Source organism: Salmo salar, chromosome 20, assembly GCF_965601325.2.
Source record: "Salmo salar chromosome 20, fSalSal1, whole genome shotgun sequence".
Lineage (NCBI taxonomy): Eukaryota > Metazoa > Chordata > Actinopteri > Salmoniformes > Salmonidae > Salmo > Salmo salar.
Window position 1 is genome coordinate 56,497,221 of NC_138310.1, and position 144,179 is coordinate 56,641,399.

The window sequence follows — 144,179 nt, forward strand, 5'->3', positions numbered from 1 at the left end:
CAGCCAAGGAAATCTGCAGTTATGTCAGAGTGGTCATTGGGTTCTTGGTCACCTCCCTGATCGAAGGTCCTTCTTGCCCGGTTGCTCAGTTTGGTCAGGCAGCCAGCTCCAGGCAGAGTCTGAGTAGTTCCATATTTTTTTCATTTCCTAATGATGAGAACCACTGTGCTCTTGGAAACTTACAACACTCCAGAAACAGCTTTATATCCTTCCCCAGATATACAGTGCTTTGCGAAAGTATTCACCCCCTTAGCATTTTTCCTATTTTGTTGCTTTACAACCTGGAATTAAAATATTTTTGGGGGGGGTTGTATCATTTGATTTACACAACATGCCTACCACTTTGAAGATGCAAAATATTTTTTATTGTAAAACAAACAAGAAATAAGACAAAAAAAAATTTACTCAAGCGTACATATTCACCCCCCCAAGTCAATATTTTCTAGAGTCACGTTTTGCAGCAATTACAGCTGCAAGTCTCTTGGGGTATGTCTCTATAAGCTTGGCACATCTAGCCACTGGGATTTTTGCCCATTATTCAAGGAAAAACTGCTCCAGCTCCTTCAAATTGGATGGGTTCCGCTGGTGTAAAGCAATCTTTAAGTCATACCACAGATTCTCAATTGGATTGAGGTCTGGGCTTTGACTAGGCCATTCCAAGACATTTAAATGTTTCCCCTTAAACCACTCAAGTGTTGCTTTAGCAGTATGCTTAGGATCATTGTCCTGCTGGAAGGTGAACCTCTGTCTCAGTCTCAAATCTCTGGAAGACTGAAACAAGTTTCCCTCAAGAATTTCCCTGTATTTAGTGCCATCCATCATTCCTTCAATTCTGACCAGTTTCCCAGTCCCTGCCGATAAAAAAACCGCATGATGCTGCCACCACCATGCTTCACTGTGGGGGTGGTGTTCTCGGGGTGATGAGAGGTGATGGGTTTGCGCCAGACATAGCGTTTTCCTCGATGGCAAAAAAGCTAAATTTTAGTCTCATCTGACCTTTGTAACTTCTTCCATATGGTTTGGTAGTCTCCCACATGCCTTTTGGCAAACACCAAACATGTTGCTTATTTGTTCTTTAAGCAATGGCTTTTTTCTGGCCACCCTTCCATAAAGCCCAGCTCTGTGGAGTGTACAGCTTAAAGTGGTCTTATGGACAGATAGTCCAATCTCCGCTGTGGAGCTTTGCAGCTTCTTCAAGGTTATCTTTGGTCTCTTTGTTGCCTCTCTGATGAATGCCCTCCTTGCCTGGTCCGTGAATTTTGGTGGGTGGCCCTCTCTTGGCAGGTTTGTTGTGTTGCCGTATTCTTTCCATTTTTTAATAATGGATTTAATGGTGCTCCGTGGGATGTTCAAAGTTTCTTATATTTTTTATAACCCAACCCTGATCTGTACTTCTTCACAACTTTGTCCCTGACCTGTTTGGAGAGCTCCTTGGTCTTCATGGTGCTGCTTGCTTGGTGGTGCCCCTTGCTTAGTGGTGTTGCAGACTCTGGGGCCTTTCAGAACAGGTGTGTATATATATTGAGATCATGTGACAGATCATGTGACACTTAGATTGCACACAGGTGGGCTTTATTTAACTAATTATGTGACTTCTGAAGGTAATTGGTTGCAACAGATCTTATTTAGGGGCTTCATAGCAAAGGGGTGAATACATATTCACGCACCACTTTTACGTTTTCTATTTATTTTTATTTTTTTAACAAGTAATTTTTTTCATTTCACTTCACCAACTTGGACTATTTTGTGTATATCCATTACATGAAATCCAAATGAAAATCCATTTAAATTACAGGTTGTAATGCAACAAAATTGGAAAAACGCCAAGGGGGATACTTTTGCAAGGCATGGTATGCCTCATCACAATTCACAAATCTCGAAGGTCTATGGAGAGTTCCTTGGACTTCATAGTATAGTTTCTGCTCTGACATGCACTGTCAACTGTGGGACCTTATACAGACAGGTGTGTTTCTTTCTAAATCATGTCCAAATCATTGAATAGGCCACAGGGGGACTCCAATCAAGTTGTAGTGACGTTTTAAGGATGATGAATTGAAATTGGATGCACCTGAGCTCAATTTGGAGTGTCATGGTAAACGGGTGTCAATACTTATGTAGATGTATTTTATTTTAATTGAACCTTTATTTAACTAGGCAAGTCAATTAAGAACAAATTCTTATTTACAATGACGGCCTACCAAGAGGTGGTATGCCTCCTGTCCGGACGGGGGCTGGGATTAAAAATAAAATATAGGACTACACACGTCACGACAAGAGAGACACCACAACACTACATAAAGAGAGACCTAAGACAACAACACAACATGGCAGCAATACAACATGACAACAGCACAACATGGTAGCAACACAACACAACATGGCATCAGCACAACATGGTAGCAGCACAAACATAGTAAAAACATTGTTAGGCACAGACAACAGCATGAAAGGCAAAAAGATAGACACAACAATACATCAAGCGAAAGAGCCACAAGTGTCAGTAAGTGTCCATGATTGTTTTTGAATGTAGAGATGGAGATTAAACTGTCCAGTTTAACTGTTTTTTTGCAGCTTGTTCCCGTCACTAGCTGCAGCAAACTGAAAAGAGGAGTGACGCAGGGATGTGTGTTTTTTTGGGGATCTTTAACAGATTGTAACTGCCAGAATTGGAGAATGAGGGTTGTAGTAGGTATCTCAGATAGGGGGAAGTGAGGCCTAAGAGGATTTTAGAAATAAGCATCGACCAGTAGGTCTTGCGCCAGGTGTACATAGATGACCAGTTTACAGAGGAGTATAGCGTGCAGTGATGTGTCCTATAAGGAGCATTGGTGGCAAATCTGATGGCCGAATGGTAAAGAACATCTAGCCGCTCGAGAGCACCTTTACCTGCCGATCTATAAATTACATTTCCGAAATTTAGTATGGGTAGGATGGTCATCTGAATCAGGGTTAGTTTGGCAGCTGGTGTGAAAAAGGAGCAATTACGATAGAGGAAACCACTTCTAGATTTAACCTTGGTCTGCAGCTTGAATATGTGCTGAGAGAAGGACAGTGTACTGTATGAGTACTTGTATGAGGTGACTACTTCAAGCTCTAAACCCTCAGAGGTATTAATCACACTGGTGGGGCAATCTTCTTACCAAACCACATGACCTTTGTTTTGGAGGTGAACAAAAATGGCAGAGAAAGCTTGCTGGACACTAAGAAAGCTTTGTTGTCGAAATCCAAGGAGTGGTCAGATGAGTATAAGACTGTATCACCTGCATATAAATGGATGAGAGAGCTTCCTACTGCCTGAGCTATGTTGTTGATGTAAATTGAGAAGACAGGTGACAGGCAGTGGCTGAGACAGCAGATGTTCTGACTTTACACATTGCACTCTTTGAGAGAGGTAGTTAACAAACCAGGCCAAAAACCCCTCAGAGACACCAATACTCCTTAGCCGGCCCACAAGAATGGAATGGTCTACCCTATCAAAAGCTTTGGCCAAGTCAATAAAAATAGCAGCACAACATTGCTTAGAGTCAAGGGCAGTGGTGATATAATTTAGGACCTTTAAGGTTGTTGCAGTGACACATCCACATCCGATGAGATATTTCTGTATTTCAATAAATTTGCAAAAATGTTTAAATGTTTTCACTTTGTCATTATGTGTCGATGGGTGAGACATTTTTTTTTTTTAATCCATTTTGAGTTCAGGCTGGAACACAACAAAATGTGGAATAAGGGGTATGAATACTTTCTGAAGATAGATACTGTATGTCCGCATCAGTGTGCATACAGTGGTGTCTAAGATTAAGTAGACTTAAAGTTTCCTCCTTCGTTTCTATGGCATCCTAGGAGGATTAAAGGGGACAGGCGATAATCAGTGCCGAACAGAGAGAGAAAGAGAGAGAGTGAGATATAGAGAGACAGAGTCAGAGAGACAGATATAGGGATAGAGAGAGTGAGGGAGAGAGAGAGTTGTGGTTCTTCTCCTCTGCTAACTCCTCCACTCTTCAGGAAAATGAATAAAAAAAAACGCAGAGTAACAAATGAGCGTCGTAGCCTAGTGTTCTGTTGTACTAGTCCTGACTTGGCTTGACTCTGGGCTCTGACTGAGCTTGGCCACAGCCTTGGCCTCAGCAAGAACAGCCACCAGCCGAAAGCACAAGCTGTCACCAGCCACTACCGTAATGAAACCTCCTTCCTTTACCATTCCCTATACCAGCTACCAAGACCCCAACCCCCCACCCCTCTGACACCCACTGTACTGTACATACTGTACCGCTCATTCACTTTACTACTATTTACCCACCAACACTCCACAGCTGCTAATGTAGCTCCACCATTTACAGTATCACCCCCTACCACCTACTGTATACCCACCGCCAACACTCCCCACCTTCCAACCTCCTGTCCCACTGCCTCCCCAGACAGGCCATTGGATGAATGTCAAATATTGACCTGAGCTTGTGAAATCAAGTTGATCCTCCCACTCATCCCAAATCCACTGTGTAAACCTTTATGTACAATAGTGACAACAGTGTCAGCAGAGGCCCCTCACCCAGACCCTCATTAACCTCTCCATAGGATTCTAATAATAATAATTAGCATCTCTGTTAATCACATCCTCTGCTCATTTTTCTACGTAAACAGGTGACTAGATGCAGAGGACCAATCATGTGAATGTGCAGGTGTAACTGCGTGATTAGACTGATTAATGATGTCATTAGCCATAATTGCGGCCACATCAATGAGCTCCCATGTGCCGTTTATGTAATGCTGAAATTCACTGTTCCCTGCCACCGTGCATACATTTGGGCGTGCATGATAGGTGTGAAATCGATAGAAAGGCCATAAAATGCTAAAGTCCATCTTTCGGTGAAGCTCTGATTTCATGTGTCATTGAACTCTGCGTAGAATAGTTTTTCTCTCCTCCATTTGCATATTTCTCAGAGAAAGGTGACAGTCATTGGAATGTCAGTAATATCCATAACGGTCTTGTCTGTCAGTGTAATCTTCCATCCAGGGTGCGTACACACACACACTCCATTGTGAAACTCTTATTGATAAAGTCTTCTTCTTGTCCTTTGATGAGGGGATAAAAGCCAGATCAGATCAACTGGAGAGATGTGATGGAAATAATAGTTAACCTAATACACTCCTCTTAGTCCAAGCAGTCGCAAATCCTTTTTTAACAAGCACGGCCACACACATACACACAAATAGGCACACAAGCACTCATGTGCACACACAAATACGAGTGTAAACACACACACACATACGCAGACAGACACACACACACTTTTACAATTGTCTATTTACTGCTGTTTTCCCATCCTTCAATTACTCTCTTTTTCCACAAACAACCATCTTCTGCCTACAAAACAATAACCAAATCAAACCATGTGTAACCATCTACATATTATGATGTTCCATCGCTTCTAACTGAGGAAAGCTAAATACCATATAAAGACCCAGTACAGTCAAAAACATGATTTACCTGGGTTTTATATATATTTCCACACTATGAGGCTGGAATAATACTGTGAAGTTGTGAAAAGTAGAATGATGCCATTTTAGTATAAGAGCTGTTTGAAAAGACCACCTGAAATTCCAGCTTGTTTTGTTGGGATGGAGTTTTGGCCAGACAGGCAGTAAATTAGTTAGTAGACAAATAAGAGAGTTCCACACCTCTCTGCCAACAACAGCTAGTTTTCACTCAGACCAAACCCAAACAGTCCTAGATAAATTCTTGCTTGAGAAATTGCTCTTTGCTAACAAGCTATTTTTGTTTATTTTTGACCATTTTAATTGAAAACAATCACACCAAGTTACTTGTTACCCAGTAATTATTTGATATTGAGATAAAAAAATCTCTGCATTGGATCTTTTAAATGTATAGCATTACTGTAGATGCCATTGCCATGAGCAACCACTCACCACCCAGTAAGAGATTTTTCTTAGCTGTGGGTGACGTAAACTCACCTTTACAGTAGCATGTGTTGTGTGTGTCCTCTGGTCCCAGGGGTGAAGGGTCAAACCCCCAGTACTCCTAATGTCCCATAAATATTTCTGTCTGTGTCACAACCACTCAGACTCATTTTGAAACCACTGTAGTCTGTCTCTCCTTTCATTATTCTCTCTCTTACCCTGCCTTTAGCATCTTTCTCTCTCTAGATATATACATGTCTGCCTGCCTCTTCTCTCTCTGCCTCTTCCCTCCGTCTTTCTCTCACTCTACCTCTCTCTCCTTTTTGCATGTGCACATATTTTTCCAACCGCTACTCCAGTCGTGCGTTCCTGTTATGTACCCAGCCAGGTTTTAAAATAGCTCATCTGTGACAGGGCTTTGACAGTGAGAGCACTCTCTGGCTGATTTGTTCTGATTTCCACACTGAAATGCTTTGCTCCTACTGGCTCACTCTGATGTGATTCTGTGTTGATGATGGTGATGAGATGATTTGAGTGGTTGTTTTAATCTTTGCTGTTCCTTCTATATTTAAAAAAAAGAAAAGACCTGATGGAATTGTTCCCTTTAAATGGCTTTGGGATTAGGAGACACTGAGAGAAACGGAGGGAGGGAGGGAGGGAGGGAGGGAGGGAGGGAGGGAGGGAGGGAGGGAGGGAGGGAGGGAGGGAGGGGATGGGAATGGAGAGAGAGAGAGAGGGAGAAAGAGGGAGAAGGATAGCGATTGACAGGGGAAAATATGGAGAGAAAGAGAGAGAAGAGAGGGAGTAAAGACAAGGTAAAAAGACATGGTGTCCTGTCTACTCTGAGACAGACCATCAGTACACTCTTAGAAAAGAAAGTGCTATCTAGAACTTAAAAGGGTTCTTCGGCTGTCCCCATATGTAATTTTGAGTTCCATGTAGAACCTTTTCTACAGAGGGTTCTACATGGAACCCAAAAGTGTTCTACCTGGAACCAAAAAGGGTTCTACCTGGAACCAAAAATAGTTATTATACGGGGAAAGCCAAAGAACCCTTTTGGAATGCTTTTTTCTAAGAGTGTAGTGTCAGTTGTGTTGGGTATGTATGAGTGGCCAGTGGGAAAACTTGTGGCCTGGGGAATTCTAAACGGCCTATGTGAACAGCTCAATGTTCACACACACCCTGTCTGTCTGTCTGACTGTCTGTCTGATTGTCAGCCTGTGGGTGACCACTGTCACTCACAGTCTAACACACAGATGAACATACACACACACACTCACAGCTGTCACTCACAACACTCGTAGAATGATTTGAATGCAAGGGACAGCGCTAACTGCTAGCCATTGCAGTCTAACGATCTGACCACTCTGCAACTCTGTCTGTCTGTGAAGAGGACAACACGTCTGGTCTGACTGACAGACACCCACGGCTAATGGCAGAGGGGAAACAAAGCCTGTGAACAACAGGAAGTAGCTGTATTTGAATACAAACAACTATACGTACGAACAGGTAAGGCCTGTGTCATGAATACTAACACCTGTCTGACTGAGAGAAAGGTGTTTGAGAGATGTGTTTGTTTGGAGGGAAACATGACTGGAGAGAGCAGTAGGGATTGTGATAGAGAGGTAGTAGTCATAGGGACTGATGGGGCATTTATAGCCCTAAATCACAAATAATTATTTGGCATGGTGGAAGCGGTGTAGCAGTGTTTCACAGTGTGCATGTGTGTGTGTTTGTGTGCTTGCGTGCGTGCTTATGTGCGTGCCTGACTGTGTGTGTGCCTGACTGTGTGCCTGACTGTGTGTGTGTGTGTGTGTTCGGTCACACTGGTGCAGGTGAAAGAGAACGGAGACTGAGGGCTACATTAACTTGTAGAATACAATAACGTCTCTGTCTACTGCAGTTTGGACCACTTGTCTTAGGTAATAAAGGGGAAGGAAAATTACTATTCCTGCAGAGTAGATGGGATGGGAGTGTGTGTGGGTTGAGGTGTGTGCTTGAGTGGAAGGCGAGACGAGGTGACTAGGGAGCCTTTTGTGTGTGTGTGTGTGTGTGTGTGTGTGTGTGTGTGTGTGTGTGTGTGTGTGTGTGAGGGAAGGAGGGAGGGAGGGAGAGAGACTTCCAGTATTATTTACCCAGAGGGGAGCAGCAAGGTCACTTCACACTGCTTGTCCTCTATGCAGCCTGGGGACTAGGGAGATTGCCCCTCAGGCTACAGTACAGTTGAACATATGACTTTGACGGTGATGAATTTGGGGACTGACAATTAATCTTACTAGATTTACCTTGGTTTGACTGTGGCTTAGATTTATGACTGTGGTGACACTGTGATGAGGTAACTGTAGCAGCCTATGTAGAACATCCATTTACAAAACAATATAATTGATATGTCACAATTTACAAGTCTATTTTTATGTGGAGAATGTGACACATTTACAGTACACCCACTACTCCAACACATATACAACAACACAAGCTACATCCTGTCAGGACCCTGGGCCCTCCTCTCTACATGACATTCAACCCTCCAACACTCTCAAACGCAAACATATACACACACCTCCCTCTGCAGACTAATGGTCCTATTACCCCGAAAGGTCGGTTAAATCTCCTAGTACAAGGAGGAGAGGGGGGGAGGGGGGCGTATTACAGTGGCCATCGGGTAAAGAGAGCAACATTCCATATCACTCTGGCTGCTCCGCCTGCGCATTTGGAGTGACTGAGGCACCAATTGGTATTCATGAAGAATCCTTAAGATGTTGTTTTCTCAGAATTCCCCCACTGATCATTTCAGCACGGTAATGTGTGTGTGTGATGGGGGTAAAAATAGGGCGGAGGCTTTTTTTATACATCAAAACAGGGGTAAAATTGCAGTCATTGTGACAAATAGACACCATAGCTCCACAGGGCTATTATTGTCTTTATAAAGTGAATGATATAAGAACAGTAGGGAAAGACAGGAGGGAAGGTTCGCTTGTTATTAGGATTCATACATGTATGAATAATCAAGTTGCTACGTGACCACAAAAGCCTTAGGCCGCGTTCCTCAGTTAAGGCCGAGGCGACGCAACAACCAACGGTGGCTTGCCACGTCATCGACCGTGCCATCGACTGACAAATTGCTATAACAGCTGATACTTAAAATACCTATCCAGGCGTTGTAAGATCTTTCAGGCGTCAGCAACATCTAAGCTATGGAAGGCAGCCTTAGCTTCATCTGCTATCTACATTGAGTGAGATCAAGCAGTGAGATATTGACTGACATGGATAGGCTACTCTGATATTCTAGGCTTCTCTGAGCTCTGTCACAGAGCAGTTTTCATCAGAGCTATTAAAGTAGATGTGTCCTGTTGCCTTGGCGTCAGGTCTAGATCAAGCCCTGTTGTGATATAGGGCATATCCTGGTCAACAAAACAGATATATTTTCTGTCTGACCTTGTGCTGCCTGCTGTGGTTCAGAAGCTGACAACTATACTGACACCAGTAGATTGCTTAAACCATCCATTGTTCAACCTTTTTTTAAAGAGGAAAATACCCTTGAGGTTAAACACCTCTTTTGAGAGTGTGACCTTGTCTTAACAATGTTGCATGTGAAATAAAATTAGAACTGTAAAGCAATCTAATATTGTTAGTTTCTGGTAAGTAATGAGCAAAACATAATTCAGCCTCCTACCAATAGCCTAATAAAATACAGAGGCTTTATTTTGTGCCCATGATGAAAATGTAGAGAAGGGTTATCTATCTACAGCAGCTCTTTTCCTTTTGTTAAGGGGAATCTATTGTCTGTGTATGTTTGTGTGTGCCTGCGTGTCTTTGCTTGTGTGTTATATATATATATGCTGGGAGAGGCTATGCTCCCGCTCCTCTTCAAGCGGACTTTCATTTTGCTGCTGGCTGCGCGCTGTTAATGACGGTAGTATACACACTCCCCCTATGAAGTCACGGTAGCGTCACGGTAGCGCTGGAATTTCTCCTCTCCTCCGTCGGGGGATGTGCATCTGGACAGGACTGTGTCCTCGCGACAGCGACGCGCCGCATTCCTCCGCTCCTCTCCTACAGAGGACATAAAACCCCAGGCTCCGGTAGCTTATCTTGGACGGGATGGCCGGTGCTAAGTGCCTTCTGAAGACGCCGAGGTATGTCTACGGATCGTGTTAATTAATACCGCGACTGTTGCGAGAGTTTAAACCAATTGCAGATTATCCTTCAATTAAATGGTCCCGTATTGACTATAAATAAATGTTAGCCTATCTAACCTTTTCGTTGCAATGCAATTGGTTGCTTATGTGTAAATTACAATACTGCAATAATGTAACCTAAATACGGCAACAATGTTTTGAATTGTATTTTTTTTGTACGGTAGCCTGTATCAGCACAGCCTGCACAGAGCAGTAGCCGAAACAAGTGCTGTGCTCCAGCTCTTGAGCTGTCGACTCAGAGGACATTAGGAAAAATATACAACTGAAACAGGAAAACATTAAATCGATAATAATCTAGCCAATACATGGAATTTAATTTTGCCAAAGATTATGCATTTCATCTGTCTACGTATTTTAAGTATCAATGGATTTTAATAGCCTAGACTACTAAATTATGTGTTATGATTATTTGAATGATGAAAAAATTGTTTAAACACTGTCTTGCAGCTAAACAAAAATGCCCACTTTGCGTGCCACGCATTTGGAGACATAGCCTAACCATCTTGGTTCACTTCAATGGGCAATACAGAGTAGCCTAAAGACAAACAAATGTCAATCAATGCATTAGCCTAATACTTCATGCATTAATTTGATCGGTTTGCCAGGGGCAGACTGGGCCAAGAACTCAGCCTTGGCATTTTATCCACACCAGCCCACATCACTGAGCATGCAGCCAACTCACCCCCCTTCTCTGGTGTCGCTCTGCTTCTTCTTGTTCTCTGTCTGTCGGTCTGTCTGTCAGCTTAAGCCACAATGCCTATAGGCTTATATTATAAAAGCCAAGCTAACGACTTAGGCAATGTTGTAAATTAGGGCATGTCATATGCAGTGGTGATTTTAGCATGTAAATCTTGGTGGGGCAAAAAAATGTGGGATGCATGCCAGCAAAGCCACTAAACAATACATGAATTGCACTGTACCACTGCTACACCTGGCTATCAGCGGAGCCTTGTCTAGCAACGAAACAGTTCATTCAGCCTTATTTACTACCTTTAAAAAAACAGAGCTGATATGGCTGACTTGCTTAAGCAAATGTGGTTTCTACTGACAATTGAGATGTACAAACTATGGCATAAGGGGATGACAAGTGGATAAGAGGAAATCCGTAATTTTGATTAAGACAATAATGAGCGAGCTAGGACGGACTAGTCAATATAAATATTTGTTCAGCACTTTTGAAATGTACAGTGACAGAATTCAGAACATGGGCCGTTCTTAGAGTGTTCTCCCTGTACACCAAGTCAGAACCGTAGGATAAATAAAGGGGGCATATAAGCAGACAATGAAAGCTCTTACAATAATCGATGATTACATTTCTCAAAAACAGGTTATAGGCCACATGTGCACCACCAAGTCAGAACATTTGGTGAAATTAAGAGGTGAAAATTGACCAAATTATTAGGGTGAGGTACATGGGCTACAAAGAGCTTACTACACTACATACACTTAGTATTACTTTCTTAGCTACAGTATACATATCACATAATTTATGCAGCAGCATACAAGACATGTTTGGACTCACCTTGTTGTGCTGTGCTCACTTGAACAGGAAGGTGGCGCGGCGTTTCTTCGTGGGCAAATTTTGTCATCAAAGTCTGGCATTCTCTGGATTTATGGTGCTTTCAGGACAACTGGAAACTCAAGAAAAAAAAGGTTGAATCATGATGACGTCAGTGATCTTCAGGTCGTAGCTCTAGAAAGAGACCCGAGTTCCCGATTTACATTCTGATTTACATTCTGAACATATTTTCCCAGACGGAGCTTGTTTTTCCAGAGTTTCCAGTTGTCTTGAACTCACTAGTCAGATTCTGCAGTTCCGAGTTAAAGTTGTTTTGCGCGCAGCACAAGTCATTCTTCATTGACAGCATGTCCAATGTTAAATGTTTATAATTTTAAGCTTGGAAAAGAGACCCTTAAATCTTAGACTTGGGACCCCCACAGCCACTCCACTGAATAGCAGGCTAATGATTGCTTTGCAATGCTTGCAGTTAGCCACTGATTCCTTCCAAACCACTCATTGTTGAATTTGCTATTTCCAACTTGTTGTGTAATGTTTATGTCCAATGGTCGATGAGCACCGATATGTTTTATCTATAATTTCTCTTCATTATTTCTCCTCATATGACAAGGATTAAAAATGATTTGCCAGTAGGTTGTCGTCTTGATTCATGATGATGACTGCTAGCTAAGATAGAAAGTATGATGTTGACATGATCAGTCCAATCAAAGCTACTGTAGATATAACGTGATTTGAGGTCATTTTATCTGTGGACAATGACCTTGAGCCTTCTTGGATGGGCACTTCTAATGGAACTCTATGGCAGCACCCAAGGGGCTAGAATTTTAGAGATCTAACCTTAGACTTGGTGATGACGTAGTGTCCCCATGAGTGACAGAACGGTGCAACGCTACGTATTTTCTGCTGGCTTGCCCCACCACCACAGAAAGCACTGAGATAGGCTGAAACACCTGCATTTTGGAGCTGCCTTACTCAAGAAAATAAAAAAGAGACCACGTTTGTATGCGGCTTTATTAATTCATTGATATATATATTTTTTTCATTGTTTGCAAACTGATATGTGAAAGATATTAATGCTAAAATAACATGCAAAACAGGCAAGCCCCGCCCAAAACAATATATATATATATTTTTTTTATTTTAGCAAAAAATGTTGGGCTCAAAACAGGTGGCCCTAACCTGAATGACGGGTCGCCACTGTGTTCCCCTGAATCATATGTGTTCCCCTGAATCAACACCTACCCTAATTGTTAATTACTTTTACAGTGCTCCAGACTAACGTCATTCATTGTCAGGAATCGGCCCCTTCAATTTTCACCTAAAATGACATACCCAAATCTAACTGCCTGTAGCTCGGGCCCTGAAGCAAGGATATGCATATTCTTGTTACCATTTGAAAGGAAACACTTTGAATTTTGTGGAAATGTGAAAGGAATGTAGGACAATAGATCCGGTAAAAGGCTGAGTTGGACCCAAGGAAAGAAACAAATATCCAAAAACACCTCTAAGCTAGACTTGCCTGCTACAATACAGCTAGCTACCTAACCAATAAAACACAGCGGGTGGTCCGCCCAGTTCAAACTAGTGTACTTAGACAAAGTATTCCTACGGGTAATGTATGCCCATGGGTGACTTGGCACCCCCTTTTCCCACCATCAAACAAACAGTCAAACACCTTAACTAAACATACTCACATAATACTGGACAAATGTGACATGTAGGAGTAAAAACCCAAAGAGAGAGATATTGAGACACAGAGAGATTGAGCTACAGAGAAAACAACTGACTGGGTTTTTAAACCAAGGGAAAGGGGATGTGAATGAGTAAGAGAAAAGAAGCAGGTGTGTCTTCAGATTAGCGACTGATTGGCGACTGATTGGTGACTGATTGGCGGCACCTGTGAATAGGTCAGGAGGAAAGAAAATACACCCACAGGATACACACACAGGATACCTGTATCCGTAACAGCGAGTCTGACCACAAGTCAGAGACCACTATGATGACACACATTACCCTGCAATAGATGTCGTTCAATTGGTAACATACATTTTTGTCTTCTTCTAATCCCTCTTAAGGGGAGAGTAATCTAAAAGTAACTGAAAATAATCAGATTACGTTACTGAGTTTGGGTAATCCAAAAATTACATTACTGATTACAATTTTGGACAAGTAACTAGTAACTGTAACGGATTACATTTAGAATGTAACCTACCCTACCCTGACTGTTGGACCAAATCATGGTTTTAGCCACCAAACAATGTAGAATGTAGAATGTGCTCTTTCTAATAGGTACGCTTTCTGTCTAACTGATGACAGAGTCGGAGCAGATCTCTTTGCTAATAATGCGATTGACTTTGAATGTGAGTTTGTGTGACCTCATCTCAGCCTATCAGGAAAAAAAGCCTTTGGAAAGTATTCAGTCAGACTCCTTGACTTTTTCCACCTTTTGTTACATTACAGCCTTATTTTAAAATGGATTAAATAAAATCAATTTCCTCAACAATCTACACACAATACCCCAAAATGACAAAGCGAAAACAGGTTTTTAGAAATTTTTGCAAATGTATACCCTATTTACACAAGTATTCGACCGTTTGCTATGAGGCTCAAAATTGAGCTCAGGTGCATCCTGTTTCCATTGATCATCCTTGAGATCTTTCGACAACTTGATTGGAGTCCACCTGTGGTACATTCAATTGATTGTACATGATTTGGAAAGACACACCTGTGTATATAAGGTCCCACAGTTGACAGTGCATGTCAGAGCAAAAACCTAGCCGTGAGGTTGAAGGAATTGTCCGTAGAGCTCCGAGACAGAATTCTGTCGAGGCACAGATCTGGGGAAGGGTACCAAACCATTTCTGCAGCATTGAAGGTCCCTAAGAACACAGTGGCCTCCATCATTCTTAAATGTAAGAAGTTTGGAACCACCAAGAATTTTCCAAGAGCTGGCCACCCGGCCTAACTGAGTAGTCGGGGGTGAAGGGCCTTGGTCAGGGAGGTGACCAAGAACCCGATGGTCACTCTGACAGAGCTCTAGAGTTCCTCTGTGGAGATGGGAGAACCTTCCAGAAGGACAACCATCTCGGCAGTAATCCACCAATTAGGGGTTTATGGTAGAGTGGTGAGACGGTAGCCAGTCATCAGTAAAAGGCACATGACAGCCCGCTTGGAGTTTGCCAAAAGGCACCTAAAGAATCTCAAACCAAGATTGAACTCTGTCCTGAATGAAACTTTATTTTGTATTTTTAACTAGGCAAGTCAGTTAAAAACAAATTCTTTGGCTGGCCTACACCAGCCAAACCCAGACGACACTGGGCCAATTGTGCGCTTCCCTATGGGACTCCCAATCACAACCAGTTGTGATACAGCCTGGATTTGAACCAGGGTGTCTGTAGTGATGCTTCAAGCACTGAGATGCAGTACCTTAGACCGCTGCACCACTCGGGAGCCCCTGAATGCCAAGCGTCACGTCTGGAGGAAACCTGGCACCATCCCTACGATGAAGCATGGTGGTGGCAGCATCATGCTGTAGGGATGTTTTCAGCGGCAGGGACTGGGAGACTAATCAGGATTGAGGCAAAGATGAACGGAGCAAAGTACAGAGAGATCCTTGATGAAAACTCGCTTCAGAGCACTCAGGACCTCAGACTGGGTCGAAGGTTCCCCTTCCAACAGGACAACAACAGACAAGACAACGCAGGAGTGGCTTCGGGACAAGTCTCTGAATGTCCTTGAGTGGCCAAACCAGAGACCGGATTTACATCTCTGTAGAGACTTGAAAATAGCTGTGCACCAACACACCCCATCCAACCTGACAGAGCTTGAGAAGATCTGCAGAGAAGAATGCTTGTAGTGTCATACCCAAGACGACTCGAGGCTATAATCAATGCCAAATGTACTTCAACAAAGTACTGAGTAAAGGGTCTGAATACTTATGTAAATGTGATATTTCAGGTTTTTATTTTTAATACATTTGCAAAAATGTCTAAAAACCTGGTTTTGCTTTGTCATTATGTTGTATTGTGTGTAGATTGATGAGGGAAAAAAACTATTTTATCCATTTTAGAAAAAGACTAACATAACAAAATGTGGAAATGGTCAAGGGGTCTGAATACTTTCTGAAGGCACTGTACTAGAACTTCATATTACAGTGTAAAGTAGTATGTCTGTACCATTTTCCATCTCTGCTGTGGACTCAGCGTTGTGTATCAGGTCCTGAAGCTCGGTTGTTGGTGTGAGTCGATGGCTCTGCTGGATGGCCTTCTGTTTGAAGACAGTAGGTCACTTTGGTCTACCAAGTTGTGCAGCAGTCTAAGGCACTGCATCTCAGTGCTAGAGGCGTCACTACAGACTCTGGTTCAATTCCAGGCTGAATCACAACCGGCTGGGATTGGGAGTCCCGTAGGGAAGTGCACAATTGGCCCAGCGTTGTCTGAGTTTGGGTTTGAAAATAAGCATTTTTGCTTAATTGACTTGCCTAGTTACATAAATAAATTCAGGAATTTGCGTCACCAAACATCAGTCCAAAATCTTGCTAAATCTGCAGACAAGACACACAAAGACAATAAAATCTCAGCTACCAGATTTCTAAGACATGGTCCTGTCACCTTTTAAGGGTAATAGCTCTGGCAATGACCACTCTAAGACATGGTCATGCTTTGGAAAAAACAATGCATCAACATGTCATTCCTACGTTCTCACACATGCATGCTATGAAGATGACAGAGTCCATTTCATTCAAACCATACCTGGTATGCCCAGAAACTGTGGAACACGGAGTATGTCAGAGGAGTTCTGTGAGTCATGGACAATTTTTTTGACAGTAGGTTGAGGTCAGCTACATCTTTTCTTTTACGGTTGCTTCATCAGACGTGTGTTTCATCAGCGCGATGGCCTTTCGACACTGCCCTTCTTCCCTCAGCCAGTCTTTGTCCGTGAAGGGGTCTCTGTCAGCAGCTGGTCCCCCTCCAACCAAACACACAACACTGGTATAAACAGTCCAACCAAACCCCATGACACAGAATTGTGAGAAAAACCCATAAAAAACAAGTCTCACTCCCTTCTGAACACACATTCACATGCTTACACCCTGGCATGCCTGCACCCGAGCGAGCACAAACCATACAAATAAAAGACTGAAGCTAATTTGTCACTGGTGCATGTTAGAATCTGGAAGAAAAGTTTAACAGTTGCAGGGACTGTGTAATGTTTAATGCTCCTCAGTCACCTTCACATACACAAAGCCTAATAAATGTAATCTTCAATTACAAGTGACCGAGGAGGAGCATGTAAACAACATCAATGCTATGTTAGACAGCTTTACAACTTGAAACGTTATGCTGTGTTTATCATTTGAACATTTAGTGATGTTGCAGTGACAGTTTCACTATCGGCAGAATGTGCCTTCAAAACAGCAAAACCATTTTTAAAAAATGGTCTTACATCACTTCCCCTTGGCCCTATAACCATATCAATGTGTCCATAAGGTGAAAGCTCCACGACTACACTTCTTACATCTATCCACACCCTTCAACTCTGCAAACATATAAGGGTTAGGGCTAAGGGGAAGTGGTAGGGAGTGAATTGGTACCCAGATTTATTTTGAACTCACAGAGTCAGTCTTGCTTTTGGGATCGGCTAGGTACGGGAACAAGGAAACTATTCCTCTTGCATATGCCTCCTTCACGTCGCGTGGGACTTGTTCTGAACCCCTCCAAAAATAAAAAGTTCTAGATTGGCAATAATACATGAATGCAAAACATTGATCTTAATGCGTAAAACAAATGGATGGTTTACCCATGATCCTCTGTCATATTTGCAACCAATATCTTGATCATATCACGCTTGCTGCAGTCAGCCAAGCTTTTTGTCCGAGCATACTCATTCATGATCCTTTCCCCTCCAGTTTTGCTCTGGAAAATGTCCTTAATCATCTAACAAAAAGCACAGCATACACAGACCCTAGTACATCAGGGTTCTTTATAAAAATATGTTTTATTGATTCCTCACCTCCTTCTCAAATCCCATTTGATAATAAAACCCAATGTTCCTCCTAATTCATTGTTCTGTAGTTGGTTTTGTGAACGATGAGAAGAGGATATGAGGAGCCAAGGATTGACAAATTGAGAAAGAGCTCAGTGGTAGCCAGCCATCCTCCTGGAGAGCTACTGTGCAAGCATTGGTTTCAGCCCTGCTCCAACACCTGGCTATATCACTAAACTGCACATTAGGATCTATCAAGATTATTTAAGTCGATTAGAGCAGGACTGGAAAAAGCCTACATACACTAAGTAAATCTCCGGGAGTAAGCCAACCCAACATCACAAAGATGGAACCTCAGGAAGAGCAATAAAGTTTTTAGTTATAAAAAGACAATCCTAGAAAATAATGAAAGGCTTACTTTGGCTGGACTATCTTCCTCTGCTCTCCTTTTTCTGTTAGGACTTTGTGTCAGGGTAACAGAGTCGTCAGAGTTTAATGAACCACCAACATCCACGGCGCAGCTTGCAGAAGAGTTAACAGAATCTGCCCGTTACATGAATAAATTAAAGCTCGGTTCTCAACAATGCTACAGGGATAATACAACCAAATTGCATATGTGTCTTTACATTTTGGTTGTTAGTCATACTCTAAACCCCATTTAGCATGCTTTAAATGTCAGGCGCAAATAATCTGCTATGAAATCTTTAACCTACAATTATATATGGGATGTTGAGATAAGACATGCAATTAATGGGTTCGGATGTGATCTGTGACATGCCACAGAATGCGTGGTGTGTGTGACTCCATCCCTCAAAATCTTGGACCCCTGGCAAACTCCCCCTCCCAAAAGTCTGTTTGGCATTTAAATGTCTCAGCGGTGCCCCCCGCAGGCTTTGGGGGACGGGGTGGCCCCTCCTTTACTGTACCACCCCTGCAAACACCAGACCTCCGTCTGGATCCGGATGCCAGACCTGGGCCAGTAGGATTAGATCTGGCCTGTCTGGACACCGGGCAGATGTCGGCCATATAATTTGTGCTAGCTGGGATTGTATGAACGAATACATTGATCATATCTCTGTACTGTAGAGGAATAACTCGCCATCAGAACTTGTTTCATTGAGTAAACACATTTTTAGCAAACTGAGGTCTGGTCTCTGAAGAAGATACTGAAACACTTCAACTACTTTAGTCCCAGATTCATCATAAACTTTTAAGTCCTTGGTAGGCAGGATACATTTCTTGACAAATTGAAACACATGAAACAACATTTGGATCGCTGTTAGGGTTTCTGTAAACAATTGCAATTGTGGCAATCACTCACCTCCTTCCAAAAAGTAATTGAAAGTCAATGGCTCTTGTGAAAAAATTAACTTCTCATCTTTGTATTTCACTTGTACAGCCAGCAGCCTAGTCAGCACTACCCTAACACAGCCTATATAAACACAACTACGTTCAACTTCAATACATTCTAATAAAAATGAGCCTAATGAACAACGCAGGACACAATATTGATATTCACACGAATGGTTGCATGCACTACATTTGCATATCGCGTGTGGATTTCAGCATATGAGATTGCGATAAACACCTAGCTAATTTTGCTATGGTTACATAAAGTCCCTTCAACCGAACAACATATTCATTGCTTTCTCCATGCTTTACTGTGCTGCACTTATTAACTCTATATTTAGTAACACACACGAGGCAAGCACCACATTTGACTCTACAGTAGATACCGTAGATAGTACACACAAGGCACACAGACCTAGAAAAAGTATCGACAGCTGACAGTTAACAACATCATAGCTACACAGGCACACATCCATTACTAACCCTTCGAACTGTGTCATTGCGTTTTGGTACCTCAGGACATTAATTTCCAATGGAACGCTGCGTTTGCCTTGCAGCATTGCGTTGCTGAGGCCGTTGCTGTACATTCTGTGTGGTGCATACGTTGGATTTATCGAACGAATGCATCAAATTGTATGCGTTTACTTGACAGAAAGTAGCAAAATGTGAATGTTAAATTTTTGTTGCACACATATCCAGTAAAAAAAAATTGGGATTACATAATAAAAACAGTTTGACTGTAGAATTTCTTTATATTTTTTATTAATTTATTTGCCAGGTAGCATACATATTATTTATTCGATGACACATACAAATTAATTGTGAGAGCCTATAATATAATTTCCCTCCAAAATGCATAGTTTTGAAGCAAAATGCAATAATAAATAGTTAGGATAGCAGAGAGTAGGCTCTTTCAACAATGAGACCAACATTGAGAAAGGTGGTCTTGATTGCGCTGATGGGCCGGGACCCATCAGTGTGGGTCCAGAGATGGTTGAAGCCGTGAAAGCAAGCAGGGGAGTTCCACCGTCTCATTCAAGAGCTTCGACTGTTTAGAGAGGAATTCCGAAGTTACTTTCGTCTGGACTGAAGCCAGATGGTTGGAGACAGGATCGCTCGGATGGATAACAGCTACCGGGAGCCCATCAGCCCAGTTGAACACCTGGCGATTTGTCTCCGGTAAGCTAAATTCTAGTACATTTTTAAAGCCTTTGATACCATAATTGATTGATACTAGACATATTTTATGTGCAACCTAGCTAGCTAAAGGACTCTCTAGTTAATAGCACATATGTGACATCAGATGTACTTTTACAGAATGTTCATTAGGACCATAACTTTTCCCGTAGTTGGTTTAAAAACATTTTTTTTATGATGCAATGTTACCAAATGAAAAGAAAGTTGAGGTGCCTTCTGCCCTGATGAAGGTAGACTAGTCTTCTCCAGGACCCCTTGTTGTTCAAGACAGTTACAGTCAGTGATTAGATTATTATTGGAATCATGTACGCTCTTAGAAAAAAGGGTTCCAAAAGTGTCGCTCTGCTTTCCCCATAGGATAACCCTTTTTGGTTCCAGGTATAACCCTTTGGGGAAAAGATTATACCTGGAACCAAAAAGGGTTCTTCAAAGGGTTCACCTATAAGGACAGCCGGAGAACCCTTTTAGGTTCTTGATAGTACCTTTAGAGTAGAGTTGGCCTGGGCTACAGTTTATTGATATAGTCATAGACTGAACTGTACAGTTTCAAGGCGGTGTTGATGATGGTTGATGAGTATTACAATATAATTAGTAGAGCATAATAAACAGTAGTGAGGTAGCTATATGAGTAGATAGAATATGTGGGTGGAATTCAAGTTACACACAATTTTGATTATTATTTTGAATTATATTTCAGATTCTTGGCAACAGGAGACTCCTACAGGACCATCGGAGTTGGACGGTCCACGGTGGCAGGCATTGTCCCCTCTGTGGCACAAGCCATTTGGGACTGTCTGGTTGGTGAATACATGCCTGTCCCCAAGGAGGAAGCCTGGAGGGCCATTGCTGCCGAGTTCCTGGAGAGGTGGAATTTCCCCAACTGTCTTGGCTTAATTGACAGGAATAGTAGTAATCCAGGCTCCACAGTGCTTGGGTTCACAATTCTACAACTACAAGGGTACATATTCAGTTGTACTCTTGGCTGTTGTAGATGGCATCTACTGTTTCCGTGTCGTCGATGTTGGTGCTTATGACAAGGGAAGTGATGGCGGGATCCTCCGGGACTCTGCCTTCGGCCAGGCACTTAAAAAAAAAAAATATATATATATATATATATATATATATATATATATATATATATATATATATATTTATTTTTTATTTTTTATTTTTATTTCACCTTTATTTAACCAGGTAGGCTAGTTGAGAACAAGTTCTCATTTACAACTGCGACCTGGCCAAGAATAAAGCAAAGCAGTTCGACACAACACAGAGTTACACATGGAATAAACAAACATACAGTCAATAATACAGTAGAAAAAGTCTATATACAGTGTGTGCAAATGAGGTAAGAAAAGGGAGGTAAGGCAATAAATAGGCCATGGTGGCAAAGTAATTACAATATACCACTTAAACACTGCAGTGATTGATGTGCAGAAGATGAATGTGCAAGTAGAGATACTGGGGTGCAAAGGAGCAAGATAAATAAATAAATACAGTATGGGGATGAGGTAGTTAGATGGGCTATTTACAGATGGGCTATGTACAGGTGCAGTGATCTGTGAGCTGCTCTGACAGCTAGTGCTTAAAGCTAGTGAGGGAGATATGAGTCTCCAGCTTCAGTGATTTTTGCAGTTCGTTCCAGTCATTGGCAGCAGTGAACTGGAAGGAAAGGCGGCCAAATGAGGAATTGGCTTTGGGGGTGACCAGTGAGATATACCTGCTGGAACGCGTGCTACGAGTGGGTGCTGCTATGGAGACCAGTGAGCTGAGATAAGGCGGGGCTTTACGTAGCACAGACTTGTAGATGACCTGGAGCCAGTGGGTTTGGCGATGAGTATGAAGCGAGGGCCAGCCAATGAGAGCGTACAGGTCTCAATGGTGGGTAGAATATGGGGCTTTGGTGACAAAACAGATGGCACTGTGATAGACTGCATCCAATTTGTTGAGTAGAGTGTTGGAGGCTATTTTGTAAATGACATCGCTGAAGTCGAGGATCGGTAGGATGGTCAGTTTTACAAGGGTGTGTTTAGCAGCATGAGTGAAGGATGCTTTGTTGCGAAATAGGAAGCCGATTCTAGATTTAATTTTGGATTGGAGATGCTTAATGTGAGTCTGGAAGGAGAGTTTACAGTCTAACCAGACACCTAGGTATTTGTAGTTGTCCACATATTCTAAGTCAGAACCGTCCAGAGTAGTGATGCTGGACGGGCGGGCAGGTGCGGGCAGCGATCGGTTGAAGAGCATGCATTTAGATTTACTTGCATTTAAGATCAGTTGGAGGCAACGGAAGGAGAGTTGTATAGCATTGAAGCTCATCTGGAGGTTAGTTAACACAGTGTCCAAAGAAGGGCCAGAAGTATACAGAATGGTGTAATCTGTGTAGAGGTGGATCAGAGAATCACCAGCAGCAAGAGCGACATCATTGATGTATACAGAGAAGAGGGTCGGCTCGAGACTTGAACCCTGTGGCACCCCCATAGAGACTGCCAGAGGTCCAGACAACAGGCCCTCCGATTTGACACACTGAACTCCATTAGAGAAGTAGTTGGTGAACCTGGCGAGGCAGTCATTTGAGAAACCAAGGCTGTTGAGTCTGCCGATAAGAATGTGGTCAGGATGGCACACTGGAGATTCCACCACCTGCATTACTCCCTGGGGCTGGGACCCGTTCCCCACGTTTTCGTTGGTGATGAGGCCTTCCCTTTGATACCCAACCTCATGAGGCCCTACGTTGGACGCCAGCTGCCATTGCCAAAGCCTGTAAGGATCTTTAACAAACGACTGTCCAGGGCAAGGTTAGTTGTTGAATGCGCCTGTGGGATTCTGGCAGCCCGGTGGAGAATGTATCCTAGAGTGCTTGGTGAAGGCCACGTGTTCTCCACAACTACCTGCGGATGTCATTCCAGGAGCCGCTCCAGATGGAGAAGGGCACGACAAATGGTTACCTACCTGATGTCACCAGGGAAGGTGCCAACAACGCCCCCAGACAGGCACTCCAGGTGAGGGAGAAGCTGAACACCTACCTCTCATCGCCAGCAGGTGAAGTCCCATGGCAGAATGCCGTGGAGTGAAACAACTCGTTTAAGAGCCCCCTAACACAAAGGTTATTTTAAGAACCATCTACCATTCTCCATAAAATAGCATTTTGTTCACAGATTATTTTATGTCTCATTGTCTCTGGGGTGTCATAAATCACAAAAATCAGAAATAGCGTTAAAATTAATCACTAACCTTTGATGATCTTCATCTGGTGGCACTCCCAGGACTCCATGTTAGACAATAAATGTTTGTTTTGTTCAATAAAGTTAATCTTTATGTCCAAAAACCTCATTTGAAATTGGCGTGTTATGTTCAGAAATGCATTGTCTCAAACAAACATCTGGTGAAAATGCAGAGAGCCACATCAAATTACAGAAATACTCATTATAAACATTGATATAAGATACAAGTGTTATACATACGATTAAAGATACACTTCTTGTTAATCCAGCCGCTGTGTCCGATTTCAAAAAGGCTGTACGGTGAAAGCACACCATGCGATTATGTTAGGTCAGCGCCTAGCCACAGAAAACCATACAGCCATTTTCCAACCAAGGAGAGGTGTCACAAAAGTCAGAAATAGTATTAAAATTAATCACTTACCTTTGATGATCTTCATCTGATGGCACTCCCAGGTCTCCATGTTAGACAAAAAATGTTTGTTTTGTTCGATAAAGTTAATCTTTATGTCCAAATACCTCCTTTTTGTTTGCGCGGTTAGTACAGTAATCCAAATGCACAAAGCGCGGCCACAAAGTCAAGACGAAAAGTCAAAAAAGTTCAATTTGAGTTCGTAGAAACATGTCAAACGATGTTTCTAATCAATCCTTAGTGTGTTTTTATCATAAATATTCAATAATGTTTCAACCGGACAATACTGTTTTCATTAGAAAGGAAAGGGAACGCTCACGGCCACGTGTGTGACTAAACTAAAGGCTTTCACCTGGGCCATCTGCTTAGAGTGCTCTTATTTGCTCCCCTTTCACAATCGAAGCCTCAAACAACTTCTAAAGACTGTTGACATCTAGTGGAAGCCTTAGGAAGTGCAATCTGACCCCACAGACACTGGATATTCGATAGGCATTCACTTGAAAACTACAAACCTCAGAATTCCCACTTGCTGGTTGGATTTTTCTCAGGTTTTTGCCTGCCATATGAGTTCTGTTATACTCACAGACATTATTTTATCAGTTTTGGAAACTTTAGAGTGTTTTCTATCCAAATCTACTATATACATATTCTAGCTTCTGGGCTTGAGTAACAGGCAGTTTACTCTGGGCACGGTTTTCATCCAAACTTCCCAATGCTGCCCCCTATCCCTAAATTAACCCCTTCCCTCTCCCATTAACGTCAGTATTATACACACCTGACATGGTACATCAGGTGAGCAGGAGCACTAATTAAGGTTATACGACATACAGTTAGTATGATAACAAAGGGAAAGGGTAACCTAGGGGTAACCTAGGGTCCATACAAATAGTACAGTTTACAACCATCTTCACTGGTCTGACAAAATGCTGGTGGAACTTTCGTCTTGTCTTAAATCTGCAAAGGTGTAGGGAAGAAATAAGCAGATTAAGTCTAAATGAGAAATTAATAAAGAAATGAAACAACTGACTATGAAAACAGAATTTAATAAGTATTCAAGTACAGGAAAGAACATGACATGTATGTGTGTTGTAAACATTTTACAAAAAATAAAACAACAAGAGCACGTATTTTTGGCACAACTGCAGACAGATACAGGGACTATTGATAAAGCCTAGACGTAGTAGGGGAACTTCAGACATGGCCATAAAGAGAGAGAGGGCAGGGCACTGGAGATCTGAGGTACAGAGAGGACTGGAGGAGAGGTGTGTGAGGTGTGTGTGTGTGACTCTGTCTCTGAAAAAAGTAAGTAATGTGTAGCCATAACACAGCTAAACAAACAAATGGCCCCTGGACGTCAAGGACTTGGCAGGTAGCCTGGACGTGATGGACGCAGGGTGGCAGGTAGCCTAGTGGTCTGAGTGTTGGGCCAGTAACTGAAAGGTTGTTGGATCGAATCCCCGAGCTGACAAGATAAAGATCTGTCGTTCTACCCCTGAACAAGGCAGTTAACCCACTGTTCCCTGGTAGGCCGTCATTGTAAATAAGAATTTGTTCTTAATTGACTTGCCTAGTTAAATTTTTAAAATATATATTCACCTTTAGTCTTTTAAGAGACCAACAAGAGCATCTATTAATTCTCCGGTGTGTGAGTTTCAATTCTGTAAAAACACAAATAATGAATGCTATCCTAAGACTAAATACGGCTTGTATAGTGTAGTTAGTTGCATAAATATTGGAACAGTGTGGTAAAGTTAGTTATTCTTGCTGTTTACTCATGGAGTTTGCATTTCAGATCAAAAGATGAATATGACAGGCAAATATTTAGACAGCAAACTGTTGTTTTAGGATATTTTCTAACCCAGAAACAACAGCTTTATATTTGCCTCAAATTAATCCTTTGATCTGAAATACCAATTAGCATACATGAGTAAACTGTAAAAATTACCTACTTTACTTCACTGTCGCAATACTTATGACACTACCTGTGTTGTGGAGAAGAAAGAATGTACCATTGAACTTGGCTTTGAAAAGCAGCTGATACATTTTAACCTTGACTGCTGCTTTTCTTTGCTGATGCAGCCTCTTCAGGATTGGCACCAGGCTCATGGCAAAGAGGGTCTCTTCATCCTCCTTCCTGTGAGCATCAGGTTGGGCTGCCGTGAGGTTCATAATGAGGTTCATAATAATCGTGAGGTTCATAATTGTCACGAGAATTTTCAATCCCAATGATAATAACTAACAATCAATAAGCTTTGACCAATCCCCGGGTTTAACTTCTATGGGCTAGCGTCCCACCAGGGGGACACAGCCAGTGAAATATCAGGGCGGCAAATTCAAAAACAACAAAATGTCATAATTCAACTTTCTCAAACATACAACTATTTTACACCATTTTAAAGATACACTTCTCCTTGATGTAACCACATTGTCCGATTTCAAAAAGGCTTTACAGCGAAAGCAAAACATTAGATTATGTTAGGAGAGTACAAAAATAATCACACAGCCATTTTCCAAGCAAGGACATGTGTCAATAAAACCCAAAACACAGCTAAATGAAGCACTAACCTTTGACGATCTTCATCAGATGACACTCCTAGGACATTATGTTACACATATGTTACACACATCGATAAAGTTCATATTTATATCCAAAAACAGCATTTTACATTGGCGCGTGATGTTCAGAAAATGTATTCCCACCAAAACGTCTGGGGAATGTACACATCAATTTACAAAAATACTCATCATAAACGTTGACAAAATATATAACAATTATTTAAAGAATTATAGATAGACTACCCCTGGATGCAACCGCTGTGTCAGATTTTAAAATAGCTTTACGGAGAAAGCACATTTTTCAATATTCTGAGTACATAGCTCAGCCATCACGGTGAGCTATACAGACAACCGCCAAGTTCGGGGCAACCTAAACTCAGAATTAGTATTAGAAATATTCTCTTACCTTTGCTGATCTTCGTCAGAATGCACTCCCAGGACTGCTACTTCCACAAGAAATGTTGTTTTTGTTCCAAATAATCCATATTTATGTCCAAATAAATCTGTTTTGTTTGTGCGTACAGATCACTTATCCAAAGGCATAACGCGCGAGCGCTGAACCAGAGACGAAAAGTCAAAATGTTCCATTACCATACTTAGAAGCATGTCAAACGCTGTTTAAAAGCAATCTTGATGGTATTTTTAACGTAAAATTGCAATAATGTTCCAACAGGACAATAGCGTATTCATTCAAGGAGAAAAAGATGGAACAGCGTGCTCACGTGACCGCACATATCCAATCCCTTTGTTGCCAGGCAGTCCACTCAGAAACTGAGCTCCTATTATCTGCCCAGTGACAGGAGAATGCTCAAACCACTTTCTGAAGGCTGTTGACAGCCAATGGAAGTCTTAGGAAGTGCAACGTAACCCCACGGATACTGTAGTTTCGAAAGGGACTAAAAAGAAGAAGAACAATTCTCAAATCCTCCACTTCCTGATTGACTTTTTCTCCGGTTTTTGCCTGCCATATGAGTTCTGTTATACTCACAGACACCATTCAAACAGTTTTAGAAACTTCAGAGTGTTTTCTATCCAAATCTACTAATAATATGCATATTCTAGTTTCTGGGCCAGAGTAGTAACCTGTTTAACCTCTCTGGGCTAGGCGGGACGAATTCGTCCCACCTACGCCCTTGCAGCCTGTGGCGCGATTTTCAAAACCTTAAAAATCCTATTACTTCAATTTCTCAAACATATGACTATTTTACAGCTATTTAAAGACAAGACTCTCGTTAATCTAACCACACTGTCCGATTTCAAAAAGGCTTTACAACGAAAGCAAAACATTAGATTATGTCAGCAGAGTACCAAGCCATAAATAATCAGACACCCATTTTTCAAGCCAGCATATAATGTCACCAAAACCCAGAAGACAGCTAAATGCAGCACTCACCTTTGATGATCTTCATCAGATGACAACCCTAGGACATTATGTTATACAATACATGCATGTTTTGTTCAATCAAGTTCATATTTATATCAAAAAACAGCTTTTTACATTAGCATGTGACGTTCAGAACTAGCAAACTTCCGGGGAATTTACTAACAGTTTGCTAAATTACTCACGATAAACGTTCACAAAAAGCATAACAATTATTTTAAGAATTATAGATACATTACTCCTCTATGCACTCGATATGTCCGATTTTAAAATAGCTTTTCGGATGAAGCACATTTTGCAATATTCTAAGTACATAGCCCGGCATCACAGGGCTAGTTATTTAGACACCCACGCAGTTCAGCCTTCACCAAAATCACATTTCCTATAAGAAAAATGTTCTTACCTTTCTTGTTCTTCGTCAGAATGCAGTCCCAGGACTTCTTCTTCAATAACAAATGTAGGTTTGGTCCCAAATAATCCATCATTATATCCAAACAGCGACGTTTTGTTCGTGAGTTCTAGACACTATCAGAATGGTAATCCACGGTCACGAGCATAGCGCATGGCGTGACAAAAAATCTCTAAATATTCCATTACTGTACTTCGAAGCATGTCAACCGCTGTTTAAAACCATTTTTTATGCCATTTATCTCGTGGAAAAGCGATAATATTCCGACCGGGAATCTGCAAGAAACTAAACAGCCGAATTAAAATACTCCACGGGGGCTAATCGCGCACGCGCCTCACTCCATTGTCACCTAATGGGACACTTGAATAAGATGATAATCTGTTTCAGCCTGAGGCTGCCTCGTCAACCTTCATGATTTTCCCGCGTCCTGAGAGCCTATTGGAGCCCTGGGAATTGTCACGTTACAGCTAAGATCCTTACTTTTCAATAAACAGATGCAAGACGCACGACTCCTTGTCAGACAGGCCACTTCCTGCATGAAACCTTGTCAGGTTTTTGCCTGCCAGAGGAGTTCTGTTATACTCACAGACACCATTCAAACAGTTTTAGAAACTTTAGGGTGTTTTCTATCCAAACCTGAACAATAATATGCATATTCTAGCTTCTGAGTTGGTGTAGGAGGCAGTTAAAAATGGGCACATATTTTTTTCCAAAATTCTCAATACTGCCCCCTAGCCCAAACAGGTTAAATTGGGTACGTTTTTCATCCGGCCGTGAAAATACTGGCCCCTAGCCCGGACAGGTTAATAATAATTAGGCAAAGACTCAGCTTATGCAAAAGTTTCGTACAGTTTATTCACGAGAACGTCCTGAAGTCCATTATACAAAAACATCAATTTTATAATTCACTCCCTACTTACACACATACCTCCACACAAACAGTAGATATCCTACGCACATACATACACACGAACAGTAGGTGAGTTGTATCCACTGTTTATCACTACCAAGCCGACAGTTCCATTCCCCCGTGATTTGAGGAACCTTGAAAGGACTCCTATCCTATCGTCCTATCGTAAGTTTCTCAGAGTTCTAGCCAGGTCGGGTCATATATAGTTCAATGGTTCTCGGGTCTCTCCTTAGTCACAGTGAAGTTTACCATTCTAATTCATTATACATGTTACATAAACTAATAATCACTAATAGTTGTGTTTCAGGGTGGAATTCTTTAATCATTACCTTTAAGCATATAGATTCCCTTATCAATAATAATCTCAGGTGGTCCTAGATCCAGAGGTGCTTCCTCCATTTCCTCATCTTCCATGGCTGCACCGGTGGTGGTCATACTTGTTGATGATGTAGACGTTATAGAGGGTCTCCCTGCATCGGTGGAGGCGATGGTCACACTTGTAGATGATGTAGAGGGTCTTGATGCACCGGTGGCGCCCACACTTGTGGATGACATAGTAGAGGGTCTGGCTGTAAAATTGCCACTCGTTGCCCTAGGCACAATAAATGGATCCAGAAAAGAAAGAATGTGGCAGAAGCGCCAAGGCTGCTGGCCTGAAATTGCTGACCCAGACCTCTTCTTCTCTTTCTCTGCCCTTCTCGCTCTCTGATACCTGTCTCTGAGTCGTCTCCACTTACTCCTACAGTCTTCTTATACATAGACATGAACATGATAAGCCAAACCATTACCATAACTATAGTTATTAGATACTGTAGCTATCATGGACATGTCACCTACTGTACACACACTGTTATCTGACCAAATTATCAGTGGTAGTATCTACCATCATTTCTATTACTATTTATCTCACATACACACTCCCAGTCTTTCAAATAGGATTATTTGGCCAGTTATCATGGGTAGTAACTAGCATTATTTATATTACTATTTCTCCTTCCCCCCACACACACACACACACACACACACACACACACACACACACACACACACACACACACACACACACACACACACACACCTCATTGGCTAGGTTAATAAGCTAGCTAGTTAGGTTAGCTAGCTAGCTAACTAGCCACATCTAGCACAAGCTCACTACTAAACTGAACTGGCAATCCAACTATCGTGGACACTTGTCTCCAAGCAGCATTTTTTGTGTTTAAGTCCCTGTAACTGTCAGCAAGTGGTGTCAAAAAGACAAGGTTTTGAGATATCTGAATTCAGTATAGTTGCGTAGCTGCTCAGAATGTTATGCAGCATTGATACAATGACGCAGTCGGTGACTTCGAAGCGTTAACATTAGCTATTAGCTAGCTAGCTAGGTAACGTTAGCTAACTGCTGTAGCTAAGTTACCCTGTTAGTGTTAGCTAACATTAGCTAATTGACACGGTAACATTACAAAACATTTGATGTCGAATTGCCACACGTTTATTGGTTTATTCAACTGTGGTGATACAAAAAAATAGGAATTTAGCCGCTTCAAGTACCTACCTTTTGTACTGTATGTCCATTCTGTCAAACTGAGCTAAAATGATTAGTTAGATAGTTAGCTAACGGTAGCTACGCTTTTAGAATGGTGCCAAGCCTGGCTGGGTTAAAAAAAAACTGGCTATACTATACCGATCGACTGCTAGGTAATAATTCATATTTGGCTTAATATCTGGAACTAGCTAATGATACATGATAAGGATACGCTAAATGGTTGACACAGGCCACTTTTGAATTTAAAACAATATTACTTACCTGAATGCAAAGACATTCTGTCACTGTCAGCGTGAGGAAGAAAATATAAATGGCGGCAAAATCAAAATTGAACTGCTAATCTGTGAGCAGGATCACATTGACTCTCGCAATATTTATAAACAGTATATTTGAATTAACTCTGTGTTTTACCTCTACTCTAGTGGTCACAATCAGTCACTTATTAACCTCTCTAGGCTAGGCGGGACGAATTCGTCCCACCTACTTAACAGCCACTGCTATCCTGTGGCGCGATTTTCAAAACCTTAAAAATCCTATTACTTCAATTTCTCAAACATATGACTATTTTACAGCCATTTAAAGACAAGACTCTCGTTAATCTAACCACACTGTCCGATTTCAAAAAGGCTTTACAACGAAAGCAAAACATTAGATTATGTCAGCAGAGTACCAAGCCATAAATAATCAGACACCCATTTTTCAAGCCAGCATATAATGTCACCAAAACCCAGAAGACAGCTAAATGCAGCACTCACCTTTGATGATCTTCATCAGATGACAACCCTAGGACATTATGTTATACAATACATGCATGTTTTGTTCAATCAAGTTCATATTTATATCAAAAACCAGCTTTTTACATTAGCATGTGACGTTCAGAACTAGCATACCCCCCGCAAACTTCCGGGGAATTCGCTAACATTTTACTAAATTACTCACGATAAACGTTCACAAAAAGCATAACAATTATTTTAAGAATTATAGATACAGACCTCCTCTATGCACTCGATATGTCCGATTTTAAAATAGCTTTTTGGTGAAAGCACATTTTGCAATATTCTAAGTACATAGCCCAGGCATCACGGGCTCGCTATTTAGACACCCGGCAAGTTTAGCACTCACCATAATCATATTTACTATTATAAAAGTTTGATTACCTTTTGTTGTCTTCGTCAGAATACACACCCAGGACTGCTACTTCAATAACAAATGTTGGTTTGGTCCAAAATAATCCATCGTTATATCCGAATAGCGGCGTTTTGTTCGTGCGTTCCAGACACTATCCGAAATAGTAAAGAAGTGTCGCGCGCATGGCGCAATTCGTGACAATAAAATTCTAAGTATTCCATTACCGTACTTCGAAGCATGTCAACCGCTGTTTAAAATCAATTTTTACGACATTTTTCTCATAGAAAAGCGATAATATTCCGACAGGGAATCTCCTTTTCGGCAAACAGAGGAAAAAATCCCAAAGGCGGGGGCGGTCGGGGTCACGCGCATAAGCCAGTGTCCCTTGATCGGCCACTTGAGAAAGGCGATAATGTGTTTCAGCCTGGGGCTGGAATGACGACATTCTGTTTTTTCCCGGGCTCTGAGCGCCTATGGACGACGTGGGAAGTGTCACGTTAGAGCAGAGATCCTTAGTAAATGATAGAGATGGAAAACAAGTTCAAGAAATGGTCAGACAGGCCACTTCCTGTAAAGGAATCTCTCAGGTTTTGACCTGCCATTTGAGTTCTGTTATACTCACAGACACCATTCAAACAGTTTTAGAAAATTTAGGGTGTTTTCTATCCATATGTAATAAGTATATGCATATTCTAGTTACTGGGTAGGAGTGGTAACCAGATTAAATCGGGTATGTTTTTTATCCAGCCGTGTCAATACTGCCCCCTATCCTAAACAGGTTAACCTGTCTGGGGTATGTGGGACGCTAGCGTCCCACCGGCGGGACACACTGCCAACAGCCAGTGAAATAGCAGGGCCCCAAATTCAATACAACAAAAATCTCATAATTCAAATTTCTCAAACATACAACTATTTAACACCATTTTAAAGATGAACTTCTCGTTAATCCAACCACATTGTTCGATTTCAAAAAGGCTTTACGGCGAAAGCATAGCATTAGATTATGTTAGGACAGCACCTAGACAAGAAAAACCACAGACATTTTCCAAGCAAGGAGAGGTGTCACAAAAACCAGAAATACAGCTAGAATTAATCACTAACCTTTGATGATCTTCATCAGATGGCACTCATAGGATTTCATGTTACACAATACATGTATGTTTTGCTCGATAAAGTTCATATTTATATCCAAAAACCCCATTTTACATTGGTGTGTAATGTTCAGAAATGTTTTGCCTCCCAAAACTTCCTGTCATGTCCTGACCCTAGTAAGATGTCATTTTCTATAGTAGAGTAGGGCAGGGCGTGACAGGGGGTGTTTTGGGTTGTTCTATGTTTTCTATTTCTATTTTTAGTTCTAGTTTGTCTATTTCTATGTTGTGATTGTTTGGGGTTGATCTCTAATTGGAGGAAGCTGATCCTCATTGCCTCTGATTAGAGATCATATTTAAGTAGGAGTTTTTCTCGTTGTTGTTTGTGGGTTATTATCTTTTGAGTAGTGTGTTGTCCTCTCTGCATTACAGTTTGTTGTTTTTGTATATTCAAGTATTTAAGTGTGTTGCATTCAGTTTCACGTTTAATAAATATGTGGAATTACGAACACGCTGCGGTGAATGAGCACATCAATTTACAGAAATACTCATCATAAACGTTGATAAAATATTAAACTGTTATTCAAAGAATTATAGATACACTTCTCCTTAATACAACCGCTGTGTCAGATTTCCAAAAAACTTTACAGCGAAAGCACACTTTGCAATAATCTGAGTACTGCGTTCAGACACGAAACCAAACCCGCCATTTTGTGGAGTCAACAAAACTCGGAAATAATATTATAAATATTCACTTACCTTTGATGATCTTTGTCGGAATGCACTCCCAGGAATCCCAGTTCCCCAATAAGTGTTCATTTGTTTCGATAAAGTCCATATATATGTCCAAATACCTCCTTTTTGTTTGCGCGTTCGGTCGAGTACTTCAAATGCGCTGTGCTAGCGCATTGAGTTCAGACGAAAAGTCAAAAAAGTTATATTACAGTTCGTAGAAACGTGTCAAACGATGTATAGAATCAATCTTTAGGATGTTTTTATCATAAATCTCACTACTGAGCTCATGTCATTTTCTCATTCGTCTGACTCCAGGAGCTCTTATTCTCTCCCTATTCACAGTAGAAGCATGAAACAACGTTCTAAATACTGTTGACATCTAGTGGAAGCCTTAGGAAGTGCAAAATTAACCCTAAGTCACTGTATACTGTATAGGCAAACACTTGAAAAACTACAAACCTCAGATTTCCACACTTCCTGGTTGGATTTTTTCTCAGGTTTTTGCCTGCCATATGAGTTCTGTTATACTCACAGACATCATTCAAACAGGTTTAGAAACTTCAGTGTTTTCTATCCAAATCTACTAATAATATGCATATCCTACCTTCTGAGCCTGAGTAGCAGGCAGTTTACTACGGGCACGCCTTTCATCTGGACGTCAAAATACTGCCCCCTACCCTAGAGAAGTTAATTCCCAAAATAGTTCAAGCTGCTCTTTTCGAGTCAAATAATAGTAACTCTGCTGTAATGACTGAATTATTTTATGTGCAGCAAACTTCCCCTCAAAGGAGGGGACTTACTTACCTTGGGCAAAATACAATGTAGGCACACATAAATTCTGATCGATACCGCTGTAAGTAGGCTAATTTCTTTAACGAGTCTGACGCGAAGGATATACTGCTTTCTCGGAGAAAAATACGGAGAAAAAGGGGGCGTAGGTAGGGCTGCCTTCTGAGAATTTGTAGGCGAATGAGTAAACCCCCTCTACCATCAGTCCTATTAGCCAACGTGCAATCATTGGATAACAAAATGGATGCGCTCCGATCAAAGATATCCTACCAACGGGACATAAAAAATTGTAATATCTTATGTTTCACCGAGTTGTGGCTAAACTACGACATGGATAACATACAGCTGGTGGGGTTTTCAGTCCATCAGCAAGATAGAACAGCTGCCTCTGGTAAGACAAGGGGTGGCAGTCTGTGTCTATTTGTAAATAACAGCTGATCCAAGTGATCTAATATTAATTACATCTAGGGGTTCCGCTAGCGGAACGCCTCGCCAATATCCAATGGAAGAGCATGGCGCGAAATACAAAAACCTCAAAAATGCAATAATTTCAATTTTTCAAACATACGACTATTTTACACCATTTTAAAGATAAGATTCTCGTTAACCTGTTTGGGATAGGGGGCAGTATTTTCATGGCCGGATAAAAAACGTACCCGATTTAATCTGGTTACTACTCCTGCCCAGAAATGAGAATATGCATATAATTAGTAGATTTGGATAGAAAACACTCTAAAGTTTCTAAAACTGTTTGAATGGTGTCTGTGAGTATAACAGAACTCATATGGCAGGCCAAAACCTGAGAAGATTCCATACAGGAAGTGCCCTGTCTGACAAGTTATTGTCCTTCTGTAGCCTCTCTATCGAAAATACAGCATCTGTGCTGTAACGTGACATTTTCTAAGGCTTCCATTGGCTCTCAGAAGGCGCCAGAAAGTGGAATGAGAGCTCTGCAGTCTCTGGGCTAAGTACAGCAGCTCTGTTTGTTACTGGCCTGCCTGGGGACAGTGACACTGGAGATGCGCGTCCACGAGACTACTCCATTTTGTTCTTTCAGTCTTTGAATGAATACAACGTCGCCCAGTTGGAATATTATTGCTATTTTACGAGAAAAATAGCATACAATTTTATTTTAAACAGCGTTTGACATTCTTCGAAGTACGGTAATGGAATATTTTGAAATATTTTGTCACGAAATGTTCAAACAGTTTTAGAAACTTCAGAGTGTTTTCTATCCAAATCTACTAATAATATGCAAATATTTGACTCTGGGCCCGAGAAGTAGGCCGTTTAATTTGGGTACGTTTTTCATCCGGCCGTGAAAATACTGCCCCCTCTAGCGAAGAGGTTAAGGAAGTCTCAAGGTTTTGCTCACCTGAAGTAGAGTATCTCATGATCAGCTGTAGACCACATTATTTACCAAGAGAGTTTTCATCTATATTTACCACCACAAACCGATGCTGGCACTCAACGAGCTGTATAGGGCCATAAGCAAACAGGAAAATGCACATCCGGAGGCGGCGCTCCTACTGGCCAGGGACTTTATTGGAGGGAAACTTACATCCGTTTTACCTCATTTCTACCAGCATGTTAAATGTGCAACCAGAGGAGAAAAAAACTCTAGACCACCTTTATTCCGCACACAATAGAGACACGTACAAACCTCTCCCTCGCCCTCCATTTGGCAAATCTGACAATAACTCTATCCTGCTTACAAGCAAAAACTAAAGCAGGAAGTACCAGTGACTCGCTCAATAAGGAAGTGGTCAGAAGATGCAGATGCTAAGCTACAGGACTGTTTTGCTAGCACAGACTGGACTATGTTCCGGGATTCTTCCAATGGCATTGAGGAGTACACCACATCAGTCACTGGCTCCATCAATAAAGGCATCGAAGATGTCGTCCCCACAAGTCTGTAGCCATGAAGTGCTTTGAAAGGCTGGTCATGGCTCACATCAACACCATTATCCCAGAAACCCTAGACCCACTCCAATTTGCATACTGCCGCAACAGATCCACAGATGATGCTATATCTATTGCCCTCCACACTGCACTTTCCCACCTGGACAAAAGGAACACCGATGTGAGAATGCTATTTATTGACTATAGCTAAGCGTTCAACACCATAGTACCCTCAAAGCTATCACTAAGCTAAGGACCCAGGGACTAAACACCTCCCTCTGCAACTGTATCCTGGACTTCCTGACGGGTGGCCCCCAGGTGGTGAGGGTAGGCAACAACACGTCTGCCACACTGATCCTCAACTCTGGGGCTCCTCAGTGGTGTGTGCTCAGTCCCCTCCTGTACTCCCTTTTCACCGATGACTGCGTGGCCAAGCATGACTCCAACACCATCAGTAAGTTTGCTGACGACACAAAAGTGGTAGGCCTGATCACTGACAATGATGAGACTGCCTATAGGGAGGAGGTCAGAGACCTGGCAGTGTGGTGGCAGGATAACAACCTCTCCCTCAACGTGATCAAAACAAAGGAGATGATTGTGGACAACAGAAAAAGAAGGACCGGGCATGCCCCCATTCTCATCAGCGGGGCTGTAGTGGAGCAGGTTGAGAGCTTCAAGTTCCTTGGTGTCCACATCACCAACAAACTATCATGGTCCAAACACACCAAGACAGTCGTGGAGAGGGCACAACAACGCCTATTCCGCCTCAGGAGACTGAAAAGATTTAGCATGGGTCCTCAGATCCTCAAAAAGTTCTATAGCTGCACCATCGAGAACATCCTGACTGGTTGCATCACCGCCTGGTATGGAAACTGCTCGGCCTCTGACCGCAAGGCAATGCAGAGGGTAGTGCATACGGCCTAGTACATCACTGGGGCCAAGCTTCCTGCCACTCAGGACCCACCCAGGACCTTCCTGCCACCCAGGTGTCAGAGGAAGGCCCAAAAAATTCCCAAGGACTCCAGCCACCCTAGTCATAGACTGTTCTCTCTGCTACCGCACTGCAAGCGGTACCGGAGCGCCAAGTTTAGGTCAAAAATACTTCTTAACAGCTTCTACCCCCAAGCCATAAGACTCTTGAACTGTTAATCAAATGGCTACCAAGACTATTTACATTGTCCCCACCCCCCATTTATACTCTGCTGCTACTCTCTATTTATTATCCATGCATAGTCACTTTACCTCTACCTACATGTACATATGACCTCAATTACCTTGACTAACCACTGCCCCGCACATTGACTCTGTACCGCAACCCCCTGTATATAGCCTTGCTACTGTTATTTTCTTGTTGTTCCTTAATTATTTGATGTTTCTATATTGTTTTCTTCTTAAAAATGCATTGTTGGTTAAGGGTTTGTAAGTAAACATTTCACTGTAAGGTCTACACCTGTTGTATTCGGCGCATGTGACAAATACAATTTGATTTGAATTCCTAAATTAAACCAGTTCCAATATGAAATACTTTTAATTTACCATAAAAGTGATGATCACAAAGCCAGCTGTCTCTCTGGTCTTCATGTACCTCCCTCCTTTTTTATGTGCCAGTTTTATCCTAATTAATACAAACTTCTGATAAAAAATCTGCGGCTTTTAAACTTACAAATCACAGATAAAATAATTTCATGAAGAAAATAATGTATTTCCTCCTTTCAATCCTATATTGGTTGTAAACATACCAATGATCACCATACATTGTCTCAAGCACCTCAAGACAAATGTGATGGCTGAGTTTACCTTTGTTTTTAGTAAAGATTCACAGTTTTTGTGTTCCTCTCATGCAATTCTCTAATGGCTGGTCCTGTACAGCAGTGGGCATGCCAGGGATCATGTCCCCAGGTGAAGTTGTTCACCCATGGGCTAATGGGCTCTCTGAAGCCCAAACAGAGGCCTTGCCCTGGGGTTGTGTACAGTGGGTCCTGACACAGACACACTTTGTTCTCCTCCTGCAGTAACTTCCAGTCGTCAGCCATGTTCGAGAGCTCTGAGTCGGCAGCCGCCGAGGGAGTCAGCACAGACAGCACCCTGGGATCCCCCGTCGCCGCCTGCAAGAAGGTAAATACAGGGGGACGGTGTGTGTGTACAGTATGTCTGGTAAATATTAATGTGTGTGTGTGTCCCTCGCCCTGGTGAGGGAGAGTTTGTGCCATTGCAACAAAGAACAACGATGGAGGACCAGGCGTTTCAGGTCATCTAGTTGGATTCATCATCTCACTGTGCCAGGGAGACAATGAGAGAAATGGCAAGGAACACCGGTCTCGGGGAGATTACATTGAGTTTCAACCTCTTCTGTTCTACTCCCCCTCCTTCCTCTTGAATAAGGAGCATTGTCAGTCGATATAGCTGCTTGTTCACTCACTTCATTAGTAGACGGGTTGTCACGTTAAATTACTTCCACTGAACCTCGCCGCTTTGCCACGAACATACAAAAATAATATTACATCACAGGAGGTTGGTAATGGCTGGAGCGGAATGGCATCAAATACATCAAATACATGGTTTGATGCCATTCCATTGGTTCCGTTCCAGCCATTATATTGAGCCATTCACCCCTCAGCAGCCTCCACTGTATTACATGTAGTATTGGTAATAAAAGTGTCTGCACAATGGCACAAAACTGTATGGCTCCCAATTGTGTATTTATAAAGACAAGATTTCAACCCTAACTGTAGGTCAGGCCCTCTGACTTGACAAAGACCTAGCAATTTAAATATTGCCTTAAGAAATTACATGTGGGAGAATAATATTATTTTAACTGGTGAATATTTACTGATATCAAGCTCCTGCTCAAGCTCATGTATGAAGCTGGGTTATGTTCATTGGTGCACATCGTCGCAAAACATTTTGTAATGGAAGTAAAGGGCAATTATTGGACAAGTTGAAATAGCACATCCCTGTTTAGGGCGGATATCTCCCATTTTGTGCCTAATGAACACAACCCTGCCATCACTCCAAGCTCTGCCAAATTGTGACGTCATGACCATGAGGCCATCTGAGTGTGAGTCACCTCTACCTGGCGATGGCCCAGAGCAGATGGACAACCCCAGAGGGAGATAGTGCAGGACCGGGGCACAGGGGGCATGATGGCATCAGCCTAAAAATACACTATGGAAATGATTATGATCGCTATTGTTTTGTAACCTGACTACCCATCCACATCGCTCTGGCCAAACGCCAAACACACACTAGCGTTTCTTTTCCTGGATTTGCTTTCCTCCCTGCTTTCAGGGAGGTTGGGTTAAATGCAGAAGACACATTTGGGTTGAATGCATTCAGTTGTGCAACAGACTAGGTATCCTTCAACCTCATGGCTTGGTTTTTCTCTGACATGCACTGTCAACTGTGGGACCTTCTATAGACAGGTGTGTGCCTTTCCAAATCGTGTGCAATCAATTGTACACTCCAATCAAGTTGTAGAAACATCTCATGGATGATCAATGGAAACAGGATGCACCTGAGCTCAATTTCAAGTCTCAGTGCAATGGGTCTGAATACTTATGTAAATAAGGTATTTCTGTTTTTTATTTTTAATAAATATGCAAAATGTTTTGTCATTATGGGGTATTGTGTGTAGATTGATGAGGGATTAAAGAAATATATATTTTAGAATACAAGGGGTCTAAATACTTTCCGAATGCACTGTACGTGTCCCTCTGACAAAGGTACTCTTGACTCTTGAGTGTCATTGAAAGTTGCAGGTCAATAGGACTTGACACTTAACGCATAGGGTCCATTGAAACAGCTCCCGGGGAAGAGTAAAAACACTGTAAATATCTGGAGGGTAAATAGGCTAACTGACAGGCTATTGATCCCTTTTACAGAGCAAGGTCCCACAGAGCACCTCTTGAACAAAGGGCCTGTAGAGATCTTTATTGCAAGAGGGTAAACACTAAGATCGTCAGCTGAAGGTGAATGGGGGACTCGTGTGTGTGTGTGTGTGTGTGTGTGTGTGTGTGTGTGTGTGTGTGTGTGTGTGTGTGTGTGTGTGTGTGTGTGTGTGTGTGTGTGTGTGTGTGTGTGTGTGCATGCCTTTGTATGTTATACATTCTGAGAAGGAGTTCAGTCATGTGTCTGCGTGTAAGAGTGTGAGTTATCTGTGTCTTCCAGGTGCTGTGCAGTAGCAGTGTGCTGGACTCGTCAGAGTACTGGCTGAGGAATGAGAAGGCACTGTGCAGGCTGGGCCTTCTGGAGGATGACGCTGAGGGGAGATACAACACGGTGAGTAGTGTGTGCCTGTGTGCCAATGTGCAATAAAACATTTTTTTTAAACATATGCATATCAGGATGATTTTAATAAAATCCTATTAAATTATTTTATTTGTAACTATATGACTGCCACCAAATCTATGACAATTTATAGAACTTTGTAGCACAGGAATTCTCCCTTTGGGACTCGACTGGTAAGGGTTGGTGTTCTTACTAGAAAACAAAGGTATCACTCCGTCTGTCTGTCCTTTCCCTTAGTCTCATTCCGAGCTCTGGGTCAATTAAAAAGCGTTTTAATCTTCCCATTGTGTGTGCAAATGAGAGAGTGCCGTTTTTACACAATGTCCAGACTGGATGAGGAGCAGGGGTTAGGTGTGTGTGTGTGTGTGTGTGTGTGTATGTGTGTGTGTGTATGTGTGTGTGTGTGTGTGTGTGTGTGTGTGTGTGTGTGTGTGTGTGTGTGTGTGTGTGTGTGTGTGTGTGTGTGTGTGTGTGTGTGTGTGTGTGTGTGTGTGTGTGTGTGTGTGTGTGTGTGTGTGAGAGAGAGAGTGCGTGCACCCTCTTCTGTTAACCAGTATTATCACAGTAATAGGCCTGTGGCCATATCAGCTTAGTTAATTACAGACTCTGGGCCAGGAGTGAACAGGGTCTGTGTTAGTGAGTGTGTGGAATGCAGATTTAATAAGTTTGACTGGATATGGTATTTCTTTACTCCGCTGAGGGTTTTGGTTGGGGAGCGGGGGAAGGGTTGGTTTATTAGTGTGTTCATTTGGTTCATTTATGGAATCATCTAACATGGCCACTTTTATCAATGTGATTGTTACAATGTGATTGTCATTGATTACACACTCAGCGGCAGCAGAGGTATTCAAATTAAGCTCAGAGGTCGTGTTTACGACAGGATCAAGTTTATTGTCCCTGAAGGGAAATTGTCTTGACATTGATATGTCATCCTGGGTTGTTTCACAAAGTGTGATATCTTTATTATCCACTCATTTCATATGATGGAGACAATATGGCCACACGAACTGGTTGATTATGTGACAATTACAGTGACGTGTATTCCTGAATAGAGACAGGAATATGTGTGTGGAAGGCTCAGGAAGTAGAAGGGACTATGCACTCAGGAGCTCAAAGTGCTAAGATAAAAATCTTGTAAGCTCTCTTTTCACTCCTTACCAAATCTAGGTCTTTTCACTTTTGATCACTCTCTCATGTTTTAAGGCAGGGCCTGAGCTCACAGTGAGATGTTACCTAGTTGCGATAGTCACAGTGAATTTCATCTGAACACATTGACAGAGGATAAGCAATTTGGATCGGAAGTTTTCTACACTGTTAGTTCTGCTCTGCTAGTTACAGTGAAGTTACGGAGATATGTTTCCAATCCTATTTTACATTTTTGTAGAGATGAGATCTATATCATTGTCCATCTCAGACCCCAGAACCAAATATTGCATGCACTAATAATCTGTCACGAGAGACTATCACTAGCATTCTATGCCATCAACACCAAAACTATTCCCAGTTACACTCTCTCTCTCTCTCTACACACTGCCCACACACACACACACACACACACACACACACACACACACACACACACACACACACACACACACACACACACACACACACACACACACACACACACACACACACACACTGCTGCATCTATGTAGATAATTGAATTGTATTCAATGAGATATGGGGAGCTGAAAATGACAATTTAAGCTGTATCTCACGGCTGATGGCTAGGACGGAGTTAGTTACAGTGATGAGATAAGATATTCCCAATTCGTATCATTCCTCACTGCTCTAATTGCCTGCTTGGTCCCACAGCAACTGTGTCTGCCTGTCTGCCTGCTTGTGTGTCTGCCTATCTGCCTGCTTGTGTGTCTGCCTGTCTGCCTGCTTGTGTGCCTGGGTCTCGGATTGGGTATGACTGGAAATGGGACATCATTACCAGTTAGTTATATTATGTAATATTATTCCAGAGTTGGAGACAAAGGCTGAATGGAGAGTTGAACAGGTGTAGACTCTATACACATTAGTGCTGTGAATATTCAATGAGCTCTACAACTCTAATATTCCAGAACTAAAATCTTGTGTAATTTGGTCAGCTAATTGATTTTCTTCGGTTTACGCACAATCTGTCCACGAGAGATTACCACAACCAAGACCAGCATACAGACATCGCATATGAATAATGCATGTAATGCCTCTTGGCTGGCGCTATTGCTTGGAGGTAAGGGTTCAGGAGCCACAAAAGGATACCAAGGATGTGTTCCAAATGACACCGTATTCCCTAGTTAGTGCACTACTGTAGTGCATTATATAGAGAACAGGGTGCCATATGAGACAGCCAGAGACAGAGCATCCAAGTGGCTCACAGTCACAGCATGGCCTGACTGTGGCGGTCTTACATAACAACCACAGGGGAACACACAGAGGACACAGGAAGAACGACTGAGTGTGCTGAGATGAGAGCAATGGGTCATAGAGAGAAAGAGAGAGACCAAGGTTAGAGTTGAGAAGAAGGGTGTGAAGGTGGGAGAGATTGAGTGAGGGGGAGAGGATTTGTTGTTGAGGGAAGAGGAAGAGAGCTTAGAAGTGGGTGGAGGGGTCTGTGTTGTGTGTGTTGTGTGTGTCTGTGTTGTGTGTGTTGTGTGTCTCTGTGTTCTGTGTGTCTGTGTTGTGTGTGTCTGTGTCGTGTGTGTGTGTCTGTGTTGTGTGTGTCTCTGTGTTCTGTGTGTCTGTGTCGTGTGTGTGTGTATTGCAATATATTGTACTATAGCCTGTGAATGTTTGGAATCTTTATGGAAAATTAGTGAGAGCGTCTTTACAAGTTTCTACATTTGTGCGTGTGTGTTTGTGTGTGTTCCTGCCCTGACTGTATTTGTGTAACCAGTCCTGTAACCAGTCCAGGGCTCTAACTACACACACACATGCGCGCGCGCACACACACACACACACACACACACACACACACACACACACACAAACACAAACACCATCTGACTTCTGTCTTTACGGTGTGAAGGGTTGCGAGTTTGTGCTTCTGTCACATGTCCTCTGTCCTATGTCCTCTGTCAACATAAACTAAAGTCTTGCTGGATTATGTATGTCCAGACATTGATTATCACCCGTTTATTATGAGAAGCACATTTATCGACTGTTATTGATGTGGGGATATTTATCATGTGGAATATATATACACTACTGTTCAAAAGTTTGGTGTCACTTAGAAATTACCTTGTTTTTGAAAGAAAATCTTTTTTTTTGTCCATTAAAATGACATCAAATTGATCAGAAATACAGTGTAGACATTGTTAATGTTGTAAATGACTATTGTAGCAGATTTATTATGGAATATCTACATAGGTGTCACGCCCTGACGATAGAGAGCCCTCGGTTCTCTATGGTGTTGTAGGTCAGGGCGTGACTAGGGAGGTGTTCTAGTCTGTATTTTCTATGTTGGTGTATTAGTATGGTTCCCAATTAGAGGCAGCTGTTTATCGTTGTCTCTAATTGGGGATCATACTTAAGTTCTCCATTGTCCCCTCTGGGTTGTGGGATATTGTTTGTGTTAGTGTGTTTAGCACTACGGCTTTCACAGTCGTTTTATGTTTGTTTATGGTTTTGGTAGTTTCAGTATATAATAAAGTATGTGGAACTCACGCTGCGCCTTGGTCCGCTGTGTACGACGATCGTGATAATAGGCAACCATCACTCCTGTGTTCCAATGGCACGTTGTGTTAGCTAATCCAAGTTTATCATTTTAAAAGGCTGATTGATCATTAGAAAACCATTTTGCAATTATGTTAGCACAGCTGAAAACGGTTTGGTCTGATTAAAGAAGCAATAAAACTGGCCTTCTTTATAATAGTTGAGTATCTGGAGCATCAGCATTTGTTGGTTTGATTACAGGCTCAAAATGGCTAGAAACAAAGAACTTTCTTCTGAAACTCATCAGTCTGTTCTTGTTCTGAGAAACTAAGGCTATTCCATTCGAGAAATTGCCAAGAAACTGAAGATCTCGTACAATGTTGTGTACTACTCCCTTCACAGAACAGTGCAAACTAGCTCTAACCAGAATAGAAAGAGGAGGCGGAGTCCCCGGTGCACAACTGAGCAAGATGACAAGTACATTAGAGTGTCTAGTTTGAGAAAGAGACGCCTCACAAGTCCTCAACTGGCAGCTTCATTAAATAGTACCCGCAAAACACCAGTCTCAACATCAACGGTGAAGAGGCAACTCCGGGATGCTGGCCTTCTAGGCAGAGTTCCTCTGTCCAGTGTCTATGTTCTTTTGCCAATCTTAATCTTTTCTTTTTATTGGCCAGTCTGAGATATGGCTTTTTCTTTGCAACTCTGCATGGAAGGCCATTCTCATGAAACCATTAAAATACCATGGCAGTAATGATTTTAAATATAAAACATGTAATTTAGTGATACAACAAAATATCATAATAAAGATAATAGTGTTCTCTACCTTGCACAAAGAGTAATTTCAACATAGGAATTAATTATTTTTGTATTTTATTGCATTTTCTGCTGAAATGATCATTACCGCAACGCGTCCAGCTCTGTCTGAATGTATGTTACGTTGTAAAATGAAAATATTCTGAAAGAAATTAATGGATGTTCTACTAGATGTTTTCAAATGACAGAAAAATTATTACCTGAATATTAATTTATAATAATAATGAAAAAAATTGTGGAAAAATGAAGTGTCCATGACTGATGTTCTCATCCTCCGCAACATTTCTGAAGGACCGTTTACACACACACACAGAATTTTAAATAAAGTTTGATTTTGAATGAAGCAACACATCTGCCACTACCTTCAAGATGGCTACCAGGTAAGCAGATCTCTTTATATTTCTTCAGTTAAAAGTTAAAACATTCTCTTGTCAGACTGCGTACACGACAGTATTGATTATCATTACCGATACAGGTCGTTTTCCACATTTAGAAAAACATAGATAAAAAAAATTCTATGAAAATATACTTAATTAATGTCAAATTATGTACATTGAGTAAAAATGTGCTTAGTCATCTTGGCTTCTCTGTTGTTATCAAAACATGCTAAGGTTCCTCATCGTCCACAACATCATTCTCACTTACTGATGCAATTTAAGTCCAGTTGCGGTAGAGAGAAGCTCTGTTTCGGTAATGAGAATTTAATCATAAAGACTACATTTTAAAATATATATTAGGAACTATTAATTTAAATATTATTTATCAACTGTTGATATTTTGCTTTATGTCCTGTTTCATTGCAGACAGTCAGTAAGTGACAAAAATCAAGTTTTACACCAACCCAGAACTGCTGGAAGAGTACAGAAGGAAGGCGAGAGAGAGAGGTTAGTGGTTGGAGGGGTTACAGCAAGAGTAATTAGCATATATGCAGTGCCTTGCGAAAGTATTCGGCCCCCTTGAACTTTTCGACCTTTTGCCACATTTCAGGCTTCAAACATAAAGATATAAAACTGTAATTTTTTGTGAAGAATCAACAACAAGTGGGACACAATCATGAAGTGGAACGAAATTTATTGGATATTTCAAACTTTTTTAACAAATAAAAAACTGAAAAATTGGGCGTGCAAAATTATTCAGCCCCCTTAAGTTAATACTTTGTAGCGCCACCTTTTGCTGCGATTACAGCTGTAAGTCGCTTGGGGTATGTCTCTATCAGTTTTTCACATCGAGAGACTGACATTTTTGCCCATTCCTCCTTGCAAAACAGCTCGAGCTCAGTGAGGTTGGATGGAGAGCGTTTGTGAACAGCAGTTTTCAGTTCTTTCCACAGATTCTCGATTGGATTCAGGTCTGGACTTTGACTTGGCCATTCTAACACCTGGATATGTTTATTTGTGAACCATTCCATTGTAGATTTTGCTTTATGTTTTGGATCATTGTCTTGTTGGAAGACAAATCTCCGTCCCAGTCTCAGGTCTTTTGCAGACTCCATCAGGTTTTCTTCCAGAATGGTCCTGTATTTGGCTCCATCCATCTTCCCATCAATTTTAACCATCTTCCCTGCCCCTGCTGAAGAAAAGCAGGCCCAAACCATGATGCTGCCACCACCATGTTTGACAGTGGGGATGGTGTGTTCAGGGTGATGAGCTGTGTTGCTTTTACGCCAAACATAACGTTTTGCATTGTTGCCAAAAAGTTCGATTTTGGTTTCATCTGACCAGAGCACCTTCTTCCACATGTTTGGTGTGTCTCCCAGGTGGCTAGTGGCAAACTTTAAACGACACTTTTTATGGATATCTTTAAGAAATGGCTTTCTTCTTGCCACTCTTCCATAAAGGCCAGATTTGTGCAGTATACGACTGATTGTTGTCCTATGGACAGAGTCTCCCACCTCAGCTGTAGATCTCTGCAGTTCATCCAGAGTGATCATGGGCCTCTTGGCTGCATCTCTGATCAGTCTTCTCCTTGTATGAGCTGAAAGTTTAGAGGGACGGCCGGGTCTTCGTAGATTTGCAGTGGTGTGATACTCCTTCCATTTCAATATTATCGCTTGCACAGTGCTCCTTGGGATGTTTAAAGCTTGGGAAATATTTTTGTATCCAAATCCGGCTTTAAACTTCTCCACAACAGTATCTCGGACCTGCCTGGTGTGTTCCTTGTTCTTCATGATGCTCTCTGCGCTTTAAACGGACCTCTGAGACTATCACAGAGCAGGTGCATTTATACGGAGACTTGATTACACACAGGTGGATTTTATTTATCATCATTAGTCATTTAGGTCAACATTGGATCATTCAGAGATCCTCACTGAACTTCTGGAGAGAGTTTGCTGCACTGAAAGTAAAGGGGCTGAATAATTTTGCACGCCCAATTTTTCAGTTTTTTATTTGTTAACCTCTTGGGGCTAGGTGGGACGCTAGCGTGCCACCTGTGGTGCACTCCATCAACAGCAGGTGCATTTCAAGAGCGGCAAATTTGAATCCAAATAAATGTCAAAATTCAAATTTTTCAAAAATACAACTATGTTACACCATTTGAAAGATAAACATCTCCTTAATCTAACCACGTTTTACGATTTCAAAAAGGTTTTACGGCGAAAGCATAAATTTAGAGTATGTTAGGACAGTACATTTACAAGAGTTGTGTGTAATGTTTTGTCAAGTCAAAGACAGGGTCACCAAAACCATAAAACCAGCTAAAATGATACACTAACCTTTTACAATCTCCATCAGATGACACTCCTAGGACATTATGTTAGACAATGCATGCATTTTTAGTTCTATCAAGTTCATATTTATATACAAAAACAGCGTTTTACTATGGCATTGATGTTGAGGAAATCGTTTCCCTCCAATAACCGGCAGTCAAGTCAGCGTCAGAAATTAAATAATTAAAATTAGAAAACATTGGTAAAATATTATATTGTCATTTAAAGAATTATAGATTTACATCTTTTGAACGCAATCAACTTGCCAGATTTAAAAATAACCTTACTGGGAAATCACACTTTGCAATAATCTGAGCACTGTGCCCAGAAAAATACGCGTTGCGATACAGACTAGACGTCATGTTGGGGAGATCTAAAATCGAAAATACTATGTAAATAATCCATTACCTTTGATTCTCTTCATCAGATGTCACTTCCAGGTATCACAGGTCCATAACGAATGTAGTTTTGTTCAAAAAAGCTCATCATTTATGTCCAAAAATCTCCGTCTCGTTAGCACATGATGTAAGCCAGCCGGACTTCTCGTCATGAACGAGGGGAAAAAATATATTTCCGTTCGTTCAAACATGTCAAACGTTGTATAGCATAAATCATTAGGGCCTTTTTTAACCAGAACATGAATAATATTCAAGGTGGACGAATGCATAGCCTTTTATAACGTATTGGAACGAGGGTACCCAACATGAAGTAGCGCGCCAGGTGTCTAATGGGACATCACCGTTCCATGGCTCTTGTTCGGTCAGATCTCCCTCCAGAAGACTCAAAACACTTTGTAAAGGCTGGTGACATCTAGTGGAAGCAATAGGAAGTGCCAAAATATTCCTAAACCCCTGTGTTTTTCAATGGGAGAGGTTTAAACTCAATACAACACATCAGGTATCCACTTCCTGTCAGAAAATGTCTCAGGGTTTTGCCTGCCAAATGAGTTCTGTTATACTCACAGACACCATTCAAACAGTTTTGGAAACTTTAGAGTGTTTTCTATCCATATATAATAAGTATATGCATATTCTAGTTACTGGGTAGGATTAGTAACCAGATTAAATCGGGTACATTTTTTTTATCCAGACGTGCAAATGCTGCCCCCTAGACCCAACAGGTTAAAAAAGTTTGAAATATCCAATAAATTTCGTTCCACTTCATAATTGTGTCCCACTTGTTGTTGATTCTTCACAAAAAAATTACAGTTTTAGATCTTTATGTTTGAAGCCTGAAATGTGGCAAAAGGTCGAAAAGTTCAAGGGGGCCGAATACTTTCGCAAGGCACTGTATATATATATATATATATATAGTCTATAGGAAGCATATGCCCTCATACAGTGTCTATAGGAAGTCAATACCTTACAGTGTTAGGAAGTCTACACATGTGTGCGCACATGTCCACCACACACACACACAATCAGTAAGCTATTTAGTTTATACTATAGGATGTCCACACACAGTCTGTAAGCCATTCGGTCCCTATTATAGGATGTGAATACACACACACACACACACACACACACACACACACACACACACACACACACACACACACACACACACACACACACACAGTCTGTAAGCCATTCAGTCCCTTCTATAGGATGCACACACACACAGGCAGTAAGCCATTCAGTCTCTACTATAGGATGACGTGTCCATAACAGTAAGATTTTTCCCATGTTTTGAGACATGCTCATTTCATGTCATGCTTCCTTTCCATTTCCAGATATCAAAAACAAAAGCAAAATTGTAAAATCAAGAAAACTCAAGATCTGACAAAGAAGCAACATGAAAAGAAGACAAAACAGTGGTGGGAAAACTCAAAAAGGCATTACAGAAGAAAGAAACAGTTAAAGCTGTATTGGACATAACACCATCAAGCCAGGAAGATGATACACTTCAACATGTTCAAAAAGCAAATTAAGAAGTTATTCAAAATCTTCAAGAAAACACAGCCTCCCCAAGAGAACAGCCATTCTCACCTCAGCAGGTAAATGTACCTGCAATCAACTCAACTTCTAAAAGAAGAGAGATATCTCTACAGACACCAGGGCCAATGAAGACATCTACCCTAAAGGAATCACCCAAAAAGAGGAACAGAAGAAAGAAAACACTATCAAAATTTAGGTCAAATTTGCGCTACACAGAAGAGAAGCTGCTGGAGAGGACCAAAGAGCTGGTCAACCTAACGAAAAGACTAAAAAGACTTGAGATGATGGCCAAGAGGAAGCATGTATTTGTCAACATGGAATGCAGAGAGGTCCAGAAGAAAACTACAAAGAGAGGTCATCAGAGAACATTACCCAATAACAGCCAGAGAAGACTAATGTGCACACTTGTTAGCTGCTTCCTTCATCAAGATTAAGTATTTTTCCAAATTTCTCCGGAAATCCTGATAAATTCGAAAAAATTGCCAGATATTCCGTAAGAGAGCCTTAAAGGACACTATGGCAAATCTTCATAGAATATTTCTGTCTGAGAATCCAAGGCTCAATTCTTTAAACTTAAGCCATTTTGGATTGGCAAGCGAAGAGTCACAGACAGAGAAACATGTGCTTGCAAAACGCATGAAAACTTTGGCTTGAAGATAAAGAAGCTGCACCAGCTTGGGGTCATAGAAACATCATCCCCAAGGGACACTGTACAGGCCAGTGTGTGTAGTGACGATGACATGTCCTGCATGTACAGGACATGCAGCAATTGCAAGCATAAGACATTTCACGCAAATCTGGATCCTTCAACAAAAGGAAACATCATCGTATGGGAGGAGTGGGTCACTAAATCTGTACCAATAGCAAAGAAATGCAAAGATGGGTCCAATGAATAGAAGGAAGTGAGGAATGTGTTTCTTGAGAAGTGGCATAACTCCATTGAAAAGCTGGTGGACCTCACACAGGACCACCTCTCTAACTTCTCCAGACACATCAAGCACCAGTTTGAAAGACTGAGGAGATTGAGAGAGACACTGACCCAGAATGATGTAGTGGTTCACATAGACTACAGTGAGAACTACGCTTGTAAATACACCAGGGAAATAAAATAAACTCACTTTGGAGGTGGCAACCAGCAGGTAACACTCCATACTGGAGTTATCTAATCTCGGTGGGGGCAGGGTGGAGTCATTTGCATCGCTGTCAGCCTGTCTTCAGCACGACGCCACAGCCACATGGGCTCACCTTGACCCAGTACTGAGGAGCATACAAGAGGAGCATCCAAATGCCAGGAACATCCACTTCATCTCAGATGGGCCCACATCTCAATATCGGAATAGAACCAACTTTAATCTAGCCTCAACAGTGCCGCTCGTGTGAGGATTTAAGCATGTAACATGGAATTTCACGGACGCGTCCCATGGAAAGGGTGCTCCTGGTGGAGTGGGCGGCGCCCTGAAAAACCTGGCTGATAGATAATAACAGGAGGACATCCAAACAAGTGGCGATTAGTACGTACCGCCGTACCTGAAGGCAGTACCTGGGACGATGAGAATTCATCAGGTGAGTGTTTAACTGAATGTCTTTTAAAAACAACCTTTATACTTACCTGGGTTCCTGGAGGAAATATTCTGTAAACTGTAAACAAGAGATGGTTTAAAACGGAAGTAAATTGAGTATTAAAATGTAGTTAATTACTGTTCATGCTATGAATGTATAATGGGTGTTACTAAAAGAGAGAAACTTATATACTTACCTGGGTTCCTGGAGGAAATATCCTACAAACTCTAAAAGAGAGATGGTTTAAGATTGAAAGATATTGGATCATTGGATTCTAGAAGTTTCATCAGTATGTGTGTAAAGTGTAAAGGTGCAAAACAGTGCTTCAATAATAGTCTTTATTTTCTGTCTTTATACAAGCATTAGATGTTGCATCATATCAAGCCTTGAGCATAATTCTCTACTTGTGACATATTTTGGCTTTCAGTATGTTATACTAATATCAAATAATGGATGATGTGTATGTCTGAGTTTAATGTCTGAGTTGAATTTCACCTAAAATTACTATTCTTTTCTCCTTAAGCTGACATCGACAAAACCAGGCCTTATCCACAACCGAGAAGTGTCCTGCTTTTGTGATTTTGCCTGTGGATGCTTCAGTTCAAAAGAATTTGACTTCCGAGACAATGTGGAGTCAGAAAAGGAGAATGCTGAGTCAGTTTTGGAAGTGGGAAAGTGGGTCCTCGTATAATATGACGGAGAACTGGCACAATCACACAGGTATGTACAAATATTTGGTGGTATGGACATGTCATGTTGTTGATGATACATCATGAGTCCTATTAAATCTATTTTTGTTTTACTTTCTTTCCAGATTGGAAATGGTCAATATGAGGTTGGCACTATGAGTTGTGCTGGAGCGAACACATTTTTCATTCCATCCATCAGATTTGAGGGAGAAAAAGTATGGTACTACTTTGACGACATAAAAGTCATCATCCCAGAGCCACAACCTGCCACATCCTCAGCTCGACACTTCTGTGTGTTGCCTGAGATCTGGGCAAAGTACACAAACAAACGTGTGTAAAACACTGGAATTGGAAGGGGATAGAGAGGGTAGCAGGAGGTGTTGGGGTGGTGAGGAGGATGCATATGTGGGAAACCCGTTTCAGGTGTCAAATGGTAAAGTATGAGCTGGGAAAAGTGGAGTCTGTCAGTGACCAGGAGTGGTCTTATTTTGATTAATTGTATTTCTGAAGAACAGCAGTGAGCCTCAAAAGAATCGGAACAACACAAGTTTTGTGTTTTGAACTTCAGAGTAGAGCACCTGTCAAAGGAGCCATCTCAGGGGTGACGACAGATGATCGGGTTGAATACCAGAAGAAAATTCCTGAAGGGGTAGGTGCCCGGTGTCTGACCCGCTGGGTGAATTATTTTTTGATAAAGAGCAAATACCTATGCATGTGAAGCTTGGTTATGTAAGATACGCTGTAAGAGCTTTTGTCCCCAAACCATTGCTGTGTAAGAATTGTGAAGTATTTGGCCATGTTTCATGTGTGTGCAAACGGACAGAGTATATTGAGGAATGGTATGTAGAAAGATGACGGTGTTGCAATTGTGGTGGGAATTATGATCCCGAGTTCCTGGAGTGCCCTGTAAGGGGGAAGGAGATTGAGGTGGCAAAAGTTAGAGCGGTCAATCAAATCTCCTATGCGATTAAAAGAATTGAGAAAACAAGTGATGCTAGTGAAGATATGGTAGTGGACACACCACAGCCTGTAGTAAATGGTTTCTGGCAGGTAAAAGATACCCTGTGTGTTACAAAGTTTGATTTTGTGTCATTCATTGCCACAGTTATACTGTAAACTGTACGGCACAAGTCTCAACGAAGTCTAAGAAACTGGACATTATTGTGGCTGCGGTAGAAACGTTTTGGGGTTTACATCTGAAGACTTTCAAGGGGTACTGGCGCCAGAAGACCCGCCCTCCCAGGTTCCCCTTGAGCCTGTGTAGGGATCAAATCTGCAAGATTGAAGCCTGGGTTTTCTTTTGTTAGAGCTATTTTTGATTCCGATAAGTTTATTAGGCCTACCTTTTGTTAATTGTCCTGTTTATTCTTTGGGGAAATATTTGTACAGTTTTCGCCCACTTATCTTCACTTTGCTAATAAAAGCTAACTCTGGGCAAGTCTAGATTTGCTGTTGCTTCCTCACTGTTAAAATTCTACTGCATTGCAAAACAGACAAAAAGGGACTACCTAAAAAAAGAATCAATGGCAAAATGTTTTGCTACAGTGTTTTCTAATGAATGAATACCAGCATGTTAACTGAGACAGAGAGGAAAGTGTTGTTTTTTCTTTTTTTACTCTAAACTGTCCACCACTGTTTGCCTCATGGCTCCTCGCTGCAAAAATCACCAGGAAGCCACCTCAGCAGGGGCACAACACGAGAGGAAATGCACACATACAGTTCCAGTCAAAAGTTTGGACATACCTACTCATTCAAGGGTTTTTCTTTATTTTTACTATTTTCTACATAGTAGAATAATAGTTTTGATGTCTTCACTATGAAATAGCACATATGGAATCATGTAGTAACCCAAAGTGTTAAACCAATCAAAATATATTTTATATTCTTCAAAGTAGCTATCCTTTACCTTGATGACAGCTTTGCACACTCTTGGCATTCTCTCAAACAGCTTCACCTGGAATGCTTTTCCAACAGTCTTGAAGGAGTTCCCACATATTGTTTACTGAGCACTTTTTGGCTGCTTTTCCTTCACTCTGCAGTCCAACTCATCCCAACCATCTCAGTTGGGTTGAGGTTGGGTGATTGTGGAAGCCAGGTCATCTGATGCAGCATTGCATCACTCTCCTTCTCGGTCAAATAGCCTTTACACAGCCTGGACATGTGTTGGGTCATTGTCCTGTTGAAAAACGAATGATTGTCCCACTAAGCGCAAACCAGATGGGATGGCGTATCGCTGCAGAATGCTGTGGTAGCCATGCTGGTTAAGTCTGCCTTGTATTCTAAATCACAGAGAGTGTCACCAGCAAAGCACCCCCACACCATCATACCTCCTCCTCCTTGCTTCATGATGGGAACCACACGTGGAGATCATCCACTCACCTACTTTGCATCTCACAAAGACACGGCGGTTAGAACCAAAAATCGCAAATTTGGACTCATCAGAACAAAGGACAGATTTCCACCGGTCTAATGTTCATTGCTCATGTTTCTTGGCCCAAGCAAGTCTCTTCTTCTTATTGGTGTCCTTTAGTAGTGGTTTCTTTGCAGCAATTCAGCCATGAAGGCCTGATTCACACAGTCTCCTCTGAACAGTTGATGTTGAGATGTGTCTGTTACTTGAACTCTGTGAAGCATTTATTTGGGCTGCAATTTCTGAGGCTGGTAACTGTAATGAACTTATCCTCTGCAGCAGAGGTAACTTTGGGTCTTCCTTTCCTGTGGTGGTCCTCATGAGAGCCAGTTTCATCATAACACTTGATGGTTTTTGCGACTGCACTTGAAGAAACTTTCAAAGTTCTTGAAATTTTACAGATTGAATGACCTTCATGTATTAACGTAATGATGGACTGTCATTTCCCTTTGCTTATTTGAGCTGTTCTTGCCATAATATGGACTTGGTATTTTACCCCTACCTTGTCACAACACAACTGATTGGCTCAAACGCATTAAGAAGGAAAGAAATCGAATACCTCATGAAGCCGGTTAGGAGAATTTCAAGAGTGTGCAAAGCTGTCATCAAGGAAAAGGGTGGCTACTTTGAAGAATCTAAAATCTATTTTGATTTGTTAAACACTTTTTTCTGGTTATGTAACGGCTGTCGTTGGGAATGGATGACCAAAATGCAAGCGGGATGTGGATACTCATCTTTTTAATGTAAAGAATGACGCAAACACGGAAAAACAATAACAACTCACGACAGGCTATACATACAAAACAATAGCAGTGCTAGCGCAACAACCCACAAACCCAAGTGAAAAACACACACCTAATATATGACTCCCAATCAGGAACAACGATAACCAGCTGTCCCTGATCGGGAGCCACACAGACCAACATAGAAACATACAACCCAGAACAAACATACACAGACATCTTCTGCCACGTCCTGGCCAAAATACTACACAACTACACCCTCTGCTGGTCAGGACGTGACAGGTTACTACATGATTCCATATGTATTATTTCATAGTTTTGATGTCTTTACTACTGTTCTACAATGTAGAATATAGTTCAAATAAAGAAAAACCCTTGAATGAGTAGGTGTGTCCAAACTTTAGACTGGTACTGTAGATAAATGATGAGCCAAAATTGCAGCATTTATCATTAGGCTCGTTCGTATTGTCGCAAGGAAACTAAACACGAAGCGGATTTAACTTCTTTAAGAAAACAGTTCTATTGTTGTAAACAAACATTATGTTGTCATCCAGAGTTACATTTATTTGCCAAGCTATAGGTCACACTATTTTACATACAGAAGGTTTTTAAAGGACCAAATAGTTTGTCCTGCTTTGTGTTTTCATTCTTGCCATGGAAAAAATATTGCAATACTGGTATTGTCCAGGCCTATTTATCATACATACACGTGCATATCACACACACACACACACACACATTGCACATCCACAACACACAACTTGTGTGTACAACCAATAAGAACCCCTATTCTCTAGCATCTATGTTGATTTTTTTTTATCTGTTTCCATCAGTTAGTCAGGCAGAGATTAATAAACGTCTGTCTGCTCTGAAGACTTAGTGGTGGAGCCTCTTTCACATCTGTGGTCTCTGTCTCACTAACAGAGATGGCTAGATGGCACACAGTTCTCACCCCGAAACCCATTTTTGGAGCTACAGACTATTGCCACCCCCACCTAATGGTGATGGGGTTAAATGATTTTGTCCTTGGGAAGGGCACCATCTCCTATTTTTTTGGACTGTTTCTCCCTCGCTCTTTCTCAGTCTTCAACAGTCATCTCCTTACTTTTCTCTGCAATTGCTTTGACCTGCATGGAAGACACAATAAGCCCAACTAATGTGATAACCTTCACAATACCTCAGCTCGCCTGGGCTTGATAGAACCACCATTATAATAAGACAGCTTCAAAAGAGGTTATACAAGTACCATAGTGGGCTTTCTTGAAAATAGGGAAAAGGCAGGGAAAAGGCTGGATGTGATATGTATGTAATAATGTAAACAGGGGTGAAATGGTGAAATTGCAATGTTCTGTGTTGTTTCACTCCGGTGGACATTTTGACTCTCCTGATAAAGAGCGCCACTCCAATTTTCAAGCTGCTCCCGCCGTTTTGTTTTCTCCGTTTAATTCTGTCCCTTTTTCAGCTTTGGGGTGTTTAGCTCACTGTTTCATCCTATAGACTACTTTTTATAAAAGATCAATGAAATAGGCAGAAATTATGTAGAAAACATGGGTAAAGTGCAAGATTAATTTGTAAAAGAGGGAAATGAAAAAATCAAATCCACTCATAACAGAGACTAACATCCATGTTAGAGTAACAAACTACAGATTCAGCCTGATTGGCAGACAGAACAGTTTTATCTCTAAGCTGATTGGGCCATTCGATCCAGTTCCAGTCGCTGCATCATTTACCTCTGTTTTTATTTCTCCTTCTGCTTCTCTTTTGATGTTAGTCAGAAGCGTACATGCCCTCTTCACCCAAGAAGACCCATTAACATGGAACATGGACACGAGTGCCACGGAAAAGAAAAGAGGAAGGGGAAAAAACATGGTGGGAAGCAGGGGAATAAGATGCTGAATATAGCCCACAGGCAAACCAGACAGTCATATTAGCCTAATTGACATGTGTGAGGAGAGATAAGAGGCCTACAAGATGGACCCCACAAGCGTTTGTTCTTTTACTTAATTGAGTCACATAGGGAAGTTAATCATAAAGATTAAAATGACCAATTTATGCAGAAGGTCAGGTAATTCCAAAGGGTTCACATACTTTTTCTTGCCACTGTAAGTTCATCTGGCATGAATAGATAGAGAGAGCAGGATAGATAGGAACTGGTTATATAGTGTGTTACAGCTGGTGGGGGGGGGGGGCTGCTATCTGTGTTTATTAGTAAGTGACCAACCAAGGGCTATGCCTCACACCCCTTTTCTAATTAACTCAATTATTGATTAATACTTCCCCAAAGCATTTGTAGATGAACTTTTACATACTTTCTCCACAAAACCTAGCCGCACTGGCACGACAGAGTCACACTTATGAAAATCGAAGTTTGACAGGGCGGGCAATCTTCTATGCATGAACGAACAACATTCGTAGCACTTTGCTGTTCTATAGTCTGGGTCAGCAAGTGAAATAACATACTAATGCAACTATGAATGCTTTGGAAAACCCACCCCTGAATGAACAATGGCAAAGCAATCAGTGAAATTATTCTGCATTCCAAATTGCACCTTATTCCCTTTATAGTGCACTTCTTTTGACCAGGGCTAAAAGGGGTCTGGTCAAACGTAATGCACTATATAGGGAATAGGGTTTAATTTGGGACCTATTCAGTAAAATTCTATCAGTCTGTATGTAGGGACTGTCGCTCGCTCCCTGGGGACTGACTGACTGGGTGCCAATTAGCCCTATTGTGTCCTGCTTATTCTCGCGTTGCCATACCTCCAAAATCACGTCCTGCTAGAGATTTGTAATGGCCAGTGAGGGCTAACACAGTATGATTGCTTCCTCTGTCAGACGAGTAATCATGCTTTTATCTGGGTAAAGTCAGGTCATTGGAATGGGGAGTAAGGTTGGCTACATCACAGTCAGTATTCTGGACTATTTGATGCTAACCTCTCAGGTCTCACTATGTTTTTTTGTTTGTTGTAGCTTTACATTACCACTGTTCTGAATCTTTTTCCCTCTCATTGCAGATCTGCTTTGTGAATCTGGACCAGCAGAATGTGGATCGTCACGACAACAGCTGCGTCAAGGTGTGCTGGGTCCCCTCTTCTCTTGTCATCTCTCTTTTCCCCCCTACCCATGCTTTCCTCTCATATCCTCTCTTCCCTCTCCTACCTCCTCCTCTCATCTCCTTTCCTCCCTCCTCCCCTTAACTCCCCCTACCCATTAACCCCTCTGCTCCTTCTCTCATCCTCTCTCCTCGCCTCTCCTTTCCTCTCATCCCGTTCCCACAGTCTATCTTAACTATCATAAACACTGGCTCTGTTGCCATGGATTCAGGATAATTAGCCTGGGTGAGAGGGGTTGATTTGTTTAGGTAATTAGCAGGTTTGTTCTGGTGATGACTGCCTGTGTGACTGTCATTGTGACTTTGGGCGACGTCTCTCTCTCCTCTAGAAACTGGCCTCAATCTCTCCAGACCTGCCCAAGCTGGTCGACTCTCTGAGCGTGCGACAGCCCAAGGTGAACGAGATCCTGCTGCTCGGTGGTTTGGAGACTCCGGACCCCTCTCACCCTCACCAGTACCCCACCCACACACAGGTGAGCGCGAGCGCGAGCGCACACACACACACACACACACACACACACACACACACACACACACTTCATCTTCCATGTCATTTTATATTAATGGTTTGTTGAGATCCCTCCATCCCAAATCCATCCACTGTCTGATCAGCTCTGAGTATTACACGAGCAAACAAGGTAGAATGCATCAATTATTGAAGTCTTTACCGGGAGACCCATGGGGCGACGCACAATTGGCCCAGCGTCGTCCGGGTTAGGGGAGGGTTTGGCCGGCAGGGATGTTCCTGTCCCATCGCGCACTAGCGACTCCTGTGGCGGGCCAGAAGCAATGCACGCTGACACGATCGCCAGGTGTACGGTGTTTCCTCCAACACATTGGTGCAGCTGGCTTCCGGGTTAAGCGGGCGTTGTGTCAAGAAGCAGTGCGGCTTGGCTGGATTGTGTTTCAGAGGACACACGGCTCTCAACCTTCGCCTCTCCCGAGTCCGTACGAAAGTTGCAGCGATGAGACAGGATTGTAACTACCAATTGGATATAACAAAATTGGGGAGAAAAAGGGTAATAAAAATATGAAATAAACATTTTTAAAAATAAAAAAATGTGTGTGTGCATATTTGTACCTGTGTGTGTGTGTGTGTGTGTGTGTGTGTGTGTGTGTGTGTGTGTGTGTGTGTGTGTGTGTGTGTGTGTGTGTGTATTGTCTCCAGGGCCAGAGGGGTACAGATGTGTGCCTGGTCCAGTGTGCTGGGGGCCGGCGGCCCACCAGCATCATCTATGAGATCAACAAGTTTCTAATCGGGCTACAGTGGGGTCAGGAGAGGCAGGGGTCCCAGGGGACGATGATGGCAGGGCAGAGGCTGGATGATGACACCAACCGCTCTTTCTCATCCATAGAGGAGGACTTCCTCACTGCCTCAGAACACCTGGGGGATGACAGCGAGGATGACGGCTTACGAAACGGTGATTTATTCTGATCCTTTTGAATACCCATGTACTGTATTTGAGTTCAATGAATTTTACTGACATATGTGGTGAATATTAAAGTAGAGTAATGTAGTCCTATATGGCTAAGTTTGAATAGCATGAGGATAGCAAATATGAAAATGTCGATCTCAGTTACTGTTCTAGTTCACTTTTGACAAAAGTGTCTGCTAAATGGGATAAATCATTTATTATTTACAAATATACTAATGTGAAGCACTCCTTTTGGGAGGAAAAATCGGACATTTTTGTAAGGTAATACATTATTCAGTAGCCTACTCTCAAAACAGGTCAATGCATAGGTGCTGTAACCACTTTTGCCGATAACAACTTCAATAAAAATCAAAGTTGTTATTGATGTAGTGTTATTATAGCATCTTCAGTATGTACAGTGCATTCGGAAAGTATTCAGATCCCCTTGACTTTTTCAACAACAAAAAATATCGTTACAGCCTTATTCTAAAATATATAATTCTCACCAATCTACACACAATACCCCATAATGGCAAAGTATCGTAACAAAATGTGGAAAAAGTCAAGGGGTCTGAATACTTTCCGAATCACAAATAGTCTACATGTTCCTTGAACACTATTCTTACCACTGAAGATGTCCCTCGTCTCATTTCAAAAGGGAACGACAGGCATTCAGCTGTTGTTCTCTTGTTCTCTCGTGCCTGTCAGTCTTTATCTTGAAAAACACTTCTCTGTGGCTGGCTGGCTGTGTAGCTCCTTAGAGCGTTTGTGCCTCGCATGGTGTGCCGTGCAGCTGAGGGCACGTACAGTAGAATAGATCAATGCCTGTCATGATTGAGATTAATATACAGTATATGGCCCTGAGTTTGGCGGTGCTTTTCTGCACAGTGACAAGTCTCCCTTTATCTATAATATGAATCTCCTGTAAGCAGAGATGGGCAGTATTACTGTTACATGTATTTGAAATACTTATTTTAATTACTTATGAGTATTTTGTCATTTGAATTACACTAGGCTGAATTACACTCCAATGTATATTGAATTGTCAAAATACTGTAATTTATAACGGTTCACATTTTGTGGCCCCCCTTTCACCCTGCATTGGTATCAGAAGTCTAAGAGCACTACAGTGTGATAAAAGCATCTGCTAAATGAACTAAATGTATATGTAAAAATGAACAATTGCAAAGCATGCCGAGTATTATTCTAATGAGCTCCGCCCCAAAACAATAAACAGCCTGCTTTGCAGTTCATTTTGGTTTGTTCATTTTCACATATACATTTATATTTTGGTCATTTAGCAGACACGCTTATCCAGAGTGACTTGCTCAACTAAGGTAGTTAAACAACAAGATATCACAGTCATTGCATTAAAAACGTTTTTGTAACCGATACTGAGAATTTTGTTGTTCTTCGGGCCGGCTACTTGCAAATGTATTTTTGTATTTTAATTAAATACATTACAAAGCAGTATTTTGTTGTTTATTTTGATACATGGATCTTTATTGCATTTCGTTTTGTATTGTTCCCATCCCTGCCTGTATGAATTTAGAACCAACACTGTGTGAAGGTTCTCCTTTGAGTCAATGTACCAGTAATATTCATTATCAGATCAAGCCTCGGATAGGAGGTTGCTCTTTTTTACTTTGCATGGGGGTAAGTTAGCCTGTTCCCAGATCTGTTTGTGTTGTATTGTAGCCTGTGTAGCCAACTCTTATGGTCATTGGTAAGACAGCACAAACATAACTGGGACCAGCTAGGGTTTGGTTGGTAGCTATAGTTATGTTTGAGTGGGTAAATACTGCTCAGTGAAAGTCTGGTGATATTGCTAGCTTGGTTAAACCAGAGCTGGGTTGTCATCGCTCTTACTCTGGCACATTGGGAATTTGATGGAAGTACTTTCTAACAGGTCTGGACATGCCTCTCTCTCTCTTTCTCCCCTCAGAGCCAGAGTGCAGTGATGTGGCAGAGGACTTGTTAGATGTAGCACACAGCGACAGACCGGCGTGTCAGAGGGGACACCTGGGCCAGCACCAGTGGCAGGACAGCGAGGACTCCAAGGTGACCATCTGCGCTCCCCCAGCCACCAAGAAACGAGGAGGAAGGGCACCAGCGAGAGCTAGCAGTCATCACACCAAGGAGTCGGCTGGCTATTACGCCACCAACCTGGCCGAGTCGGTACTGCAGGACGCCTTCATCCGCCTGTCTCAGGACGAACCATCCTTCGCACCTGAGGCCGCTGTGAGCATGTCCCCCGGCAGCCACCACCCCCCCACCGGCCTTGCCTGGACAGGAGCAGAGGAGCCCTGTCGGGCACGCGCCTGCTCTTTTGAGCTCCCCAAGATCGTCATAGTGCAGAGCCCGGATAGCTGTGAGGGCCTGCCAGAGTGGCTGGGTACTCAAGCCTCTCACGTGGCTCTGAAGCATGGTGTTGGTGTTGATGGTGGTACTGCCATGCAGGTACCGGCGGAACATGGACCAGAGACCCATGACTTCCTCCCTACCACCACTACCACTGGACGCCACCCCACCAAAGCCCTGCAGCAGGCCCTGGCATGCGCTGCCAGTGTCATCGGCACCATCTCCAGCCCACAGGTAGCAGAGCAGCTGGCAATGGAGCCAACAGAGGAGGACATGGAGAGAGAGGGACAGAGGGGCACTGACTACTCCTTCTCCTCAGCCATGTGCGGGATGGCCCAGGTGGCGGGGGCGGTAGCTGTGGTGGAGCTAGCTGAAGAGGCCGGGGAGGTGGTCTGCGAGTCAGAAGACGACTCCACCACCGAGGTCTACTCGGCCGCCTCCGTGGGGCTCCTATCTGCAGCGCAAGCCTCCACAGCTATCACCCTCCACTGCAGCGTGGCCGAGGGGACCAGCATCGAGGCCTTCCGCACCAGCATTGCTGAAGTTCTTCACAAGGAGGCAGCAGGGGTGCTGGCTCAGCCCCAGGACTACAAGAGTGTGGCCCATCTACTGGAGTCCACCCACAACAGGATTGTGGATGGCATCACGTCTCCCAAAAAGTCATGTCCGGACAAGATGGACGAGACAGAGGTGGACAATTTCATCAGCGAAGTGGCCGACGGCCTCTTCAAACACGCATTCGAGAAAGCGAAAAAGAAAAAACAACTGGAAGGCCCGGACAAAGACGTCACTGATATCCAGGGCTTTCTGCAGGAGAGCGTGAGCAATGTGCTCTTCGACATCCTATGTCTCACTTCAAAGCGGATCGGTGACATTTCCAAACGTGATATAGGGTCGTTTGACAGACAAGAGGGTGATGTCGGCTTCAGGGACTATGAGGCGGCCGCCACCACCAAGGAACCATTAAGCCAATTACAGTGCTTCGTTGGCTCCAGCCAGCCTGATAATTGTGAAGCCCAATGGGCAGATAAGACACCCATCTACTCCGGGATTAGGGAGGAGAAATATGGACTGGAGGAGAGGGAGAGTGAACCTTATGAGTCTCACAGCTCACCACATATCAGAGAGCAGCAGCAGCGCAGACAAGCTCCGACTAAAGTCTCGTCCTCTATTAAGGACTGCTATGACCTCCAGGGCCAGCAGGCCAGAGGAAACATCAGAGAACCTTTTCCAGAGAGCTTAGCCCACCAGGTCTCTTCATCCCTGGGCACAGAGAAAAGATTGATAGCCAGTACAGACAGCAGACAGTCTTCTCTGACCCCTCAGTCCTCTTTTAGCTCCTCCTCCACAGGGGCCTTGGTCTGCCTAAAGATGGACTCAGAGTCCAGAACTACCCCCATCAACTACTTCGCTGATGATCTGGCCACCACTGTGGTCTCCATGGCCACTGAGCTGGCCGCCATCTGCCTGGAGAACTCCAGCGGGAAGCAGCCGTGGTTCTGTGCCCTGAAGGGTGCAGCCGGCTACTACCCCGAGGGGAGCTACCTACTGCCCTCCTGTTGCACGGCCCTCCGCAGAAAGGAGGGCCAGAATGGCGGTGTGGCATCCAAAAAGCACCGGCCACCGCGCCTCAGTGAGATCAAGAGAAAGACTGAGGAGCAGCCCGAGTTGATGGAGTGCCTGGTCAACCGCGTGGTGGACGAGACGGTCAACTTGGATGACATGCCCCAGACTCTTGATCCCTTCGCACTCTTTGCCTCTGAGGTCACTGCCCGCATCATGAACTGCCCCGAGCTCAATGTGGTTGACACCTCCAAGCCCGGCCAGCAGACCCGCAGCCGGCTGCAGTGTGAGCGGTGGAGCCGGGGCAAGGCCGCCAGCTATGAAAGCATCCCAGAGGAGGACGCAGGCCCCCCGGGTACACCCAACACCCTAGGCCCCGGCAGCCGGCTGGGCCAGAACCTGAGCAGGGGAGGCTCCATCTCCAAGCAGTCCAGCTGCGAGAGCATCACTGACGAGTTCTCCCGCTTCATGGTGAACCAGATGGAGATGGAGGGCCGGGGCTTCGACCTGCTCCTGGACTACTACGCCGGGCAGAACGCCAGCAGCATCCTGGCAGCAGCCGTGCAGCAGGCGGCCACCAAGAAGAATGGCCACCTCAATGTGAGGACCACCTCCTGTCTGTCAAAGCAGTCCAGTACGGAGAGCATCACTGAGGAGTTCTACAGGTTCATGCTCAAAGACATGGATAAGGAGAGCAAAGACTACAGTATGGGCAGAACTAAAGAGTGGAGCAACAGCCTATTGCCTCCATCTCCCAGAACCCTCTTCTGTATCCGTCAGTCCTCCGTGCCGGACAGACGTTTCTCAGACTCCAGGCTGACAGTCAACTCGCCCATCAAGGCCAACTCCTTTGACGGCTTTGTCCGCAATGTGCACGGGGACACGCTCAACATCTACCCCACCAACTCAGTACAGGTGTCTGCCACGGGCCTGTGCAAGTCTGACTCCTGTCTGTACCAGCGGGGACAGACGGACCAGATCACTGACATGTTGATCCACGAGACCTGGTCCAGCTCCATTGAGTCCCTGATGCGGAAGAACAAGATCATTGCGGACCCGGAGGACAGCATTGACCTGGTGGATGCAGAGTCCCAGACCCAAGTGCTGCAATATGCCAACCGCCTGGCTGCAGACATCGTGGAAACCGGGAAGTCTGTCCTGCAGGAAGGGGATTGGGCCGGAGGAGGTGGCATGGTGGGGCGACAGCAACACATGCCCGTGGGGGAGAGGAGGAGGGGCTTCAAACAGTCCCGCCCTGGCTGCACTCGGAGCAGAGCCAGTCAGGAGCAACCAGGAGGGGGCGGAGACAGCACATGTACAGCAGCGGGGCCCCCCATAAGGGGACCCAGGGAGGTCCCTGTACCGGTGATCCACATCGAGACAGATCAAAGGGACGATCCAGAGTCTGGGGACCCGGTGGAAAGGGCCGGGCGCCAACCCTGGGACCCAACGCCCCCTGAGGGGACAGCCCAGTGGCGCGCTGAGAGGGCCTCGGTGAGGCGCAGCAGGTAAGTCCTCTCTCAGTTCACGTTTCCCCTGTGAGTCAATCCCACCCTCAACCACACAAACAGGCTCTCACAGCTCTTCACAGCAAAGGGGCATCATCAGTGGAGATGAGAGCATCACAAGGCTATCAAAGGCTGCAGACTGTCAAACTGCTTTTGATGAGAGAGAGAGAGAGAGAGAGTGAGCAAAGAGTTAAAGAAATATGAGAGCAGACAGACAGACAGACAGACAGACAGACAGACAGACAGACAGACAGACAGACAGACAGACAGACAGACAGACAGACAGACAGACAGACAGACAGACAGACAGACAGACAGACAGACAGACAGACAGACAGACAGACAGACAGACAGACAGACAGACAGACAGACAAATAGTTAAAGAAAGATGGGAGAAGACAGACAAAGCTAGAGAGAGCTCATGATGGAACAACGTTCACTTGCATGGCATTATTTTTCATAGTCCTCCTTGGGAACCAAACATTCATACAAACACACACACACACACACATATATATATATATATATTTTAATCTGAGCATCATTCTGTTAGCGTGGAATTGCCCTAATCCAAAACAAACTGCAAATGCATCTCACAAGTCACAAGCTTGATGAAGTCATTGCCTGCAAGAAATAAGGGACCAAACATTTTTGCTTCACTGTCCAAATACATATGGGGGAGTGTATATATATACACACACACACACACACACACACACACACACATATATATATATATATATATATATGTGTGTGTGTGTGTGTGTGTGTGTGTGTGTGTGTGTGTATATATATACACTCCCCCATATGTATTTGGACAGTGAAGCAAAAATGTTTGGTCCCTTATTTCTTGCAGGCAATGACTTCATCAAGCTTGTGACTTGTGAGATGCATTTGCAGTTTGTTTTGGATTAGGGCAATTCCACGCTAACAGAATGATGCTCAGATTAAAATGTTTGTCAAACAAAAAGCAATGGCTTGTGCCATCATTCTGTTACCAAACTTTGCATCTGCACTGTTCTTCAAGTAAATGTTTTTTGTAAAAATGTCTGTGGAAATTGTTAAAAGTTGTCCTTTTGCATAGAGTTGTATGGTTTGTTTAACTTTTAAATTATTGTTTTTTGTTTGGCATACATTTAAAGTGAAAAATCTCAGCATCCTTCTGTTACCCTGGAATTATCCGTGTCGTGACGTGACTAGAATTAACCTGTTATGGCTAGGGGGCAGTATTTTCACGGCAGGATAAAAAACGTACCCGATTTAATCTGGTTACTACTCCTGCCCAGTAACTAGAATATGCATATAATTATTGGCTTTGGATAGAAAACACCCTAAAGTTTCTAAAACTGTTTGAATGGTGTCTGTGAGTATAACAGAACTCATATGGCAGGCAAAAACCTGAGAAGATTTCATGCAGGAAGTGGCCTGTCTGACAAGTTGTCGTTCTTCTTGTCTCTGTTTATTGAAGAGTGAGGATCTTAGCTATAACGTGACACTTCCTACGGCTGCCATAGGCTCTCAGAAGGCGGCAAAACGCTGAATCGTGGCTTTGCAGGCTCTGGCTGAAACAAAGTAGCGCGTTTGGGTAGTGGCTGGTTACAGTACTGTGAAACTCAGGCTCGTGCCCGCGTCGGCCGAAAGCTTTGTTTTCTTTCCTCTGTTTAGCTAAATGGACATTCCCGGTCGGAATATTATCGCTTTTTTACGAGAAAAATGGCATAAAAATTGATTTTCAACAGCGGTTGACATGCTTCGAAGTACGGTAATGGAATATTTAGATTTTTTTTGTCACGAATTGCGCCATGCGCGCGACCCTGATTTACCATTTCGGATAGTGTCTGGGACGCACAAACAAAACGCCGCTATTCGGATATAACGATGGATTATTTTGGACCAAACCAACATTTGTTATTGAAGTAGCAGTCCTGGGAGTGCATTCTGACGAAGACAACAAAAGGTAATCAAACTTTTATAATAGTAAATCTGATATTGGTGAGTGCTAAACTTGCCGGGTGTCTAAATAGCTAGCCCGTGATGGCTGGGCTATGTACTTAGAATATTGCAAAATGTGCTTTCACCAAAAAGCTATTTTAAAATCGGACATATCGAGTGCATAGAGGAGTTCTGTATCTATAATTCTTAAAATAATTGTTATGCTTTTTGTGAACGTTTATCGTGAGTAATTTATTAAATTGTTAGCAAATTCCCCGGAAGTTTGCGGGGGGTATGCTAGTTCTGAACGTCACATGCTAATGTAAAAAGCTGTTTTTTGATATAAATATGAACTTGATTGAACAAAACATGCATGTATTGTATAACATAATGTCCTAGGTGTGTCATCTGATGAAGATCATCAAAGGTTAGTGCTGCATTTAGCTGTCTTCTGGGTTTTTGTGACATTATATGCTAGCTTGAAAAATGGGTGTCTGATTATTTCTGGCTTGGTACTCTGCTGACATAATCTAATGTTTTGCTTTCGCTGTAAAGCCTTTTTGAAATCGGACAGTGTGGTTAGATAAAAGAGAGTCTTGTCTTTAAAATGCTGTGAAATAGTCATATGTTTGAAAAATTGAAGTTTTTGTATTTTTGAGGAATTTGTAATTCGCGCCACGCCTATCATTGGATATTGGAGCAGGTGTTCCGCTAGCGGAACATCTAGATGTAAGAGGTTAATGTGATGACTGTTATTCATTGAATAATTCCCTACTATGTTTAATTGTTATTAGATTAAATTAATCATGTAACAATGAACTAATTAGGAATTTGAGGCACCAATTTGGGGCACCAAAAGTTAACGTCTTCTGAATTAACTCAAGAATATAAAGATATCATAACAGTCACTAATTAATAATTTCCTCATATCAGTCTTATTCTGAATGTCACAGACTTCGTGAATCTGCACAAACCTGAGTCTTACTAATCATTCCGTACCACACAAACTACATAACATAGGATACACACACACACACGGTATAGGTTATTGATTATAAACTTAATACGATGAAAACAAGTCCCTAGTGGACTAACACAATATGACACTTGTTACACAAGATGGAGAGTTAAAGAGAGAGATAGAAAGCGAGAGAGAAAGAGAAGCAACACTTGGATACATTTGGGAACTACACTCACAATAACCATAATACAGTCACGAGAATTTTATCCCAATGTTCTAACCGAACTATTTTATAGCTTTGACCAATTCACCCGAGGTTGTAAATCCCGGGTTCAGAATAAGAATTAGGCAAAGTCTCAGATACTGCAAAAGGCAAACTCTTTATTCAGAGAACGTTCTCAAGTCAAAAATGCATACACAATCATTTCAAACTCTCTCTCTCTCACACACACACACACACACACACACACACACACACACACACACACACACACACACACACACACACACACACACACACACACACACACACACACACACACACAAACATCACTTTTCTACCAACCTTGGCAGTTTCTCGCTGTTCCTCTCCTCCTCAGATTAGAGAGGCCTTGGAAGGGCCCTCTTTGCTGTTATCAGTTTTCAGAGTCATAACCAGGTCATGTGCAGTTCAGTTGTTCTCTGTCCATTTCTCACCCTTGTCTCACCCACACATTATTGGATTATAGTCTTATAATTCTAATACATTTCACATAGTCTTATACATTTCAGGGTGGAATTCTTTAGTCATTACTTTAACCTCTCTAGGGTAGGGGGCAGTATTTGCACGGCCGGATAAAAAACGTACCCGATTTAATCTGGTTATTACTACTGCCCAGAAACTAGAATATGCATATAGTTGTTTGATTTGCATAGAAAACACCCTAAAGTTTCTAAAACTGTTTGAATGGTGTCTGTGAGTATAACAGAACTCATATGGCAGGCAAAAACCTGAGAAGATTCCTTACAGGAAGCGCCCTCTCTGACCATTTCTTGGCCTTCTACACTCTCTTTATTGAAAACTGAGGATCTCTGCTGTAACGTGACACTTCCTACGGCTCCCATAGGCTCTCAGAAGGTGGCAGAACGTTGAGTGATGACTTTGCAGGCCATGGCTGAACCCAGCCAGTAGTAATAACCAGATTAAATCGGGTACGTTTTTTATCCGGCCGTGTAAATACTGCCCCCTAGCCCTAACAGGTTAAATCAGTCCCATCAATAATTTAATATATGTTGCATAATGTGGGATCCATTATCTACAGTAATTTGCCATCCCTAAGAACTACATCATATTTCTTTTCATAATTAATTTTAACGCTTATAAAATCACTGTTTTTCTCTCTATCCATTTCCCTGTCCTGTTGGCTAAAATATGTCCTAAATACTTAACATAAGTCTACCATAATTAAAACTTATTCTTGCTAACTTTATAATCTTATTCAACAACAACATATAATAATACTATTATATCAATTTCACAGCCTTGTTGTGTTAAATTTCTCACAAAAATATAATCTACTTACAACAGCTAACTACCTAAGGGAAAATAAAACTTAGCTAGGTCACTAAACATTCCTTAACCTGTCTGGGCTAAGGGGCAGTATTTTCACGGCCGGATGAAAAACGTACCCAATTTAAACAGGTTACTACTCTGGCTCAGAAACTACTCTGAAGTTTCGAAAACTGTTTTAATGGTGTCTGTGAGTATAACAGAACCCATATGGCAGGCAAAAACCTGAGAAAAAATCCAACCAGGAAGTGGATTGTAGTTTTTCAAGACTGGGCCTATTCAGTATACAGTGACTTAGGGTTCAATTTGCACTTCCTAAGGCTTCCACTAGATGTCAATAGTCTTTAGAACGTGTTTCAGGCTTTTGCAATCAACAGAGCGCGAACAAGACCTCCTGGAGTCTGATGACCGAGAGAATGACAGGCCACAATTAAGCGCGTTCATGTGAGGAGGTAGCTGTGTTCCATAACGTTTTTCAAGACACTGGAATCGTCCGGTTGGAATATTACTGAAGTTTTACGTTAAAAAGGCCCTAAAGATTGATGTTTTACAACGTTTGACATGTTTCAACGAACGTAAATATCACTTTTTGTCTTGACATTTTCGGCGCGCTTCCTACATTTGGAGTAGTTTACTGAATGCGCAAACAACAAGGAGTTATTTGGACATAAATTATGGAATTTATCGAACAAAACAACATTTATTGTGGACCTGGGATTCCTGGAAGTGCCTTCTGATGAAGATCATCAAAGGTAAGTGAATATTTGTAATGCTATTTATGATTTTAGATGACTCCAAAATGGCGGGTATCTGTATTGCCTGGTGTATTTTTCTGAGCGCAGTACTCAGATTATTATAAAGTGTGCTTTCCCCGTGAAGCTTTTTTGAAATCTGTCACAGCGGTTGCATAAAGGAGATGATCATCTATAATTCTTTGAATAACAGTTTAATATTTTATCAACATTTATGATGAGTATTTTTGTAAATTGTTGTGCTGATCCACCGGCAGTATTGGAGGCAAAATATTTTCTGAACATCACGCGCCAATGTAAAATGCTGTTTTTGGATATAAATATCAACTTTATCGAACAAAACATACATGTATTGTGTAACATAATGTTCTAGGAGTGTCATCTGATGAAGATCGTCAAAGGTTAGTGCTTCATTTAGCTGTGTTTTGGGTTTTATTGACACATGTCCTTGCTTGGAAAATGGCTGTTTGATTATTTTTGTCTATGTACTCTCCTAACATCATCTAATGTTTTGCTTTCGCTGTAAAGCCTTTTTGAAATCAGACATTGTGGTTACATCAAGGAGACGTGTATCTTTAAAATGGTGTAAAATAGTCGTATGTTTGAGAAAGTTGAATTATGACATTTTGTTGTTTTTGAATTTGCCGCCCTGATATTTCACTGGCTGTGTCCCGCAGGTGGGATGCTGGCGTCCCACCTAGCCCATAGAAGTTAAGCCAAAATAGTGGGAGTTTCAAAATAACCTTAGGACAATTTTTTGTAAACCTACCTTCGCCCCATTTTTAACACATAATTCTCCATGAGAGTAATGTATAAAAAAACTGCTACTGGTCAAAAGATAAGACAAAATTTCAAATAATCACTACCCTGAAAAACTCCCCAAAGAAAAATTATTGTACCCTTATGGTCATAGGAAAATAGACTTAAGGAAGCCTACCCTTAGTCAAAGGCAATGCCCTTTCTTTCTTCTCATAGGTTGAAATTACAAATATGTCTAAGAATTTTGAACTCCATCATACTTATCAATTACACAAATGACCTTAAAATCAGTATTACAAATGACCTTACATTCATTATCCAAATCCTTACATTCATTATCCAAATGGCATTCCAATGAGGCTGATCAAACCACAATGGAAAGTCATGATAGAGGTCATAGGTCATACAAACCCTTCAAAGAAGTGTTTCTTACTATATTAGACAATTTAACGAAAAACTGTCAAACATTTCCTACATGTTGTATCCCAGGTTCCCAGAACATTCCTTTATCAAAAGAATTCACGTGTTTAATTAAAACTCAGAAAATAAAAACTTCTAAAATTACATGTGTGTGCGTGCCCCTTTAAGATACCTTTGCACTAAGACAAATGGAAATCTCACCAAACCCAGAGGAAATAGAACACACAATCAAACATAGTATTTTAAAAATACCAACAAATAGTTATACACTATGTGTTGTGTGTGGGTATTTGCAAACTCGAAGGTAAAAACAAAAACTTGCCAGGCCTTTTCAATTTGGTAGTTTTCGGGCTCTATCTCACTTACTCTCCCCAAGATTATAGCAAACAAAACCTAACAATAATGATAATTCCACTGTATTCCCTCAAATCATTAGTTTTAAACTTCCTCAATGTTTATTTGTACTTAATTGAACATGCGCTACCCTTAGATACAATTATCCTGGTATCATTACTAGACCCATGTCCAACAAATATGCGATAGCTTTTTCTCCTTAGATTGTTCCTGTTACCCCACTAAATGCAACAAATGTTTTTCTGTCGCAAATGTAGTACATTTCTCAGCGTAAGGAATCAGTGATATTTAATCCCAGGCATTTAATATAAATGTAGACGTGTTCTCCTATGTCTCCTTAAACATACGAACTTTAGGTGACTTCCATCCGTTCCAGAAGAAAGAATCCTGTTGTTTTAACAAAGATAAAACCTTAAAAGAATTGGTGCTGTCTCATCTCCATATCTCTCTACTCTCGCTCTCGTTGTCTCTGTCTCTCTCTTTCTCTCCCGAATGTCGCGCCTGTCCTTCCCCTTATGTTTGCAGTTTCGGTGGTTGTGTCCTACTCGGTCACAATGTTTACAGGGAGCCTTACACTCCCGGGCGAAATGACCTGTCTTATCGCAATTGAAACACTTTCTATCGTCTGATCCTGTCCATTTATTCCCTTCTCCCTTAGGTCTCTTCCCCTTAAAGCCTCCTTTATGCTTGTCTACAATTACCCCGAGAGTTACTATTAGATACTCTGGTCCTTTCTGTTCTTTCTTTTCTAACTTCGTTCTTTCTTCTCTTTTCCTTTCCTCTCTTAACTTCTTATGGGTGGTGGCAGTATTGAGTAGCTTGGATGACTGACGTGCCCAGAGTAAACTGCCTGCTACTCACGCCCAGAAACTAAGATATGCATATTATTAGTAGATTTGGATAGAAAACACTCTGAAGTTTCTAAAACTGTTTGAATGATGTCTGTGAGTATAACAGAACTCATATGGCAGGCAAAAACCTGAGACAAAATCCAAACGGGAAGTGGTTTGTAGTTTTTCAAGTGATTGCCTATCCAAACTACAGTGTCTGTGGGGTCATTTTGCACTTCCTAAGGCTTCCACTAGATGTCAACAGTCTTTAGAACCTTGTTTGAGGTTTCTACTGTGAAGTGGGGATGAATGAGAGCTCCTGGAGTCAGATGACTGCCAGCAGGGCATGAGCCTCAGCCATGCCCGCTCACGTGAGAGGTAGCTCAGTTCCATTGCATTTCTGAAGACAAAGGATTTCTCCGGTTGAAACTTTATTGCGGATTTATGATAAAAACATCCTAAAGATTGATTCTATACATCGTTTGACATGTTTCTACGGACTGTAATAGAATTTTTGTCGTTTTCGTCTGACCTGCGCGTCGTGAATTTGGATTTGTGAACTGAAGGCGCGAACAAAAAAGGAGGTATTTGGACATAAAGGATGGACTCTATCGAACAAAACAAACATTTATTGTGGAACGGGGATTCCTGGTAGTGCATTCTGATAAAGATCATCAAAGGTAAGTGAATATTTGTAATGCTATTTCTGACTATTGTTGACTCCAACATGGCGGATATATTGTATGGCATGTTTTTGTGTCTGAGCGCCGTACTCAGATTATTGCATGGTGTACTTTTTCGGTAAAGCTTTTTTGAAATCTGACACAGCGGTTGCATTAAGGAGAAGTGTACCTATAATCCTATGCATAACACTTGTATTTTCATCAACATTTATGATGAGTATTTCTGTAAATTGATGTGGCTCTCTGCAAAATCATCGGATGTTTTGGAAGCAAAACATTACTGAACGTAACGCGCCAATGTAAACTGAGATTTTTGGATATAAATATGAACTTTATCGAACAAAACATACATGTATTGTGTAACATGAAGTCATATGAGTGTCATCTGATGAAGATCATCAAAGGTTAGTGATTAATTTTATCTCTATTTCTGCTTTTTGTGACTCCTCTCTTTCTCTACACTTGCCTTCTTGCCTTCTTTTCCGGGCTTCAGACAGCCACACCCTGACTGTATCTAACCCTCAACCTGCTGTTTCCCTTGATTATCTACACACGTCTTATGTATCTTCTTTATCACAGTTTCTAGTTTATCTACACACGTCTTATGTATCTCTCTCTAATTTAGCTTCCTAGCTTTTCTACATCTAGACGTCCATCAAATTCGTACTTCTTTCTCCATTTCGGACCATAATATATGTTCCTCTTATCCTTAGACTCCATATATCTCTCGTCCCCGGTTAATTCCGGGACCTCCTTTGAGGATTTACCTCCCATGTTATTCAATTATCCTTAATCTCACAATTTATATGTATGTGCTTTTACTTTATATGTGTGTGTGCTTTCTGTTAATCAATTACTAGAGTTATTTTCTAATGTGTATTCTCACAATCTATGGGTGTACCTCCTTTCATGGAATAATCAGACCTATTTTGCACGCCTCCGGTAGATCTCGACTATCCCCCCGAAACGTATTTCGACAGGCGATCTATATTCATACAAATTATGTCCCTGACCTACTTTTGACTGTCTATGTGTGTGCTCTTACTTTCTTATCTATATTTATATAATTATATTTCGCCTTCTATATTACGTTTTCCGGCTAATGTATATCAACGAGTTTTACTGATAGGTCTCAACATTAGATAGTTTACATTGGTAGTGGCCACAGCTACCTTGGGTCATTACGGACCCAAACTTAATTACTTCGAAATTTCTTACTGAGATCTGTGACCCTGTGCCGCCAACACTAACATATATACTTTTGTCTTACACTTTCTCTACATTAGATTATATGGACGTATACCTGATACAAATCTTACTTACTGTTAGTTTTACAGTTAAAATCCTCCCTCACATTTATCTTGACCAATGCTTTATAGGAATTTAATCCAGTCCATTCTAAGTCAATTTTAGTAAATTTAGAATTTAACCCCAAACTAATGAATAAAGATTACTGACCTCATCCTTGCAGCTGAGATTTCAATGTAGGTTGGATCTCGTCACCATTTCTGTCGGGTACCAGTTTGCCACCGCCCTGTAAAGAACCCTCAGAATGGGGCCAGGTCTTTAATCTACGGATATTTCATCCGCCCGTGCACGGTTTCGGTGTCCCATGGGACGACAGAAAAAAGTATTGAGATCCGGCTCTGAAGGACCAAGTTGTCACGAGAATTTTATCCCAATGTTCTAACCGAACTATTTTATAGCTTTGACCAATTCACCCGAGGTTGTAAATCCTGGGTTCAAAATAAGAACTAGGCAAAGTCTCAGATACTGCAAAAGGTAAGCTCTTTATTCAGAGAACGTTCAAGTCAAAAATGCATACACAGTCATTATATAACTCTCACAGACACACACACACACACACACACACACACACATCACTTTTCTACCAGCCTTGGCAGTTTCTCGCCGTTCCTCTCCTCCCCAGATTAGAGAGGCCATGGAAGGGCCCTCTTTCCTGTTATCAGTTTTCAGAGTCATAACCAGGTCATGTGCAGTTCAGTTGTCCTCTGTCCATTTCTCAACCTTAACTTGTCTCACCCACACATTATTGGATTATAGTCTTATAATTCTAATACATTTCACATAGTCTTATTACGTTTCAGGGTGGAATTCTTTAGTCATTACTTTAAACATATAAATTCCTTTATCAAATACCTTGCTCCGAACTGCCGCTCTTTTGGGTAAGAAGTAATGTATGTATATTTACGTGTTGAAGGTCTTCGTCGGGTATCTCTGTTGGGCACAGGCCTTTGTGGAAAGGGTTCCGCTTTTGAGGAGGGTTGATTGAGCCTTCTCCTTTGGAGGGCCTTCTCCTTCGTTCTCAGGTGTATTTCTCTGATTGTCCACAAGAGGTCACGGTGTCCTTCTTCTTAGTTGTCTTAGTTACTTGCACTAGTTCTGGAAGAGTGGTTTCCTGAGGACAGCTAATCAGCCGTGTCGGTGATCCCAGAGTGGTGATGAAAGCATTGTAGGCAATGATGATTTGAAGAGAATAACTGGATGGTCCTGCATAAATTCACCTTCTTGGATACAGTACCTGGATTGTTAGAGGTTCCTTAGCATTGGATTCCCACGGGGGACCAGTACGGGAAAGAAATGTATGACATGTATGCATTCACTACTGTAAGTCGCTCTGGATAAGAGCGTCTGCTAAATGACTAATATGTAAAAAAAAAAGTAAAATGGATTGTTAGAGGTTCCTTTGTCTTCTGTAACCCAAAACACAGCCAAATCAAACTGTAAATGCGTCCAACGAGTCAAGTTACAAGCTTGATTTAGTCATTGCTTGCAACGGATATGGAACCAAATACTAAACTTGGACTATTTTAAAGTGGAACTGAAAGCGTTTTAACAAATTTGCAGATATGAAACAGACTATCATAATATCAGTAAAAAATATCAAATTCCCAGTTTATGCTTCAAAACCAACTTTATAAGAGTTTCAAAAGTAATAGGTTCTATTTGACTCAAAATTCCATGATGGACAGTAAGCCATTGTTGTCAGAATATATGGATGCAGTTCAATGCAGGATTAATATAATTCATCAATACATTTCTTGGTAGTCCAAAAAAAAATCAGGTTGTAAATCACAGCTGGCCTGGTACATTGTTTGCTTTCTCCACCAATTTGGGATGCACTGTTTTAGTTTCAATGTCAATATAATCAATCTAGCAAGGGCAATGATCACAAGCCAGTAATAATGTGGCTAATAGGCTAATGCACATGTGTCAAACACAAGGCCCGCGGGTTGAATGGGACACACAAGCCAATATAAACGTGTCAACAGTTGAGTCATCTACTTTATGAAATTACTACCTGATGTGCTCGCATCGGTGAATTCAACTTCAATTGCGCTGCTTTCGAGTGTCCCGTTTACAGCGTGCAGCGGAGGGAAAGTGTACAGACCACATGCCACAGTCCTAGCTAGGCTACTAAAATGTTGCTGTCTGGCTTCGGTTTTTAAAGCTTGACAATGAACAACCAAAAAAGTCAACCTGCAACAAACCACCATGCAAAGGAGAAACATGTAGCCTATTACAATACATTAGAGCAGTAGCCTAGAGTGGCTACACTACTACAATACATTTTGAGTGCACCATACAGCAATGCTGCATTCAACCACACCGATGATCCATGCTGTGCAAAAAACAAACCATGTTTTAAGTTTAAACATTACAAAATGTATAGCTACGTTTTGTTATTTGGAGGTATTCAATACTATTGATTAAGGTTGCATCATATTATGCACATCTGCAAGCAGGGAAGCAAAGGCTGGGCAAATATTGTTTATCTCTTTTGTTTTAATGTTAAAATTCTATTTACATCATCCTATGTACATCAGTGGACATAATAATTTTTTCAAATAAAACAATGGCCAGTTTGGGTCGCAGTTGCACATAAAAAATAATAATGCCCACTTATGTACATAGGATGTACATAGGTCTGGCCCGCAAAATCATTTTTTCATTATGGCCCGTGTGCTTGTTGAGTTTGACACCCCTGGGCTAGCCTATCTATTTATTTGAAATAAAACAATGACTACGACGTTAAAGTGCAGCCTGTCAGCTCTGATTTGAGGATATTTTCATCCATATCGGGTGAACAGTTTAAAAATTACAGCACTTTCTATACATAGTCCCCCCATTTTAGAGGAGCAAAAGTGTTGGATTAGGACAAATTCACTTATGTGTATTAAAGTAGTAAAAAAGTACGTATTTTGTCCCATATTTATAGCACACAATGACTACATCAAGCTTGTGACTCATTTGCTGTTTGTTTTTGTTTGGTTGTGTTTCAGATTATTTTGTTCCCAATAGAAACTCATAGTAAATAATGTATTGTGTCATTTTGGAGTCACTTTTATTGTAAAGAAGAATAGAATATGTTTCTAAACACTTCTACATGAATGTGGATTCTACCATGATTACAGATAATCCTTAATGAATTGTGAATGATGACAAGTCAGAAAGTTATAGACGCACAAATATCATACCCCCCAAAAATGCTAAAAAAGTAAGGGTGAGAGGTAAGAGGTAATGTCTTGGGGGTATGATATTTGTGCATCTGTAATCCAAACGGATGGAGTATAGAGCCAAAAGAAGGAAAATGCTTCACTGTCCCAATAAGTACAGAGGGCACCGTAAAAGGTGACATTTTACTTGATCTCAAATTTAAAAAAAGTATAGTTTTAAATTACTTCCCTGTCCAAATACATATGGATGGAAGTGTATATCACACATACAGTATATTATGTATATAAGAGACACAGGCTACATACAACAGTGGCATCATATTGTCCTGTAATTTGGGTCTGACATTTCACTCAGAGGAAAATTGTGTAACAGGGTAAGGTTAGAAGATTCACACAGACCTTCTTGGTAACGTGAGAGTGGCCTTTAGGGGGGCAGTGAAGTGTGAATATACACACTGCAGGGAGGCCTTGTACTGGAGGAGGTGGGCACCACAAGGAGGTTACAGAAAACTTCCAAAGTACTTCAGGTCACTTTATTGGCATTCCAGGAATTAGTTGCGCATCTTGAGCTCATCAGCTAAGCAACAAACATTTGCAGACCACGTTGACATGCTGTAGATGACAACACAAGGTCTCACAAATAGATAGAGCAGATAAAATATAAAGTGAAGTGTTTAGAAAGGAAAATAAACAATGGGGTTTAAATACTTTGGAGGTAATTGACAAAACAAACATAGTAGCATATACATGTAACTGCCAAAATAAAGGAAACACCAATAGGGTGTTGGGCAATCACAAGCCAGAACAGCTTCAGTGCACCTTGGCATATATTCTACAAGTGCCTGGAACTCTATCGGAGGGATGCAACACTATTTTTCCACGAGAAATTCCATAATTTGGTGTTTTGCTCCAGAATCTCCCAAAAGTGTTGCTTAATTGCTTAACTAACTCATGAACCCAACCTGTGTGGAAGCACCTGCTTTCAATATACTTTGTATCCCTAATTTATTTGGCAGTTACCTGTAGATTGGATTGACACATGCAATAAATTAAATGAAAAGGAAAATAGTTGGAAGAGATTTATATTTAAGCTGCTTAATGATTGTAGGGTTTGCTGGTTTTTCACTTAACACTTAATAAACTCCAATTAGGGAACAATTCATCTCCATCTGGGTATTTCCCTGGTGAAAACGTGAGGCTCATTGACATTGACAAACAACACCTTAACCAAATCTGGGAATCTGGCTGCTTTCAATCATCTAATCAGGATTTAAATTAATCAGTTTCTCTGTTGCATTAAAAAACCAGCCAACACTGCAGCCTTTCATTTCATTTTTTATTCGTGGTTAATTTGGATAGGCACAAATACAACATCCTTTACACACTAAAGGACCTGGGTTATCCACCCTCTATAAAAGGGGCACATATTTTAGGAAGGCCAATACTTGGTGGGGGGGGGGGGGTTGTATGTAATATGTGATGAACAGGATTTCATGGTCCCAACACAAATGTAAAATGTACAGTATCTCACAAAAGTGAGTACACCCCTCACATTTTTGTAAATAGTTGAGTATATCGTTTCATGTGACAACACTGAAGAAATGACACCCTGCTACAATGTAAAGTAGTGAGTGTACAGCTTGTATAACAGTGTAAATTTGCTGTCCCCTCAAAATAACACAACACACAGCCATTAATGACTAAACCGCTGGCAACAAAAGTGAGTACACCCCTAAGTGAAAATGTCCAAATTGGGCCCAATTAGCCATTTTCCCTCCCCGGTGTCATGTGACTCGTTAGTGTTACAAGGTCTCAGGTGTGAATGGGGAGCAGGTGTGTTAAATTTGGTGTCATCGGTCTCACACTCCCTCATACTGACTGGTCACTGGAAGTTCAACATGGCACCTCATGGCAAAGAACTCTCTGAGGATCTGAAAAAAACAATTGTTGCTCTACATAAAGATGGCCTGGGCTATAAGAAGATTGCCAAGACCCTGAAACTGAGCTGCAGCACGGTGGCCAAGACCATACAGTGGTTTAACAGGACAGGTTCCACTCAGAACAGGCCTCACCATGGTTGACCAAAGAAGTTGAGTGCACGTGCTCAGCGTCATATCCAGAGGTTGTCTTTGGGAAATAGACGTATGAGTGCTGCCAGCATTGCTGCAGAGGTTGAAGGGGTGGGGGGGTCAGCCTGTCAGTGCTCAGACCATACGCCGCACACTGCATCAAATGGGTCTGCATGGCTGTCGTCCCAGAAGGAAGCCTTTTCTAAAGATGATGCACAAGAAAGCCCGCAAACGGTTTGCTGAAGACAGGCAGACTAAGGACATGGATTACTGGAACCATGTCCTGTGGTCTGATGAGACCAAGATAAACTTATTTGGTTCAGATGGTGTCAAGCGTGTGTGGCGGCAACCAGGTGAGGAGTACAAAGACAAGTGTGTCTTGCCTACAGTCAAGCATGGTGGTGGGAGTGTCATGGTCTGGGGCTGCATGAGTGCTGCCGGCACTGGGGAGCTACAGTTCATTGAGGGAAGCATGAATGCCAACATGTACTGTGACATACTGAAGCAGAGCATGATCACCTCCCTTCGGAGACTGGGCCGCAGGGCAGTATTCCAACATGATAACAACACCAAACACACCTCCAAGACGACCACTGCCTTGCTAAAGAAGCTGAGGGTAAAGGTGATGGACTGGTCAAGCATGTCTCCAGACCTAAACCCTATTGAGCATCTGTGGGGCATCCTCAAACGGAAGGTGGAGGAGTGCAAGGTCTCTAACATCCACCAGCTCCGTGATGTCGTCATGGAGGAGTGGAAGAGGACTCCAGTGGCAACCTGTGAAGCTCTGGTGAGCTCCATGCCCAAGAGGGTTAAGGCAGTGCTGGAAAATGATGGTGGCCACACAAAATATTGACACTTTGGGCCCAATTTGGATATTTTCACTTAGGAGTGTACTCACTTTTGTTGCAGCGGTTTAGACATTAATGGCTGTGTGTTGTGTTATTTTGAGGGGACAGCAAATTTACACTGTTATACAAGCTGTACACTCACTACTTTACATTGTAGCAAAGTATCATTTCTTCAGTGTTGTCACATGAAAAAATATACTCAAATATTTACAAAAATGTGAGGGGTGTACTCACTTTTGTGAGATACTGTATATAGTCACAGTACATAGCACACTTAAAAAAAACTACATTCTAGAATCAAGAAATGTACAATCTGTATCCCCTGAACAAGAATAGAACCAAATCAATAAATGAGGAGAAAGTTCACATCAGAGGGGTTGAGCTCCTCCCAGTCTCCCAGCCTATCACATCGTACGTACACTCTTAGAAAAAAATGGCTAACTAGAGCCATTAAAGGTTCACTTTATGAATAATTTTTCTAAGAGTGTATACAGTAGGTGACCCTGCTGTTTGCTCTCCCCAGCTGTGAGAGAGACAGGACGGCAGTGCCCTCTGCGGCCGCTGCAGTACCCACTGTAGGTGAACAAAACAAGCGCTCTCTGAGTGCTAGCAGTGATGACAGTTCAGGAAGCTGGTCCCAGATCGCCCCCGACGACGACCCCCGCGAGGAGACCAGTAGTTTTATCCAGCTGAGCGAGGGGTCAGTAACCTTAGCAACCAACTGCTGCTCCGTCCCATCATGCACTGCTCCGAGCACTCCTACCGCTACTACTGCCCTCGCCGTCCGTCGCCCTCTCATCAGCCCATTGCTGCTCACACTCACTCTTTGCTGTCCTGTGCCAGTCTTCGGCTCTTGCGGCTTCAGTGGAATAGCTGTATGTCCGGGGGCTTTCCTCTCACTGGTAGAGAGCTCACCTAGTACACTGAGCCCCACTCCAGAGTCAGCGTGGTGTAGAGCTCTGGGGGCCTGCAGCCTGCGCTGCAGCCGCAGTAGCATAGGCATGACGTCACACTGCTTCTCACACATTAAAGGACAACACAACATTATCATTCCCTGCTTCAGCTACTGTAGTGCCATTTCTCAGTTCCACTAGCTAGCCTCATACTGACACACAGCCAAACAAAAAACCTGAGATAGTCAGTCTATTACTGTCATTCTTCTAAGCCAGGAGAAATGAGACCAGGGTATAGATAACAAAGAGTGGGGTGGATAAGTTTCTAGGCTCCAGAGGACTAGGAGGAGGGCTGTGTGGCTGGTTAGCTTCAGCTTGGCAGTAGTAGTGATGAAATGTGTGCTGCTTGCTGCTTTTACCTGCCAGCGTAGACAGCTGTGGCATAAACGAACACCTGGTGGCTGTTGCCTTCCTGACCACCTCATCCCCGATTAACTCCACGATGACACTGCTGACACTGGACATGGTCGCCCACTCCGCCCAACTGCTCAATCTTTCCACATCCCTCATCTCCACAAGGAAGGGTCCATTGCCAGTCAGGCTCTCTCTTCCAGCCCAGCCATCCTGATCAGCTGCAGCTGCGGTTTCTATGTTAATCACCAGCTAATGAACAACATTGCTCGCTTCACCGCAGCTCCTTATTGTTCCATTCACAAGTCACTGATCATGTCGCCTTTCGAGAGACAGGATATGAGTTTTAGTTCTGTTTGGATTTGCAGGAACGGGAACAGCAGCACGTCTAGCCTGGGTCTGGCAGACCTGGAGGGCTTCTCTGACATCCCCACTCAGAGCACAGTAAACAGGTAACTGATAACTCCTAACGACATGCAAACAGCACTCCTACAACACAGTGCTGAGGCTTTAAACAAGGCCCATTGAACAGGAGAATGCAGTCTCATAGGCTCCAGTCTGATTCTCTCTCTAGTCTCTACCCTGTTTATGAAGTGTGTACTTCTTCACTCCAACTCATGAGGAGATCAACCAATGTAGGAAATGTGGTGGATGCTACATCCGGCTACCTACCCCATGCCTACACAAATTAAATGTTTTTAAATCCATGACAGGGAATAAGTTCACACTTACAGCTAGATGAACTAAGCGTTTGCACCTATTTTTTATAAAGGAAATTAAACATTCAGGACAGAACAAAAAGGTAAGGAGAAAGATTAAGATCAATAGAAAGGTGCAACATTTTTCTTTGTATTTGGTCTGTTATCAGTTATCCCTTACTGAAAAAAACAGATGCTTAGTAAATCTGGCCTAAGGGTAGAAAGTCAGAATCTGAACGCGACCTACTGTATTGTCTGAATGGTCATGCTCTCTGTTCTCAGTGAGGAGGCGGAGAAGGGTTACCTAAGGGAGAGCAAGGAGAACGTAGACGGTGAGTAGCGTCACCCTGTCTGAGTCATACACACACACACTACATCACACTCAGTTCCATGTCATTACTGTCTACATTATATGTCACAAAGGAAACTCAACTCACGCTGTCTCCCCTACCGTCTCATCTTTGTTCTCATTCGTCTTCGCGATAACCTCTATTCAACCTCTTCACTGTAAGATCTATACACACTGAGTGTTGTATGAGCCGCTCACATTATCTATCTATAGCTACTTGGTGTGACTAATTCCCCAGATACTGGAGCTTCAAGAGCAATGTAATGTGTAACTCAAATGTCGAAATGGTAAATATATCACTGCTTTATCTCTGCAGTGCTGCCACTTAAGAATTTTAGGTCAATATAACAGCCTTATATATAGTGTTGTGGAAGCTACTCTGAAAATATAGTTTACCAAGCTACAAATTACTTCACACTGGAAGAAGTTAAGCTACCCTTAAGCAAAATATACAGTTGAAGTTGTAAGTTTACACACACCTTAGCCAAAAACTCAGTTTTTAACAATTCCTGACATTTAATCTGAGTAAAAATTCCCCGTCTTAGGTCAGTTAGGATCACCACTTTATTTTAAGAATGTGAAATGTCAGAATAATAGTAGAGAGAATGATTTATTTCATCTTTTAATTCTTTCATCACATTCCCAGTGGGTCAGAAGTTTACATACACTCAATTAGTATTTGGTAGCATTGCCTTTAAATTGTTTAATTTCGGTCAAACGTTACGGATAGCCTTCCACAAGCGTCCCACAATAAGTTGGGTGAATTTTGGCCCATTCCTCCTGACAGAGCTGGTGTAACTGAGTCAGGTTTGTAGGCCTCCTTGCTCGCACACGCTTTTTCAGTTCTGCCCACAAAATTCTATAGGATTGAGGTCAGGGCTTTGTGATGGCCACTCCAATACCTTGACTTTGTTGTCCTTAAGCCATTTTGCCACAACTTTGGAAGTATGCTTGGGGTCATTGTCCATTTGGAAGACCCATTTGCGACCAAGCTTTAACTTCCTGACTGATGTCTTGAGATGTTGCTTCAATATTACATTACATTACATTTAAGTCATTTAGCAGACGCTCTTATCCAGAGCGACTTACAAATTGGTGCATTCACCTTATAATATCCAGTGGAACAACCACTTTACAATAGTGCATCTAAATCTTTTAAGGGGGGGGTTAGAAGGATTACTTTATCCTATCCCAGGTATTCCTTGAAGAGGTGGGGTTTCAGGTGTCTCCGGAAGGTGGTGATTGACTCCGCTGTCCTGGCGTCGTGAGGGAGCTTGTTCCACCATTGGGGTGCCAGAGCAGCGAAAAGTTTTGACTGGGCTGAGCGGGAACTGTGCTTCCTCAGAGGTAGGGGGGCCAGCAGGCCAGAGGTGGATGAACGCAGTGCCCTTGTTTGGGTGTAGGGCCTGATCAGAGCTCTGAAGGTATGGAGGTGCCGTTCCCTTCACAGCTCCGTAGGCAATCACCATGGTCTTGTAGCGGATGCGAGCTTCAACTGGAAGCCAGTGGAGAGAGCGGAGGAGCGGGGTGACGTGAGAGAACTTGGGAAGGTTGAACACCAGACGGGCTGCGGCGTTCTGGATGAGTTGTAGGGGTTTAATGGCACAGGCAGGGAGCCCAGCCAACAGCGAGTTGCAGTAATCTAGACGGGAGATGACAAGTGCCTGGATTAGGACCTGCGCCGCTTCCTGTGTGAGGCAGGGTCGTACTCTGCGAATGTTGTAGAGCATGAACCTACAGGATCGGGTCACCGCCTTGATGTTAGTGGAGAACAACAGGGTGTTGTCCAGGATCACGCCAAGGTTCTTAGCACTCTGGGAGGAGGACACAAGGGAGTTGTCAACCGTGATGGCGAGATCATGGAACGGGCAGTCCTTCCCCGGGAGGAAGAGCAGCTCCGTCTTGCCGAGGTTCAGCTTGAGGTGGTGATCCGTCATCCACACTGATATGTCTGACAGACATGCAGAGATGCGATTCGCCGCCTGGTTATCAGAAGGGGGAAAGGAGAAGATTAATTGTGTGTCGTCTGCATAGCAATGATAGGAGAGACCATGTGAGGATATGACAGAGCCAAGTGACTTGGTGTATAGCGAGAATAGGAGAGGGCCTAGAACAGAGCCCTGGGGGACACCAGTGGTGAGAGCGCATGGTGCGGAGACAGATTCTCGCCACGCCACCTGGTAGGAGCGACCTGTCAGGTAGGACGCAATCCAAGCGTGGGCCGCGCCGGAGATGCCCAACTCGGAGAGGGTGGAGAGGAGGATCTGATGGTTCACAGTATCAAAGGCAGCAGATAGGTCAAGAAGGATGAGAGCAGAGGAGAGAGAGTTAGCTTTAGCAGTGCGGAGAGCCTCCGTGACACAGAGAAGAGCAGTCTCAGTTGAATGCCCAGTCTTGAAACCTGACTGATTAGGATCAAGAAGGTCATTCTGAGAGAGATAGCAGGAGAGCTGGCCAATATATCCACATAGTTTTCCATCCTCATGATGCCATCTATTTTGTGAAGTGCACCAGTCCCTCCTGCGGCTTCACGGTTGGGATGGTGTTCATCGGCTTGCAAGCATCCCTCTTTTTCCTCCAAACATAACGATGGTCATTTGATTCATCAAAACAAAGGACATTTCTCCAAAAAGTACAATCTTTGTCCCCATGTGCAGTTGCAAACCGTAGTCTGGCTTTTTTATGCCGGTTTTGGAGCAGTGGCTTCTTCCTTGCTGTCGATATAGGGCTCTTTTTACTGTGGATATAGATATTTTTGTACCTGTTTCCTCCAGCATCTTCACAAAATCCTTGCTGTTGTTCTGGGATTGATTTGCACTTTTCGCACCAAAGTACATTCATCTCTAGGAGACAGAACGCATCTCCTTCCTGAGGTGTATGACGGCTGTGTGGTCCCATGGTGTTTATACTTGCGTACTATTGTTTGTACAGATGAACGGGGTACCTTCAGGCGTTTGGAAATTGCTCCCAAGGATGAACTAGACTTGTGGAGGCATACAGTTTTTTTTCTGAGGTCTTGGCTGATTTCTTTTGATTTTCCCATGATGTCAAGCAAATAGGCACTAAGTTTGAAGGTAGGCCTTGAAATACATCCACAGGTACACCTCCAATTGACTCAAAAGATGTCAATTATCCTAACAGAAGCTTCTAAAGCCATAACATCATTATCTGGAGTTTTCCAAGCTGTTTAAAGGCACAGTCAACTTACTATATGTAAACTTCTGACCCACATGAATTGTGATTAAGTGAAATAATCTGTCTGTAAACAATTGTTGGAAAAATTACTTGTGTCATGCACAAAGTAGATGTCCTAACCGACTTGCCAAAACAATAGTTTGTTAACAAGAAATTTGTGGAGTGGTTGACAACTGAGTTTTAATGACTCCAACCTAAGTGTATGTTAACTTCCGACTTCAACTGTAGCTTACTTAACGAAAGTTACTTAGAAAAAGTACATCCAAACTACATCGTGAAAAATTATATTTCTGAAATGTCATTGACTACAAATTGCAAGAACAGATCCCTCTGGAGTCAGATGGTAACAGAACATTTCATTTAGCCTAATAAAGACAAAGTGAGAATTAGGCACTCATAAAGTGTTTCAAGTGAGAATTAACCACACAACAAGTGTTTCAAGTGAGAATTAGGCAGGACTGATGCCGAAAAAGATTCTTGTCTACTTCACCCATATTGTATTTTTGCAAGTGTGTAGTTCCAGTAGTTACATATCTACATAACTACATGGCACAAAAGTTATTAACTACTAAAAACGCTACCAAGATTTTAATTTAGTTGAACTACCACCAAGCTCCTGAAAAATGTAATTAAATAGTTGAACTAAATGTATTTCACTACTCCCCAACACTGATGGTATCAAGCCCTCCTTACCCAACCTATCTTGAACCTATTTGGTGCCAGATCCATCCAATGTGCCATCAGACCTCAACGTAGCTTTGGCATTGAAACTACAGGAAGTTAGCTTGATGTACAGAAAGTGGGTGTGATGTATTTCCTGTGTGTGTTGCAGAGGGCATCTCACTGCGGTCAGTAGTGGACAGTAGCAGCCACAGGGAGCTTCTGGTGGTCAACTGTGACTTGGATCCAGAGTGTGTGGACTCAGAGCTGCGCTTGGCCCTGCAGTGGATCGCTGCCTCCGAGCTGGGCCTGCATGCCGTCTACTTCATGAAGTGTAAAGACAGGAGGACGTCGAAGGTGGGTGCAGCACAGCACATCCAGGTACACAGGATCTGATTATGCCCGTACATGTGTGTGTCTGTGTATTGTACTCTGTTATCTGCATGTCTTGTGTAGTGCACAAGGAGCATGGTAATCTGGCTGAGTGTGATGTCTCAGTTCCAGAGGGTGTTGCAGCTGGTGTCTCAGAAGGCATGGAGGATCGGAGATCTCTTCAACGCTGTCATCCAGTTCTGTAAGCTCCACCAGGAAGAGGAGGACGGAGGCAGTTCTCTATCCAGTCTTTTTGACTGGCTACTGGAGACCCACTAGGCTCTGCCAACACCCCACATCTACACAAACACACACCAGCCAATGTCTCCAACTGTGTACGCACAATGCATCAAACCCAACCATCAAGCCTAGTGTTTCTCAGCACACGTGTGAATCATGAAAAACCCCTAGCCTTGTAGCCAGATCTGTTTGTGCTTTAGCCAATTCCTCTTTTATTAATTGTGATGTAAGCCATGACAAGGAACGCTAGAAGTTTTGGTTAAAGCATCAACAGGTCTGGCTACTAGGATAGAAACCCTTTCCTGGTCCCAGAATAATTTGTGCTGTCTTGCCAACTCTTATGGTCAATGGATGAGGAGTAGAAGATTTGGCTGACGCACAAACAGGTCAGACTTTCAGGCTAAAAACCCCATCACACCTGTGATATTACACACCCTCTTATAGGACTGGCTATGGGACTGAGGACTTTCATTAGGCTGCAGTGAGCAGACATTTCTCCCTTTAATAAGATAAGCATGTTTCTCATTTTCTGATGTACGGCCCCTAGTTAGACGAACCCAAGGAAAACCCAGCATCAGTTTGGGATGTAGGCCTTATTTATTTAGTGCAAACAAATCAGCCATCTGAGATTTCTAGCCTGTAGAATTTGTATTCCTTTCGTAGTTATATATCCTATACATTACGTTTTCACAATCTGATGTGTTAATTTATAAATTATGTATTTATTACACATAAACACAAACAATGCACCAATAAAACCCTGTACCCCATTCCCTTAACCCAACAAACTCAAAAAGACACCAGATGATGTTTTAATGTACAGTAGCTATCTTGATGAGACTGTCAGGCAGCAGCCATCGTTCCAGTTAGGCTATGCTGAGTTCAACATAGGTGCGCACTACTACGCTTGACAGTTGCCCGAGCCTGTATTCACAAAGCATCTCAGGGCAGGAGTGCTGATCTAGGATCAGATCCCCCCCCCCCCCGTCCCCCCCCCCGTCCTGGTAATCATATTTATTATGATCTAAAATTCGAAACTGATCCTATATCAGCCCTCCTAATCTGCGATGCTTTGTGAATACGGACCCAGATGATAGTTGTCGTTTACATTGGCCAACATTGTCTACTTCTATTGTAACTTTGTTACTGCTTAAATTATCTGTCATTCTTCATGTTATCTATCGTTCTTAAGTAAGTTATCTGTCGTTCTTCATGTTCTTTGAAAATTGTTTATTTTGGATAGCTGTACATATTGTAGATTCTTGAACTGCTTCACTTTGGGGTAGAAAGACTGCTCTCTATCATTTCATTTGTACTACTTTCAGAAAGACAAAGAAGGTTTAATGTCTAATTTGTACGTGAATCGGGTTTGTCAGGTTTTATCTGCGTAGTGGTACTCTAGTGTTAAATCGTCGGCGTTATAAAGCACACAATTCAACTCTGTTGCTGTAGAAACTGAATGTATCTTTATCTTTTGAGATCAATAAATTCATGTAATATGTCAGCATGAATAGTTTTTATTGAGGAAAAGATGGGTACAGAAAACATTCTTCCGTCCAGCCCATTCTCCTATTAACACAAATAAACACTGATTATCAACACCGAACGTGACAGAGGACCAAAGTGACCAGTCCAGGTCAAATCCTAACTGGTGAATACAGGCTGAAAAGCCCTATAGGCCCTGCTCAAAAGTAGTGCACTTAATAGGGATTGGGTGCCATTTGGGACGCACACACAGCGCTAAACTGTCTGTCTACAGTGCTACATAGTAAAATGACAGTGGGACCAAATTAATTCACCAAAGCTATCCAGTCTACTGAATCATACTCCACAGAAACTAGGAGGTCACATACATTGGGTCAGTGATAACTTCCAGGAAGGGCATCTTCAAACAAGGCCCTGTTGTTGGGGGATGGACATGGATGGACATCAGATGGCCTTCCCTTCCTCACACAATCTACTGACCGTAGGACGGGTCAGTGACAGGTGTTGTCCTTGCTGGCTGCAGCAGAGAGAAGACAGGTGATTGAAAAGGAGACAGAAGCTCACCTCATCCAGCTGTGGTCTGTTCATTTGAACTTTGATAAAGTGCTTGTGAGTGGATAAAAAATCATGCTTGTTTGGCTGTGAAGAGGTTGCAATGGCGTCTTTACATTTTAACTAGGTATGATTATATAGAGGGCAGGGTGGGCTCAATTCCATTTCAGGCAATTCAGAAAGTAAACTGAAATTCTAAATCAAATTTTACTAACTCAATGCTGAATTGAAATGGAACTGACCCCAGCCCTGACAGAGGGTACATATTACCTGTGATGGTGTCACCCTCGTAGTTGAAGGCGTAAGAGAAGATCTCGTCCGTGTGTCCCTCCAGGACCTGAAGATAGACACCAGACTGGACATCCCACAGGCGAGCCATCTTGTCAGCGCTAGCCGACAGAACTCTACTGCTCTGAGCGTTAAAACAGATCGGCAAGGGAGAAGAAGGGGAGGTTGAAATTGACGTAAGGGTGTGTGTGTGTTATGAGAGTGAAAAGGAGTGATGGAGTGAATGGCTGGATGGAGTGTGCAAGAGGAGATAGGAACCACCAAATGAGCAGAGCATGGGGAACTTTCAGCACATCAGCACTATATTCTTAAAAGGCTATTAACTGTAAATGCAGCAGGTATTTCCTATGGAGGAATGGTTCTAATGGAACAGATAGACTTCAGAGAGATCGAGAAGCACACACAGTGAGGTGAAGAAATAAACATGAGGCTGGGATGGTTAAATGATGCTGGCTCTGCATTGTCATAAAAGTAAAGTGTGTTTTTATTAAAAGTCACACTGCAGGAGAGGAGAGAGAGAGAAGGGGGGAGCAAAGTGGAAATGGGGGAGCATGGAGGAGAGAAGGAGAGCACAGAGGTGTACAATTTGGAGGAAAGGGGACACGAGGGAAGAGAGTGGTGAAAAGAGAGCGGAAAAAGAGAAGAGAAAGAAGGGTGAGGCAGAAGCAGATGGAGTAACTGAATAGTCATGAGTAGACCCACACGGATTCTGTTGAGATAATTACATTCCATATCAATTACTCTTTTACATTATTTCCTACATATTTAATCAACAAAACAATGAATTTATTTAGCAGTATTTGGTTCTATGAAATTAATTCTACAGATATTATTTTAATTGAATGGCCCAGTGCAGAAAAAACGTATATATATTTTCACACTATGAGATTTGAATAATACTGTGAAATTGTGAAAATTATGATAATGACCTTTTAGTGTAAGAGCTGTTTGAAAAAGACCGCCTGAAATTTCAGCCTGTTTGGGATGGAGTTTTGGCCTGCCTGGTGACATCACCCGGCGGTCCAAACCTCTGCCAAAAACAGCTAGTTTTCCGTTTTCCCCTCCCCACCCAGACCACTCCAGTCAGTCCTAGCAAAATTATTGCTTGAGAAATTTTTGACCATTTTAATTGAAAACAATCACAGTAAGGTACTTAATTGTTACCCAGAAATTATTTAATATTGAGATAAAAACGGCTGCATTGGAACTTTAAGAAAATTAGGGTCCCTCGTAATGAGAGGAAGAAAGAAACAACAAAGAGTGGGGGAGAGGGAGATGGAGGGATGACAGTGGAAATTAGAATGGAAGTTAAACAGGGACCGACAGAGAGAAATAGTGGGAGAGAGTGATGAAAAAAGAGATTGACAGAGCGGTTAAGAGGCGGAGGGAGGGGAGAGAGGTGTCCTGTTATGGGGAGATTAGTGTCATAATCCTATGAAATCATCCTCCTTCCAGCCTATTACAAAGGCTGGGCCCTGATGGCTTTCAGTAAACAGACACAAGACAGGCAGCCCAATGAGACAGCTAGAGGGGAATTGCAACCTGAGTTTAGTGCGCCTAAATAGAACATAATTCAATTTTTATGCACTTTTCTCTCTAAGCGTATTCTGACCTTGAATTTAAGCATGAGAATAACATGTTCTTCACCCCCTATTCGTTAGGGCTGGAGATGAAATAAAATGAATGTGGCGGAGGTGTCTACAGATACGCCGTATTCTGACCTTGACTCCCTCATAATTCCACCACCTTTACGCTCAATGAAATGATGAATAAGGTCATTATTTTATATATATTTTACCTTATGATCGTTGGAGCCAAATGTTAAACCAGTCATATGGCAGCAAACTAAAGCATTTTGACATATCGGCAGGTAGCCTAGTGGTTAAGAGCGTTGGGCCTGTAACGAAAAGGTCGCTGGTTCAATTCCTCTACACGACTAGGTGAAAAATCTGTCGATGTGTCCTTCAGCAACGCACAATCACTAATTGTTCCTGTAAGTTGCTAAATGTACAGTATATTAACCTTTCCACAGTGAAGTTTATGAAATGCTGGCCTTTTAACTTGGGATGAAATTTGGAGATCATATGATTTCCAGAATATTTTAATTAAATGCCTAGATTTTTCTCTTTATTTTTTACCATTTGTTTCATGTTAAATATTAGTCACTATCGGTAGCCACCGTCAGTTCTCCCCACATACACTGACTTTAGTGTTAGTTCCTTAACTTTTGCATTTCTTTCGTCTGTCACGTTTGTATGGTTGTTCCTAAGGATCGCTAACAATAGTAGATTACGGGTATATTAGGCTAACGGATTACAAATTGTGCAATAATTTGGGACATTTGAATAATTACTTGAATAATTATGGAACTCAGACCATATGTAGCAGTTTAAACCTGGAGCCTGCTTCACAATGACTGGGGTGATAAATAAGGATAATTAGGGTAGATTTATAGATTTATAGATTATTATTCAGGATGAATCAAACAACTATTTTTTTATTCACCAATATATTACGTGCATAAAGGCTCTCCAAAGCTGTTTTTTTTTATTATTCATAAATACTTTCCTAACCCTTAACTTCAGTAGGGTAGGGGGCTGCATTCGGAATTTTGGATGAAAGCGTGCCCAAATTAAACTGCCTGCTACTCAGGCCCAGAGGCTAGGATATACATATAATTAGTAGATGTGGATAGAAAACACTCTAAAGTTTCCAAAACTGTTAAAATAATGTCTGTGAGTATAACAGAACTGATATGGCAGGCGAAAACCTGAGGAAAATCCAACCAGGAAGTTCTATTATTTTGAAAGGCTGTTTTTCCATTGAAAGCCTATCCACCATACAAAGACTTCACGATCTCTATGGCTTCCTCTACATGTGGCTAGTCTTTAGGCATTATTTCAGGCTTTTACTCTGAAAAATTAGGGAGATACAGCACTTTCAATGAGTGGACAGTGGAAATGGGAGTGCCACCAGATGAAGATCATCAAAGGTCAGTGATTCATTTTAACGCTATTTCTGACTTTTGTGACACCTCTCCTTGGTTGGAAAATGGCTGTATGGTTTTTGTGGCTAGGCGCTTACCTAACATAATCGCGTGGTGTACATTTGCCGTAAAGCCTTTTTGAAATCTGACACAGCGGTTGCATTAAGGAGAAGTTTATCTTTAATCGTATGTTAAACACTTGTATCTTTCATCAATATTTATGATGAGTATTTCTGTAATTTGATGTGGCTCTCTGCATTTTCACCGGATGTTTGTTTGAGACAATGATTACTGTACATAACGCGCCAATTTCAACTGAGGTTTTTGGACATAAAGATGAACTTTATCGAACAAAACACACATTTATTGTGTAACACTAAGTCCTGTGAGTGCCATCTGATGAAGATCATCAAAGGTTAGTGTTGTGTATTGATATTCTAGTTTTGTCCCTTTAGGGCACCTGTAATCCCCACTTGCTTACCTACGTTAAATACGTTTGGAATGTTCTTCCTGTGATCAATGCCCACGTTAATTTCTACTCCCCTCTCATGTCCTGTTCTTATATTAGTTGTATAAGTAATACAGTGTGCTATACAACAAAACTGGCGACGAGGAAGAAACTTTCTCACGTTTGTACTCATCATCTTCGGCAGAAAATCTGAGTTAAATTATTTTTTTTTCGCTGTAGAGAGACTCGGACAAAACGTGGAGCTAGCCAGTTGAGTGATGCTAGCTAGCCTTTGATGTCACGGCAACGAGAGCCTCGAGGGATAGGAAGAGTTTCGCTGCGGGAGAAAGTGAAGTCATCGTGAGTTAAAAGAAAGGGGGAAAAAAGGGGTCTGGGTGTAAGGGACCGTCTGAAAAGTGTGAGTTAGAAAAATAAACCGAAAATGTCTGCATTGATTGGAAATATAGGAACATTTGATGAATCTGTGGAACAATGGAGTTCTTACACAGAACGTTTTGAGTACTTTGTGTTGGCAAATGGCATTAAAGCAGAAGTCGTTGTGCCAACATTTTTGACTGTTATGGGAGGAAAAACATTCAATCTACTGCGCAGCCTAGTAACGCCTGAAAAACCTGGTGATAAATCATATGATGAAATTGTGGCTACCTTAACCTGTTAGGGCTAGGGGGCAGCATTTGCACATCTGGATAAAAAAAATGTACCCGATTTAATCTGGTTACTAATCCTACCCAGTAACTAGAATATGCATATACTTATTATATATGGATAGAAAACACTCTAAAGTTTCTAAAACTGTTTGAATGGTGTCTGTGAGTATAACAGAACTCATTTGGCAGGCAAAACCCTGAGACATTTTCTGACAGGAAGTGGATACCTGATGTGTTGTATTACCTTTAAACCTATCCCATTGAAAAACACAGGGGCTGAGGAATATTTTGGCACTTCCTATTGCTTCCACTAGATGTCACCAGCCTTTACAAAGTGTTTTGAGTCTTCTGGAGGGAGATCTGACCGAACAAGAGCCATGGAACGATGATGTCCCATTAGACACCTGGCGCGCGAGTTCATGTTGGGTACCCTCGTTCCAATACGTTATAAAAGAGTATGCATTCGTCCACCTTGAATATTATTCATGTTCTGGTTAAAAAAGGCCCTAATGTTTATGCTATACAACGTTTGACATGTTTGAACGAACGTAAATATATTTTTTCCCCTCGTTCATGACGAGAAGTCCGGCTGGCTTAGATCATGTGCTAACAAGACGGAGATTTTTGGACATAAATGATGAGCTTTTTTGAACAAAACTACATTCGTTATGGACCTGTGATACCTGGAAGTGACATCTGATGAAGAGAATCAAAGGTAATGGATTATTTACATAGTATTTTCGATTTTAGATCTCCCCAACATGACGTCTAGTCTGTATCGCAACGCGTATTTTTCTGGGCGCAGTGCTCAGATTATTGCAAAGTGTGATTTCCCAGTAAGGTTATTTTTAAATCTGGCAAGTTGATTGCGTTCAAGAGATGTAAATCTATAATTCTTTAAATGACAATATAATATTTTACCAATGTTTTCTAATTTTAATTATTTAATTTGTGACGCTGACTTGACTGCCGGTTATTGGAGGGAAACGATTTCCTCAACATCAATGCCATAGTAAAACGCTGTTTTTGGATATAAATATGAACTTGATAGAACTAAAAATGCATGCATTGTCTAACATAATGTCCTAGGAGTGTCATCTGATGGAGATTGTAAAAGGTTAGTGCATCATTTTAGCTGGTTTTATGGTTTTGGTGACCCTGTCTTTGACTTGACAAAACATTACACACAACTCTTGTAAATGTACTGTCCTAACATACTCTAAATTTATGCTTTCGCCGTAAAACCTTTTTGAAATCGTAAAACGTGGTTAGATTAAGGAGATGTTTATCTTTCAAAGGGTGTAAAATAGTTGTATGTTTGAAAAATTTGAATTTTGACATTTATTTGGATTCAAATTTGCCGCTCTTGAAATGCACCTGCTGTTGATGGAGTGCACCACGGGTGGCACGCTAGCGTCCCACCTAGCCCATAGAGGTTAACATTGCAGAGAGCAATAGGAGTGAGTACATCAATGGAAATGGCAAATAAAGACGCACAACAGCTAAGTGCATCGACCAAAGCGCATAAGGTGTCTACGTGGTTAAAACCTCTTCAGCGTCTGATCCCGTTAGCGGGATCAAAATCCAGCGAAAAATCATATCGCCAATTAGCATTAAAAAAAAATCATAATTTAAAAAAAATAATAATAATATATATATTTTTTTTTTATAGATACACCTCTCCTGAATCGACCCACGTCGTCCGATTTCAAAAAGGTTTTACAGGAAAAGCAAATCATTAGATTATATTAGATGAGTCCATCGTAAAAAGCAGCTTCATAGCCATTTTCCGACCAACCACTTGCATCACATATAATCAAAAAACAGCTAAATGCAGCACTAACCTTTTACAAACTTCATCAGATGGCACCCCTAGGACATCATGTTATACAATGCATGCATTCTTTTGTTCAATAAAGGTCATATTTATATATAAAAACAGCATTTTACATCTCTGTCTGACGTTGACTACATAATTTCCCCTCAAAAGCGTCCCGGTAAACAATGCTACATTTCCCTAAATTACTATACTATAACGATTTTTTAAATGTATATTGTCAATCTAACATTTATAGATGAATATCTCTTGAGAACACCCGTCATACCAGATTTTAAATGAACTTTACTGGGTAATCACACTTTGCGATAAAAGGAGATGCGATACTCAGAAAATTAGCTAATATACAGAGCTCGGCGCCATCTTGGAAAGAATCTCATGTCACGTCTTATCTTCTATAATATTGTCAATAATCGCCTACCTTTAGTTGTCTTCATCAGAAAGCATCCCAGGTCCACAACAGATGTATTTTCGGTCAAAAAGTCCATACTTCACGTTCCATTAGCCTGATGTTGGTAGCGCGTCCTATGGCTCTCTCCAAGCGCAGCTCTGAAGTTCATAATAAATGCAATGCTCGCGCATGTAGGTTCGTTCAAACATGTCAAACGTTGTATAAAATAAATCTTCAGGGCCTCTAACACCAAGAGAGCCAATAAGATTCGAGGGGGATGATGTCATGGCCTTTAAAACCGTATCCAAAGGTGGGGGCAGACATGGCCGCCGGCGTCATAATGGTGATGGCCCATCCCCTGTGACCAATTTCAAACTCGTGTCATTCACTGAGTTTTGACTCTATAAGGCTCAAACCACTGTGAAAGGACTGGCGACATCTAGTGGAAGCAATAGGAAGTGCTCACTGAACCATGGTTAACGGTGTGATTAATAAGGAAAGATGAGAAGTCAAGTCCACAATTCAGAATTCCACTTCCTGTTTCAATCGGTCTCGGGGTTTTGACTGCCATTTGAGTTCTGTTATACTCACAGACACCATTCAAACAGTTTTAGAAACTTTAGAGTGTTTTCTATCCATATATAATAAGTATATGCATGCCCTATCTTCTGAGTTTGATTAGTAGGCCGTTGAAAATGGGAACGATTTTTTTTCAAAATGCGCTGTGGCGCCCCCTATCCTACGGTATCCTCAAGAGGTTAACCTGTTAGGGCTAGGGGGCAGCATTTGCACATCTGGATAAAAAAAATGTACCCGATTTAATCTGGTTACTAATCCTACCCAGTAACTAGAATATGCATATACTTATTATATATGGATAGAAAACACTCTAAAGTTTCTAAAACTGTTTGAATGGTGTCTGTGAGTATAACAGAACTCATTTGGCAGGCAAAACCCTGAGACATTTTCTGACAGGAAGTGGATACCTGATGTGTTGTATTACCTTTAAACCTATCCCATTGAAAAACACAGGGGCTGAGGAATATTTTGGCACTTCCTATTGCTTCCACTAGATGTCACCAGCCTTTACAAAGTGTTTTGAGTCTTCTGGAGGGAGATCTGACCGAACAAGAGCCATGGAACGATGATGTCCCATTAGACACCTGGCGCGCGAGTTCATGTTGGGTACCCTCGTTCCAATACGTTATAAAAGAGTATGCATTCGTCCACCTTGAATATTATTCATGTTCTGGTTAAAAAAGGCCCTAATGATTTATGCTATACAACGTTTGACATGTTTGAACGAACGTAAATATATTTTTTCCCCTCGTTCATGACGAGAAGTCCGGCTGGCTTAGATCATGTGCTAACAAGACGGAGATTTTTGGACATAAATGATGAGCTTTTTTGAACAAAACTACATTCGTTATGGACCTGTGATACCTGGAAGTGACATCTGATGAAGAGAATCAAAGGTAATGGATTATTTACATAGTATTTTCGATTTTAGATCTCCCCAACATGACGTCTAGTCTGTATCGCAACGCGTATTTTTCTGGGCGCAGTGCTCAGATTATTGCAAAGTGTGATTTCCCAGTAAGGTTATTTTTAAATCTGGCAAGTTGATTGCGTTCAAGAGATGTAAATCTATAATTCTTTAAATGACAATATAATATTTTACCAATGTTTTCTAATTTTAATTATTTAATTTGTGACGCTGACTTGACTGCCGGTTATTGGAGGGAAACAATTTCCTCAACATCAATGCCATAGTAAAACGCTGTTTTTGGATATAAATATGAACTTGATAGAACTAAAAATGCATGCATTGTCTAACATAATGTCCTAGGAGTGTCATCTGATGGAGATTGTAAAAGGTTAGTGCATCATTTTAGCTGGTTTTATGGTTTTGGTGACCCTGTCTTTGACTTGACAAAACATTACACACAACTCTTGTAAATGTACTGTCCTAACATACTCGAAATTTATGCTTTCGCCGTAAAACCTTTTTGAAATCGTAAAACGTGGTTAGATTAAGGAGATGTTTATCTTTCAAATGGTGTAAAATAGTTGTATTTTTGAAAAATTTGAATTTTGACATTTATTTGGATTCAAATTTGCCGCTCTTGAAATGCACCTGCTGTTGATGGAGTGCACCACGGGTGGCACGCTAGCGTCCCACCTAGCCCATAGAGGTTAAAAAACAAGGCAGGAGGTGGCAAGCCATGCTATCGCTGTGGGAAACCAGGTCACCAAGCAGAGGAGTGTTGGTGCAAAGACTTAGACTGCAGAAGTTGTGGAAAAAAGGCTCACATCGAACGTGCATGTAAAAACAAAAAGACACAATCAAGCAAAAGTACTGAACAAAGGAAAAGCGACTTCAGGAAGTACAAAAAGAAAGTGCATAAAATGGAGCACACAGAGGATGAACAAAGTGATACCCTGTCTGAAGGGGAAGAATCTTTGCATGTTATGTCAATTTCAGACAATGGATACGGCTACTGGGTGACACCGCTACTGGATGGAAACGCAGTACGGATGCAAGTGGACACTGGAGCAGCCATATCTTTGCTGTCTGAGGCTGTATACAAGGAGAAACTACATCACCTCACACTACAGCCCACAAAGATGACGCTGAAAACATACACCGGTGAGATTGTTCCAGTGAGAGGAAGCGTGTGGAGTGTACAGTGTACAGTGGAGCGCAACAAACAGAAGGTAAAGCTCCCACTCTACATTGTGAAAGGCAACCATCCAGCTTTGCATGGCTGGAAAAGATCAAACTAAACTGGCAGGAAATTCACATGGTTGCAAAAGAGGACACAAACCTACAAGGGATATTGAGGAAACACACGGATGTGTTCAAAGGAGACCTTGGCAGTATGAAGGACATAGCAGTTAAACTGACCGTGAAACCAGACGGCAAGCCAAAATGCTTCAAAGCTAGACCTGTCCCATACGCCATAAAACCAAAAGTTGAAATTGAGCTAAACAGACTAGTCGAGAGTGGAGTATTGGATCCAGCGAACGTTAGTGAATGGGCTTCACCTGTTGTTCCAGTCATAAAAAAAGATGGATCACTCAGACTCTGTGGTGATTTCAAAGTCACCATTAACCCAGTCTTGACTGCTGAAAAATATCCACTACCCCTCATTGACGACCTCTTTTCTGGTTTAGCTGGAGGACAAAAATTCAGTAAGATAGACTTATGTCAGGCCTATCTACAGATGCATGTGGACCAAGAGTCACAAGAACTGTTGACCATAGTGACTCACAAAGGACTGTACAGGTACCGGAGGCTTCCTTTTGGAATCACTTCAGCTCCGGCCTTGTTTCAGAGAGCTATGGACCAGATACTGAGCGGGCTCACTGGGGTCCAATGTTACCTCGATGATCTACTCATCACCGGCAAAGACGAGCAGGAGCACCTGAGAAACCTGAACGCTACACTACAGAGATTAGAGGAGTATGGTCTGAGGGTCCGGAAGGACAAATGCAAGTTTTTCCGGCCCTCTGTTGAGTACCTGGGCCACGTCATCGACAGTTCGGGGCTCCACAAGGCGCCATCGAAGGTGAAGGCTTTTGTGGAAGCTCCATCCCCACAGAACGTGAGTCAGCTGAGATCATTCTTAGGACTATTGACATACTACGCAAAGTTTGTGCCAAACCTAGCTAACATGTTAAAGCCTCTGCATGAACTTTTGAACAAAACCAAACAGTGGAAGTGGACAGACAGATGTGAGGAGGCATTCAAGAAAGCGAAAACAGCCTTAGCTCAGTCAGAGGCCCTAACCCACTTCAACCCCAACTTGCCATTACAGTTGGCATGTGATGCATCGCCTTATGGCGTTGGTGCAGTTGTCTCACACATCATGCCATCAGGTGAAGAAAGGCCAATTGCTTTCGCATCACGGACCTTAAGTAAAGCCGAGAGCAATTATGCACAGATAGAGCGTGAAGCACTCGCCATTGTGTTTGGAGTTATTATTGTTATCTGCTCACCAGCACGATATCAAGTACAGAAGGTCTGAGCAGCACTGCAATGCAGACGGCCTCTCACGGCTTCCCTTACCTGTCGCACACACTGAGCACTCCCAGGCTGAAATCTTCTACTTTAAGGAAGTGACGAACGCCCCAGTTACATCTGTCCAAGTAAAAAAGTTCACCCACACTGATCCAGTGATGTCTGAGGTCGTGGACATTGTCACTTGTGGAAAAGAATGAGAGATGTCAGACAGCCTACAACATTACCTAGTGAGGAGAAACGAGCTCACAGTTCAGTTTGGATGCTTGCTATGGGGTTTTCGAGTCATCATACCACCGCCACTGAGAAGGCAGGTGCTTGAAGAACTCCATTCAGGGCCCTGTGGCATGGTGCGAATGAAGGAGATTGCACACAGCTACTTTTGGTGGCCAGGTCTGGACGCAGCTATCGAAGACAAGGTCAAGTCATGTTCTGCATGTCAAAAGATGAGGAACATGCCTCAGCTAGCGCCACTATACCCATGGGACTTCCCAGAGGAGCCTTGGCAGCGAGTTCACATAGACTATGCAGGCCCACTGGAGGATCGTATGTTCTTAGTCGTAGTTGACGCACACAGCAAATGGCCTGAGGTCACAGTGATGAAGAGCACTTCAGCGGAGAGAACCATCGAAGAGCTACGGTCAATCTTCAGTCGCTTCGGCTTGCCAACGCAACTCGTTAGTGATAATGGCCCCCAACTGGTGTCTGAAGAGTTCCGGTCATTCATGGAAGCAAATGGAATTCAGCACATCAAGTCAGCGCCATATCACCCTGCAACGAACGGCCTCGCTTAAAGGTTTGTCCAAACGATGAAGCAAACTTTAAAATCATCACAAGGGAACGGCTCCCTCAATAGGCGTCTAAACACCTTCCTGTTAACCTACAGAAACACTCCCCACGCTACAACCAAAGTGGCACCCGCGTCAGCCATGATGAAAAGACAGCTTTGCACGCGACTCGACCTCCTGAAACCTCCAAAGACGAAACAGGTTGTACAGACACAACAGATGGAGAGATGGAGGAAAGCAAAAGACAGAAGCTTCATAGCTGGAGAGAGAGTTCTTGCTCGGAACTACTGCAAAGGTCCAAAGTGGATACCAGCCACAGTGGTTGCACAAACAGGGCCTGTGTCCTACACAGTTCACACACCGGAAAACATCATCTGGAGGAGAAACGTGGATCAACTGTTGCCAGGAACCAACCTCAGAGAGGACTCATGTCAAGTGACAAACCAAGATCAGCTACTGGAGACCTACCATGACTACGAGCCATCACCTGAACATCCCCTGCAGCAACCTACAAATGTGGAAAGTGCTCCAGACTCACCTGAACCAGCCAGAGTGCCTACTCAGGGTACTGTTGCACCCCAGTCTGGGCATACACCATCACCACTCAGACTCAGAGATAATGTGACTGTAGACTCACCTGTACGTCGTCATTACCCTGTAAGAGAAAGACGATCCCCTGACAGGTTGACTATTTAGTTCAGACTAACCTCCGACAATGGGGCAGAATACACCCCAGGGTTAAGTCTGGGGACTGAGGCAGTCTACCCTCTATCCCTAGTTTAGAAAGGGTTATTCTGAAATATTATATTAAAACCTGTTGGGGCTAGGGGGCAGTATTTGCACGGCCGGATAAAAAACGTACCCGATTTAAACTGGTTACTACTCTTGACCAGAAACGAGAATATGCATATAATTAGTAGATTTGGATAGAAAACAATCTAAAGTTTCTAAAACTGTTTGAATGGTGTCTGTGAGTATAACAGAACTCATATGGCAGGCCAAAACCTGAGAAGATTCCATACAGGAAGTGCCGTCTGACAATTTGTTCTCCTTCTGTGGCATCTCTATCGAAAATACAGCATTTCTGCTGTAATGTGACATTTTCTAAGGCTTCCATTGGCTCTCAGAAGGCGCCAGAAAGTGTAATGACGTCTCTCCTGTCTCTGGGCGAAAAAAAGCAGGAGATTTTGTGAATGGTCAGGCTGAGAACAGTGACACTGGAGATGCGTGATCATGTGAATTCTCCATTTTCTTTTCTTTCAGCCTTTGAGTGAATATAACGTCGCCCGGTTGGAATATTATCGCTATTTTACGAGAAAAATCGCATAAAAATTGATTTTAAACAGCGTTTGACATGCTTCGAAGTACGGTAATGGAATATTTAGAATTTGTTTGTCACGAAATGCGCTCGCGCGTCACCCTTTGGATACTGACCTGAACGCACAAACAAAACGGAGCTATTTGAATATAACTATGGATTATTTGGAACCAAAACAACATTTGTTGTTGAAGTAGAAGTCCTGGGAGTGCATTCTGATGAAGAACAGCAAAGGTAATCCAATTTTTCTTATAGTAAATCTGAGTTTGGTGAGGGACAAACTTGGTGGGTGTCAAATTAGCTAGCCGTGATGGCCGGGCTATGTACTCAGAATATTGCAAAATGTGCTTTCGCCGAAAAGCTATTTTAAAATCTGACACCGCGATTGCATAAAGGAGTTCTGTATCTATAATTCTTAAAATAATTGTTATGTATTTTGTGAACGTTAATCGTGAGTAATTTAGTAAATTCACCGGAGGTTTGCGGTGGGTATGCTAGTTCTGAACATCACATGCTAATGTAAAAAGCAGTTTTTTTTAGATAAATATGAACTTGATTGAACAAAACATGCATGTATTGTATAACATAATGTCCTAGGAGTGTCATCTGATGAAGATCATCAAAGGTTAGTGCTGCATTTAGTTGTGGCTTTGGTTTTTGTGACATATATGCTTGCTTTGAAAATGGCTGTGTGATTATTTTTGGCAGGGTACTCTCCTGACATAATCTAATGTTTTGTTTTCGCTTGTAAAGCCTTTTTGAAATCGGACAATGTGGTTAGATTAACCTGTTGGGTCTAGGGGGCAGCATTTGCACGTCTGGATAAAAAAAATGTACCCGATTTAATCTGGTTACTAATCCTACCCAGTAACTAGAATATGCATATACTTATTATATATGGATAGAAAACACTCTAAAGTTTCCAAAACTGTTTGAATGGTGTCTGTGAGTATAACAGAACTCATTTGGCAGGCAAAACCCTGAGACATTTTCTGACAGGAAGTGGATACCTGATGTGTTGTATTGACTTTAAACCTCTCCCATTGAAAAACACAGGGGTTTAGGAATATTTTGGCACTTCCTATTGCTTCCACTAGATGTCACCAGCCTTTACAAAGTGTTTTGAGTCTTCTGGAGGGAGATCTGACCGAACAAGAGCCATGGAACGGTGATGTCCCATTAGACACCTGGCGCGCTACTTCATGTTGGGTACCCTCGTTCCAATACGTTATAAAAGGCTATGCATTCGTCCACCTTGAATATTATTCATGTTCTGGTTAAAAAAGGCCCTAATGATTTATGCTATACAACGTTTGACATGTTTGAACGAACGGAAATATATTTTTTCCCCTCGTTCATGACGAGAAGTCCGGCTGGCTTACATCATGTGCTAACGAGACGGAGATTTTTGGACATAAATGATGAGCTTTTTTGAACAAAACTACATTCGTTATGGACCTGTGATACCTGGAAGTGACATCTGATGAAGAGAATCAAAGGTAATGGATTATTTACATAGTATTTTCGATTTTAGATCTCCCCAACATGACGTCTAGTCTGTATCGCAACGCGTATTTTTCTGGGCACAGTGCTCAGATTATTGCAAAGTGTGATTTCCCAGTAAGGTTATTTTTAAATCTGGCAAGTTGATTGCGTTCAAAAGATGTAAATCTATAATTCTTTAAATGACAATATAATATTTTACCAATGTTTTCTAATTTTAATTATTTAATTTCTGACGCTGACTTGACTGCCGGTTATTGGAGGGAAACGATTTCCTCAACATCAATGCCATAGTAAAACGCTGTTTTTGTATATAAATATGAACTTGATAGAACTAAAAATGCATGCATTGTCTAACAATGTCCTAGGAGTGTCATCTGATGGAGATTGTAAAAGGTTAGTGTATCATTTTAGCTGGTTTTATGGTTTTGGTGACCCTGTCTTTGACTTGACAAAACATTACACACAACTCTTGTAAATGTACTGTCCTAACATACTCTAAATTTATGCTTTCGCCGTAAAACCTTTTTGAAATCGTAAAACGTGGTTAGATTAAGGAGATGTTTATCTTTCAAATGGTGTAACATAGTTGTATTTTTGAAAAATTTGAATTTTGACATTTATTTGGATTCAAATTTGCCGCTCTTGAAATGCACCTGCTGTTGATGGAGTGCACCACAGGTGGCACGCTAGCGTCCCACCTAGCCCCAAGAGGTTAACGAGAGTCTTGTCTTTAAAATGGTGTAAAATAGTCATATGTTTGAGAAATTGAAGTTATAGCATTTTTGAGGTATTTGTATTTCGCGCCACGGGATTCCACTGGCTGTTGACTAGATGGGACGCAAACGTCCCACCTTGCCCAGGGAGGTTAAAAAGAAAACAATAGGCAAAATAGTGAATATTTACTTTTTCCTTATGAGTCATCAAAGGTAAAGGGGGAGGAATATGTTGTGATTGATATGGCAGGCAAAAACCTGAGAAGATTCTGTACAGGAAGTGGCCTGTCTGACAAGTTGTTGTTCATCTTGGCTCTTTTTATTGAAGACTGAGGATCTTTGCTGTAACGTGACACTTCCTACGGCTCCCATAGGCTCTCAGAGCCCGGGAAAAAGCTGAATGATATCGAGGCAGCCCCAGGCTGAAACACATTTACGCTTTTGGCAAGTGGCCGATCAGAGGACAATGGGCTTAGGCGCGTGCCCGAGTCGACCCAGTGCTTTATTTTTTTTCGTCTGTTTACCTAAATGCAGATTCCCGGTCGGAATATTATCGCTTTTTTACGAGAAAAATGGCATAAAAATTGATTTTAAACAGTGGTTGACATGCTTCGAAGTACGGTAATGGAATATTTAGAATGTTTTTGTCACGAAATGCGCCATGCTTGTCACCCTTCTTTACCCTTTCGGATAGTGTCTTGAACGCACGAACAAAACGCCGCTGTTTGGATATAACTATGGATTATTTGGGACCAAACCAACATTTGTTATTGAAGTAGAAGTCCTGGGAGTGCATTCTGACGAAGAACACCAAAGGTAATAACATTTTTCTTATAGTAAATCTGACTTTGGTGAGTGCTAAACTTGCTGGGTGTCTAAATAGCTAGCCCTGTGATGCCGGGCTATCTACTGAGAATATTGCAAAATGTGCTTTCACCGAAAAGCTATTTTAAAATCGGACATATCGAGTGCATAGAGGAGTTCTGTATCTATAATTCTTCAAATAATTGTTATGCTTTTTGTGAACGTTTATCGTGAGTAATTTAGTAAATTTTTAGTAAATTCACCGGAAGTTTGCGGGGGGTATGCTAGTTCTGAACGTCACATGCTAATGTAAAAAGCTGGTTTTTGATATAAATATGAACTTGATTGAACAAAACATGCATGTATTGTATAACATAATGTCCTAGGTGTGTCATCTGATGAAGATCATCAAAGGTTAGTGCTGTATTTAGCTGTCTTCTGGGTTTTTGTGACATTATATGCTAGCTTGAAAAATGGGTGTCTGATTATTTCTGGCTGGGTACTCTGCTGACATAATCTAATGTTTTGCTTTCGTTGTAAAGCCTTTTTGAAATCGGACAGTGTGGTTAGATTAACGAGAGTCTTGTCATTAAAATGGTGTTAAATAGTCATATGTTTGAGAAATTGAAGTAATAGCATTTCTAAGGTATTTGAATAACGCGCCACAGGATTCCACTGGCTGTTACGTAGGTGGGACGATTTCGTCCCGCCGGCCCAAGAGAAGTTAAACAATGCCCATGTTAATTTCTGCTCCCGTCTCATGTCCTGTTCTTATATTAGTTGTATAAGTAATACAGTGTGCTATACAACAGTTAGTGATTCATTTAATCGCTATTTCTGACTTTTGTGAGCCCTCTCCTTGGCTGGAAAATGGCTGTATGGTTTTCTGTGACTAGGTGCTGACCTAACATAATCGCATGGTGTGCTTTCTCCTTAAAGCCTTTTTTTTTTAAATCGGAAACTGTGGTTGGATTTACAAGAGGTTTATCTTTAAAATGGTGTATAATACTTGTATGTTTGAGGAATTTTAATTATGGGATTTCTGTTGTTTTGAATTTGGCGCCGTGCAATTTCACTGGTTGTTGTCGAGGTGGGACGCTACTTTGTTTACAAGCATTTCTTTCATTGATCCCTAATATTCTGAACCTTCTCTCCATATATTCTAGTGATTCTCAAGAAAATTGTAGTTAAAGGTACAAAGGGATGGATTTAGAGAAATGTACTGAACATTTTATTGAATGAAAACACATAAAAATGGTTGGCCAGCAAGTGGGAGGGTTTTCAGCAGTTTAATAAATGTTAACCACGCCTGCAAAGTCCATTACGCATCTGCATAAGGTAAGTCTGAATACCAACTATTGAGAAGTGTGTAGGAAAGATGTGTGTAGGAAAGGCATACATTTCCTACGTCTGAATCAGGCCCCCTAGTGGCTGTGGCTCCGAGCGACAAACACGTACACATACACACACAACATGCAGGCATGTACACACACACACACACACACATACGCAAACGTACACTGGCAGAACTGTCAAATGGCAGAGCCTGATAAAATCACACACACATTCAGGTTACAGCTGGGTCACCTACAACACAGGCCCAGGTCACATGTGGTTCTATACAGCCGTGGCTAACGCAGTTACACACTGAGCAGGGGCAGACTGTATCATGGTGTTTGGTTAATAAAACATCCAAGGTGTGACATTAAAGGGCTTAAGGTATGACTCTATAGGGAACTGAGACAAGAGCAAATGAAAAGTGCCAATCAAATGAGACTACCGGGGGAAGAGGGAGTCACAGGTAGACCAGGAATCAGCCTGTATGTAGAGCAGTTCAGACGTGCCCGGATGTTTCTGGAACGCTCTGGCCTGAGGGACACACACCTTCAGGGTCACGTCTCTCCATGTCATCGTCAAGATGTGGTTGACCTAGAAACTGACACAAGAATCAGTAACAGGAGGTAGAAACATCCCCCCCGGCAAGCGGACTGCCGTCCTCATCCCTCCTGTCCAGTCCTGTACCCTTGTGAGTCTGACAGATGCTCCGAGGCAGACAAAGAGACAGAGAGAGAGATGGGCCATTTTGGATCCTGTTTGAACCATTACCTGTCTCAGTGACTCACCTTGGGTATCTCTCCCTCGTGGCCCTCCAGTCTGGAGATGCACTGGTAGCTGGCAGCGCTGTACACTCTCGCTGTGCCTAAGAGTCAGGGGGAAATATTGATTTCTCAAAACATCCGGTGGTATTGCTTGAGCGAAGATGAAGTTTAACCTTAAAATAAAAGAAATTCAATTGAGCTGGCCTGGTTAGTCATACACCATAGTTGCCGGAACTGTGCTGGAAAGGACAATGTGAAAAATACATTTTCAAGCCACCACAGTATGATCTGGGTTGGCATGATAGTGTGAAATGGGGGTGGCTGGGCTGGGTACAGAACGGATATAATTGTTCAGTGCCTGGGACATTGTTCAATCCAGGAACTTTGTATTGACAGTCATGGAAAAAGCAGAAGTAGAGGTACCCCATAATTAATTAGAACACCATTAGTGTGATATACTGTATCTCTGTGGTCATACCGTCAGCCGAGGCGGTGGCTATGAGTTGACCGGTGTAGTCGAAACACACATCCAGCACCACGTCTTCATGGCTGCTAGTGTGGCCATTCACTTCCCACTCACTGCCTCCCACACCTGGGGAAGCGGAGACACACATACACATTTCGGTTCACAAACACATACTGTAAGGACACAAACACACACGTGCAAACACATAAGCACACACACGCGCGCACATACGCATTCACAAACACACACAGACACACGTACAAACACACACAATGGCAAAATGTCAAATGTTAATGAATCTATTTTTAAAAACCTTTAACAAAAACAACCAGCTTGGTTAGCGCTCTAACAACACAATGGTTGTGTTTTCCCCTCTTCACAATCTCCTCTTCAAGAATGCAGCCATGTGAATAATTCACACAACTACCCAGAAAACGTGACTCATCTTGGAATGATTCAAGGATTTCAATTTCCTTTTTAAATGATGCAGAGCTTAAGTGATAGGAGACTCTACTAGAGAAAGAGAGAGAAAGAGAGAGAGGATGTGAGAGAGGATGAGAGCTCACCCTACTGCTTTTATCCATGGAGCCGGTGATGAGAAGGGAGCAGTCCCAGTCAAACTGAACACTGCTGGTCTCCCCTCTGTGACCTATCAGTGTGTGGACACGCCTGGTAGAATGAGAGTAGGGCGGTAATGGTGGTTAGACAATGACACAAACACATGGATGGACATGCAAACACACACACACACACACACACACACACACACACACACACACACGGATGGACACGCAAACTCCACACTGCCCTTTCCCACCTGGACAAAAGGAACACCTATGTGAGAATGCTGTTCATTGACTACAGCTTAGCGTTCAACACCATAGCGCCCACAAAGCTCATCACTAAGCTAAGGACCCTGGGACTAAACACTTCCCTCTGCAACTGGATCCTGGACTTCTTGATGGGCTGCCCCCAGGTGGTAACGGTAGGCAACAACACATCTGACCCCTCAGGGGTGCGTGCTTAGTCCCCTCCTATACTCCCTGTTCACCCACGACTGCGTGGCCAAACATGACTCCAACACCATTATTACATTTGCTGATGACACAACAGTGGTAGGCCTGATCACTGACAATGATGAGACAGCCTATAGGGAGGAGGTCAGAGACCTGGCAGTGTGGTGCCAGGATAACAACCTCTCTCTCATTTGTGAGCAAGACAAAGGAGATGATTGTGGACTACATTAACATCGACGGGACTGAAGTGGAGTGAGTCGAGAGTTTCAAGTTCCTTGGTGTCCACATCACCAACAAACTATCATGGTCCAAAAACCAAGACAGTTGTGAAGAGGGCACTACAACACCTTTTCCCCCTCAGGAGACTGAAAAGATTTGGCATGGGTCCCCAGATCCTCAAAAAGTTCTACAGCTGCACCATCGAGAGCATCCTGTCCGGTTGCATTACCGCCTGGCATGGCAACTGATCAGCATCTGACTGGAAGGCGTTACAGAGGGTAGTGCGTACAGCCCAGTACATCACTGGGGCCAAGCTTCCTGACATCCAGGACCTCTATACTAGAAGGTGTCAGAGGAAGGCCCAAAAAATTGTCAAAGACTCCAGTCACCCAAATCATAGACTGTTCTCTCTGCCTCTGCACGGCAAGTGGTACTGGAGCGGCAAGTCAAGGACCAAAAGGCACCTTAACAGCTTCTAACCACAAGCCATAAGACTGCTGAGCAACTAAACTAATCAAATTGCCACCCAGACTATTTACAATGAACCCCCCCCCCCCCCTGTTTTTACACTGCGGCTACTCACTGTTTATTATCTATGCATGTATGCATTATCTATGCATTATCTATGCATGTATCTATGCACATTGAGTCGGTACCGGTACCCCCTGTATATAGCCTCGTCATTGTTATGTAAATGTCTTGCGTTACCTCGTGATTGATTATATTTTTTAAACTTTTGTTAATTTAGTAAATATTTGATTAACTCTATTTCTTAAAACTGGATTGTTGGTTAAGGGCTTGTAAGTAAGCATTTCACGGTAAGGTCTACACCTGTTGTATTCGGCGCATGTGACAAATACAATTTGGTGTGATTTGATTGTACGACACACATGGATGGACACGTAAAAAACACACAGACACACACACACACAAGCACATGGATGGACACACAAACACACATGGATGGTCACGTAAACACACACACATGGATGGACACGCAAACACACACACATTGCTGGGCACGCAAAAACACACACAAACACTTGGGCTCTCACCTCCCAGATGGAACATCCCACAGAGAAACAGTGTGGTCAAAGGAGCCAGTGACTAGCTGGTCACCCACTGTGTTAAACGACAAGGAGATGATCTCTGCTGAGTGGCCCTGAGAGAGGAAGGAGAGAGAAGGGGAGGGGGAGAAGGAGGTGAAGAGAGAAGAGAATTCAATTCGTTACACTTGCAGAGTTCTCAAAAGAACAGTCAAATAAATGAGCTATTCTTTCTCCTTTGAAAAAGCTAAATTGCACAATTTCATCCAATTCAGTTCGAGGAAGACATTTTCCTTTTTGTGCTCGAGTCACCATATTCACCAGCATGACTAATGTAGGAATAATTGAAGTAGGAGATGTAGAGAAGAGGTAGAGAGGAGGCATAGAGAGGAGCACACAGAATCCCCTCTCTGGAACACATAGCCACACAGTTTGCCCACGTGCAGCAGGAAACTGCTGCATGTCCTGTAGTTGAGTATGTAGATAGATAGATTACCTAATGAATGCATTACAGTCACAGCTTCATACACACATATGATGGGAGAATAGAACGCAGTAAGCAGGGTGACTGCTGGACCAGCACATGAATGATCATATAAAAAAATTAATAGATGAATGCATATCAATGACTGAATTAAGTCATTAATGAATGGATGTGGACTTGGCTGATTGTGAGATTGTGTGGTGATGAGAGGAAAGGAGAGAAGAGAAAGTGAGTGAGAGAGTGTGAGAGAAAGTGGAGAGAGAGAGAGAGAGAGAGAGAGCTAATATCTGTCAGTGTAGCTACCTCCTCTCCAGTCTGGACGTCCCATAGCTTGGCCGTAGTGTCCATGCTACCCGTGGCCACCAAGGTTGTTTAAACGCCAAACATACATGGTCGGCACCGAAAACTGTGTTAGCTGCCATTCACATAAAAAATCTGATTCGAAGCTCACTGCAATCCTATTTATACTGAAAGACAAGTCCAATCTCTCAGAAAGTCCAATCTTTAGATTAGAAAGTCACTCCTACTATTTCCACAGTGTCTCCTCGGAAGGTGTGGAAACATTTGCCTGTCTCGGCACTCCACATCCTGCAGGTCTTATCAAAGGACCCAGTGGCAATCTTGTCCCTGGATTAAAGAGAAGAAATGAAGGTAAGATTTGAGATAGGAAAAATACTTTATTTTGACCACCAACAACTCTTTCCCAATGGAGGAATATAGGATAGGCATAAGGCTCTCTGGGACCTTAGAGTCTCAGTCGGAGTACTGATCTAGGATCAGTTTAGCATTTTAGATCATAATGAATCAGGTTATATGGACAGGGGGGGACCTGATCCTAGATCAGCACTTCTACTCTGAGATGCTTTATGAATACAGGTCCTGGTGTTTTTATACCTGGGGTAGAGTAACAGGAAGGTGGTTACCCCTAGGGGTTGTTGAAGGCAATGCCGTACACCACGTACCTGTGGCCCTCCAGTGTGTGCAGCTCCTCGCCTGACGCCGTGTCCCTTATTTTACGTCCTGTCATAGCTCCCAGTTATAGAACTTCAGTCACACAATACATGTGACTGCAGCGCCTGCAAGGGAGAAGGGAGGAGGACATTTCTTTTTACGCCGAGGCGGTTTACTTGACTGCATTAATCCAGTTTACATCTATACGTTTGACCATGTAATACCCATACATAATACATCTGGCTTTAATGTGCCGAGGAAGAGTCCTGAATTCTACAATTCCCACCCCCTGCTGCCATCTAGGGTTCAAATGAGGAATTACAGGATGGCTGTACTGTTTACACCCATTTCACTGGCAGTGTGGTCATACCAGTTAATGGCTGTCTATGGCTGCACCCAAATTCTTCACCGTTTTCCCAGTGTGCACTTGGATGATAATGTGGCAGGCAATGACATTATCATTAAGAAAAGAGCCTAATGGAAATAAATATGTAGCTCAAAATGATGGAAACTGTATTTGACCTTGAAGAGGTAGAACCTGCGGTTGTCCTGCTGACCCAGTTTCTCCTGCAGTCTGAGGATCAAGAGTTTGACTTGTTCGATGCGTGATACTGTGATCAGCGGCTCCGATTTCCTGATCTCAGATATTAACTCCTTGGTGTCTGTCCTGTATGGATAAATATGTGTCAGAGTGATGCATCATGGTCATTGAAAATAGGGGAATAGACGTCATACTGTATTGCAGGATCAGTGACGAAGTTGTGAAGAACTAGTGGGTGTGTTTTTCTACCTGTATCATCATCATCATCATCATACTACACTAGCACTAGTATAATAAACTGCATACATACAGAGCTGTCAACTCTAACGCATTGGCCGTGAGACACGCATTTGACCCTCTTCTTATATCTCATGCATTGAACATTACTTTTTTTATTTTTCTAATTAGTCTATTGTATAGTCATCGCATTAACTTTTCAACTGTGCTCCAAATCGTTTTGAAATCGGAGCATCAGCGCCTACAATTTAACATCATGAGCGGAACCTCTATCATTGCCCTGTCTTGCCCCAGTACTGTGAACCGCGTCACATTGAAGTGTATGATTGGTCTAGTTATGTGAGGGATCAAGGGGATTGGATGCATGTTTTAAAGAAACGCCCCTCAAGATTGGAGTGGAGCTGAATGGAGAAAGAGAACGTTCTCCGCTGAGTTTATAAAACTGTAAAAAGAGAAGCATGGGAACACTGTTTTATGTAAAATGCTGTCAACAAAATGTGGTTGCTGTTACACCCGTCCATTAATCTATTGCAGAATGCAGCCTTTTGACAGTATGTACTAAAATCGATCTAATCCATACTTGCATTAGTCCCCTTGTTTGGTATTTGGCATTTAGGATGTGACAACAAAAAGGCAGCAGACAGACAGACATACAGTATGTTTTAGCAGGAAAGTTTGGTAGGGTGACCTTTTGTAACTGTAAAAATGATTTTGTCAAACAGATTGTGAACCAAAAAGGCATGTTTGATTCTAGAGTGGAAAAATAAATATACAAATAATTTGGTTAGGGTGTAGGAACAGCTTTATGTCACCTTGTCTTCAGGAGATTTTATTATCTATTTACTTTATTTAGTCTGATCAGTGGAACAATTATCATTCTTAACAATGGGCTAAAATATAGGGTAATTACTGTGCATGTCAGCAAGAACACTATTGCTTCAAGTTCCTCGGTGTACACATCACTGACAATCTGAAAGGGTCCACCCACACAGACAGTGTGGTGAAGAAGACGCAATAGCACGTCTTCAACCTCAGGAGGCTGAAGAAATTTGGCTTGGCCCCTAAGACCCTCAAAAAGTTTTACAGATGCACAATTGAGAGCATCCAGTCGGGATGTATCACCGCCTGGTACGGCAATTGCACCACCCGCAACCACAACGCCCGCAACCGCAGGGCTCTCCAGAGGGTGGTGCGGTCTGCCCAACCTATCACCAGGGGCACAGCGCCTACCCTCCAGGACACCTACAACACCCATTGTCACTGGAAGGCCAAAAAGATCATCATGGACATCAACCACCCAAGCCACGACCTGTTCACCCCACAACCATCCAGAAGGCAAGGTCAGTATAGGTGTATCAAAGCTGGGACCGAGAGCCTGAAAAATAGCTTCTATTTCAAGGCCCTCAGACTGTTAAATAGTCATCACTAGCCGGCTACCACCCGTTTACTCAACTCTGCACCTTAGAGGCTGCTGCCCCATATACAAAGACATGGAATCTCTGGTCACTTTAATAATGGAACACTAGTCACTTTAATAATGATTGCATAATGCTTTACTCATTTCATATGTATATACTGTACTCTATTCTACTGTATTTCAGTCAATGCCACTCTGACATTGCACATCCTAATATTTCTATATTTTTTAATTCCATTATTTTACCTTTAGATTTGTGTGCATTGTTGTGAATTGTTAGATAATACTGCACTGTTGGAGCTAGGAACACAAGCCCTTTGCCCCCTAAAAAAATCAATTCCTTTGCGGCCAGTGGCCGTTGCGCCCTTGAGCTGAATATAATAATTATAATTCCCTTCTCCCGGTTGCTTGATCCAAAGCACCTCTCACTCACATACCCCAATTCTCATTAGCCAATGCCCGTCATGTGATCGGGTCTTTCTTTTTGCCAAACGTCAGCCTCAAAACCTTAATGACTTGGAGAAGATCTGCAAAGAGGAGTGGGACAAAATCCCTCCTGAGATGAGTGCAAACCTGGTGGCCAACTACAAGAAACATCTGACCTCTGTGATTGCCAACAAGGGTTTTGCCAACAAGTACTAAGTCATGTTTTGCAGACGGGTCAAATACTTATTTCCCTCATTAAAATGCAAATCAATTTATAACATTTTTGACATGCGTTTTTCTGGATTTTTTTGGTGTTATTCTGTCTCTCACTGTTCAAATAAACCTACCTTTAAAATTATAGACTGATCATTTCTTTGTCAGTGGGCACACATACAAAATCAGCAGGGGATCAAATACGTTTTTCCCTCACTGTAACAATGTATATATTCATTATAGATGTTTAGTATTGTTCCACAGTTGTTTTCTCGTCTCTCTGCCTCTTATAAAGAGACCCTCTGAGAAATGTGTGACTGAGACAGAACTCTGCAGGGGAGTGTAGGAAATAAGAGACTAGTCAGACGTTCCACAATACATCAACTTTGGAGAGTGGACATTTATTGCCTAGGCCTTAGAAAACACCGGAACTATTTTATCTCTCTTGCAAGTTTCTATAGCAGTGTATGCAGGGTCTTGGTCTGAAGAGTAGAAGGTAATGACGTATGCAGTGACATCACAAGGGCTGGACTTCAGGTTTAATAAAATAACTTGGGACCTTTTATATTTTGCAGAACTTACTCGGAAACATGCGTTATGTTCCTGTTGTCAACTTCTGTCTGCAATTGCATTAATAAAAGTTTTTTAATGATTTAATTAAAGATATTGTTGTCATAATGCTAATTTCACCAATGAGTCAATGATTGACAAGGAATGAGGAAACGAACCCCAACACTGTCGGCATCCAATGATTATCCAACTTGAATAAACGCTTGGAGGTAAGAATGACAGTAGTGGTGTAGTCTTCGACGATACAGATATCACTTATTATTGATATCTACATAATATTAGCACGTTGATGTGAATCACGCTGCTGCTCTCTCATTTAGCTATTTGCTCCTTACGGATTGTGGTTGTTGTGAATAGCTGTTCACAAATCTAAATGTGTATTTGAACCCAATAATGGTTGAATTCAATAAGTTTAAGCTGCCTATCAATCATTGTTTTTGAAACCAGTTGACAGCAAGTGAAAAATGTGCTCTTGCAACAGCTGCAGAGTGCGGATCCAAGCCTGTGGAATAGAAGTGGGGCTTTTATTGCTCAATCTAATTCATGCTGATAAAATAAATAAATCCATAGGTCTAATGGACCCATGCTCAAACTTACAAACTTTTGATAGACTTAAAGGGGCAATTTGTAGTTGCTACATCTATTTTTGGACCTATACATTATATACACAGTGCAAATAAGTCCTTAGTTTTGGGGCCATGCTCAGCTAAAACAATTTGGCTAATCTATACTTCCATATTTCCAAGTCCTATTCTTGAAGATCAAGGTGTATAACATTTATTGGAATGATTGGAATTCTGATAGACTTTGGTTTTTAATGTACAGATATAATTTAATTGTATTATTATATGTAGTAGAAAGTGATGGGTTAGAAGAAGCCTACATAACCAACCCATAAAGTAAAATTTAACATACATATATGGCCAGCTATATAAACTTGAACATTGATTTATCCTGCAATAGATGTTGTTCAATTGGTAACATACATTTTTGTCTTCTTCTAATACCTGTTAAGGGGAAAGTAATCTAAAAGTAACAGAATGTAATCAGATTACGGTACTGAGTTTGGGTAATCCAAAAGTTACATTACTGATTACAATTTTGGACAGGTATCTTGCAACTGTAACAGATTACATTTAGAAAGTAACCTACCCAACCCTGCATATACTAAATAATATAAGTGTGACATTTGTTTTGATTTAGAATGGACGATTGTCATGCACCTGTCTCATAACAGGGGTAGGGGGAAAAAATGTCATCTATGCACTTAAATAGCGAATGGAGGCAGTGGAGGCTGCTGCGGGGAGCTCATAATAATGACTGGAATGGAGCAAATGGAAGGGCATCAAACCATGTGTTTGATGTATTTGATACCATTCCCCTCATACCGCTCCAGCCATTACCACGAGCCCGTCCTCCCAAATTAAGGTGCCACCAACCTCCTGTGAATGGAGGAAACATTTTCCAGTTTAATTTTCATGCCAGCCAGGCAGGCTATACTACTGTTGTAAAGAGAAGCAATGTGCTTAATGTTAGGAAAGTTGAGAAACTCTGTTTTCTAACTCAAATTCATAGCCTAGAATTGTTGCGCAACATGAGCTCATGGGCTCTCATGAAATGTGATTAGATTTTCGATAACATTTGCATTGAAGTCATAGTGATTAGAGGGACAATAGATTGCTGAGTACCAGACAGTTAGCAAGTTTGGTAGGCTACTAATGACCATCAGCAGCATCAGAGATTGGAGAAGCCTATTACCATGACAAAACGGTCACATGGAATTTGGCTGCCGTCATGACTCGTGACTGCCGGTGTGGTGGTAATACGATCACCATAACAGCCCTAGTGGTAACACTCCCCGGCAACTTTCTACCTGAGAACAGGGATCAATCCGTGCTTCCAACCGTCCCACTGTTTCTATCTCATTTCATTGCTGTCTGAATTAATGAAGTGTCAAACCACCTAAAAAATGTCATCCCCCACAAAGTCGTCAAATTTTGAGTGTTCAAGTAATGTTCAAAACATTCTGAATACAGCTGACCTGTGTTTTTTATTTTTTTATTTGGTCATAGGCCTAAGCTATGTCAAAATACGTAGAATTGCAGGAAATTAGCCATGAAACAGTACAATTTTCCTGAGGGAGGACCCCCAGTCCCCACTCTAGGAGTTGTGCCAGAGGGCAATTAAATTCACATAGCAAATCTCACTCCAAGCTTTCTTCAAAAGTTGGCATGATCACTAATACAGCATCTTATTCATAACATGAATTGTACTATTGTCTACTCACACTGGAGACAAATCCAACAAATCAATGGATTTAGTCATCAGAGCTCCTCCTTTTTCATATTCCAGGATGATACCTGTGAACGAAAGGCATCAATTCAATATTCGAAACCAGACCAATTGTGAGATACAAGTTGCTTTAGGCCTACTTGTAACTTCAACTTGTGTGCCATGCATTAAATTGCTGTTACAGCTAACTGGTCTGGCTAGCACAGAGACCTAAGGTTATGGCTCTGGGCTAGCCTAGCCAGTTAGCTCTAGGTCAGAACAGCACTACTGTTAAAGTGTCTGTGTAGTTGCACAAAATGGTACAAATAATTAGCTATGTACTTGTCCAAACATTCATTAGTATCTTAATTATCAAGTATTTTAGCATCATCAACAACATATTCATTACCTGGTGGATAATATCTGAGAAAGAATCGTTTGAGTTTAATTTCGCTCCTCCAGCAGAAATCCCTTGTAAACAAAGCATTGTTATGGCGACAGACTAGTTGGAGCTCGGCCAGGATGCATGTGCAGATGGACTGAAACACCCAACTCACCCACAACTAACTTGTTCAAAAAAGACAGAACTTGTTCCATAACTGTGCACAAAACATGTACATAAAGTCAACAATAGAGACGAGAAAAACGTGGTAAACTCAGTGTCATGATAACTGAGGCTGACAAAAGCTTTCATTTTACCATCAGTGGGACTATTTCCCAATAGCTCAAAGTCTCCCTCATATAAACTTGCCTTCTCAGTTATGCACATGTAGTTCATAGACAGAGTAAATTCATACATTTCCCCGACAAGGACTTGGCCAAGTGACCTACTGCTGCCTACTGCCAACAGATCTCAGTGGTACACAGGACTCAGACCCAGAAGTAGTGCGTGTGAGGGGGACATAAGGGGTAGCCTACCAGGATGGGTTCCTGGGCCAAGCTGAAGTCCACTGACTGGGTGTTTCCCACAGCCGTTTTGTCGCTCTATGGGTTCTTTGCCAACTGCAGACCAGCTGAGCCCTTCCTAACACCCTACCTTATTGGACCATACAAGAACATCTCAGAGGAAGTGGTAAAGTAACCAGCAGCAGAGAGCTGTATGCTACACATGAACAGTTTTGAATGGATTTGTTAACAAGTTTGTGATAAGAAAGTAAATGATGCACACTATAACGATAGAATGAAATACACTACATTACCAAAAGTATGTGGACACCTACTCGTCGAACATCTCATTCCAAAATCATGGGTATTAATATGGAGTTGGTCCCCCCTTTGCTGCTATAACAGCCTCCACTCTTCTGGGAAGGCATTCCTCTAGATGTTGGAACATTGCTGCAGGGACTTGCTTCCATTCAGCCACAAGAGCATTAGTGAGGTTGGGCACTGATGTTGGGCAATTAGGCCTGGCTCACAATCGGGATTCCAATTCATCCCAAAGGTGTTTGATGGGGTTGAGGTCACCGATCTCGACAAACCATGTCACACCGATCTCGACAAACCATTTCTTTATGGACCTTGCTTTGTGCACGGTGGTATTGCCAAGCTGAAACAGGAAAGGGCCTTCTATCAAACTGTTGCCACAAAGTTGGAAGCACAGAATCATCTAGAATGTCATTGTATGCTGTAGAGTTAAGATTTCCCTTCGCTGGAACTAAGGGGCCTAGCCCAAACCATGAAAAACAGCCCCAGACCATTATTCTTCCTCTACCAAACTTTACAGTTGGCACTATGCATTCAGGCAGGTAGCATTTTCCTGGTAACCTCCAAACCTAAATGTGTCCGTCGGACTGCCAGATGGTGAAGTGTGATTCATCACTCCAGAGAACGCGTTTCCACTGCTTCAGCCGATGCTTAGCATTGCGCACGGTGATCTTAGGCTTGTGTGCGGCTGCTCTGCCATGGAAACCCATTTCATGAAGCTCCCGACTAACAGTTATTGTGCTGACGTTGCTTCTAGAGGCAGTTCGGAACTCAGTAGTAAGTGTTGCAACCGAGGACAGACGATTTTTACGCTCTACACGCTTCAGCACCCGGCGGTCCCATTCTGTGTGCTTGTGTGGCCTACCACCTCGCGGCTGAGCCGCTGCTGCTCCGAGACATTTCACAATAACAGCACTTACAGGTGACCGGGGCAGCTCTAGCAGGGCAGAAATTTGACGAGCTGACTTGTTGGAAAGGTGACATCCAATGATAGTGCCACGTTGAAAGTCACTGAGCACTTCAGTAAGGCCATTCTACTGCCAATGTTTGTCCATGGAGATTGCATGACTGTGTGTTCGATGTTATACACCTATCAGCAATGGATGTGGCTGAAATAGCCAAATCCACTAATTTGGGTGTCCACATGTGGGTGTCCACATACTTTTGTATATACAGTGTATCGTCAGGTTACTGTATACAGTGGGCTATGTTGTTTTTTTGCTTCATATAGACGACAGGTAGGACTATTCAGTATCCCTGTGCATATTGAATAGATCTAGTAATAAATGAATCCCTCCTATCCCTGTGCCTCCTCAGGTGACCAACTACCTGTTCCCCATCTGGACGTACTCCTACCTGGCCGTCCTCTTCCCAGTCTTCCTGCTGACAGACTTCCTGAGGTACAAGCCGGTGATCATGGTCCAGGGCCTCTTCCTGGTCACCAACTATGTCCTGCTCTGCTTCGCCCCCGGCCTGACCGCCATGACCTTCCTGCAGTTCAACTATGCCGTAGTGACCTCCACGGAGGTGGCCTATTTCTCCTACATCTACAGCGTGATCCCTCCGGAGAGGTACCAGCGGGCCACCGGCTACCTCCGCAGTGCCATGCTGACAGGCTCCACCCTAGGGGCCACCATAGGCCAGATGCTGGTCTCCCTGGCAGGGCTGGACTACTTCTACCTCAATGCTATCTCCCTGGGGATTCTCAGCATTGCGTTCCTCATCTCCATCTGGCTACCCATGCCCCAGCAGGGGATGTTCTTCAGGGGGGAGAAGGCTGCCCTGGGCCTGAGCGCCAAGGACCAGGTGGAGGAGGAAGTGAGTGCAGTGGAGGAGGCCCAGGATGCAGAGGTGGAGGATGGTGCTGGGTCGGGTAGGACCCAGGGTGCCGGGGATAGTACTGGCTGGTGCAGCCTGCATCATGTGGTCTATGCTGGCAGGCTGCTCTTGAGCAGCTTCAGAGAGTCCTACTCCTCTAGGAAGCTGGTCTACTGGTCTCTGTGGTGGGCTCTAGCCATGGCCGGCTACGGCCAGGTGTTCAACTACATCCAGCTGATGTGGGACCACATAGAGCCATCCAGCACCTCCTCTGTCTACAATGGAGGGGTCGAGGCCATCTGCGCAGTAGTAGGTAAGACAATCTCAGAACTGTGTGTGTGTGTGCATGTGTGCGTGTGCGTTCAGTGGAGTAGCTGTGCTTTGGGGTTTACCGGTTGGTGAATTTTATATTCAGATAAAATGTTGCAATGCTAATATTTATTTTATTACTAAATAAAAATATACTAATAAAATTCCAGAACGCAGCTGAATGTTGGTCTCACAATATGATTCATATGTGGTCCATGATTAAATGGGTAATTTGTTTCGATGGGCTTAAGGCAAAGTAGTTCCATGGTCATCTTCGCTTTGGTCCAAGTTGGGCTCTGCACGCAGAGAAGAGTAATTGCTTCAATTAAGGTGATAACTTGGGTAACGATTTCTCTGATTATTGCTGATAGCTCGGGTTTGAGAGATAGTGACTTATCGGAACAAGTCAATCGGACTCTGGCAGTAGATCAAGGGCCTCACTGCCAATATCCTGAAGTATCACTTTAATTAAATCAAAGCCCTGTCCTCTATCCTATGTGTTCAGGGATAGAGATGTTATACTGTCCTGATAAATTATGGTAGGAACACTTCCCCCTTAGGAATACGATGAGGGTCCTGTTCCAATTTGAAAGCATCCATCCTTGCTTGGGGTAATGACTGATCTGATATGACTGGATCGTTCTCTTATAATCTCCACCCGGCACAGCCAGAAGACGAGTGAGTGGCCACCCCTAGAGCCTGGTTCCTCTGTAGGTTTTTTCCTAGGTTCCGGCCTTTCTTGGGAGTTTTTCCCAGCCACCATGCTTCTACATCTGCATTGCTTGGTCTTTGGGGGTTTTAGGCTGGGTTTCTGTATAAGCACTTCGTGACAATTGATGATGTAAAAAGGGCTTTGTAAATGCATTTGATTGATTGATTGATTGATTGATTGATTGATGAAAGCCATGTATTGAATCCTATGTTTTAATCCAGCCAACAGCGTTGGATCAGTGATTGCTTCAAAGAAGGGAGGAAGGATGCAGTTTACAAGTATTTAAATAGTTTAAAAGTATTTACTCAGGATCGAAAAGGAAATCATCCACTGTTGTCCCATCCCTGTTCTATAGGTGCAGCCTCAGCCTTCTGTGTGGGTCATGTAAAGGTGACCTGGGATGTCTGGGGGGAGTTGTCACTGGGGGTGTTCTCTGCGGTGGGGGCAGGGGCCGTGTTTCTGATTGGGCTCACCAGCAACATTTGGGCAAGCTATGCTGGCTATGTCATCTTCAAGGCGTCCTACATGCTGCTGATCACCATCACTACGTAAGTGAATACTCTGTAGGCCATACTTCATTGTGCTCTGCTATATTTATTTCATATACCTTCCATGCATCCTATAGACATTCATCAGAAATGCACAATGAAAATATTCAGTACATAGTGTTATCTGTTTTGTCATTCCAGATTCCAGATTGCATCCAACCTTTCCATGGCATGCTATGCTCTAACGTTCGGAGTCAACACTTTTGTCGCCCTCTTGCTGCAGACCATTCTCACAGCCATCGTTGTTGATGAAACTGCACTGGGGTTAGACATTATCACACAGGTATGGTTGCACAATCCAGAGCTATACAGGGCATTGTCCATTCCTTTAACTGATCACTGCACAAGTTATCAAAAGTGAAGAGACATTGACACCTGGTGGCAAATTATTACTGCATTGTTACTGTTCTTGACCCCTCTAATAAAACCAAAGTTTAATTTCCCTTTCTCCAGTTCATCATCTATGGCAGCTACTATGCCGCAATATCTGTGCTTTTCCTGGTCCGAGGGATGTACACAGCCTGTGCACACCACTGCCAACCTAAACAGGCAATGGACCAGGAGCAGAAAGAAGAACCCAAAGTGGAGGTGCCCTCCTCAGACCGGTTCTGTTCTGACCACAGACAGTAGTCTATCAGAGACTGAGGGGGGCAAGGCGTCTTCAGGGGTTCACCCTAAAATGTAATGGCATGGTGTTACATACTTGTATTTATAATAAAAATAAAACAAAATGTTGCCTAAGCATTGTTTTGTCCAACTTCTCTTTAAGTCATCCAAAAGATAAGGGGTTTTCAACTGATAGGCATGGCCATGTTAAATTATTGTGATTGCATACATGTATTGAGCAGGTTGTTGATTGACAGACTGAGCTCAGTGATTACACAAACACACCAAGGTGACTTCCATATGGGGACTAGATTCAGGCTGGATTAAGGGAAGTGTGTGAGAGCAGACTAACCTGAGCAGGTAAAGCGATAAACCTGCTTTTTGTATAAAGTATAAAAACATGTGTGTTTGATAATAGTGGCTATCGCTGTTTGTGGATCTGTGAGGATGGAGGCTGTGAAGCGGTGGAGGGCAGGATGGGGCTATCCCACAACTCTGCTGTGCATTTATGGGTTCTTCGGTACAGTGAAACCTCTTGTACCCTTCATCTACCCTTACCTGACTGGTCCAAACAAAAACCTGATGGTGGAACAGGTACAGTAGGCTACAGGACAAACATTTCAATGCATTGTATTCATGCTCTTATACTATCTTTAGAGGGGTGTAACGATTTCCTTCATTGTGTATTCGTGCCATTACAACTTTATCAGTCTCCTCAGCTTCGCTCTGTCCTGCTTTCACAGCATTATTTTGAGTACTCTGCCCACCTGGCTAGTTGGAAGTTGAGGCGTACCCCTCCACCCTTTGCAGTGATCGTGGAAACGGTGAAGGCATCTCCAGAGAAGGTGCAGCTCTGAACAAAGAGATTGCAGAACTCCTGGCAAAGGAGGCGATTACAGTAGTTCCTCCAGAGCAGAGGAAAAAAGGGCTTTAATCGCCCAACTTTCTCATGAATTTGATTTTGGATTTACGTGTCCTGAACAAGAGCGTAGCCAAACAGACTTTTCACGCATGGACACAAAAAACTTCAGCATGAGCATCGACCTGAAGGAAGCACACTTCTATGTGCCGGTGCTTCCGTGTCACAGGAGGTTTCTACTCTTTGCCTTCCAGGGAAGTAGCGTATGAGTACACAAGGGTGCCTTTAGGTATGACCTAGCACCTCGTACCATTTCAAATCAAAATGGAGGTGGCTATAGAGCCTCTACGTCACCAAGGACTCAGGATTCTGACCTACTTGGACGACCTGTTCGTTCTCGCCCCGTCAGTAGAGCTGGCGATAGCACACACGGCCTGGCTTGTGACGCATTTCACACACCTGGGTTTCACTGTGAACAGCGGATTGTTTATTTGGGTCTCCAGTTTTACACTGCGAACATGACGGCACGAAATTCGGATCCTCGAACATCTGTGATTCTGTTGGCCCTCAGTCGGTATCATCCGACACATGGTGACAGCGCACTCAGTACTGTCCCTTCTAGGGCTCAGGCAGTCTGCCCACACTGTGGTCCCACTGGGGTCCGGCACATGCGCAGGCTACAGGAGTGGTTCACCAAGCTACAACTAGGACCTGTGCGTCATCGTTGTCATCTGTTAGTAGTTCTCCACTCTCTTAGACCTTCTGAACTATTGGCGTCCCGATGGGCAGAGTGTCCTCGCACATCCCAGTCTATACAGACGCGTCTCTGGCTGGATGGAGCAGGACATCTCAGACTCAGGCGGTGGGAGATGTGTGGCCTCCATTGGAGTGTCACATCAACCTCCTGGAGCTGGTACTGCAACGTGTTGGTCTGGCCAGACAATCGAACTGCGGTGGCCTACATCAACCACCAGGGAGAAGTTTGGTCTAATGCGCTTCACCTCTTGGCAGAGGCGCTGTGGTTGTGGGCTCACGAGCACCTGCGCCTGTTGACATCACTACACATTCCAGGCCACCTCAACGAAGGAGCAGACCTCAGTCCCGAGAGGGTCATCGGGACGACGAGTGGCGTCTGCACCCCAAAATTATTCACATGCTGGTGCGACAGTAAAACCATCAACCCTATGTGTTGCCGGATGGAGAGAGTTCTCTTTTTTTTCTGCAATTTCTCTTTGACAGACAACGTTCGCTGTCCACCGTAAAGTCTTTTTGCCTGTTATAAGGGATTTGGCGGGGTGTCTGTTTTTAGCCAACCCCTCGTAAAATATTTTCTGTTAGGGACATGGCGGCTCATGTCTGTGGCCCTAGCCCTGGCTCCACAGTGGGATTTGGCCTTCGTGCTTGAAAAGCTTTGTAAGCTCTACACATGCTCGCAATGTTCAGGCACTACCCTATACTGGCCCCGATAGCTTCTGCCAAATTTAAGTCCCGGTCCTGCCTGAAATCTGAAATAACCATTAGTAATAACAGTTAGTAAATCCATTAGCTGCTTCTTTCTCCCAGTCACTCGCTCCCTGCACGCAGCTCGCTCTGCATGCGCTCTACTCATGGTGGCTCTGAGTCTGAGTATCCATAGCAACGGCTCTGCTTGGGCAGCTCAACGAAGAGACATGAGAAAGCAGTTAGCGGTTAGTTACTTTGTCACTAAATTCCGACAAAACTCAAGGAACATTTTTTCTGTGAAATAATCTCTCCTGTCTTATATTTGATGAGGTTGAAGCACATCTGACACCATGTTATGATCTTAGTCAGATATTACTGTTCTGCGCAGCAGAGAATGCGTAAATGGCTCAGCTTCAAAACATTAGTGATCAATTTAGTGATACCCGAGCCCTGCCCACACCCTTCTTATTGATGAAAAATCAGGCCCTACACAGCACTAACTCAATGTATGATGTCGGGGCCGTTGGGCTGGGGTTGGGTAGCAGAGCTCTATTGTAAGCCGCCATTCGAGCCATTGGCCCAGATTCCATTGACGTCAATGAAGACAGCATTGCTACTGGCTTCGAACTCTTACAAATGTGTCAGTGATCTGTGCGCTCTGTCGACATGACCTGACTGTCTCACTATTAAAGGCAGATCGCGGATCCTGGAGCTATGGGCTTTTTCCCTTCCTCCACATGAAGGGGCGAGAGAGGTACATCATCTGTGTTGAGTTCACACGTTATGTGGAATTCGGTCATCGCTTCAGCTGTATGTGTGCTATGGCGCGGCTGCGCTTGGCAGGCCACTTTCTAAGCAGCGTTTGTCCCACTGGCTTTGCATTGAGAGAGCTTATCCAACTGAAGGGCGTTCCTTGCCTTTGGGCATCACGGGCCACTCCTCACGTGGAGATGCAGCCTCCGCTTGCCGTTTAAGGGGTGTGGAGGTTGATGTTATTTGTGCAGCAGCGTTGCGGTCGACGCCAGCCCCATTTATATCTCTTAGATATGTCCTCGGGCTCTATCTTACACAGTCTGTACTCCACGTAGCTGCTGAAGGCATAGGCTGAGGGACCGGGGTTTTTTCTCTAGGTGTCATTTTTTTATTTAACCTTTATTTAACTAGGCAAGTCAGTTAAGAACAAATTCTTATATTACAATGACGCCTACATCGGCCAAACTCAGACGACGCTGGGCCAATTGTGCGCCGCCCTATGGGACTCCCAATCATGGCCGGATGTGATGCAGCATGGATTTGAACCAGGGACTGTAGTGACACCTCTAGCACTGAGACACATGAGTCTGTTTTTTTGTAGATGCTTGTCAGGCATTAATAATCAATCATCATCAACAGTCTAACACCTTACAAAGGTAGATAGCAAAGTTAAGTAAAATGTTACTGCTCAGACCACTGTGTGTTCCTTGCAGGGGCAGCGACAGTCTATGATATTGGTTTCACCCAGGTGGATTGGGCCCAGTGGGGAGAGTTGGCTCTGGGTTCATTCTCTGCCCAGGGAGCTGCAGCCCTTTTCACCATGACATTCACAGCCAACATCTGGGCCTGCTATGCTGGCTACATTGTCTTCAAGTGCCTCTACAATGCTGCTTATTACCATAGCCATGTGAGTACTGCCGTCTGAAGAACAATATGCCTTATGTCACATTTCAAAAATCCATTTTGACGGTAATATATTAAAGGGACACATTATAGGGACATTACACTCCTAAATCAAAGTTTCAGATGTTTTCATCCAAATTAGTCCACATCCCACACCATTGGTTGTGTAGACAGATCCACAGTGCATTCGGAAAGTACTCAGATCCCTTGACTTTTTCCACAATTTGTTACGTTACAGCCTTATTTTAAAATGGATTAAACTGTTTTTCCTCATCAAACTACACACAATACCCCATAATGATAACAAAAATAGGTATTTTTTTGGGCAAATTTTTTACAAATTAAAAACAGAGTATTCAGACCCTTGCCTTGAGACTCGAAATTGAGCACAGGTGCATCCTGTTTCCATTGATCATCCCTTTGGTAAATTCAATTGATTGGACATGATTTGGAAAGGCACACACCTTTCTATAGTTGACAGTGCATGTCAGAGCAAAAACCAAGCCATGAGATCAAAGGAATTGTCTGTAGTACACCGAGACAGCATTGTGTCGAGGCACAGATCTGGGGAAGGGTACCAAAACCTTTCTGCAGCAATGAAGGTCCCCAAGAACACAGTGGCCTCCATCATTCTTAAATGGAAGAAGTTTGGAACCACCAAGACTCTTCCTAGAGCTGGCCACTCGGCCAAACACTCGGGCCTTGGTCAGGGAGGTGGCCAAGAACCCGATGGTCACTCTGACAGAGCTCCAGAGGTCCTCTGTTGAGATGGGAGAACCTTCCAGAAGGACAACAATCTCTTTAGCACTCCACCAATCAGGCCTTTATGGTAGTGGCAAGACGGAAGGCACTCTTCAGTAAAACGCACATGACAGCCCGCTTGAAGTTTTCCAAAAGGCACCTAAAGGACTCTAACTATAAGAAACAAGATTCTCTGGTCCGATGAAACCAAGACGGTACTCTTTGGCCTGAATGCCAAGCGTCACGTCTGGAGGAAACCTGGCACCATCCCTACGGTGAAGCATGGGGGTGGCAGCATCATGCTGTTGGGTTGTTTTTCAGCAGCAGGGACTGGAAGACTAGTCAGGATCGAGGGAAAGATGAACGGCGCAAAGTACAGAGAGATCCTTGATGAAAACCTGCACCAGAGCGCTCAGGACCTCAGACTGAGGCGAAGGTTCACTTTCCAACAGGACAATGATCCTAAGCACACAGCCAAGAAAACGCAGGAGTGGCCTCGGGACAAGTCTCTGAATGTCCTTCAGTGGTCCAAGAATGGGAGAAACTCCCCAAATACATACAGGTGTGCCAAGCTTGTAGCGTTGTACCCAAGAAGACTAGAGGCTGTAATCGCTGCCAAAGGTGCTTCAACAAAGTACTGAGTAAAGGGTCTGAATACTTATGTAAATCTGATAGAATTTTTTGCAAATGTATAAAAACTAAAAACCTGTTTTTGCTTCGTTATTATGGGGTATTGTGTGTAGATTGATGAGGAATAAAAAAATATATATTTTAGAATAACAGCTGTAACATAACATTTGGAAAAAGTCAAGGGGTCTGAATACTTTCCGAATGCACTGTAGCTACACGCCTCATGCCCAAATTAATGGAAAAAATAAGCACTGCAAATCTGGAAATGACATGGGGTCCGATTCAAACTTAGGAAGTGCTGGAAGGTGAGAAAAGGGTACAATAGAAGTAGAACCGTGTTCCTATAAATCCACCTTAATAATTCTCACTAATCATGGAACTGTGATGACAACGGTCCAGTCGTCGTGAACCATGCGCCAGGCTCCAGGTTTAAACTGTTAAGGATGGTCTGTGTTCCATGATTCAAATAGGCTATAGTCCCAACTTATTGCTGGTAATACGTTAGTCTAATATGATCCACTATTGCTAGCGATCCTCAGGAACAGTCACACAAATGTGACAGATGAAAGGTAAACTAATGATGTGATGGAATGATGCAAAATGTAAAGAAACTAACATTAAAGTGAGTTCAAAATGTATTGGTATAACTGACGATGGCTACTGATAGTGGCTAATATTTAACACCATACAAATTGAAAAAAAAAAAAAAGTGAAAAGTCCAGGCATATAATTAAAACATTGTAGAAATGTTTGATAGGTTTGGCACTATGCTGTCATTTGTGCATGGCTACAGACGCCTATAGTTTGTGTCTCCAAAATTCATCCCTGAAGGTTATAAAGCCAGCATTTCATAAACCTCACTGAGGGAAAATTGATATGCTTCAGTTTTCTGCCATATGACTGGTTTTACATTAATTTTGTCTCCAGCAATCATAGGGTAAAATATATTTACAATCCCCTTATCCAGACAACTTAATCATTTACCTAGCGCTTATCTATTTGTAAGTATCACATCAGTTACACAGAGCTCACGCTACACAATTACTGCTAAGTGCTAACGCAGACCACAGTGCACGGAGAATGGTGCTATTTCTATTGGAAAAAATAAAGTAGGCCTAGATGTTGCTCCACTTAGAACAGACAGGTTGCTCGACATTATTCATTGTTTCATCACGCATAAAGGTGGTGAAATTATGAGGGAATTAAACCAAGGTCAGAATACAGCATATCTGTAGACACCCCTCTACCAAACCTACATTTCTGTGATCACCACCCTGAACCCTGATAGCTGGCTGAAACATGTGGAGTAGAGAGAAAAGGGGATAAAAATGGAATTAAGTTCAATTTGCGTGCGTATAACTTGGGTCTGAATCGGCCCCATGGTGTTGATCTATTTATTCAATTAATTTTAGATTGTGGGATATAGCTGGATCAAAAAAAAAACTAAATGGCCTGGGACGTGGACCCCTTTTTAGATCTGAAATGTTACAAAATTACCCTTTAATATTTGGTAGAGGGAAAAACATGTGCCCCCATTCCTTCCAGGTTCGAAATTGCTACGGAGATCTCCATGGAGAGATATGCACTGATCAAGGGAGCAAACAACTTTGGGGCTTTTATCCTTCAGACTATCATCACAGCCGTTGTGGTGGATGGCAGGAGGCTCGGCTTGGGCATCATCCCACAGGTGAGTTAACAGTTCAAGTGACACAGGACAATAATAAGACCTGCTTGCTAGCCCTATGACTGAAGAGCAAGGAATAAGCTTAACGCTTTTCCACTCTTTCTTGCAGTTCACCATTTATGGAAGCTACTTCTCAGCCATCGCTGTCATTTTCTTTGAGGGGTGTGTACATGATTATGACAGGGTGGCAAAGCCACAGAGACTTCACCACTGCAGAGGAGCCTCCAAGTCTGAAAGACAGTGACACTGGCCCTGAACAAAGACTCTGAGCTGAAGAAACTGACCACTGAGCCATGTTCGGTAGGCACGGAATGGGAGAAAACATTTTGAAACGGGGGAGTTTCTACCTGAATGTGTCCAAAAAGAAAGCACATTTTTGTTTTCGGTTGCACCATTTTTTGGTACATTGTGCCATACTGAATTAAAGCCACTGATGACATTCAGGTCTGTTTGTTTGATATTCTTTACACAGTCTATACTCCTGAGCAAGAGTAACAGCTCCACAGTATTCAGACCGCAACATCTTCATTGTGATAGAAATCTTTTTATACACAGTATATCAAAAATATTTCAATATATGAAAATGGAGATGTACAGTGCAGCAATACAAAGACATGGTTTGGTCATTCTTTTTAGTTAAAATTCATTTTAATATATATACACATTAACTTAAATGTCTTTAACATCCAACATCAGTGGTCTTCAGTCTATATTGTGGTGGACAGCAGGACAGGTGAGAGCCCATCCCCTTCCAGGTGGAGTCTCTGCCCTCGAGGCCAATCACAGAAGAGGAGAGACACTCCTCCCCCTCTTCTGTAACAAATTATGAAACGCATGTTCTCCTCTTATTCTCTGTAAAAATAGTTCTACCGATACCACGCTGTACAAACCGCTTTTGGTTCTTCTTTACAAATACAGTAACTCACAGTAGTCCTCTAAGATTTTCCAAGTAACAGTTCTGCCTTAAACACGTGTTAAAGGTACAAATACTGATATGCACAGAGCTAATTTCTGCTAAGAAAAAAATATTTACAGAATTGCAGTGTAATGAATGGGAATATTTTGCAATAACTTAGTATCAGCCAGTTTGAATATACATTTGGCTCAGCTGAGGCCGGGCCAGATCACAGGTTAGATGGAGGATGAGAGGAAACTCCGCCCCTTTAAAACATTTACATTTGAGTCATTTAGCAGACCCTCTTATCCAGAGCAACTTACAGGAGGAGCTATTAGGGTTAAGTGCCTTGCTCAAGGGCACAGACATGTTTTTAACCTAGTCAATTCAGAGATTCGAACCAGCGACCTTTCAGTTACTGACCCAACGCTCTTAACAGCTAGGCTTCCTGCCGCCCCTAACACCACCACCCCTTCCCTCTACACACCTTTACCTTGTTTTGTTTTTTGTTGCCATGGACGGTGTCAGTTACGTCACTTAATACAAAATACCAGTTTTAGAAACATTGTGTTTTTCTTTTTAAAGCGTCTTGTTCAACAAAACAGTGCAAGAGGTGAGAACGGAGCACGCCAGTTGACAACACCTTAGTGGTGGAGTTCAGGTGGAGCAGCGCTATAAGAAAGGATTCGTTGAAGAGCTTCCTGAGGGGTAGTGTCCTGAAGGGGCGCCCGCCTGGAAGGACAACAAAGACAGAGAGAGGGAGAAAGGGAGCCATTAAATCACCACTAGTGAAACTAACACAAGTTTTATCAAATGGAGACTGTGGACAGTTGGTTATCAACCAATGGTCCCACTCACCAAGAATGGGTTACTAGAGGCCCCGGGTGCAGCCATCGCCTGCCCAAAGGGGGTCACCACAGCCTTGGCCTGTCCATAGGCTGAAAACCCTCCCCCTGGTGGACCAGAGAAAGAGGTAAATACTCAAGGTTTAAAATGAAAAGGGGTACACTACACAAATTCATGCAAAGCACACATACACCCACGCACCGTTGGGTTGCTGGGGATAGGCCGGAGGCTGAGGGAAGGGGCCCTGGCCTGGGAAGGGCTGTTGGAAGGTCCCACTGAAGCTGGTGGGGAGGTTGTAGGTAGCAGCGTTCCGGAATCCGGCTGGCATGCTCATGGACCCTGTGCCAAACGTGGCTGCAAGATAGGCGGAAGAGGAGAGGACACTCACAATCTACAAAATATCACATCAGTTACACAGAGCTCACGCTACACAATTACTGCTAAGTGCTAACGCAGACCACAAAGCATGTGAAGCACCCACCCACCCAGTCTAGCTATAATCACACCTGACGCCAGGTTAACATTTGCACACAACCTGAATGAAAAACACCTTTACTGAGCAGTGTACAATTAAACACAGAGAAACAAACACAGCAACAGCAGAAAAACTACTTTGTGACTAGAACGAGTCTCAGAGACTAGCTCTATCCGTAACATAACCAGCATTAAAGTACACAGCATCTAGCACACAGTTACAGTACTACAGCACTCAGGGTATAAGCACTCTTAGCAAAGGCAGTGTACAGAATCCAGGAGGGTGAAAAACTATAAAAAGCTTACAGTCAAGATGGTTGTGCAGTTCAAGGATACTCTTAAATGGTTATCTAGCAGTTTGATGTCCTTTCAACACCAGTTTATAACCTCAGAGCTCAGCTGGAGGACATACACACCGCCAACAGCTATAGGCTGAAAAGCTACGACTGTTAGTTAGGCTATTTCTCTTGGCCGGCAGGGGGCAAGAAGGGGTAATCGGCGAAGTCACATCACTACAGTCTGGGAGCATTAGTGAGGGTGGGGGGTGGGGATTGGTGAGGGCAGTTGAGGCATCAGGACCCCCACACTCACATATACAGTAGAAGTAGGACTGGGGTCAGAGGTCAGGGGACACAACACATGCAGTCGGCGAGACAGTCACAGGATGCTCAGGGGAGCTCAAGGAAGCACTGCCACAGCCAAGACACGGAGGCAGAAAGGAGGGAGAATAGGAGTGAGCTGGAAGAGGAGGAGGGAACCTACCAAAGTGGGCTGGAGGGTAACCCTGCCCATGCAGAGCCCCCAACAGGCCTGTCGAGCATCACGAGAGCAATCAGACAGAGCCATCATAATTTGCACGTAGACATACATAAGCACACACCTTCACGCTTATAACAGAAACACTCAGTCACCAACTGTTACTACTTGGACTGTATCCTCATTTAGCTACAGACAATTGTTAGTGAATAATGCTGCCATCTTGTAGCAGCCGAGCCCCAGGCAAAATACTTACTTTAAGATGAATACAATTAGATGAAGTGAAGGCATCTGGTTCATAACCTCATTATGCCCTCTGATGACCATGACCACTGTGACCATGAGTCCTCTTACAGGGTTTCAGGTGGTCAATCATCCTCCGTAAAAAGTAATCTAAGAATATGGACTTGTGAGATTTCGGTTGACTGCTAGGCTATTCTTTGAATTTTGCTACTTAGAGAATATTTTACATGATCACCTGCCTCAGTTAATTTGTGATATTTTAGCATTACTTTGGAATATAGTTGCCATCTGTGAAACATGTTTTTCTTCTGCACTACCTCAAAATGGCCACTAACCACGACAGTTAGATCAGCTTTAGTCATAGAGATGTACTTTAGAGCTCATCAACTATCTTTGCAATGGGCAGGCGCCCATGACAGGTTTTGGGTTAAGCGCACCCTCTAACTCAGTGGCCGTGTCCGAATACCCGTACTTGTGTTCTAAATAGTATGTTGATTGGGTATGCGCGAAATAGAACGTTTTAGAGTATGTGATATTTCGAAAACGTAGAAAGCTTAAAATGCCAGGATGTCATACTCATTTTGGCTTTTCATCAAGTATGAATTCACTGCATGCTATTGAGGAAGATAATTGTATTTTCAGACTCCCACGTGTATTTGACAACAGCTGATAACCAGATGATCAGACGTGATGTACGAATGGCGGGGCACAACCCAATTGCGCATTACATGACGCCTTCTATGTATGCGTGTGCCTAGTATGCTGATATCTGTTGCTTACTGCATACATTTTTACTAAACAGAATGTTCTAAACAGTATGTAGTACGGTTAGTACATAGTATAGAATTTTAGTAAGTAGTAGGCAAGAATGATTTCTGACAAAGCCTATGGCTTTAGTTTCAAGTACATTGGGTATGCAAAACATCCATGGCGTGTCCCCACCTGCTGCTGCCATAGCCGCTGCTCTCCCGTTGCTCTGGAAGGGGTTGGTGGTGGCTATCGCTGGGGCAACCGCTGCAGCAGCAAAGGGGTTTGTTGATGGACCTGGCAGAAGGAAAGAGGAGACATCAAACTCATATCAGTTCATCTCTGAGTAGCTAAGTCTCTACTTCAGCTCTGTAGAAATGTACTGTCCAATTCTAATCTACCCCCTTCTCCCCGAAGTGTGGAATCGGTCTGCGATGGAAATTTCCTTGTGTGTATGTGATCGTATGTTTAGCACAAGGCTGCTTTTGTAATAACCTAAAGTGATACAATGTCTCAGTTAAGGTCAAAAGCCTTGTGTTGTATACATCAGTCACATACAGGAACCAACCATGCTTATGACTTGTTTGTGTAGCAGTATAAAAAGGACTGAAAGGGAATCTCCCCTTCAGAGTTTTCATCAAGCTTGGATTGAATTTGTGAACCTCTCCAGCCGTGATAATAAAGATCGATTCATTTACTTTGAGTCCTCAGTGGTGAATTTCCACGACAATTCTGACGCCACGAAACAGGATGTTTGATCTTCGCGATGTGATCCATCAGTGAGGGTCTGCGAGGGAACACCGGTGGCACATCCTTTGAACGGCGTAAAGGGATATTCCTGTCTCACTAAAAGAGGATGAGGACCCACCCGGACCAGACCTCCACTGTGGGACGCGTCCGGGAGGAAACACAACATCCACGAAACCTAGGACAACTCAACTGATTTCAATAAGTACATTTAAATGAAGTAATACATTTGTTTAAGAAGGGATCCAAGTTCTAAGAGAGAACTAGGCAAAGGTTTGGTGAACCTCGTTTCTAACATTATATAGGCATTCTGTATGAATACATAAGGAAGTTCTGTGTGAACTGCACGAATGTTCTGTGTGAACTTCGTTTGAATATGTAAACAACAAGAAGCAGGAAATAGCATCACGAGTGTGTGTGTGCGCGTGTCTGAATGAATACCTAAGTAAGTTCTGTGAACTGAACGTTGTATAGGGATTCTGTGTGGATGCCTAAGCAAGTTCTGTGTAAACTGCACAAAGTTCTTTGTGGACTTGGATTGATATCGCTATATATGGATTCTGTCCACCACCACCGGCCATCTGATCTACAGGTGCAGAGGCATTGACAGGAGAACCATTGAAAAGTTTGATAAGGAAGCAGCTGAGATGGGCAAGGGCTCATTGATGCCCCCGGACACTGAGATTCAAGAACATGATCACTGGTACTGCGCAGGCTGACTTTGCCGTGCTGATCGTTGCTGGTGGTATGGATGTAAATACCTAAGAAAGTTGTGTGTGAGCTGACCGAAGTTCTGTGTGGACTTCGATTGATAACGTTATATAGGGATTCTGAGTGAATACCTAAGCAAGTTCTGTGTGATGTGTGAATGAAATAAATGAGAAAATAGTGAAGTGTGGTGTGTGAAGATATGAAAGGGGAGATTACCATTACCGGATATGTTTTTTTTAGGGGTGGATCAGCTTAATATTACGGAAAGATTGGAAATGATGAAGACAATTACATTGATGGAAGCAACAATCTCCCATATCTTTTTTTTGGTAAATAAATAAATAAACATACATACGACTTTTTTTTAGAATATACCTTTATTATTCCCCGCAAACCCAACCACCCTTCCCCCAATTGGAGTAAACTAATAAACAATAACACTTAGGCTTCAACCTTCAGTTTATACATCTTATACAGACACAATCTATTTTACAATAGTTATATTTTGTTTGTTTTTAGTCCTTCCTCCATTTCTGATGTCCATCCAGTTTGATTTCTATTTGTAACTGTGCTATTTCACATTTCTGAACCTATATACATTTTACAGACCCCGTATGTTTTACATTGGTTATCTTGTTATTAGTCCCACCCTTCAGCTCCATTCAACCACTCCCATCCATCTCTTAACACCATCCATTTTGGATTTCTATTTGCCATATATTCTTCAACTGTGCTGTGATGATTCACAAAAGTACTGAACCTTTCTATTCTCATAGCTCCTACAGATTGTAAATTAAAAATATACATTTTTGCTAAAATAATTATTATATTACTGATCGATTGACTATGACTTTTCAAATCACCCAGTATTGCTATCTGCAGCGTTAGTTCTACGCAAATGTTGCAATCCTTCAAACATACCTGTGACCAAAAACGAGCTACATATGGACAATACCAAAATAAATTATCTAATGACTCTGCCTCCTCGCAGCAAAATCTGCGGAGCTGGGAAGATTGTACCCCCATATATGTAACATTATATTGGTTGCAATAATTTTGTATAGAAATTTAAAAAGTTTTGAATCCGCCGTTGTTTTGCGTATCAATTCATAAACCATGTGCCATGGAATGGGTACATTGAAAATCTCTTCCCAACTATTTTGCCATTTATATGGCACAGCTGACAGTTTTTTGGTCCTTAAATTAAATTGGTATATGTTTATATTTATCACACTTTTCTTTAACCATTTATATTCTTTAATGCAGGGCCGACATACAAGTTCCTTACTTTCTACCCCTTCTACTTGCCTCTTCCATTTGTGGTAATGCTGCAATTAGTTGGTTGTAATTTTGGGTAGAGCAGACATTTCCATATGTCTGTGTTAGCTGCATGTGTGACATAACTCCACCAGTCCTATTTATGATATCATTCATTTTTTAAAACATTTCTTTGAAATGTTGTGTTTAACCACAATATTTGTTGTATTATTTGTTCTGTCTTTTCAGGTGGATTAAACAAATTGCAACCAACTTTTTAAGGCTTGTTTAAAAATATAACATTATTTTGGAGATGATTTCCTTTTCAAACAACCGAAAGTGAGCAGGTGTAATCTGAATAAAGGGGAAAAGGCCATTCTTGAACATAGGATGAGACATTCCTACCAATTTACTAGAGAACCAGTTTGGATTTAAGTATAACTTTTGTATGACTAATGCCTTTAGTGAGAGGTCTAATGCTTTAATATTTAATAAATTCTGCCCTCTGAATTCATATTCGTTATATAAATAGGCTCTTTTAATTTGGTCTGGCTTGCCATTCCAAATAAAATTGAATATTTTTTGTTCATATAATTTAAAAAGCAGGTCACTAGGTGTAGGCAAAACCATAAGCAAATAGGTAAAAAGATAATTCGTAAAAATACAAATAACTTCACAGATCTTCATTGTAAAGGGTTTAAACACCGTTTCCCATGCTTGTTCAATGAACCATAAACAATTAATGAACATGCACCTGTGGAACAGTCATTAAAACACTAACAGCATACAGACAGTAGGCAATTAAGGTCACAGTTATGAAAACTTAGGACACTAAAGAGGCCTTTCTACTGACTCTGGAAAAACACAAAAAGAAAGATGCCCAGGGTCCCTGCTCATCTGCGTGAACGTGCCTTAGGCATGCTGCAAGGAGACATGATGACTGCAGATGTGGCCAGGGCAATAAATTGCAATGTCCATACTGTAAGACGCCTAAGACAGCGCTACAGGGAGACAGGACGAACAGCTGATCATCCTCGCAGTGGCAGACCACATGTAACACCACCTGCACAGGATCGGTACATTCGAACATCACACCTGCGGGACAGATACAGGATGGCAACAACAACTGCCAGAGTTCCACCAGGAACGCACAAACCCTCCATCAGTGATCAGACTGTCCGCAATAGGCTGAGAGAGGCTGGACTGTGGGCTTGTAGGCCTGTTGTAAGGCAGGTCCTCACCAGACATCACCGGTAACAACGTCGCCTACGGGCACAACCCCACCGTCACTGGACCAGACAGGACTGGCAAAAAGTGCTCTTCACTGACGAGTCGCGGTTTTGGCCCACCAGGGGTGATGGTCGGATTCGTGTTTATCGTCGAAGGAATGAGCGTTACACCGAGGCCTGTACTCTGTAGCTGGATCGATTTGGAGGTGGACGGTCCATCATGGTCTGGGGTGGTGTGTCACAGCATCATCGGACTGAGCTTGTTGTCATTGCAGGCAATCTCAACGCTGTGCGTTACAGGGAAGACATCCTCCTCCCTCATGTGGTACCCTTCCTGCAGGCTCATCCTGACATGACCCTCCAGCATGATGACAATGCCACCAGCCATACTGCTCGTTCTGTGTGTGATTTCCTGCAAGACAGGAATGTGAGTGTTCTGCCATGGCCAGCGAAGAGCCCGGATCTCAATCCCATTGAGCACGTCTGGGACCTGTTGGATCGGAGGGTGAGGTCTAGGGCCATTCCCACCAGAAATGTCCGGGAACTTGCAGGTGCCTTGGTGGAAGAGTGGGATAACATCTCAGAGCAAGAACTGGCAAATCTGGTGCAGTCCATGTGGAGGAGATGCACTGCAGTATTTAATGCAGCTGGTGGCCACACCAGATACTGACTGTTACTTTTGATTTTGACCCCCCCCTTTGTTCAGGGACACATTATTCCATTTCTGTTAGTCACATGTCTGTGGAACTTGTTCAGTTTATGTCTCAGTTGTTGAATCTTATGTTCATACAAATATTTACACATGTTAACCTGTTAGGGCTAGGGGGCAGTATTGACACGGCTGGATAAAAAACGTACCCGATTTAATCTGGTTATTACTCCTGCCCAGTAACTAGAATATGCATATAATTATTGGCTTTGGATAGAAAACACCCTAAAGTTTCTAAAACTGTTTGAATGGTGTCTGTGAGTATAACATAACTCCTATGGCAGGCCAAAACCTGAGAAGATTTCAAGCAGGAAGTGGCCTGTCTGAGAAGTAGTGTTTCATCTTGGCTCTTTTTATTGAAGACTCAGGATCTGTGCAATAACGTGACACTTCCTACATCTTCCATAGGGTCTCAGAGCCCGGGAAAAAGTTGAACGATATCGAGGCAGGCTCTGGCTGAAACACTTTATCGCTTTTGGCAAGTGGCCACTCAGAGTACTATGGGCTTAGGCGCGTGCCCGCTTCGACCGAATGCTTTCTTTTCCTTTGTCTGTTTATCTAAACGCAGATTCCCGGTCGGAATATTATCGCTTTTTTATGAGAAAAATGGCATAAAAATTGATTTTAAACAGCGGTTGACATGCTTCGAAGTACGGTAATGGAATATTTAGAATTCTTTTGTCACGAATTGCGCCATGCTCGTCACCCTTATTTAGCCTTTAGGATAGTGTCTAGAACGCACGAACAAAACGCCGCTGTTTGGATATAACTATGGATTATTTGGGACCAAACCAACATTTGTTATTGAAGTAGAAGTCCTGGGAGTGCATTCTGACGAAGACAACAAAGGTAATAACATTTTTCTTATAGTAAATCTGACTTTGATGAGTGCTAATCCTGCTGGGTGTCTAAATAGCTAACCCTGTGATGCCGGGCTATCTACTGAGAATATTGCAAAATGTGCTTTCACCGAAAAGCTATTTTAAAATCGGACATATCGAGTGCATAGAGGAGTTCTGTATCTATAATTCTTAAAATAATTGTTATGCTTTTTGTGAACGTTTATCGTGAGTAATTTAGTAAATTCACCGGCAGTGTTCGGTGGGAATGCTAGTCACATGCTAGTCACATGCTAATGTAAAAAGCTGGTTTTTGATATAAATATGAACTTGATTGAACAAAACATGCATGCATTGTATAACATAATGTCCTAGGGTTGTCATCTGATGAAGATCATCAAAGGTTAGTGCTACATTTAGCTGTGGTTTGGGTTTATGTGACATTATATGCTAGCTTGAAAAATGGGTGTCTGATTATTTCTGGCTGGGTATTCTGCTGACATAATCTAATGTTTTGCTTTCGTTGTAAAGCCTTTTTGAAATCGGACATTGTGGTTAGATTAGCGAGAGTCTTATCTTTAAAATGGTGTAAAATAGTCATATTTTTGAAAAATTGAAGTAATAGCATATCTAAGGATTTGAATAACGCGCCACAGGATTCAACTGGCTGTTGAGTAGGTGGGACGCTTGGGTTAAGTTTGCTGAAAATAAACACAGTTCACAGTGAGAGGTTGTTTCTTTTTTTGCTGAGTTTATATGCAGTAAACTTTGGGATGAATTAAAACACAAATGATTAATGAGTGGAGGGAGGACAGTGGAGTCCTGCTGAACAGAAGTTGTTTTGTTTTGTCTGTAATTAAAACTGCGTTGCTTTTTAAGATTTAGCATTGTGAGAAAAAAAAAGAAAATCTTCCAGGAGGATGGGGTGTCCTTAACTCTCCCTTTGAAATGTTTCCCAAGGCTGTTGTCTTGGGAGAGCAGTTAGTGAAATTCTGCAGTTTTATAAAGTATAAAAGGTACCTGGATCCAGCCGTAAAGGGAGCTTCCAATTAAGTGAGGCCTGGCCATTTGTTTGATTTTTTCTCTATGTTTTACCACACACACACACACACACACACACACACACACACACACACACACACAACCTACAGTATCTGATTTATTGTGTGGGGTCTTTGTATTTAGTTTTAGTGGGTTCTTCATGGGTTAGAAAGGATGCACCTTAAACGCCACACAAATGACATTTTCTGAAGTATCTATTGTCCAACTTTTGGTTGCAGACATGCGAGTTCTCCTGATAAGAAATGTTTTGAAAAACCCAATGTAAACCTGGTACACAGAATGTTTGTAATGTCTTTAAATAATTGAGTCTGAAGTACAGGGGAAGAAAAGGAAAAGAACAGTCTCAATGAGAACAGACTCACTTAATGGTGTTGAATGACCTCTGTTCTGACTTTCTGGTGAGGCCTGATCACCCTCACCAGAAAGGCTAGATACATTGGGTGAGATTTAAGTATAATATGTAAATGCTGGTAAATATGAAGAAGTGTATTGCTGCTGTTATGTTTGATTTGTTTTTGTCTTGCTTCAATACAAATCTCACCAGATTGGGTCTGCTGTATGTTCGGGATTTCTCCGTAAGGGTTAGTCCTCTAACTCCCTGACCCTGTAATTCTGCGGTGAGGTTGCCAATAAAAGGCAACCTGTCTAAATGACTACAGACCCGTAGCACTCACGTTCGTAGCCATGAAGTGCTTTGAAAGGTTGGTAATGGCTCACATCAACACCCTTATCCCAGAAACCCTAGACCCACTTCAATTTGCATACCGCCCAAACAGATCCACAGATGATGCACTCTCTATTGCACTCCACACTGCACTTTCTCACCTGGACAAAAGGAACACTTATGTGAAAATGCTATTCATTGACTACAGCTCAGCATTCAACACCATAGTACCCTCAAAGCTCATCACTAAGCTAAGGATCCTGGGACTAAACACCTCCCTCTGCAACTGGATCCTGGACTTCCTGACGGGCCGCCCCCAGGTGGTGAGGGTAGGTAGCAACACATCTGCCACGCTGATCCTCAACACTGGAGCTCCCCAGGGGTGCGTGCTCCTGTACTCCCTGTTCACCCACGACTGCATGGCCAGGCATGACTCCAACACCATCATTAAGTTTGCAGACGACACAACAATGGTAGGCCTGATCACCGACAACAACGAGACAGCCTATAGGGAGGAAGTCAGAGACCTGGCCGGGTGGTTCCAAAATAACAACCTATCCCTCAACATAACCAAGACTAAGGAGATTGTGGACTACAGGAAAAGGGAGGACTGAGCACGCCCACATTCTCATCAACGGGGCTGTATTGGAGCAGGTTGAGAGCTTCAAGTTCCTTGGTGTCCACATCAACAACAAACTAGAATGGTCCAAACACACCAAGACAGTCGTGAAGAGGGCACGGCAAAGCCTATTCCCGCTCAGGAAACTAAAAAGATTTGGCATGGGTCCTGAGATCCTCAAAAGGTTCTACAGCGGCAACATCGAGAGCATCCTGACTGGTTGCATCACTGCCTGGTACGGCAATTGCTCGGCCTCTGACCGCAAGGCACTACAGAGGGTAGTGCGTACGGCCCAGTACATCACTGGGGCTAAGCTGCGTGCCATCCAGGACCTCTACACCAGGCGGTGTCAGAGGAAGGCCCTAAAAATTGTCGAAGACCCCAGCCACCCCAGTCAGAGACTGTTCTCTCTACTACCGCATGGCAAGGTGTTCCGGAGTGCCAAGTCAAGGACAAAAAGGCTTCTCAACAGTTTTTACCCCCAAGCCATAAGACTCCTGAACAAGTAATCATATGGCTATCCGGACTATTTGCATTATTTTTTGTTACAAGCAGTGTTTCGTTAAAGCCTATTTATTTTTGTTACAAGCCGTGTTTCGTTAAAGCCTGCGTAAAGCTCATTTGTTTCAATGTACCGGGAGGCACCTGCGGCTTATAGACATGTGCGGCTTATTTATGTTCAAATGTATTATTTTTTTAAATTCAGTGGGTGCGGCTTATATTCAGGTGCGCTTAATAGTCCGGAAATTACGGTATGTCATCGTTATATATATATATCCTGTACCGCCTGTAAATGTACATTCTGCCAGTGTCTGTGTGTGCTAAATTGAGGGTCTTAAATTCGAGTGACAGACTCAATGTGAAGAACGGGCTGGATAATTGATAAATAGTTCTAATTATAATTTGGAAAGGAGAGAGAGAGAGCGCTGCCCCTAAACTGTGAGGGGAGGGTGCACTGCTCATCCTGCAGATGGTTTCTGAAACTAATTCAATATTTGTAAGAATCTTGTGAGTCTAGGGAGTGTTCCTCTCAGGGAAACCTTTTTGTGTCCTCCGAGAGGGAGGTTATCAGAAAACCCACTAGATTGTAGCTTGGGCTAAACATAATTGGGACATTGATAATAGGGGCTTTGTGGTCCATGCCCCAATCTCATTCTCATCAAGGGTGGTGTGAAATGATTAAACATGTATCTCCCTCTTCAAGTCAATATTTATTCTAGGTGGCGTGGAACAGGTGACTGATCATTGTTCCAGATGAGGCACTGTTGGAAACTGACTAATTGACTTGAGCAAGTTCTAGTATGTTTATAACTATACAAGTGGCCTAGCAGTAGTAATTAATGCGTTATAGTTTAGATGGAATGATCTATGTGCAAATGTATGTGTGGCCGGAGGCAAAGTACAAAAGGGGGCATGTCTCAGACAGAATGTTTCCATAAGGGTGAGATAGGAGTCACATGATAGAGCTAATGTGAACTATTGCCCTATAACAGTGTCTTATAGCTTTACTGATTTAAATGATTATATTCCCTCATTATATTCACTTATGAATATATTACTCAGAAATAGCTCTTTGTGAATGAGAAGGATAATTATCCAGTGGATTGCGGCAGGCTGCTGGAATGTGCACCTCCTGATCTCAAGGTTTCTCCTGACTGATTAGAAGACCGGGAGATGTGTGGAGGAGTACAAAGGTTCTGGACTTGGGCTGGGACGATAACACCACCACCTGTCTAGCCACGGAGATTCATTGTACATCCAAGACTCAGGATGGGGGAGGGCTTGTTTTGGAAAACAATTCTACTAGTTGACTGCACTTTGCACGAAAAAAAGCGGCGAAGTGAGGTTGATATAGCGTGGGAACACCTCTCGTAAAACCTGCAGCCTGACGAGGAAGTCTGAGTAAAAGCATGAGTAGGTGTTTTTAGAGCCTTAATTTTAGTGGACCCCAGCAGAACAGAATCCCAAAGTTATAGAGTCAGGCTAAGGGAGAGTGGGAATCGTCATGTTATCAAACTTCGGTTTTTGCCATATATGATTATGCCTAGTTTAACGCATTACTAGTACTTGTCATATTTAGTGTTTTATTTTTATTTTCAAGTCTTTTGCTGTCTTAGGAACCCAAAGGAGGAAGAGAAAGTCAAAAGCTCCAGCTGAAATGTCATTATCAGAAACCGCTAGAAGCTACTCTGGCAATGAAGATAGCGAGTGGGAGGTGACAGCTTGGCTGTCAACTATGTTTGGATCAGAGTCTGTGAACCTTGCAAAATGGGCTATGTTGGGACTATTTGTCCTTGTGTGCGTGTGATAACATTGGAGAACTTACATAAATCAAATTGTGTAATGAAGCCTGTGTCTAACTGTATGAAGCGAAGGTCTTAAAGTAAACCTTTCTACTGCAATGGTTTTACAAGTGTAATCAATAAAGATTTCTTCATTTACTTTGACTTGGAGTCCTCAGTGATGAATTTCCATGACAGTTCACTCCCCCTCAGATTGAAAAGTAATGGACGCAAGATAGTGAGTGAAATATGAATGAAACTCCCTGTAGTCCACGCTTACACCTATCCAATATTTTTAAACCCAAGGGGTGAGTGAACTAGTGTAGTGCACACTGAAGGGGAAAGGGTAGGGATGGAAAAACACACATGGAGTGATGTCACTCACCTCCAAAAACCTGGGGCATGCTGGACATACATTGTTGTGCCTGGGCTGACGAGACTCCTGTCACAGGGCCAAACATCCCCCTGGGACACAACACAACACCGGCGTTAGAGTGACCCCATGGACTCACCGTGACAGAGGCTGCGTCCCAAATACCTACATGGTCCCTAGCAGTGGTGCTAAAAGCAGTGCACTTTTAGAGAATAGGGTGCCATTTGGGGTGCAACAAGAGAGAGGTGAGGGCTGAGTATCATTTTGAAAAATAGATCTACTTGTTGGTAACAAGAAAGTTGCCTTT

At 42.5% G+C, this 144,179-nt stretch overlaps 3 protein-coding genes, 1 long non-coding RNA gene and 1 pseudogene across 11 annotated transcripts in view; 3 read left to right on the forward strand and 2 right to left on the reverse strand.

Moving 5' to 3' along the window:
* The first annotated feature begins 9,815 nt into the window (after window positions 1-9,815).
* On the forward strand, window positions 9,816-88,950 carry LOC106580907 (A-kinase anchor protein SPHKAP). Of its 2 annotated transcripts, none has more exons than XM_082966553.1 (11): window positions 9,816-10,052; window positions 38,253-38,355; window positions 40,408-40,518; window positions 58,049-58,108; window positions 58,476-58,619; window positions 59,315-59,567; window positions 61,507-64,993; window positions 82,301-82,384; window positions 82,913-82,962; window positions 87,007-87,215; window positions 87,333-88,950. In XM_082966553.1, exons 1-11 carry the CDS (start codon window positions 10,018-10,020, stop codon window positions 87,483-87,485), a joined length of 4,689 nt encoding a protein of 1,562 aa, XP_082822679.1. In that variant the 5' UTR covers window positions 9,816-10,017; the 3' UTR covers window positions 87,486-88,950. The 2 variants fall into 2 exon arrangements, with proteins under 2 accessions (XP_082822679.1, XP_082822680.1); XM_082966554.1 differs by having other exon boundaries at window positions 87,007-87,191.
* A 17,562-nt stretch (window positions 88,951-106,512) lies between these two features.
* On the reverse strand, window positions 106,513-117,915 carry LOC106580909 (uncharacterized; annotated as a pseudogene). Its single transcript, XR_014381890.1, has 9 exons — window positions 117,620-117,915; window positions 117,227-117,299; window positions 112,058-112,202; window positions 111,547-111,660; window positions 110,888-111,211; window positions 110,110-110,216; window positions 108,386-108,488; window positions 107,832-107,945; window positions 106,513-107,454 (listed from the first exon to the last, which is right to left on the reverse strand). The product of XR_014381890.1 is annotated as an uncharacterized LOC106580909 (transcript).
* A 51-nt stretch (window positions 117,916-117,966) lies between these two features.
* Window positions 117,967-122,541, forward strand: LOC106580908 (thiamine transporter 2). The gene is made up of 5 exons (XM_014162447.3): window positions 117,967-118,282; window positions 119,731-120,544; window positions 121,608-121,800; window positions 121,942-122,083; window positions 122,254-122,541. Exons 1-5 carry the CDS (start codon window positions 118,133-118,135, stop codon window positions 122,428-122,430), a joined length of 1,476 nt encoding a protein of 491 aa, XP_014017922.2. The 5' UTR covers window positions 117,967-118,132; the 3' UTR covers window positions 122,431-122,541.
* A 2,802-nt stretch (window positions 122,542-125,343) lies between these two features.
* Window positions 125,344-129,840, forward strand: LOC106580914 (uncharacterized). Its single transcript, XR_014381891.1, has 3 exons — window positions 125,344-126,368; window positions 129,281-129,422; window positions 129,529-129,840. It is a non-coding gene; the product is annotated as an uncharacterized LOC106580914 (long non-coding RNA).
* Window positions 129,841-129,943: 103 nt separating this feature from the next.
* LOC106580911 (arf-GAP domain and FG repeat-containing protein 1) overlaps window positions 129,944-144,179 on the reverse strand; it is a 72,941-nt gene continuing 58,705 nt past the window's right edge. For all 6 annotated transcript variants that reach the window (XM_082966558.1, XM_014162450.3, XM_082966559.1 and 3 more), the window contains 5 exons: window positions 143,885-143,964; window positions 133,576-133,677; window positions 131,362-131,514; window positions 131,173-131,267; window positions 129,944-131,046 (listed from right to left, as the gene is read on the reverse strand). In XM_082966558.1, coding sequence (XP_082822684.1) covers window positions 130,987-131,046; window positions 131,173-131,267; window positions 131,362-131,514; window positions 133,576-133,677; window positions 143,885-143,964 — 490 coding nt within the window. In that variant the 3' untranslated portion in view covers window positions 129,944-130,986. The remainder of the gene's footprint in view (window positions 131,047-131,172; window positions 131,268-131,361; window positions 131,515-133,575; window positions 133,678-143,884; window positions 143,965-144,179) is intronic.

What these genes read in the sequence shown, in the direction of transcription:
- LOC106580907 (XM_082966553.1), top strand. Translation starts at nt 10,018, where the DNA reads ATGGCCGGTGCTAAGTGCCTTCTGAAGACGCCGAG. An exon ending in GGATGACGGCTTACGAAACG is followed by an intron (nt 59,568 to 61,506) that starts GTGATTTATTCT and finishes TTCTCCCCTCAG; the next exon opens with AGCCAGAGTGCAGTGATGTG. An exon ending in GAGCAAGGAGAACGTAGACG is followed by an intron (nt 82,963 to 87,006) that starts GTGAGTAGCGTC and finishes TGTGTGTTGCAG; the next exon opens with AGGGCATCTCACTGCGGTCA.
- LOC106580908 (XM_014162447.3), top strand. Translation starts at nt 118,133, where the DNA reads ATGGGTTCCTGGGCCAAGCTGAAGTCCACTGACTGGGTGTTTCCCACA. An exon ending in AGAACATCTCAGAGGAAGTG is followed by an intron (nt 118,283 to 119,730) that starts GTAAAGTAACCA and finishes GTGCCTCCTCAG; the next exon opens with GTGACCAACTACCTGTTCCC. An exon ending in CTGCTGATCACCATCACTAC is followed by an intron (nt 121,801 to 121,941) that starts GTAAGTGAATAC and finishes TTGTCATTCCAG; the next exon opens with ATTCCAGATTGCATCCAACC.